A 103102-nucleotide genomic window follows, 5' to 3' on the forward strand; every position below is an offset into this window, starting at 1 on the left:
TGGTCCCGGTTCCCTAGGTCAGAGCTTAAACAGAGAAAAGAAGGGTAACTTTTAGGGCTTTGAGGGATGTGTAGGAGTTTGCCAGGTGTGGGTTATGGGATAATTAAGGCATAAGTTAGAGCATGTGCAGAGTTTAGAGATTAGGAAAGTACATGTGAAGTTGAGACAGATTCCAGAGCACTCTGGATCTGGAGCAGGATACCACAGTTATTCTGCATCTACAGTTTGCCAGGCATTTTGCTGCCTTAGCTCATTGAAGATATGCATGAATCTATGAAGTTGGTACTTATGGAGTAGGCTGTGGGCACAGTCATTTCAGAGGAATGGAGGGGAAATAGACTTGGAGAGATGAAGTTACCAGGCCCATAGGAGGTAGAGGAGAGATTCAGGTGGGTCTGATTCCAGATCCAGCCTGCGACAGAGACTGGCTGCCTGGTTCACATGGGTAACCCGCCTTCCCCAGTCAATTGCATTCAGCCTTTTGATTCATGGTGGCCACTACTTGAAAAATCATGTTCCATCAAACTTCTTGACTGATGATCATGCCTAGGAAGGGCTGGGTTGCATCCCTCAGGAGTGAGCCTCCCATCTTTGGAGGTATACAAGATGAATCAAGACAAATGAAAAGATCTGCCAAGAAAGATTAACCTCCCACTGCCCTTCATTATCTATTCAGTCCAACTTCCTCCCTGGTCAGTGTATAACAGTCGCTGGCCACGCGCCGTCTGTCTAACGAATGAGTGCTCTACTTCCTCTCCCTTTATGGCCCTGGCATCCTTCCTCTATCCCAGTCCCTCCCGTTGGCTCCCTTCCCTGTTTGCTGGCTGCCTGTGATCTCTTCTATTATTGCTCTCAACAGTAATGAAAGTGGGAGTCAGGTTCTATCTCCCCCAGCAGGATAGGAGATTGTTGGAGGCCAGACCAGGCTGAGGTTTCTCTGGGATCCCAGTTTTTTTGCAAGACGAAGCCAAGCATCTGGGAAGTGCATGAAAGGGTATGAAATGGGAGTGAAAAACTCCTTCATCCACCATTCACTCGTGTATTGATTGATTGGGTCAGGACTAGAACCTGGGACCTTCTGCTTGAAGTCTATGCTCTCTCTTCTGCCCAGGACTGTGAATTATGATAGGTAGTGTTCATTCTGAAAGTGAAAGTGGGAGTCACTAAGTCCTGTCTGACTCTTTGCAACCCTATGGAATAATCCATGGAATTCTCCAGGCCACAATACTGGAGTGGGTAGCCGTTCCCTTCTCCAGGGGATCTTCCCAACCCAGGGATCAAACCCAGGTCTCCTGCATTGCAGGCAGATTCTTTACCAGCTGAGCCAGCAGGGAAGCCCAAGAATACTGGAGTGGGTAGCCTATCCCTTTTCCAGTGGATCTTCCCTACCTAGGAATCGAACCAGGGTTTCCTGCATTGCAGGTGGATTCTTTACCAGCTGAGCTACCAGGGAAGCCTAAGTGTTCATTCTAGTGGGTCTTAAAGGGCTCTGAGTTGCCAAGGCATCTGGGACCTGATGTTCTGACTATTCTGGAGTCCTGAGGTTTTCCTGTCCCAGAGTGTCTCTAAGTCTGGAGACCCTAGTGTGAAGAGTTGGGGAAGCATCTCCCAAGAGATGAAAGAAGCGTCTGGGGACCATTTCTGAAATCCCAGGCAAGAGACTCCAGTCACTGCCCTCCTGCTTTTGTCCACACCCAGCTCCATGCCTGTTTTCAGGTCATCAGTTCCCAGAGGGATCAGGTGATGAAATTGTGGGGGAAATGGAAAACCCTCTACCAACAGGACTGCTGGATGCTCTAGTTTCCTTTCCCTGGCAATTCGTTTCTCTTTTTAACACTTTTATTGAGGTTGAACATAGACATGGTCAAGTTCACAAGTGTTAGGAGTGGAGGTTGATGGAGGTCAGGATTTAGGACATTTCCAGCCCCTGCTGCACCACCTTGGATATGCCAGTTCATTCTCCGCTCCCTCAAGGTGACCACTTATCTGACTGTCATCACTATGGTGAATTTTACCTGAGTTTGAACTTCTCATAGAAGGGATTGCACAGGGTATCCACTCTTGGTTCTGGCTTCTCTTGCTCCTCATGTGTGTGGAGCAGGCATTTGTCTTTTCATGGTTCTGTAGAATTCCCAAGTATCTTTTCTTTCTTTTTATATTGTGATCAAATAAATATAACTTATTACTTATCATTTTAGGGGCTTCCGTGATGGCCCAGCAGATAAAGAATCTCCCTGCAATGTAGGAAACACAGGAGATGCAGGTTCAATCCCTGGGTCGGGAATATCCCCTAGAGGAAGAAAATGGCAACCCATTCCAGTATTCTTGCCTCAAAAATCCCGTGGACAGAAGAGCCCTGTGGGCTACAGTCCAAAGGGTCAAAAAGAGTCAGACACAACTGAGTGACTAAGAATGCACTTATTACTTAACCATTTAAAGTGTATAATTCAGGGTATTTAGGACACTCACAATGTAGTATGACCCTCACTAACATCTAGCTCCAAAATATTTAAAAGACCCCATACTCTTTTTATTTTTTTAAGACCCCATACTCTTTAGCAGTCTTCCCCAACCCCTTCCCTCCCAGCCACTGGCAACCATAATCTGTTTTCTGTCCCTGTCAATTGTCCTATTCTGAACATTTCATACAATACGAAACCATTTCTCTCTGGCTTTCTTCACTCAGCATAATGTTTTCAAGGCGCATCCATGTTGTATCATATATGACCACTTTATTCCTTCCTGTGGACCCACCACATTCAGCTTGTCCATTCATCTGTTGGTGGACATTTGGGTTGTTACTACCTTTCCACTCTTGCAAACGGTGCGGCTGTAAAGATTCATGTGCAAGGTTTTCTTGAACGTTGCTTTCAGTTCTCTTGGGTCTGTACCTAGGAGTGGAATTGCTGGGTCATATGGTGAGTCTATATTTAGCTTTTGAAGAACTGCCAGGCTGTTTTCCACAGCAGCTGCTAAATTGTACATTCCCACTGGCAGTGTGCAGGGGTTCCCAAGGCTCCACATCCTTGCAAACAATTAGATTTTTTTCCTTTCTTATTGTAACCACTGGGTACCAATTTTTCACGATTCCTCCATTTTCCTCACTGGTAAGCATATGGGTTGTTTCCAGTCTGGAGCAATTGTGGATAAAGCTGTTTTGAGCATACTTGTACATGTCTCTCGGTGACTATCCACTTTTCTCCCCCCAGTGAATGCCTAGGGGTGGAATGGCTGAGTCATGGGCTAAGAAATGGTCAGGCTGTTTTCTCAAGTAGGCTATGAGGGAGGAAATGTCCCCCATGTCCAACCAACACTCAGGTTTCAGCCTTTTTGTTTTGTTTATAATTTATTTTTTGAAATATAGTTTATTTACAATATTGTGTTAGTTTCTGGTGTGCAGCAAAGCAATCCAGTTACACACACACACACACACATACACACACACACACACATCCTTTTTCATGTTCTTTTCCATTATGGTTTATCACAGGATATTTAAGATTATTCCCTGTGCTGTACAGTAAGACTCTGTTTATCCATTCTATAGATAATAGCTCACATCTGCTAATCCCCAAACTCCCAGTCCGTCCCTCCCCCGCCCCTCCCCCCGCTTGGCAACCACACGTCTGTTCTCCAAGTCTGTGAGTCTGTTTCTTAGATAAGCTCATTCATGTCATATTTCAGATTCCACATACAACTAGGATCATATGGTATTTATCCGTCTCTTTCTGCCTTACTCCAGTTAGTATGATAATCTCTATTTCTATCCATGTTATTGCAAATGTCATTATTTTATTCTTTTTTATGGCAGCTATTTTAATATTTGCCTTTTCCCCCTTCTTCCCCCATGCCTATCACCAACCGTGTTCATCAACACTCATTAAGCACTTGCGTTGACAACACTCTAGCTCTGGGTGCTGTGAAGGGAACAAAATTACTGGTCCTTGGTGCAAATCACTCTGAATCTGGAACGGGAGGGAGCCTGAGGCTTGTATGCTTATATGTCAGTTTCATTTCATTCTTGCAACAACTTGGCCCCAAGCTCTGAGTAAATGCCTTTAATAAAGGAGAAAAAAGAATTCAGAGAGTTAAGGGGCAGATCCAGTATCTAGCATTCCAGCGGGGATGTGAACCCAGGGTATGTGACTCCAGGCCCTGCAAGAGGCATTCATTCATCCTCTCAGTAAACACTTCCTGACAAATTGCCTTTGCCTCCAAGAGGTCCCCAAGGAGACCCCAGTCTGCAGGAGGAAGAGCTGGCCACAGATGCCCCCTAGCTGTGGGGCCAGGGCTGGGCTAGAGGATGTACCTGGACCTGGATGAGTCCAGAGGCGGGCAGTGAAGGCTCTGTATGGGGAGACAGGGAAGGTATCCTGGGAAAAGGGACATTGAAGCTGGGTTTTTGAAGAATGCACTTGAGTTCCTCAGGCAGATCATGTATTCATTAATTCAGCAAACACCCTCAGCCAAATCCTCTGTGGCAACCTCACCTCAGCCTGGCTGAAAGGAGCTAGGAGAGACAGAACCAGACACAGACTCCCCAAAGGGTCATGGATGGGCTGAAAGGGGAGGGAGGGGCTGGTATCACCCCAAATGGAGGAACATAGAAGTTCTTCAGGAGACCAGCAGGGGTCTCCTGAGAGGAGGATGTGGCTTCAGTTCCCTCCTGCAGAGCCGAGAGTTGATGCTAAATGTTTTTGCTTTGAAATATATTGCATGGGTTAAATGAAACCAAGACAACGTGAGTGTGTGTGTGTGTGTGTGTGTGTGTGTGCTGAGTCTCCCAGTCATGCCTGACTCTTTGCGATCCTTTTTACTGTAGCCCATGGCTCCTCTGGTCATAGGATTCTCTAGGCAAGAATACTGGAGTGGGTAGCTATTCCCTTCTCCAGTGGATCTTCCCGACCCAAGGAAGTCTCCTGCATAGTAGAAGAATTCTTTACTGTCTGAGCCACCAAGGAAGCCCTCTTAAACCCCACACTATGGAGTCAAAAGGAAAGAGGAGGCTAGGAGTGACCTGACAGGGATAGGCACTTGCTTGCAATGAGTTTATTTCATAAAGTCACCAGGATGGGGGGTGGGGGTGGGTGGAATGGGGGAGGGAGGCTGCCTCTTGTTTATAATCCAGGTCCTCTCTGGGTGGGCGATCTCTCAGCCACTCCCCCAAATTCCCCAATTAGTGCAAAGATGCCCCCAGAAATGGTGATTCCCTCCTTTCTCCTCTTATCAGCTCAGGGTCCCACCAAGCTCGTCCCCATGGGGGACTGGACAAGTCAGCCCCCACTTTGGACACCTAACAGAGGCTCACAGACATGAATGCCCACCCCTTCCTCCCCCTCGGACCACTCTGAATCCTACCTCAATGTGGTCCCTAGATAGAGGATGAGTAGGGAGGGAGGTGCCAGGCTGGAGTGGCTCGGATCCCTGGGAGCTGCAGAGGATCCTGAAGGGGAACCATGAGTCACCATGGAGCACGTACTGTGTTCCACGTCATCCTCACAAAAGACCAGCACCCCGCCCCCCCCCCCCCCCACTCCACACACGTGTATTGAATGCCAGACCAGTAGCGGGGGAATCTTGGTCCTGACCTCAGGATCTTCTAGCTCAGTGCTCCCCAAAGTGTTACCAAACTGAACTCAGGACCTCTCACCAATGCCCTGCAAAGCCAGTTAACTGATACCAGTTTGTGGTGAAGGAATGTGCAGCATTCCTTTGCACAATGCCAAGCAAGGAGAAAAAGTAGCTAGGAGTGCCAAAGATGTCAAACCTCTGATGGCTTCCAGGAAAAGGTTTTTAAAAGCAGCATCAGGGGTGAGGGTCACAGGGTGTATGACCACGCCATGGACATTTTTCTGATTGGTTGGTGGTGAGTTAACAGGGTGATCAATCTTCTCCCTCCAACCAGTTTAGGCTCTATATGTTTGTGGTCAGCAGTTTCCATCTGGTGGGGTCCTGGTTTCTGCCAAAACAACATAAGAATATGTGTCAGAAGGCTATTCATAGAGGGGTAACCTCAAGGAGAAATTAGGCGTTTTGTGACTCTTTTTTCTGGTGGACCTATTATTTAATTTGCTATTACTTTCCTGCTTGACTACTTCATTTTTGTCCCTGATTTTCCACTTCTCCAATCATCAATTGCTTGAGTCTGCTCTCACAGAAGGCCTAAGTGACTAAAAGCTTTTTCTATAAGCAAGAAGTGGAGAACACAGATGTTTGTCACTGGGAAGGCCCCACAGGGTTTGTTTCTGTTTCACAAGGGTGGAGAGCTCCTGAATCTTTGGTACCAGATTAATTCATTAATTATACCAGTCGATATTTATTTCTTTTTAAAATTTATTTATTTATTTTTGGCCACGCTGGATCTTTGCTGCTGCACGCAGCCTTTCTTTAGTTGTGGAAACGGGGGCTGCTCTAATGGTGTGCCAGCTTGCCATTGCATTGGCTTGTCTTGTTGCAGAGCACATGTTCTAGGGTACCACAGGCTTCAGTAGCTGCCGCACGAGGGCTCGAAATCCCTCGAGCTTCAGTAGTTGAGGTGCACTGGGCTTGGTTGCTCTGCTGGCATGTGGAATCTTCCCAGACCAGGGATCAAACCCGTGTCCCCTGCGTTGGCAGGCGGATTCGTAACCACTGGTCCACCAGGGAAGTCTGACATATATTGCTTGAGCTCCTTCTGTATGCTTCTGGGCAATGGGGAGACAATGTTTTCTGAGCCCCAGCCCTAGCTTCTAAAGGACTTGCTGCCTGGTTGGGAAACAGACAAGAAAACTGGTATAAGAACAGAAGATGCCGAAGGCCCAAGGGGTGGACTCCAACCAGCCTTGGGCATCGGGGGTTTCCCAGGGGAGGGGACATCTCAGCTAAGAAGGGGAGGGAAAGCAGCCTATACGGGAGAGAGGAAGAGGCGTTTCCGGCAATGGGAACAGTGCGTGCAGGAGCCTGCACGTGAGGTGTGTCAGAGGAATTAAAGACGTCTTACTGAGCCACAGTCTGGAGGGAGGTGCTAGAGGAGAAGGGAAGACTGGGAGCCAATAACCGTGCACGAAGAGGCACCCGGATCCAATCAGCGCCGGCCACCAGGGCGTGGTCAGGGGCGGGGCTGCATCCTGTCTGACGTCCAGGTCCTGGGCGGGAGGCGACCTGCCTTGGGTGGCGTGCAGTCAGGGGAGGAGAACGGGGATTGGAGGGGACATAGAGGAGTCCTGACCTAGTTTCCCACCATCGTCCAGATCTGGAAGCCCAAACTGCGCCGTGTCCCGACATCCATACCCTTTCCAAACCAAACGGTCACCACGGTATCTGCATCTCCCGTTCCACTGAAGACGCCGCTGTGAAACACAGGCTGACGACAACACAGGGGTCAAGGGTGCCGACCACATGAGGGGGTCTGGTGAGGCTCAAACCCTAGCTGTGTCCCTCCTCAGCTCTTTGACTTCTCTGTGCCTCAGTTTCCCCGTCGCTTGAACCTGTATCAAAACAACTGCACCCAGTAGGGGCGCTGTTGGGATTAAAGGAGTTAAAACACTCCCAACTCGAAGCAGACGCTCCACGTGCTAAATGCGCATCGGGGTTAATTATTCTTGTAATTTATCATTTTGCTTTGGAAATCTACTGGCCACAGGCAGCTCTCTAAAGTAGACAACTGCCAGCGATCTGCTTGGGGTCTTCTCAGGGAGAGCATTCCCAACCCAAGCCTCTTTCCAGATGGATCGATTTTAACCACAAAAAAATTGACATCCTGTTGTTAAACATAGTAAAACATGGGTTCATTTGGGCTTTGTGTTCCCCTTTTGCATTCTAGAGCTCAAGTGTTTATGCATCTGGGTCTCAAACATTTTCAAAGGATTCTCTGGCGTTCTTAGGTGCCCTGGGCACCCAGACTCATACAGATCTGCCTGACAGTGCCTTAATGGTAGTCTTAGAGGCATGGCTTCAGGTCCAGCTGTACCTCCTACTGTCGGCAGTTTGGGCAAATATCTTGGCATTTCCATCAGTTTCCCACCTGTCAAAGAGAACATCACTGAAGTCCCTTTGTGGAGTGTTCTCAGCCTCTCCCTTGGCTGGGCGGAAGTCCATGGGGTCTCCAGCCAGTCTGGGGTGGGGAAGCAGGTCTCGGAAGGGTGGCCGGAATAAGGGTGCACCTCTGAGTTGGGGCATGTCGAGGGCCTTGACTGGGGCGGTGGTGGCAGCAGGGGCCTGCAGACTGGAAAAGGCAGAGGCTTTGGGCTCCTGCTGGTTCCTTCCCTGAGCTGGATCCAGGCCCAAGGGTGGATGAGCCCCACAGACTCTTGAGATTTTCACTTTGGACATAGAAGCATCTCGACTCCAGGAGTTGCTCCTTCATGCCTCGGCTTAAGGGAACCAAGGCATAAAGGAGTAATGGAATGTTTGTACACATCTGGGGAATGGGAATGATTGTATGCACCTGGGAAGTGGCGCATAAGAAAGGCAAACTAGTACAGCCACTATGGGAAACAGTGTGGAGATTTCTTAAAAAACTGGAAATAGAACTGCCATATGACCCAGCAATACCACTTCTGGGCATACACACTGAGGAATCCAGATCTGAAAGAGACACGTGCACCCCAATGTTCATCGCAGCACTGTTTATAATAGCCAGGACATGGAAGCAACCTAGATGCCCATCAGCAGACGAATGGATAAGGAAGCTGTGGTACATATACACCATGGAATATTACTCAGCCATTAAAAAGAATTCATTTGAATCAGTTCTAATGAGATGGATGAAACTGGAGCCCATTATACAGAGTGAAGTAAGCCAGAAAGATAAAGAACATTACAGTATACTAACACATATATATGGAATTTAGAAAGATGCTAATGATAACCCTATATGCAAAACAGAAAAAGAGACACAGAAGTACAGAACGGACTTTTGAACTCTGTGGGAGAAGGTGAGGGTGGGATGTTTCGAAAGAACAGCATGTATATTATCTATGGTGAAACAGATCACCAGCCCAGGTGAGATGCATGAGTCAAGTGCTCAGGCCTGGTGCACTGGGAAGACCCAGAGGAATCGGGTGGAGAGGGAGGTGGGAGTGGGGATCGGGATGGGGAATACGTGTAACTCCATGGCTGATTCACGTCAATGTATGACAAAACCCACTGAAATGTTGTGAAGTAATTAGCCTCGAACTAATTTTAAAAAAAGAAGAAAGGTAAGCAGGAAGAGCTCAGTAATTGTTGAGAGGGAGCCCTTGCTTTAAAATACAAACAAACACAAACTATCATTTTAGAGGATTTGGGAGTGTAGGTGTTAAGGGCTGCAGCTGAACTCCCTGGCTTCAAACCCCAACTCTGCCAGTTCTTGCTGTGTGAATGTGGGTATGTGACGTAAAATTTTTGTTCTGTGTCCCTGCCCATATAATCAATTTGGGGATTAAAGCAGTGAACATTTGTAGAGTTTTGCCCAGCACCTGCACACTGAAGGAACATGCTAAATAAATTAACTCCTCTCGAGCTGGTACCTCTCTCCAGGTGACCCCCCTGCCGTGGGCACCAGCCATTGGCCCAGTGCTGCCCCCTGCTGGTCACTCTGGGGGACTTTAGACTGAGCCCCGCCTCTGAGGCCGGAGCCCTGCCCGCCATCCTATTCCGACCAGTCCCTTGACTTTGCCCCTTTCGAGGCCTCATCCTCTTGGCCAATTCAGTCGTTGTCTTGTATTGTCAGCCTGCCCAGGCCAATCCCTCATAGCTCATAACCAAGGCATAAAGGAGTAATAGGATGAGCTATGAGGGAGGGCGTCCGCCTTTTGCCGACGGACCTTTGTCCTCAATGTCTCTACTTCTTACTGTGCTGTCTAGGTTGGTCATAGCTTTCCTTCCAAGGAGCAAGCGGCTTTTAATTTCATGGCTGCAGTCACCATCTGCAGTGATTTTGGAGCCCCCAAATTAGTCTTCCACTGTTTCCATTGTTTCCCCATCTATTTTCCATGAAGTGATGGGACCAGATGCCAGGATCTTCGTTTTTTGAATGTTGAGTTTTAAGCAAACTTGTTCACTCTCCTCTTTCACTTTCTTTTGAAAGTTCAAATTGCTTTTGAACTGTGGTGTTGGAGAAGACTCTTGAAAGTTCCTTGAGAGCAAGGAGATCAAATCAGTTAATCCTAAAAGAAATCAGTCCTGAATATTCATTGGAAGGACTGATGCTGAAGCTGAAGCTCCAATACTTTGGCTACCTGATTCGAAGAGCTGACTCACTGGAAAAGACCCTGGTGCTGGGAAAAATTGAAGGCAGGAGGAGAAGGCAATGACAGAGGATGAGATGGTTGGATGGTATCACCGACTCAATGGACATGAATTTGAGCAAACTCCGGGAGTTGGTGATGGACAGGGAAGCCTGGTCTGCTGCAGTCCATGGGACTGCAAAGAGTTGGACATGATTGAGTGAATGAACTGAACTGAACTGAACTGAACTTTCATCAAAAGGCTCTTTAGTTTTTCTTTGCTTTCTGCCATAAGGATGGTGTCATCTGCATATCTGAGGTTATTGACATAATATTTGCTATGCTCTCTGCTAGGAATGCCCTTCCTCCAATTCTACAGTGCTTAGGGAGATCTCTTCACTCTCCAGCTTCCTCTCTTCCAGGTCACCTTTCCCAGTATACCAATCAGAGCCTCCTTAACCCTTAGTCATCTCCCAGCACTGACTGCAGAGATTGGGTTCTGTGGCCCCCCATCCTTCTCCCGGACTCCAGGCAGGATCCACCCCCTCCCCCGGCCGTGGACGTGGCATGGACATGGATGTGGATCCAGGCTGTGTTTTTCGAATGAATGAGTGATTACATGGACATCTGTGTTGCATAAACAGCCTATTCCGAGAGTTAATACTTTATATCCCAGCCTTGTCTCCCCAGTCTCTCAGGAACTCAGTCTGAGAAATGAGCACAGTATTACACCCACCTCGGGTTGTAGAGGATTAAGGAAAATAGGATGTGTCAGGCACCCAGCACATTGCCAAGCGCACAGTAGGCCTTCAGGAACCACGTGAGCTCTCTTGTCCTCTCCAATTATGAGAAATAATTATGAGAAACTTGGCCTCAGGACTATGTCCTACTTCATCTATTCCAGTACTCCCCCACTCCCACCCTGCCCCAGGACAAGGCCTTTGATAGCAGAACTGTCAGAGGAACAGGAGGCTTTGTCCCATAGGACAGTCCCAAGGGCTCTGAATTCCATGTCCCCCACACATTCCATTGCTTGCTACCCTGATTATAGGGACTGGAGTCACAAATAGACAAACAGGTGGATGGTGGAACCCTGAGTTTGATGTCTTGCTTCTGGTCCCGGAAGCCAGGCAGCCCTTTCCCCTCTGTCCACGCTCTGGCCCCCAGTGGCTGCACCCCATCTCATGTGGATGTCTCTCCCATTTGCATCAGCAGCCCAACCTCTCCCCTGAACTTCAGACTCAAATATCCAACTGTACTGGATATTCTCACTGGGTGCCTTGTAAGCGTCTCACATGCAGCCAGTCTGAAGCACAGGTCCCAGTTTCTCACCCTGAGATCAACTTCTTCATCAGCATGGCAGATGAATGGCTGCACCATCATTCCGCTCCCCAGGTCCCAAAGCCTGGACTCATTCTCATCACTTCTCTTCCTTCACCCCACATGTCCAGCCCATCCAATTGTTCGGTAGGTTCAGACTTCAGAATGAACCCAAACCTGCCCGGCACTCCTTTGGGTCCTGCCAGCTCCTTCCCAGCTCCTTCCCTGGCCTTCCACCACTTACATTCCTGCCGTGAACATCCATGCTCCCCTGAGCAGCCTCAGAGAGATCCTTAAAAGGATAAATCAGAGATTCTTAAAATGACCCTGAGCTCAGCACGGTGCAGTCACCACCTCCCCCACCCCCCCACGACCCCCCCCACCCCCGCCAACCTGGGCAGTCAGGGCATCAGAGAGAGGTCTGGCATGGGGTTTGTGGGTGAAGATGAACCCTTGGTGGTCACAAGATGCCCATGGAGTCTCTGGTCCTGCTGGGTCTGTGTTCTGCCCCCAGGGCCAAGGTCTCATCTCTCCCTCTCACTCAGTCTCCCTGTCTCAGTCTCGCTCTCTGCATCTCAGACTCCTCCCCATATCCTCTAGGCTCTTTATGATCCTTGCTCACCTCCCACCTCTCTCGCTCTGCTCCACCACACCAGCCTCCTTGGTATTCCCCCAGCACACCAGACAGAGTCACACTCCAGGGCCTTTGCATCTGCTCCGCTTTGCATCTGTCTAGGACCCCCCCGCCCCCAACTCTCCCCATGCCTGTCTCCTTCTCCTTCTTCGGGTCTCAACTCATGTGCCTCCACCAGGAGGAGGCAGTTACCTTCTCCTCCACCATTTCTCTCTATCATGGAACCCTCCCTGTTTTCCTCGAATTTCTCTGTGCATGCTTATTTTTGTTTCCAACTCTTGTGTTAGGGACCATGTCACTTGTTGGAACCTGTTGACAAGAGTAGTTTCCAGCATCCAGATGGTGCCAAGAAATGTTTGCTGAACAAACTGATTGACATCTGATTCATATCTGTCTCCTCCATGAAGCTTCGCTCAGTGCCAGAAACATCACATGTACCCAATAAGGACTGGAAATTTGTCTGAAGACCAAATAGTGTTGCCCTGTGTGGGGATTCTAGAAGCAGCTCTGTTCATTCCCCATTAGAAAGCTGAGCTCAGCAGATGCTGTGGAGGAGGAATTTTCTTATCCAAAGCCCAAACGTCTCCACAGCTCCTCTTGGCACCAGGAATTGGAAAGTTTTAGTAAGAGCAGAGTCTCTGGGGACGTCCAGGAGCTTGGATGGCTGGGAGGGATGTGTGTGTGTGCATTTGGTGGATTTGGGGGGGCGGGTGCACTCTTCACAGATACGTGTGTCTATATGTGTTGTACTTTTCACCAGTCTGTGAGCTATCTCTCATCACCTCTCTTTCAATGATTTTTATCTGTGGATTTCATAGGATGGTGGAGAGAAAGTGAGACATCGGAAGCTACGTGAGAGATGGAAGGAGAGATAGCTAAAGAGTGCAAGGGGGTTTGCAAAAGACATGAATGTAGACGCACAGTGAGGAGAGTCAGGGAGAGAGGAACCACAAAGGAGAGAGGGCAAGAGAAAGACAGCAGCGCATAATGAAGTGGAGAGATGAGATAGCTCAGATAAATAGCTTTGGAATGAGCCAAGTTGTTGCCGGGGCTTAAAAATTAATTGGATCTGAGTGATCAATTTATCAGGGTCTTTGGCAAAAGGACAGAGATGAGGGATGGGTGAGAGAGAGAGAATAAGAGAGACCAGTGGGTATCAAACATATTAAGAGAACATAATTCACACTAACATATTAAAGGTGAAGAGTTACATAGTTATCCTGACTGATGCAGGAAATGCAGTTGCTAAAATTCACCACCTGTTCATGATAAAGAAAAATCTTTTTTTTCTTAAAAAAAAAAGAAAAACATTTTAACACACTGGAAATAGAAGTAGATCTCCTTTATTTGATTTTCTATTAAAAACCCATAGCAGATATCATATTTAATGGTAAATGTTGAAATGTTTGCTTTCAAATGCAGAACAAGGGAAGGATGCCTGTTACCATGGTGTCTGAGACTGTCCTGGAGTACCTGACCTGTATGATAGGCCAGGAAAAAGGAATGAAAGGCCAAAGGACTGGAAAAGAAAGTGTCTTTATTTACAGATGACATCTTTGTGTACAATGAAAATCTCAAAGAATCTGCAGATCTATTTCTTGGATTTACAGGTCAATAAACTGTCTTAGATACTAGAGCCAATTGCATTTTAAACTCCTGTGACTGACAGGTAAAAAAAAAAATAGTAACCTAAAAAGGCCATTTATTCATAGCATCAAATATACAAACTACCTAGAAGTAAATCTGAAAAACAAAGACATGGAAGATTTATGGAGGAAGCTGTCAGCTTTATTGAAAGATAGACAAATGGAAAGACCTGTATTCACACTTCGGATGAGTCAATATGAGAAAAGATTCTTCCCTTGTTTGGTTTATAGATTCAACACAGTTTCAACCAAAGCCTCAACTGGATTTCTCTGCAGAACCCAACAAGCTGAGAGAAAAAGAAGAAGAATCCGGATACTCTGAAGATGAAAGAATGGCATTATTAGCAGATATCAAGGACAAGTATAAAGTTCTGTAGCAGGGGTGGGTGGTCCCAGGACAGAGGAAAGAGCCAGAACAGACCCCCAGGTGGGGTCCAGGTGGGACAGATACCCTGCAGCGCTGTGTTCTCTGGGTGCTCTGTGTCCGCTAGGAAGTCCACGCTTACACAGAAACGTGCTTTGTGACCGTTTCATTAAAGAGTGTTGGGACAATTGATTATCCACATGGAAAAAAATGTATACAATTGAACTTTATCTTACTCGACACTCCCAAATCAGTTCCAAGAGAGATCAAGACTTGACTGTAAATGACAAGACTTAGGATATAGAAGATGCAATGAAAATATCTTTCTGCTCCTGGGACAGGAAAGAATTCCTTAAACAAGACATAATGTCTGTTCATCACAAGAAAAGAAATCTGTCACTATGTATAGTGATGGATGTTAACTAGACTCCACATGATGAGCATTTCAAAATGTGTGCAAATATCAAATCATTATGTTGTACATCTGAAACTAATATAATGTTACATGTTGATTATGCCTCAAAAAAAAAAAAAAAAAAAGAGAGACAGTGTGCTTACTGTAAAGGTAAATATCGATCAAGTGGAAGAATTTAAAATTAAATCCATAGAGACAGAAAACAGATTAATGGTTGCCAGGGCCTCACAAGAGAGGGGAATAGGGAGTGACTGCTAATGGGGATGGGGTTTCCTTTTGGGGTGATGGAAATGTTTTAGTTCTAGATAGAAGTAGTATTGGTTTTTCCAGTAGTCATGTATGGGTGTGAGAGCTGGACTATAAAGAAAGCTGGGCGCCAAAGAATTGATGCTTTCAAACTGTGGTGTTGGAGAAGCCTCTTGAGAGTCCCTTGCACTGCAAGGAGATCCAACCAATCCATCCTAAAGGAGATCAGTCAGTCCTGAATATTCATTGGAAGGACTGATGCTGAAGTTGAAACTCCAATACTTGGCCATCTGATGCGAAGAGCTGACTCATTTGAAAAGACCCTGATGCTGGGAAAGATTGAAGGTGGGAGGAGAAGGGGATGACAGAGGATGAGATGGCTGGATGGCATCACTGACTCGATGGACATGGGTTTGGGTGGACTCCGGGAGTTGGTGATGGACAGGGAGGCCTGGCATGCTGCAGTCCATGGGGTCACAAAGAGTCGGACACGACTGAGCAACTGAACTGAACTGAACTGAGTAGTGCATACATGACATTGTGAATATACTAAATGCCGCTGACCTGTCCACTTTAGTATATGTAAATGGTAAATTTTGTTGTTTATTTTATGACAATAAGATAAAGGAATTTAAAATTAAGAGCTTCTTAGAAACTTCCACTCAGGAGGAGAATTCTCTCCCCATGAGTGTGGGCTGGGCTCAGTGATTTGATTACAAATGAGAGAGCAGGGAAAGGAGGAAATGATAACCTGAGAGCGGATGCACTTGGCAGATAACCCCTTACCCAGGTGATCAAAATTAACCTCCTCTGTGACGTCATGTGGACACCAGGGACCTCTGGTATGAAATGACGTGGAGGGAACCCCAGCTCTGCGATCTTCCTCCCAAACCGGATAACCCCAGTCTAGTCATGAGAAGATATTCGATGAGCCCAAATCAGGGGGCTTTCAGCAAAATCCCTGACCAGCGCTCTTCAAAATTATCAAGGCTGTGAAACATGAGGGAAGACTAAAGAAGCTCACAGCCAGGAGGAGACCAAGGAGATAAGATGAGTAAATGCAACACAGGAGCCTGGATTGGATCCTGGGCCAGAGACTACTAGTGGAAAAACAAGTGCGATGTAAAGTTTGCAACTTAGTTAACAATAAGTGAATAATAAATGCCAATGTTGATGTTTTAGTTTTGACATATGTATCTTGTAGGGCTTCCCAGGTGGCACAGTGGTAAAGAATCTGCCTGCCAAAGCAGGAGACGCAAGAGACACAAGTTCGATCCCTGGGTCGGGAAGATCCCCTAGAGTAGGAAACAGCAACCCACTCCAGTATTCTTGCCTGGAAAATTCCATGGACAGAGGAGCCTGGTAAGCTGCAGTCCATGAGGTACAGAGAGTCAGACACGACTGAGCGACTGAGTAACCTTGTAACCATATGTAAGATGTTAATATTAGTGGAGGCTGGCTGAAAAGTATACAAAAATGCTCTGTGCTTTTTAGAGCTGTGTACTTCTGCAGCTTTTTTATACATCCAACATCTTTCCAAAATAAAAAGGTTATTTTAAAAATTAAGAGCTTCTGTTGAGAAAATGACACCATGAATAGAATAAAAACAAGCCACGAAGTTGGAGATTTTTACACCACATGAAACCAACAAAAGATTCATAACTACAAATCAATAGGAAAAGACCATCATATTTTTTAAATAGATAAAAGACTTCAACAGGCATTTCACCCTAATAAGAAACCAAAAAATCACATGAAGTGTTCTACTTTATGAGCAATCGGAAAGCGAATCAAGACCAAAATGAGGTACCATTTCACCCTTTCTATTTTGGAACAACTCAAAAACCCAGACAACTCAAAGTGTTGGCAAGGATGTGGAACAGTCAGATGCTTATACGATGCTATTGCAATGTAAATTGCTGAAGCCACATCAAAACAAGTTGAATATTATTTCATGAAGCCAAGTATGTAGGCGTTTTATGATCAAGCTATCACTACTCACGTGTACCAGCCTACATTTCTGAGAATGGTTATAAAAGCTCTGCTTGTGATAATCCCAGTGGGGAAATAACCTTAAAGTTCACCAACTGGAAAATAGATAATCAAAGATGTGCTGATTCAGGAACTTCTCCAGCAATCCAGTGATTAAGGCTCCTTGCTTCCACTGCAGGGGGGATGGGTTCAATCCCTGGTTGGAGAACTAAGATCCTGCATTCCATATAATTAAATAAACAAATACTTTAATAAAATGTAATAAGTCAGGGAATACTATACAGCAGTGAAAATGCATGCTCTACAGCTAACCACAGAAACTCAGATGAGTATCAGTAAAATCACGTTGCACACACACACACACTCAAAACAAAGTTGTGAGAATGTGAGTTTTATTCTAGTTGTGTCAAGTCCAAAAATATACAAACCTAAACCATGATAAATATGTGCTAAAACTATGAGGAAAAGTAGGAGAATGAAAAACAAAATTCAACATAGTTCATCCTTCAGAGATGAGACGATAGATTGGGGAGGGACAGTGGCCCACAGGATCTTGCATTGTGATGATACTGTTCTGTATTCAAGCACCTGTCATTGCTGCTCCTTATTCGTTATGCTTGCTCCTTGGAAGAAAAGCTATGACAAACCTAGACAGCGTATTAAAAAGCAGAGACATCACTTTGCCAACAAAAGTCCATATAGTCAAAGCTTAGGTTTTTCCAGTTGTAATGTATTGATTGATGTGAGATTTGGACCAAAAAGAAGGTTGAATGTTGAAGAATTGATGCTTTTGGGCTCTGGTGTTGGAGGAGACTTTTGAGAGTCCCTTGGACTGCAAGGAGATCAAACCAGTCAATGTTAAAGGAAATCAACCCTGACTATTCATTGGAAGGACTGAAGCTGAAGCTCCAATACTTTGCCCACCTGATTCGAAGCATTGACTCATTAGCAAAGACCCTGATGCTGGGAAAGATTGAAGGCAGGAGAAGGGGATGATATAGGACAAGATGGTTGGATGGCATCACCGACTCAATGGACATGAGTTTGAGCATGCTCTGAGAGATGGTGAAGGTCAAGGAAGCCTGGCGTGCTTCAGTCCATGGGGTCACAAAGAGTCAGACACGACTGAGTGACTGAACAACAACAAATTCCTTCCTTACGGTTAATGGATATGGAATAAAAAATGTTAAAGCAATGAGAATCACAACAATGGTTAATGTTATACATGACTATTCCAAGTGCTTTCAGGTGTTAACTTATACAACATATCCTGCAACTCTGTGAAGGAGTTCCTGTTACCTCTGGTTTACAGGCAGGGAAACTGAGGCAGAGTGGTCACGTGACTTGTGTGAGGTCTTGCTGGTGATTACAGACAGAGTTGGGTTTTGAACACAGGCTTCACTAACTCCATAGACATCTAGTGTTGATGAAGGTCCTTCATGTATGCTGGGGGCTGGGGACTCTCAGGGGCTCAGCCTCTGGGACTGTTCTAAGTACTGGTGTTACAGAGTGAACAGGTTTGCTGGCCACCAGCTCACTTGGAGCTGCCGGGTCAGATGTGTGGAGAGGGATGGTGAGCAGAGCTATGCCGGGGTCAGGGCCCAACCAGAGGAAGAGTTGGAATCCAGGGGAGTCCAGAAAGGTGGAGTCAGGGCTCAGTTTGGGGGAATTAGGTAAGGCTTTCTGGAGAAGGGTATATTCAAACTGGGCATTGATGGATGAATAGGAGTTGCCAGTTACACAAGGGAGTGAAGGATGGAATCCAGTCCAAGTGTGTGCAAAGATCCACAGGCTGAGCAAAACAGGGACACAGAGGGAGACCTAAATAGGACGTGGCAGAGATACAGAGGGAGACATTACCGAGAGAGACCGGGAGCCAGAGAGAAGAACAGAGAGACCCAGAGAGGGAGGCAGAGAAACAGATGCAACGAGACAGAGAAATAGAGACACTCAGAAAGAGCAGAGAGACAGCCAAGGTCTGGAGGTTGAGAGCTGAAGGAGAAACGAAAGCACGTAGCATCCGAAGGGAAGCCGCGCGGTGGCCGCCCCACGCCCCCGCCCCCGCCCCGGCCCTTTAAGCCCCACCCCCACCCCGCGAGCCCGCTGCGCCCGCGCCCCGTCAGGCGTCCGGGGCTCCGCCCGCCGGGCTCGCATCAGCACCGCGTCAGGAGCTGTCCGCGCCCCCGGTGCTGAACCAAGATGGCCGGCGGCGGAGGCCGGGCCCCGGCGTGAGCCGAGCGAGCGCGGGCTGCAGCCCCCGCCATGCCCCACCCCAGCGGCAGCGAAACCTGAGCTGACGGAGCCGGCCCGCCGGCGACTCTGGAGACATGTCTCTGCTTTGCGTTGGAGGTAGGCGGCGAGGCAGCGGGACGGGGAGCCGATGTGGACCCGAACGGGGCTCGGGGTCCGTGTGGATGCGGCTGGGCTCCTGAGGGGGTGACCCGCGTCCACGCGGCTGGACTTCTGAGGGGGTGCCTGAGAAGGTGATCCGTGTAGACACAGCTGGGCTCTCAGGGGGTCCTGGTTGCCGCTGCTGGGGTCGCGTGGACACGGCTGGACGCGGAGGCCCGTGTGGACGCGGGCAGGGGTTCGGGGCTCCATCTGGAAACGGTCTAGTCTGGGTTGTCTGTGTTGAACAAGTTATTAGCGGGTTCGTGTGGAAGGAGCTGGGTAGTTCGAATGAATCCTGCAGGGTCCTTGGAAGGAGTCTTGTCCTGTGGGCTGGGCTGCGGACCCGCCTCGGAATTCGGAGAGGAGTGCAGGGGGAGCGGTCTCCAAGCCCTGGGCGTGTAAGATTTGGGAAGAGGGGCTTGACTGTTAGGACCACCGGTGAGCTCTAGGTACTCCTCACCCTGGGAGAGGAGAGGACTCGGGGAGGAGGCCGGGGAGACCCCTTCCAGCATCCTAAGAGAGCTGTGATGGAGGGGTCTGGAGGCGCTTTTCCAGTTAACTCTTTGGTTTCACTAGTGGGGGCTGGGGGAGTCGCCTGAGGGCCTCACCCTCTCCGCCCTCGTTGACCACACCGAACAAACACCTATCCGATCTTCTCCGCAGGGAGCCGACCCCTTCGAAGTGCAGTACCCCCCTGCACCCCTCACGGCCCACCCTCACCTCACCCACTTTGCGCTGGAGGGAGGGAGGGAGGGAGAGGTGGGGTGGAGCTATTTTGGGGCCAGAACGCCATCTGCACCGAGGCCCACGCCCAGGCCCACGCTCTGCGTTTGGGTGGGTGGAGTGAGAGATTCCGGAGGGGCATGACTCCTTCCCTCCCCGCCGCCACCCGCCGCCGCACCCCTGAGGCAGGGTGGGGGAGAAGCCAACCCACCTGGACCAAGCCGCCTGGGGCACTCCTGAGTTCTCAGCAGGGGACCTTGGCGGCAGGGGTGGTGGCCCAACCAGGGTTCAAGGCTTATGGAGATCTCAACCTTGGGTTTTAAGTACTGAGGTCCACCTCCCCTCACTCCTACTCCCTTCCAGAAGGCTGAGGTGCAAGTAGAGGTGTATTGGCCAAGCCTGAGACGGCAGGCTTCAGGACACCTTAGGCAGCCCGGAGTGTGATGTGTGTGTGTGTGTGTGTGTGTGTGTGTGTGTGTGTGTGTGTGTGTAAGAGAATGAGAGAGAGAAATCTAGAGAGGAAGAGAGAGAGAGAAGGATGAACCCGGCCTTCTGGACCCTGGTGGGAAGGCCCGGGAGCCGGGAACCGCCCCCGCCGCCCCTCCCCCTCGCCCCTCCCCCTGTGCTGTGACTCTCCATTCACAAACCCGGCCCCGCCCGCCCGCTCCCCGCCGCGGTGGCTTCCCGTGTGCTGCTCGCGCGGGGCTGGGCCGGCGTGGACGCGGGTGTTCTTAAAGGGACAGGTGCCTCCTTTCCTTGATCTCATTCCTGACGGGCGGGGCTGGTGGTGGGCGAAGGGCCAGTAAAATCAAAAGTCAACTCGTTCAGCCCTTAGCCTACGGAGTTACGAGAGTCGAGAGGTGGAGCAGACCCCCATGCATCCCTCAGTCTAGGCCCCAAGGGAGGGGGAGGTGAACATCCAACCCCCCTACTGGCCCCTCCCCCCTCCTCTGAACTGCCTAACGCTTGAGAGAGGGGATAGCCCTGGAGGAGGGGGTCAATGTGGATTCCTGGCTGACTCCTCCAAGCTCTCTCTTCTCTGTCCCCTAGCCCCATCTCTTCTCTGAAATCTCACCCTTAACTCTGATGCAAACTGGAGTCTTGCCTACAGGGGTGGTGTGAAGCGGAGGCAGTAAGAGGGGTGAGAAAGAATTGTGTTGGATGACTTTGTGGAACTTACAGGGAAGGAGTCATCAGCAGAGCAGAGGGGGCTCGCTGGGAGGAGTAAGAAAGGGGATGAGGTGGGAAGCGGAGCCCTGAGGTGTAAAGAGAACAGTTGATGCTGGGAGAAGCTCTGTGTGTGTGTGTGTGTGTGTGTGTGTGTGTGTGGTGGGGGTGACGGAGCAGCAGGGAGAGAGAGAACTGCTGAAAGGAGTGGGGGTGATGCCCAGAGTGGGGCGTCTTGAAGACTGAGGGGGAGGGGGAGAGTCAGCGCTAGGAGGGCTTTCCTTGGGATCTGAGTTCACCCTTAGAGCTGAGGAAATACCTGCCCCTGACCCAGGGACCCACCCATGTTTGCCCACACCGGCATACACTGGGGCCTGTACACTCACGCCCAGGCTTGCCTCCCTTGTGTGAACAGAAGTGCTTAGGATTCACCAAGTCTCTATGAAGACCACGTACCTGTGACTGCACATTCATGGACACATGTGCAGATTCATATGCCTGTTGACACACACATACATATACACTGGACACAGTCTGTGCCACAGACATGGTCCCCATGATACAGGCATGTGTATCTACACTTACACACACACACACACACACACAGAAATATATCCATACGTGTTTGATGCATGTTTACAGTATCCACGTCACCTAAATATCAACTCATGCCCTAACACTCAGGCATGTACCTATGTATACCTGTTAGGCCCCCAAATCACAATGTACACAATCACAAGACACATATGTACACAAAAGTACATGCCAAGGCCATATATGTACACACATGATAACCCTTCCCTGGACATTCAAAACTGTCACTTTGAACAGGTGGCTGATGATGCGCACACACACACACACACACACACACACACACACACACATATATAGCTTCAGAGGAGTCTGCACATGTTTGCAAGTAAACAAAAATATACATGCTATACAACTGCATAGTGTGTACACACACACACACACACACACCCAACATATGTTTGTATTTAATGTATCATTCAAAAGCCTGCACATACCTAATCTCACACCAGCATGTCCCACATACAGTCACACCCCACTCCCCAGCACACATGTCCAGACCCTCACCTGCACTCAGATGGTGCACATGTATAATTATCCCACCACACATGTACACACACACACTCATGTACACTCACTTGCCTGCCCTGGCAACATGAGGAAATACACATTCAAGCACACACAATGCAATTCTTATGTGCATATCCTGAACTTACATATGGGAGACTACCCTGTACAGACCTTGCCTCTGCCCACTCTCATTTCTTTGTAGAGCCCCATTGCCCCTCCCAACCTTAATTCACTTTCTAAGTCTTGGCAGAGTCCTGAGGCTGCTAATAGCAAGTGCCACTTAACTCCTTTGTTAATTTATTCATATATTTACTCAGCAAGCATTGAGTACCCACTATGTGCCAGGCAGTGATCCTGGCTCTTGGAATCCAACCTTACTCCTGGCCTCATGCTGGCGGAGTCAGATTGGGAGAGACGGGGAGCTAAGGAGAAGGGTTTCCATGGCCCTTTTCCTCTGGCAAGCCTACCCCATTCCTATCATTGCCATTTGCCTGTGTCTCAGAAGATGAGGGGAAACTGAGCAGAAGAGAGATCTTGCATGGTGGAGGGCATATGCAAAAACATGACGGTAGTGCTTTGGTTCCAGACCTCCCTATATGCCTCATGGCATTTTGCTAGGCCACTCAATGTTTAAAAGGCTTCATAAATGTTTGATGACTGAATATTTTGCATATTCAGTGGGTATGCATATGACTTAATATTGCATATAAGTTAGCAATGCATTTGAAGATGAGTTTGCCTCACAACTAATAATGATATCTACAACAAGTTCCATCTATCCAGCATTCCACAGGCATAGTTTTGAGGACTTTTATGCCCATTGCCCACTTTAATCCTCAGAGCAACCCATTTTACAGATGAGGAAAACTGAGGCTCATGCAAGTTCAATAACTTGCCTGGTGCCACAGAATCAGAGGTATAGCTGCCTGTCTCCACAGTCTACTAGGAGTGAAGGGTGAAGGTCGAGGCTACCCTCAGCCTTCAGGACCTGGAGACACCTAAGTCCTTGTCATGGGGTGAGAATCTGTCTCAGGTTCATCCTTTCCTTCGTCCACTCAGTAAACAGACACATCATGATTTCCCCATTCATCATGACTGTTCCCCTGCCTCTCTCCCTGGAAGCCTTCCCAAATCCCTCTGCCTCTCGCTGCTCTGTTTCTGATACCATCCAGCCAGGGGGTGGGGGAACTGCATCTGGGTCTTTGTTTTTACCACCATTTTAGGATGTCTCTGGTTTTGACTCTGATTCATCTTCAGGGCTGCAATCTTAGCTATTTGCCTCTCTTGCACCTCACTTTCCTTCTGCATACAATGGGTTTCCTCTGTGAATTTATTTTATTTTTAGATTTATTAACTTATCTGTGAGGTGCTGACCAGGACATCCTGAGTCCAGAAGGCCTGGGTTTGAATCCCCAAATCCATCACTTCCTGGAAAGCCCCATATCTTTTTCATTCCTCAGTGTGACTATCTGTAAAATGGGCACACTAATAGTGTCCACTGCCTAGATTTACTGGAACTCTCCAGTCAAATGAGGCATGCAGAGATACTGGCATGATGCATGACTTGTGGAAAGTTTCAATAAGTGTGAGCCAAAGGCAGGAAAAATCAATGATGGTGTTTTTATTAATGGGGACTAAAAGCTTCGTGAGTGTAGGACATTTCCTGAGAATTCACTGCGTTCTCAGGCCTGAGGATGGCTCAGTGATACACAGGGAGGGCAAAAGAAGTACCAATTCTTTGGAGGTACTTGGGTAGGGATGAAAAGTTCAGCACCGCGGATAGTTCAGAGAGGAGCCATCGGTTTCAGCACCGTGGACAGCACAGTTCTGCGTCGCGGGACCCTCTCTCAGTGCTGGACTGCTGGGGGAGGCAATGACGTCATTCTTTCAATGAACAGTATTTAATAAGCACCTACTATATGCCAGACATAGTTCTAAGTGGTACTTGGTAAACAACACTATCTGTCAAGGTTCTTGGTGTGTTTTTTTCACCTATGGCTTCAATTGGGTTCTGGCTTATTTCTGTCCATTGATGATGAGAGTCCTCCTTTACTCTCTCCCAGATGCCAAGTCAGAGGGACCGATGTCCTCATCACAAAGCCCATGTCTGCTACAGACATCACATATTAAATACCAGACTTCCTAGAATATAGTTTTGAATTCTCTATGCTTCCCATCTACTACTTATAGTGTCTTCTGACACCCAATAAGCACCTCCTGTGGGTGCCCTTTTGGAAAGTGAAAGTCGCTCAGTCATGTCTGACTCTTTGCGACCCCATGGACTATACAGTCCATGGAGTTCTCCTGCTCAGAATACTGGAGTGGGTAGCCTTTCCCTTCCCCAGGGGATCTTCCCAACCTAGGGATCAAACCAGGGTCTCCTGCATTGCAGGTGGATTCTTTACCAACTAAGCTATCAGGGAAGAACCTCCTGTGGGTGGGCTTCTAGCCGCTTCCATTGATGGCTGGAACTCTCTATTCCTCCACTCCCACCACCAGGCCTGGCAGGTTAATGGACCCCAAGGACTGGAGACTATCTCAATTAGAATCTAGAGTCATCCAGGCCAGGGGGTACACTTAAAATTCAACCAAATAATAAAGATACTAGTGACGGTAATAATAATAGGAACAACAGTATAATAATGCTAGTGCTAATAACGAAAAAGAAAGGGGAGAAGGCAGAAGAGGAAGGACGAAGGGAAGAGGAGGAGAAGAAACCGATTAAGTAGGGCCATTTTCTAGATGCAGAAACTGAGGCCCAGAGCCTGTCAGTGCCAATGCCCCGCTCCCACCTCCACCGGCTCTGCCCCCGCAACCACATTAATCAGTCAGCGCCGATGAGCGCCGGCGGGTGGGGCGGGCAGGGACCGAGGAGTCTGCAGGCTGCTGACCTGGCCGTGACGCGGTATCTCCAGCCCGCCCGTCAGTGGGCACCTCCCCCACTCAGCACTCCCCGCGGTCGCGTAGCTCACGCCCTCGGCGCCCACGTTATAAATAGCCCGGTACTTGTGACCAGGAGCTCGGGAAGGAGGGGCGGCGCTTCCGCCCTGGTGACCCCGATACCGCGGGCAGGAGGAAGGCGGCGGGGCGGAGATGTGATGACAGTGACTCGGTTCGCTTGCTGACGGGGAAGAGAGATGGGGAGAGAGCCGTGACTCTCTCTACGAGCCTCTGCCTCCAAGCCCTCTCCTACAGAGCCCCTCCCCCAGGCTACCCGCCCCTCCATCCCTCTCCCCCTTCGTGAGCCTCCCCCAGCTCTCTGAGCCCCCATCCCTTAGTCCCCTACCTTCCTCCTCCTGACCTAATACCCTATTCCCCCACCATGAGCTTCCTACTCTGAACCCCCGTCTCTGATTCTCCATTCTTCTCTGAACTCCATCTCCCACCCTGAGTCTGACCCTCCTCCCTCTGAGTCCCCATGATGAACAGTGATGTCCTCATCCTGGATTTTCTGAAGGGGCCTGGGGGCTTGATGTTAGAGCTAAAGCTCTCTGACAATCTCCCACTGCCAGTGGACCCCAACTGAGCCCTATGCCCCCTGGCCTAGAGAGGATTAGGGAGGAGGGAAGGGAGAGAGACTGAGGACTAGGAACCAGAGAGACAGACAGAGGGAGAAAGGGAAGAAGACAGACAGAAAGATGACAGCAGTGGAGAGACACAGAATTGGAAGGAGGGAGACAGGGAGAGACCTTCCTGGAGGAGAGGATGAAGGACAGGCCTTGGACAACTTGCTTCCCTTCTGAGACCTGCCCTCATCTGTAAAATAAAGAGGCGCATAACTGCAGACTGGGGCCCAGGTTGGGTCAGACACCAGTGAGCCCCTCTGATCCCCCAGGGCCAGGCACCTACCTCCCTCTGGTACCTGCCCCCAGCTTTTCTTTCCTAATCCTGCCTCTCCTCTGCAGCATCTCCCCTGCCTGCCCTCCCTAGTGGAAATCTGTGTGTCCCTTTCTGTCTCTCTGTGTCTCTGTCTGTCTGACTCTAGTGTCTTATTATCGCCCCTCACTTCTCCCCCTCCCCTTTTCCTTTCTCTCCTGTTGATGCCTCTGCGTGTGCCTTTCTGAGCCTGTCTGTCTCTCCCATCCTTCTCCCTCCCCATCCTCCCCACGCACCCTCCTCCCCCTTTACAGAGTCATGAGATTTGCCCGCTGAAGCTCCCCCAGGAGGGAGGCCTGGAGCTCCTGCAGCGGACAGTCTTAAGTGCCCCTAAGCCTCACTCAGTCCCAGGGATGAGGGGCTAGGTGGGGGGACTCTCTGTAGTCTGGGTGGGGCCGAGGGTATGAGAAGAGGCATGTGGGACGGGGGAGGGACCTTGTGGGAGAGAGAACTTTGCATGTGCAGTTATGTGCCTCAAGTGGGAAGATTTTGGATGTGGAAGAAAGAGACAGAGATGGAAGCTCAGAGAGGGGAGTTCATTTGCTCAGAGCCACACAGCACCATAGTCTGAATACAGCTCCACCTGACTCCACACTGGGTCTTAGGGTGATGGTGGTGTTGGTATAGAAAGGCACTCATTCCCTCTTCTGCTCTTCAACTCTGGGGAGCTCGCTCAGTGCTTCTGGGCATCAGTTCTCACCCCCACAGTCTGTCTGCGATGGGAACAAGTAGTATTTACTGACTAATGTTTAGAGCCACTCTACTTCCCCAGCCCTTGATGGGAATTTTTTCACTGGCTCCATTCAGGTACTTCTTTGAGAAAGAAATTCAAGTGATGAGGACAGAGAAATGAAATCCCTATGGGAGATTGAATCCCAGATGGGAGGCCATTGTACTTACAGGGAAAAAGGTTGAACTTGACTCTCAAAAAAAAAAAAAAAAGGAGAAAGAATAGAAATGCAATTCTGATTCTAGGAATTTATCCTTTAACTTACTTGCACACACTCTTCAAGACATGCAGAGGGTATAAAATGCTACCATTTGTGTAGGAAATAGCGCACACGTGCACACAATTGCTGATGCATGGACTATCTGTCTCCAGTCCCATGAGGAACTGCTAATGTTGATTGCATCCTGGGAGGAGAGTGAGAGCTGGGGTAGAAAGAGCCTCATTTTCATCGTATAATCTTTGGGTTGCTTGGGATTTTGTAAAATATGCATGATTGCTTACTCAAACAAAAATAGCCTCTTGAAAAGTTTAAAGGGAAAAGGAAATATAGAAACCAGGAGCGAGGCCTCAGTTTGGCAGCAGCTTTTGGGTGGGAGTAGAGAGTAATGGTAGAGAAATACACTGAGGGCAGAGGCAGAATTTGGGAGATATTGAAAGTGAAAGTTGAATATCCTGTAAGAAAGTCCGTAATGAATGAAATTGCTTTGAATCACTTGGGGCTGTGGGGTAACGTGAAATATGAAGAGACTGAACCCCCTGGGACCCTGAGGTATATCTGGCTTGCACCTTTCACAGTCAAGTAGGGCTGGACAAACTAATAACCTACCTGGCCAGGACTGGGATGTCTCTATGTATACTGCAGATTCAGCTCTCTGGGTTGATTTTTCTCACCTCTCCCAATCCCTTTTGAGTGTTGGACTCTAAACTCTGGGAGCATCTGGCAGGACAGACTGAGCTGAACAGTTAGGGGAGAAGTCTCACTAATCTAACTGGGGGACGGGAGTCACTGGAGATTGATTCTCCTTCCTCCTCTATCTCCTTCTCCCCAACTCCCCAGCTCCTTCTGAAGCAATCCTGGAGGACTTCCTGTAGGAGCTCTTTTCTTTTGAATCTTTGTTCAATTGGAGTAAAGCCACCACTGGAGGGAGGGAGCTTTGGGAACGTTTGATGGGGAGGAGGGTGGGACAGAGAGTATTCCCAAGGGCCAAACTTCCTTCCATCACAGGTCTGCCTGTGCTCATCTGTCTGATGGCTTCTCTCTCTCCCACTCATCCCTGCCTCCCTCCTCTCCTTATTTCTCTTCCTCTCGTTGTCTCTGCCTCTGTCTCTGATTTCACCTCTGTCTTTAATATTATCTTTTTTTAAAATCTGGTCTCTTTATCTGCCTCTTTTGCTCCGTGTTTTTTGCTTTTCTCTTCTCTCTCTCTTTCTGTATCTCTCTCCTCTCTCTCTCATTATGTCTCTATTTTCCTGTGTCTCTCTGTCTCTCTCCTCCCCACCACTCTCCCCGTCTCCCTTCCCTATTTCTGTCTCTTTCCACAGTCAAAAAAGCGAAGTTTGACGGTGCCCAAGGTAAGTGCCCTCTATTCCTCTTCTGTCCTGTGTTGTCTGTCTCAAAGAGAGGTGAGGGAGGGTGTCTGAGCCAGTGATGGGGAACTTGGGCTGTATGTCTGTGAGCTTCACATAGAGCATCAGAATTGGTCTGGGGTCCCCCAGCCACCTTCCCTACCATCCCCTGAAAACCCTAGTGGGAATAGGGCTCACCCTGAGCCAGTGATGCTTCCCAGGGTCCTAAGAGATAGGGCAGGGACTCTTAGATTAGGCTACAGGGAACAAAACTGGGGCTGAGAGGCAAAGGAAATTTCTTATGTCCGTGGATATTGGACATCGTCATTTCTAAGCATAAAGATCAGGCATCCCCAAATCCCCCATCTCCCTGCACCAAGACCCCTCCCTGCTGGGCCCTGAGGCGCTGGGGTGGGGTTCTGGGGGCTGACCTGGGAATGGGAGGCACGGAAGCACCCCAGTGTATGGGACCTGGGGTGGCCCCAAGAACTCGCAGACCCTTGGGGATCATAGTTGGGTCATTGAGAGCTTGGGAAGGGACATGGGGGAGTCCCTGAGTCCCTGAACTGACATCTGCTTTCACCGCCACAGAGAAATTCAACACCTATGTGACCCTGAAGGTGCAGAATGTCAAAAGTACGACCATCGCAGTCCGAGGCAGCCAGCCCAGCTGGGAGCAGGATTTCATGTTGTGAGTCTGCAGTGACGGCCTCACCCCCTGGCACAGTCAGGCCTGTTGCTGGTCCCTCAGGGCACAGCCGGACACTCGGGTGTCGTCTGGGACTCCCCTCCTTCAGCCCCTTGTCCAGTCATCAGCTTTGCCTCTGAAGCACTTCTCAAATCCAGTCACTTCCTTTTGTCTCCGAGGCCACCAGCCAAGTCCCCGCTGCCCGCCAGCCTCCACCCTGGCCTCCTGCTGCCATCCGCCTCCCGCAATCTGTTCTCCTCCAGGCAGCCAGGGGGATATTTTTAAAATTGCAAATCACATCCTGTCACTCTCCAAACTTGCCCCTGGCTCGTGGATCATCAACCTCGAAACAAAGCCCTCATCCCTCCCTGCAGCCCCCCGAGACCCGGTTCCTGTGACCTCACACCGGTACCTTGCTCCGTTTCTCCTGGCCCACCTGCCCCAGACACGCCCACCTCTGCACGTTCTGCCAACATGCCCAGCTTGTTCCTGCCCGCAGGACCTTTGCTCCTGTCCTCTCCCATCCCAGCTGCCTCCTTCCTGTCCTTTGGGTCTCAGTTGTGTCACCTCCTCAGGGCAGTCCTCTCAGATCACCACCCTCAAACTGTAATTGAAGAGTAATGTCATGCCTCGCCATCAATTGTTATTTTATTCATTTGTGTGACATTTGACACATTTCTGGCCGCTTCCCCTGGACTATGAGCTCCAAGAGGGTAAGGCCCTATTGGTCTCTGCCCCTGTGACCTCCATGCCAAGCACAGAGGCTGACACACAATAGGTGTTCAATAAATGTTGGTCTAATAACCAAATGAATTCATGACCTGCACCCTCTTCTCAACCTGGAGCCACTTAAGACCCCCTATTAAGTGAAGTGAAGTCGCTCATTCGTGTCCGACTCTTTACAATCCGATGGACTGTAGCCTACCATGCTCCTCCATCCATGGGATTTTCCAGGCAAGAAAACTTGAGTGGGTTGCCATTTACTTCTCCAGAGCATCTTCCTGACCCAGGGATCGAACCCAGGTCTGTCGTATTGTAGCCAGACGCTTTACCGTCTGAGCCATCAGGGAAGTCTCTAGGAAGACCTCCTGTTACATCCTACCTACTCTGATGAAGGCCAACATCTGCTGTGACCTCTTCCAAGGCTTTGATTAAATCAGTTGTGCCTTATAGCCCTGGGAGAGAGTGTGCTAACACAATCCTCATGTTACAGATGAAGGAATAGATGACCAGAAAAGCAAAGCCACCTGCTCAGTGTCGTATTGCCTCTATCTGGCAGAGCTGGAATGGGGACCCGGGCAGCCCTCAACCCCTGAGCAGAGGCTAGCTGGAGACTGTGGGAGACCATGGGAGAATCCAGAGTTGGGATTCTGGAGCAAGGGGGCACTTAGAGAAGGGAAGGAAGGTGATAGTCCTACAATCTAGGGAGAAGGTGAAGGGAGCGGGAAACAATAGCCCTCACCTTCCCCTAAAACCAGTTACTGAATGACCAGGTGTATTCAAGGAGAACATTCCTCATGATGAATCTTTGGTAAATTGGTAGATTCAGTGAATTGGACATTCAGGAAGATTTTCCCCCCAGATCTGCACATTTCCTGCAGGGAACGTGCTTAGAGGTGGGATCATTCATATGCTTAAGGGTGTCCCCATATGATTGGAGAGGGATGACACTGGGAAGGATGGAAGAACCATGAATTGCCCTTATCGTGGGAGTAATAGGGAGCCATGGAGGGCGTTGGAGCCTCTTCCTCACTTAACCAGCATTCTCAGGGTCTGAGGGCTAGAGGAAGGGCCAGGTGAATTGAAGGTACATGTAATACTTGTCCCCACTCCTTCTTTCCCAACCTGGGATCCTGATTCTGCTGTGACACCCTGGGCATGTAACTTGGCCATCTGGCCTCGGTCTCCCCTCTGTAAAACAAGAACTACTGTGTCACATTCCTGGCTGGCACGCATTCAGACCTGGGTTTGCATTCCAGCTGGTCATGTGTCCAAATGCTACTGAACTGACTTTCTGTCCTCTCAACAGTGAGATTAATCGCCTGGATCTGGGGCTGACGGTGGAGGTATGGAACAAGGGTCTCATCTGGGACACGATGGTGGGCACTGTGTGGATCCCCCTGAGGACCATCCGCCAGTCCAATGAAGTGAGTGGTAGGATAAAGGTTGGATAAGCGTGCCTGGGAGGGGCCCAGAGGCCAGCGGTCTCAACGAGATAGGCCTCTGTCTCCATCTCCTGACAGTGTTCATGTAGGCGTTCAGGGTGGCTATGGCAGCTCCAAGTCACCAGGCTTAAAGTCCTTCCGTCTTGTCAGCCAGCCTTTCTCCCCACGTGGCTTCCATCTCATGGCCCAAGACGGCTGCTCACGTATTACCATTACATCTGCATTCCAGTCAGGGGGAGGGAAAGGTCACACGGAAGGAGGTTTGCAGTCCTGATTAAGGACCCAAACTGGAAACTGCTCAAGGCACTTCACTTACATGTTATTGGCCAGAACTGCCATGTGGCCCCACCTACCTACAAGGGAATCTGGAAAATATAGTCTTTAGCAGCACAGCCCCACTAGAAATGTATCCCTGCGGGAGAGAGGAGAAGGGATGTTGTGAGAAACTAGCACTTTGTGCCCAGATGGGCATCAGGCAGGGAGGTTGCAGCAGTACCAAAGAAGTACTAGAAAATAACCTTGGCCTCCTTCTCCAGCCTCCTGGCCTTAAACCTCCCCCCTCCACTTGGCCCCTAGAATCCTATCCTGCCCTCTCTGCCTGTCACCCTGGGAGGCCTCCCAGATAGCATCCACCAACTTTGCCAGCCTTATTTCCCCCACACCGCAACCTACACTCCTCACAGGCCCCACAGATGGCTTTTGAGCTTTCACATACGCTGTTCTCTGGGTTTCAAGGGTCCTCCTTTCCCTCACCCTTAAGCCCAGCTCCATTGTCCTCTCCTCCAGGAAGCCCGCCCCCCACCCCGAATCCCTCAGCTCCCCTCCCCCTGTCTGGCCTTCCCTTGACTTCGTGTTGCTGGGAGTGTCTGTGTCAGACTCTGTGACTGTGGGCTTCTCAGAGATTGCCCGATATGGCCCAGGCTTAGAGCAGGCCCCAAGGAGGGTTTATTTTTTAATGAGTGAATGGAAATGGAAGAAAGGGGTGCAGTAGTCCAGGGGTGCAGTGATTCCAAAAGGAAGCCTGTGGCTGAACCACAATGTCCTCAGTGACCCCTCTCCCCAAGTGTGAGGAAGGCCTGGTCACCTGGGACAACCACGACCTATGGCCGGGGACCCTGGACTGCTCCCCTGACCACTGCCAGCCTCTCCCTGGGGCTACAGTGCATCAATCTCCTTTGAGAGATGAAGAAAACTGAGGTTCAGAGTGCACCCCACTGCTCAAGAGCTCATTTCCCTGAACCAAGGGGGACTGGTTCATTCACTCGGGGGGTTCCCTCCCAGGACAGTGGTAAGATCAGGTCTTCTATCTGAAGCTGAGCCCTCAGGAGGGATGAGGAGTGCTGTGCAAGGCTGGGACCGCCCCTACCTGACTCTGCAGCTCCCTCTCTCTGGGTTCCCCAGACCCACCATGTTGCGTGGAATTTGTGACCTTTCTTCTCGGCTTCCTTATCTGAAGTGAGGATGTGACCCTTGTTCTTGGCGTAGGGGTGGGATGCAGGGAGAGAGACATGTCCTGTGAGATCAGAGGCCTGCTGGCCGGAGCACAGATGTGTGACTCACCTGGCCTCATGCGGGACCCCACCCCCTGTCACCCCACCACCCGCAGGAGGGCCCTGGAGAGTGGCTGACCCTGGACTCTCAGGTCATCATGGCGGACAGTGAGATCTGCGGCACCAAGGATCCCACCTTCCACCGCATCCTCCTTGACACCCGCTTTGAGCTGCCCTTAGGTGAGTGTGGTTGGGGAGGGGTGGGGAGGAACGCTTGCCCAGCCCCAGGAGAATGACCGGGCCTGGGTGGATCCAGATAACCCTTCATGTCTATAGCCATACCACCCTGAATGCGCCCGATCTCATCAGATGACCCTTCATTCTGAGGATGAGGCTCCCCCTCCCCAGAAGAGCCTCCCAGATCAGAGTCAGCAGAGATGTGTGTCTCCTGGGTACAGAGCACATTCCAGCTCCTGCAGGTCACCAGTGGGCTGCCAGTGCTTTTCAACCTACGGGGCTCAGATTGGAGCTGTCCTGGCTGGCCCTTGGTGAGGTTTTAGGCTGCAGAAGTGAGCTGGATGCGGAGAAGATACAGACAGTGGCAGAAAGACAGAGAGAGACAGAGAGTCAGAGAGAGAGAGAGATGGAGAGATAAGCTAAGGCAGAGACACAGAGGAGCCTCTCTACCTTTCCTGGAAGCAGCTCAGTTCTCCCATGTCGTCCTTCCAAGAATCCATGGCATCCCCATGCTGGAAATGCTAGGATGCGCCTCCTCTCCCATCTTCCATTCATTCCCAAGGCAGCTCTGGGTGGCGTGGTGGAGGAGGTGTTTCTGTTCTCCTGTCCTCTCTCCCCACTCACTGGACACCAGCCCCATAGGCGGGCAGGACGCACTGGATGGAGGTTGAGGGGCAGGGAGGGGCTCCCAGGCCTACAGCCAGGCTTCTGCCTCCAGATATCCCCGAAGAGGAGGCCCGTTACTGGGCCAAGAAGCTGGAGCAGCTGAACGCCATGCGGGACCAGGATGAGGTGAGTGTTAGCACCATCTTCCTCTCTTTCCTTCCTCTCTCTGTCTCCTTGTCTCCCCATGTCCTCCACCCTCTATTTCTCTCTCCACTTGTCTTCCCCTGTCTGTGTCTCTAACTCTTTGTAACCTGACTCAATTCTGTGACTCACGTGGTCCAGTCTCAAACCAATGATGGCGTCAAGGAACAGACAGCCCACCAAGGACGTGATGATATCAATGGACTCAGGTTCTGTATATCCTAAATACTCTCAAGGAGATGCAGAGGCCCCGTTAGTTCTTAAACCCCCGTTCTGCCCCTCACCCCTCAACTCCTCAAGTCACACTTTCAGATTTTCTTAAAAAATTGCCTTCCCCACCAGCCCTTGCCCCCATACCTGTACTTCCCTGCCATCCCCCTTCTTCTGGGCTCTGTATTCTCACAGTTCAAAAACCCAGTGTGGCCCAGAAGACAGTCTTCAGAAGGCAAGGGCAGGGAAGAAAGAGCAGGCAAGTTTAGAATATCCTAGTGGGAGGCAGGGGGCAAAGGGGATATCACTCACTTGTTAGTAATTTTTGTCCAAACTCAGCTCTCACCTTCTTTCTTTAGCTCCCTGCCCCAGTGTTCTCCCGTCTCTCTCTCTCTCCTCTCTGGTTTTTCCCCTCGTCTGTGCTGCTTTTTCTGTTTTCCTGTATCTGTTTCTCACTGTCTTTCTGTGTGTCTCCCTCTTCCTCTTCCTCTGTGGTCAGCTGTATCCTCCTCCAGAGGGAGGGAACTTAGGAGGGCAGAGAACAGAGGGCCATGGCTTCTGGCAGTCCACTGAGATAAGCCCTCTCTCCTTCCCTCCCCCTCAGTATGCATTCCAGGATGAACAAGACAAGCCTCTTCCCGTTCCCAGCAATCAGTGTTGTAAGTACTTCTCAGTTCCTTCCTGGGCACCAGTTGAAACTCTCATCCTTCCTCCACCCCATGACTGTCCTCTGTAATGAATGGGTCACTCCCCTCCACTGATATGGGTCCTAAGGGTGAACAGAATCCAGGCACAGTGTAGTGGAAAGAGGAAAAGATCTGGTACTTGGGTTTGAATCTTGCCTTGCCACGTGGCCACGGCATGCCAGGGTCTTTGTCTGATCCTTAGAGTTCCTCTCTTTGAAACAAGGGCATCTGACAGTCCCCCGCATTCTGATCTTTTTTTGGAAGAACGCAGGACATCTAGAGGGTTGAAAAGCACTTGGCAGAGTCTTCAGTTCCATTCCTTAGGTCCTGGATGAGGACCTATAACTCATTCAACAAACTTTCATGAGGCCAGCACAGACACCCCCAAGCAGCCCACAGTCAGATGGTGCAGACAGACAATCCTGCCAAACACATGTATAATAGGCTCCTATTTTCTTAGATAAAGAAATGGAGGTCAAGAGGAGGGGTGACTTGCCAAGGTCACACACGTGGCAGGAGGCAGAGCCAGGGTTTGAATCCAGGTCCAAGGGACTCCGAGTTGTCTTCTCCTTCCACAGTGCTGTATCTCTTAATGATGATGATGCTCACTGTATTCCTCTATATACTGCTCCTTCATCAAAGGCTGGACTTTTCAAGAGTGTTTATCCTCCTTGGTTGGCCCTATGGACACTCGGATGCCCCCAGACCAGGTCTTCAAAGGTCTAGGAGATGTCTTTCTCCTTGAAATGCCCTCCAAGTCCTCTGAGATGGGGAAGTGAAAATTATAGTCTCCGGGCAAAACCCATACCCATGACACTTTGCCCCCACCCCATCCTTCAACCTCTTTCTCCTTTTCCATCTGCTTCCCCATCTTCCTCTCCTCCCCTCTCATGGTCTCTCCTGTATCCGTCGTCAATCCCCTCCCCACCCTGACCTGCCATATGCCCAGGATATGTGATGATGGAGATTGGTGGAGGGAGGAGCTGAGCGACTGCAATTGAAGGACCCCATTCCTACACTCACTTGGGGTGTGAGATGGAGAAAGTCCCTTGATTTCCACACCTGGGAAGGGATCACCATTGCTCTGAAGAAATTATAAAACCCCTCTCTGGTGAATGGGGTCATTGAAGGATTGTGGTGGGAGCAGGGCCAGGCAAGGTGGGGGCAGGATCAGATGACAAAGAGCACCTGGGCAGTTGACCTGAAGCCAGAGGTGGGTTCAATTTAAGAATGGAGACCTACCTCCCAGCATTTACCTCCAAGTTCTCTTGGGACTGTTTTATCACCCTTATTTCACAAAGGAGGCAGCTGAGTGTCAGAGGAGTCAGAATTCTGGTCCAAGCTGTTTTTCTGAGGTACCAGAAGATGGGGGTGAGGTAGTGAAGGTGAAGTTCTCTCCCTGGTTCTGACACTCAGGCTGTGTGACTTTAGGCTGTTCACTCTACCTTTCTGAGCCTTGTTTCTTCACTTATAAAATAAGAATAGTTAAAATAAAAACTCACACAACAGGGATGTTTCAAAGCTGAAGATTTCCAGTTCAGTGTTTCCTTCATTATCTGGAGGATGGGGAGGTGGGGGGAGACAAATGAGGCATGCTGACCCCAGACTTCAGAGTTGGAAAACCCTGGGTCCAAATGGCCTCTTTATCACTTCCTGGCTGAGCTGTGGTCTTGTCAAACAATAAGGATATCTTGCCTTCCTCCCAAGATGGTGAGTGAAGGCATAACAAAAGTCAGAGGTTAAAGTGATACTCGGGAAAGATCCTCAGGGCAAAGGGGCATGGGGTCCCGGGTGGGAGGAGGAGATGGGGAGAATGAGGAGGATGGGGGAGCCCCCCTCCCCATGCCTCCCCCTCTGTCTGCTCCCTTTTATTATCTCTGCCCCTTCTCTTTGTAGGCAACTGGAATTATTTTGGCTGGGGTGAGCAGCAGAGTAAGTACTCAGCTTGATGTTCTGGGTGGCCACGGGGAGGTAGGCGCCTCGGAGACCATGAGGCCCCCGCCCCTTTGATCAGGGAAGTGGGGAGCCTGTGGCTGACGCATTGAGGCCAGAGGAGCGGCAAGACCACTCTTGTGCCCTCCTGCCCCCCCATCACTAACATCTGTTTGAGGGTCATGATCTGTCTCGTGGGGAGTGGGTCCCATTACTTGGGTGGGGGGATTCAGCTGGGAGGAGTGGGCATTTAGACAGGAGACCTGCCTGTCTTCAGCTGGGCACTGTGATCCCCCACCACCTCGCTCCCCATGTATAACCTCATCTCCTCTCCTGTGACTCCTTCCTCTTTTTGTCTCCCCATCGTCCTCCTCCACCTGGAGCCCTCCTCCAGCCCCAATATCACTCAGAGGCTGGTGGGTGGGGAGGGGAGAGGGTCTCAGACAGAGCAGCTGGGCAGAGAAGCCCCCAGGCAGATATCACTCTGGAGAGCTCAGCTCCCAAAGCCCCCCCTGCCCCCAACACACACAGCTTCCTCCAAGTTGCCCCCAGGAGAAGGAAACAGGCCACCTCTCCCAGATTAGAGGACTGATTTCTCCCTAAGGAACGGCTCCCTGTTCCCCATGCCTTTTACCAAGAAATCCAGTCCTCTAGTCTGAGCATGTATCTACCTCCTGATTTCTACTCCATCAGCTGGAGACTCCTCCACCCCATCCCCACATCCTGATGGACAAGTTCCACCTCACCCTCCCTTCAGGATCAGGAAAGTGTAGTTGCTCAGTTGTGTCGACTCTTTGTGACTCCATGGACCATAACCTGCCAGGTTTCTCTGTCCATGGAGTTCTCCAGGCAAGAACACTGGAGTAGGCTGCCATTCCCTTCTCCAGGAGATCTTCCTGACCCAGGAATCAGGAAAACTGTTTACAGATACATCTGACCCTTGAGCAACATGACTTTGAGCTGCACAGGTCCACTTATATGTGGATTTTTTTCAGTAAATACTACTACAGTACTACACAATCCCAGTAGGTTGAATCCACGAATGCAGAAGTCTGACTATGGAGGGCCAATTATAAAATCACACATGGATTTTTGACTTCCCAGAGGGTTGGCATCCCTAGCTGTTGTATTGTTCAAGGGTCAACTGTATTTTGACCCTAAAATATTTGTCAAAGCAAGTTGATCAGAAGCCAGTTTAGTCAAAATAGACATTCGGCAGACAAGAAGACTTGGTCACAAGCAGTTTCACACAAAATAAGCAATACAGTTAAAAAAAAAAAAAGACATTCTGGATTAAAACCAATTTAGCAAAAGTCTGTAACAATAATTGGGTCAAGAAGAGCAAAGACAATGGGGCCCAAAGCAGAGCATTTTGTCAAAACAAAAGTGGCTGAAAATGTCTTATCCAGAAGCAGGCAATTTGGTCAAAAACAATTTGGTAAAGAGCAGAGTCTGGGCAAAAGCAGAAAGAATCCAACAGAGAGCAATCTTCCCCTTAAAACTGATAATCTTTCAGAAAAAAATCAGTTTGGTGAACATGCACAGAGTCTCATGTGATTTGACTGGAAATATTTCAGCCTGGTCAAGGGCAATTTGGTAGGCTGCAAACCCAGATAACTGTGTAGAAAACAAGTTGGTGAGAGGGGCAGTTTGGTAAGCCTGCCACGCTGTCCCCAGTTTCAGATGCCCCACTTCAGGCCTGAAGGCCCATCAGTTTTACCCTGAAGCTCATACATCTGTTGTGGAAATTCACATCTGTTTCTGCCTCTGACGCCAGCGCTGTCAGCACACAGAGCATCAGGTGATGATGGTCGTCCGGCAGGGACAGGATGAAAAGCTCGCAGGTCACACTGGCCCAAGTCAAATGAGAAATCAGGAAGCCAGAGCTACTCAGGAAAGCCAGAGCTATGCTGCTAAAGGCAGCACTGTTGCTAAAAATGAATTTAAGGTTTTTCTGGAGGCAAATAGGGACTGAATCAGACAGCTAGTTCTAAGCGAAGGATGAAACTAATATTTTAACTGTTTACCCTATTTTAAAAATTTGACATATTTTTTTAATATAAAGAGAGAGACTCTATTAGAGGGAAATGGAATTAGAAAGTTAAAATAATAAAGCACAAAAAAATCTAGGAGATGAGCAAAAATGCTTAAAGACATAAAAAAGTATAAGCCAGCGACTTCCCTGGTGGCCCAGTGGTTAAGACACTGCACTTCCAATGCAGGGAGTACAGGTTCAGTTGGGGAGCTAAGATTCCAGGTTGAAAACAACCAGAAGCAATATTGTATCAAATTCAATAAAGACTTGAAAAATGGTCCATGTTAAAAAAAAAAAATCTTTAAATAAAAAGTATAACCCACCCTCTTGGTGTTTAAAATCACCAGTAAGGTGATACCACAGCCTGGTACCCCATGGGGGACCCAATCTGCAAGTTAATTTGGGGCAGGCAGCTCACTTTTCTTCAGCTCAACTATTGCTTTCCAGATAAATTGAGTCTCTCCTATTCCCACCACAATTTAACATCCTTTGAGACTGTTTTCTTTTTACTGAGAAAGAAAATCTGTTTTCTGTTTACTAAGGAAAGCAAACTGAACTAAATTATCCTTTAATTCTTACTAAACACTTGGAGTTTGGCAACCCCACCCTGTTCCATTTGAGTGATAGCTTCTAGGCTTGTGATGGTGTTGCCAACCCAATAATCTAACCTTTCTGAGGGAGACAATACCTTCTCAGAGCCCCTTCCTATACATGTGAGTTCAGGTCTGGGTCACCTTCCTAGGATATAAAGAAATCTCTGAAGGTTAAAGGGCATTTATACCCTACCTTGTCTTCCTGATCTCCCTCCAACTTCCCGCTAAGTGTTTGGGTGACTTTCATTATGGGAAACTCATTACCTGGTGGAAAAACCCATATTATTTTCAGAGCGCCTGGACTGGTCCATTCTCACATCTGAGCTGAAAGACACCTTCCAATTTGTTCCAGTCCTGTTCACATTGTAAGACCTACCCTGGTCCCCATTCTCTAGGTCCAGTTTGACCCACATACAGAAAAGCAGAGTTTTCACCTCCTTTATTCTAAAACCTATACTTCTATTAACATGACCCAAGATCCTTTATTCATTTTGGTAGATTCCTCTTCTTGGGTTAGCAATCAGTGAAGACCCTCCCAAGTCTGAGACACTGTGTTGGCCTCCATTGCGTGCTTTCTCTCTCTCTCTGCCTCCCTTCCTCACTCTCTCCCCTCACCTCCTCTCTCTTCCAGATGATGACCCTGACAGTGCAGTGGATGATCGCGACAGTGACTACCGCAGTGAGACAAGCAACAGCATCCCGCCACCCTATTACACTACGTCCCAGCCCAATGCCTCAGTCCACCAATATTCCGTCCGCCCACCACCCCTGGGTTCCCGGGAATCCTACAGTGACTCCATGCACAGCTATGAGGAGTTCTCGGAGCCGCGGGCCCTCAGGTAGTCACCGTGGAGTGGAAGGGGTGTGTCTGTGTGTCTGTGTGTCTGTGTGTGTCCAACTCTGTCTCCTGGAGTGGAGAGAGGAATAGGAGGCTGGAGGGAGCTGGAGGCAAGTGGGTCTAAGGAAGCAGCATCCATGCCTTCTTACAGGCAGTAGAAATTTTCTTTACCCAAAATCTTACCAAGAAAACTCCACAAACCTGATAAAAAGGAGTTTGCTTTAGTTGAAGGAGGAGAAGGAAGTCACAAAGCCCCTAAGAGTTTCCCGTGCAAAATGGGAGCTCCTTGGCACTCCAGTTAAAAGCCCCTGGTCCCTGTTGTACTCTCTAACTGCTCAGGCGAGCAAGTGGATGAAGAGATGAGCATTACCAGGGGTGGGGAGGGGATGAGGCTGGTGTGAAACATAGTAATGCTGGAAAGACTCCCAGCAAGCGGGTGGCTCGTGGTCCTGGGGTGGTCCTGCTCGGCCTTCCTGGTGGGCCCTGACTCGGTGTTCCTGACCAGCAGGCACGGACACTGGTACTCAGGCATGGGCGTGTGTCCGACTCTTTGAGACCTTATGGACCATAGCCTGCCAAGCTCCTCTGTCCATGGGATTCTCCAGGCAAGAAGACTGGAGTGGGTTGCCATGCCCTCCTCCAGGGGATCTTCCTGACCCAGGGACCGAACACGCGTCTCTTACAAGGCCTGCACTGGCAAGCGGGCTCTTTACCACGGCCACCCGGGCGTGACTTAGGAGCTTCCCCTTCTCAGTCCAGCCACCGTCACTGCTCTTTCAAACTAGGCTGTCCCCAGACCCACCTCATAGGTTGGTCCCCTGGCTTACACGGGTGCAGTGTGTTGGCCCTTGAGCCCATGAGACTGAAACTTGTGCCTGCTGCTCCCCTCTTTGCTGACTTGATCGCCCCAGTCCTGGTTTCTTAACTGAACAGCAGCAAGCATGATATTAAACAGGTTGGGTGTTTGTGAAGCACTTTGGGCAGTTCCTGAAAGTGCTGTGTAGTGATTGTTAGGTAAATAACACAAATAATAGTATTCGGAGCTAACTGGGCGCCCAGCTCTGGATCAACACTTTTCCTTCATCATCTTATTTCATTCTCTGGTTGGGGATATTACTGACTCCATTTCAGAGATGGGAAATCAAGGCCCAGAGGGGTTAAGTCACTTGCCTGAGGTCACACAGTTGGTAAATCATCATAAGGACAAATATTTGTGGTGAACCCACTGGGTGGCAAGCAGTGGCTTGGTGAATTACTGGTCATGGGTCTTCTTCTAAAATGTTTGCTCCCCAAAGAATACATTTCCTTCATTAAAAGATGGGCAGGATGAAAATTTTGAGTGTTCTCTACTCTCTTGTTGAACCTATACTTCTATTAATGCATGTGCATGCTAAGTTGCCTCAGTCTGTGTCCGACTCTTTGAGACCTTTTGGACCGTAGCCCGCCAGGCTCCTCTGTCCATGGGATTCTCCAGATGAGAAGACTGGAGTGGGTTGCCATGCCCTCCTCCAGGGGATCTTCCTGATCCAGGGTTCAAACACACATCTCTTACAAGTCCTGCATTGGCAGGCGAGTTCTTTACCACTAGCACCACCTGGGAAGCCCAATTCTCTTAATAGGACCCCTCAAATCTCTGTAAGATATTAGATCAGGGACTTCCCTGGTGGTCCAGCATTTAGGACTCTGCACTTCTAATGCAGGCGTTGTGGGTTCTATCCCTGGTTAGGGAACTAAGATCCCAAATGTCTCTTGGCATGTGGCCAAGAAAATTAAAAATAGAACATATAAATAAGTAAATAAATAAGATATTAGGCTCAGCTCACACATACACCAGGGACTTCAATTTGTGTGAGACTCTGATATAGCAGAGTTGGAGCTAAACCCTGTAACATAGGTCCAGGACTAGGCTGGGGCAAGTGTGGTACACTTGAGGTTGCCTCAAGTACAAAATTTAGAGGGTGCCGAAACACTCAGTCATCAAGATCAATATGTCAATGCAATATTTTAAAAAATCAAAATGAACGCCAAAATAGCCCATGACCAAAAATTCACCAAAAGATATCTTCGTAAGAGTGAATTTTGTTATATGTAAGTTATACTTCAGTGAATTTTCTAAAAAAATCCATGCTGAGGAAAATACACAGTTTTAAGTAAAAGCAGGAGCCGAACCTGCACTTGTAGGTCTCGGCTGCACCTGCCTCATCCTGATCTTGGTTCTGCCATGTCTATAAGCAAGAAAAATAATGCTGGTTAATTGAACACTTACTAAGTGCTAGTGTTTTGTTTTTTTTTTATTTATTTTTGAGGCTTTCCTGGTGGTCTAGTGGTTAGGAATTCACCTTGCAGTGCAGGGGATGCGGGTTCAATCCCTGGTTGGAGAACTGAGATCCCACATGTCTCAGGGTAGCTGTGGAAAATGAAGCAGAGAGATGAAGTGACTTTCTTAAGATCACACAGCTTTTAAGTGACTGAGCCAGAATGTAAACCCTGTCAGGCAGACTTCTGAGTCCATGACCACAAACACAATGCCACACTGCCTATCAGCCCTAAAAAAGACACCTGGGAACCCACAATGTTAGCCTCCCAAAGTCCCACAGCTGGACGGAAGTGGTGTTCTTTCTACATCATCAGCAAGAACATCCACCAAGGAGATGGTCTGTTCTCTCTGCTCCCAGCAGAATCTTAGAACCACCTATGTGTTGACCACATTCTGGCTGATTCATGTTGATGTTTGAAAGAAAGCAACAAAATTCTGTAAAGCAATTATCCTTCAATTAAAAAATTTAGGGGCAAACCCTGAATTCAAACATTCAGGGGCAAACCTGGTATTAAACATAGCTATGCAGCCTCCTGAATGGTAAGCCTTCTCCAACTCTTGACAAAAACATTAATGATGCAAACAAGTGTTTACATCCTGGCTGAGATGTGGAGAAACCCTCCACTTTATTTTGAATGCAGTAAGAAAAGAAATCATAAATGATTTCTCTTTGTGCCGTCAAAGTAAATGGGCTTTCAGAGTTGTGCCGTCCAACACGGCAGCCCCGAGTGGCTTTTTAAAGTTAAATTTTAAATGCTGTGCACTGTGCTTTGACGCTCAGTCGTGTCCGCCTCTCTGCGACCCCATGGACTGTAGCCCGCCAGGCTCCTCTGTCCATGGGGATTCTCCAGGCAAGAATACTGGAGTAGGTTGCCATGCCCTCCTCCAGGGAATCCTCCGGACCCAGGGATTGAACCCAGGTCTCCCGCATTGCAGTGGATTCTTTCTTTACCATCTGAGCCACCAGGGAAGCCCACATTTTAAATAATAAATAAAAGAAAATTTCAGTCCCTCCGTCATACTAGAAGCTTTTCAAGTGCTCGACAGCCATGAACTTTGGCTGCTATGTTGGATAGTATGGACAGAAAATATTTCTACTGGACAACACTCTAGAGAGTTTGGGTAAAACATAAGTTGAAGAAAACCTTGATAAGCTGCCTACTCAGTCTTTTTTTATTTTTAAACTGTTATTGATTTTCTTATTTCTGGATTTGCTGGGTCTCCGTTGCTTTGCATAGGCTTTCTCTAGTTTGCAGCGAGCAGGGGCTTCTCCGTTGCAGTTGTGCTCTGGCTCCTCATTGCATTGGTTTCCCTTGTCACAGAGCACAGGCTGCAGGCGCCAGGGCTTCAGTAGTTGCGATGTGTGGGCTCTGGAGCCTGGGCTCAGCATCTGTGGCACAGGGGCTTAATTGCTCCACTGCATGTGGAATCCTCCCAGACCAGGGATCGAACCTGCATCTCCCGCCTTAGCCACTGCACCACCAGGGAAATCGTCCCTACTCACTCTTTAGCACCATCCGGTACAATATTTTTTTTGCAGGTATTTAAACAAGTTTCATGTTAAACTTCCCTATGTTTTACATATACCATAGAAAGTTCAGATAGGTTATAGATGACATGTGTTAGAAGGAACTTTTTCCAGAGCATTTTTGGATGCCACTAGAGATTATCATAAGAAGTGAAGTAACTCAGAAAGAGAAAGACAAATATTTAATATATGATATCACTTATCTGTGAAATCTAAAACATGACACAAATGAACTTGTTTGCAAAACAGAAAGAGAATTGCAGGCAGAGAGAAGAAACTTGTGGTTGCCAAAGGGGAGGGGTTTGGGGGAGGGATAGGGTGGGAGTCTGGTTTAGCAGATGTAAGTTGTTATATAGAGAATGAATAAATAACAAGGTCCTACTGTACGGCACAGAGAACTATATTCAATGTCTTCTGATAAACTGTAATGAAAAAGGATATAAAAGCATGTATATGGATAACGGAATCACTTTGCTGTACAGCGGAAATTAACGCAGCTTCGTAAATCAACTGGACTTCAAAAAAGAGAAAATAAGATTGAACATTCAGTCCAGCCTCTTTATTTTTTAGGTCCAAGGAAATGAAATGACATACTCAAGGTAAACCACTTAGCGATATAAGAGGGAGTAGAATTAATCTTGCCCTGGATTTACTCTAGCATCCTTCATTTAACGCCTTTGTGTGTGAGCCATCCTGAAAACAAAGAATTAGATCCCTTTATGTTTGTATTAGTGACTTCCTTATTCCAAATATCTCCAGAAGCATTCCTGTCTCCCTAACAGCCTCTCCTTTCATTTTTGCAACCATTACCATTTGTAAAGCATCATTCACTTGCATATTCAAGCTGGCTCAGACTCATGCAATTATTGGAACAAAGTTTCAATGTATGGGAAACAGTTGAAAAGAGAGTAAGATATCAAATATAAAGAAAATATGAGCTCTTTCAGTAGGTGGGAAAGTCTTTTCTTGGAGGAAAAAAGCAGAAGAGTGCCCATCTTACAGACAGGGAAACTGAGGCTCAAAGAGTAGGAGCGAGTTTGCTGGGTCTCAAAGCAGGGTGTGCATGGAGCTGGTCCTGGACCGGCTCCCATTCCGTGTGCATGGGCTTGTCTTGTCCTTCTATGGCCCTGGGTGTGTCTGTATGTCCCAGAGAGAGTCTGTTTGGTGTGAGCATTCCTGGGATGGAATGGGGGGTGGGAATAGAAAAGGAAGAGCCCTGTTCACGCTCCCCATGAACAGGTCACACAGCAGAGAGTGGGTGCACAGGCAGAAACAGCCTGACAGTGGCTCAAGACACCATCCCACGCCACCCTGGTCTTGCTGCCGTGTGGAAACTGAATGCCCCCAGAGGAACAGACATTCCATCCTGCAGGTCAGAGCTTGGCTTACAGGAGGGACACAGCTAGACGCCCTGGTGGTGAGAAAGGGCAAGGTGGGCTTCCTGGAGGATGGTGCCTGGGAGCTAGCCCTTGAAGGATAGATGAGGAGTCTGACAGAGGAGAAGAATTCCAGGCAGAGAAAACAGCTCAGCTAAAGGTAGACTTGGCCAGATCATACAGGGAGGTTCTTGGTGGCTAACTCAATGGGATCCAGGAGAAGCGTCTGGGATCAGAGTTGTTTTGGGTCCCGAATGTCAGAGCTGGGGTGGGAGGAGTCTTGGGGACCATCGGTCCCACCTTCTTGCAGCCTGGAGTGATTTACAGGGTGCCTGGTGTCACAGGTGAGCATTTCCAGACCTGTGTGGAGATCCCAGTCCTAGGCGCACTCCTCACTTGGCAACCCGGAATGTGCTGGAGTGGACTTTGGGAGTATTCACCAGCAGAGGGAGCTGGGAGTCTGTCCCAGCCCAATAATACCTGAGGATTTCCCCGTCCTTGCTGTCTACAGGGACAGGCAATGAAAAGCAGTCACACACACACACATAGCTGAGCAGATAAGGGCGAGGGGGAGAAACCCCTGTTTGATTCCTACAGCATCCCAGGGGCTGGTTGAGAAAGTGGATCCTAGTCACTGAGAGGGAGGAAGTGTTTAAGACAAGGAACGCTGTTTATTAAGTGTCTGAATGAGCGGTTAGAAGGGGCTGAGAGGTGGCCTGTGTGTCTGCCCTCACGCAGATATTTTTCCTAGTTATGTTGAGTGTGATCCAGGGTGCATATAAGGAGCATATAATGGGGATGAGGGTAGGTCTGACCTGACTAGACATTGAAGAAGACTTAGCTCACCCAAAGAAGTGCTATTTCAGTGGGCACCGAAGGAATTTTCCAGATAAAGCAGGCAAGGAAGGATGTTCCTGGGGGGCACAGCAGGTGCTAGGGTCCAGTTGTTTAGTTGCGTTCTGCTCTTTTTGCGACCCTGTGAACTGTCGCCCGCCAGGCTCCTCTGTCCATGGGATTTCCCGGGCCAGAACACTGGAGTGGGTTGCCATTTCCTTCTGTAAGGGATCTTCTTGACCCAGGGATCGAATCTGTGTCTCTTGCATCTCCTGCATTGGCAGGGAGATTCTTTACCACTGGTCCAGAGGTGGGAGCAGTTTAGGGTGTTGGAGGGACAGTCAGGAGGTCAGTGTGGCTGGAGCAGGGGGAGAGAAGGGAGGATGGAGGCAGCTGAGGGTGGGGAAGTTGGAGGGCCTGGGCCACACAAAATTGCAGAGCATGGCATGGGGTTTTAGAGAATCTGCCTGCGATGCGGGAGTCCTGGGTTTGATCCCTGGGTCGAGAAGATCCCCAGGAGGAAGAAATGGTAACGCACTCCAGTACTCTTGCCTGGAGAATCCCATGGGCCGAGGAGCCTGGTGGGCTACAGTCCATGGGGTCGCAAACAGTTGGACATGACTGAGTGGCTAACTTTACTTTTATGGTAGAGTTGGAACACAGGAGGTCTGTGATTGGGTTTATGATTCCGATAAACCCCTTTGTGACTCTCATGGAAAATGTTAATGTCCAGGAGAGAAGTGGATATTGAGTAAGACAGCATCTAATGGAGATGGCAGAGCCTGGGCTAACATGGTGCCCAGGATGCAAGGAAGTGGACGCATTACACATATGTCTTTGAGGTGGAGCTGAGGGGCCCGGTGAAGGATCAGCTGAGAGTGGAAGCTGGGGAAAGAGTGGAGGCAGGGAGTCCTGATGAATGGAGGGGGCTCAACACGGGGAGGACCAGGCTGAGGCGGGGGTAGGGGAGACATCAGGAGACAGGGGCAACCATGTTTGTTGCAGGAGCACTAGGTCTCCAAGGGGGCTGTGGCAGGGACACTCATTCGGGGTCCTCAATATATGGGTGAACACTTTACAGCTTCCACAGTGCTTGGATAGGCACACAGTAGGGCACTGATCTTGTCATCAATCTGATTTTATTGCCTGACCCCCAAGATAGTCAGTGACCTCAGGACAGCTGTCTTGTCTCTTTGGTTCACGGCTGTGTTTCCCTGGTGCCCAGAGGTGCTCCCCCAATGCTGGGAATAAAGGGAATGACCAACCCAGGGAATGACCGCGTGAGGGAACCTGTGTGACCAGGGCCGGGCCGGGCAGCAGCTCTGTGCTCCAGTCCCTGAGCCCTGGCCCGACCCTCTAGCCCCACAGGCAGCAGCCGCTACGCCTCCTCAGGGGAGCTGAGCCAAGGCAGTTCGCAGCTGAGCGAGGACTTCGACCCGGATGAGCAGAGTCTGCAGGGCTCTGAGCTGGAGGACGAGCGGGACCGGGACTCCTACCACTCCTGCCACAGTTCGGTCAGCTACCACAAGGACTCGCCGCGCTGGGACCAGGATGAGGACGAGCTGGATGAGGAGCTGGATGAAGAGCTGGATGAAGACCTGGAGGACTTCCTGGAGGAGGAGGAGCTACCTGAAGATGAGGAGGAGCTGGAGGAGGAGGAGGAGGTGCCGGATGACATCCGAGGCTATGCCATGCGAGAGGAGGTGGCTGTGGCCGAGCCCAAGGACTTCAAGCGTGTCAGCCTTCCACCTGCTGCCCCTGAGAAGGAGGACAAGACCCCAGCCATGCCCACTGAGGCCCCCGACGTACCCAAGGTGGCCCCCGAGCCAGCCGTGCCTGAGGAAGCGCCTGCATCTGAGCAGGAGCCTGAGGCCCCCAAGGCTGAGGAGAGGTAGAGGGAAGGGCTTGAGGCTATCACAAGGTCACAGGGTCACTGGTGTCATGGTAGGGTCAGTGTAGACCTGGAGAATGGGGAGGAGGGCTGTCACAGAGTCATGGGTCTGGGATGGGATAGGAGGGTCTTGGCAGTCAGAAAGGGCTCAGTGGGGTCAGAGTGGGTTGAGCAGGGTCATGAAGGAGTCTTGGGGGTTGTGAGGGGCTGGAGGGCTTTCCAGGGTTGGAGTGGTCACAAAGGCATCAGAAGAATCTTGGGCAGGTAGGATTACAAAGTTGCAGAAGGTCCAGGAAGGTGGCAGGGGGACACAGGGGGGCCTGAAGGTGTCAGAGAGGAGATGGGCATGTGGGAAGTGGGGAGGGAAACTGAGGGTGGTCGGAGGGTCCTGGGCGGGTCACTGTGTCTCTGAAGTGCCCGGGAGGCCATGGCGGGCCCAGCATCACCCAGACAGTGGGGGTGGACGGGGTGCTGTCCCTGGAGCATCATGAATCCCCGGCCTCAGTTTCAGGCCTCGAGAAGGTGAGGAAGGCCAAGAGGGTCAGGACTCCGTGTCCAGAGCCAAGGCCAACTGGCTGCGAGCCTTCAACAAGGTGCGGCTGCAGCTGCAGGAGGTGAGTGACGGCGGCAGCCTGGCCACGCCCACGCCTCGCCCACACCCGCGGCCAGGCTGGCCCCGCCCACGCCTCGTCCACTCCCCTGGCCAGGCTGGCCACGCCCATTTCCCCAGTCCTTCCAAGCCCCAACCTACTACTGTGGTCCTTTCCCTGGCCCTGCCCACACAAGCCCATGCCACACACTTCCCCCTTCCTTAGCCCCACCCACGCCTGCCCTGGCTCCAGCCCCACCATTCCCAGCTCAGCGCCTGCCCAATCTGACTCCTCCCCGGGCCTACCCCTGCCTACCTACTCTCCAGCTCAACCTGCTGGCTCCACCAAGCCCCAGTCCAACCTCCCCAGGGCAGCCTTGGATTTCTAAGTGGGAAAGAGGGAGAGGCGAACTAGAACCTGGGGCTGAAAATTAAGCTGAGAGTGTGGCTATGGCCAAGTTCAGGGGCCAGGTTCATGGACAGGGATACAGGTCAGAGATACGAATGGATGTAAGGGTTAGGGCAGCAGCCAAACATTAGCGTTCAGGGTTAGACTTGGTGTTAGGGGAAGAGGTCAGTTCTTGGGGTCACACTGGGTGTAAGTGTTGGGATTAGGGAAAGGTCTGAAGTCGAATCCGTATTGGAAAAGGAATTAGGTGAAAAATAGAATTAATGTCAGGGTCAGGATGACTGTTTTAATGGGCAGCAGGAATGAGTCCATTCATTCACTGCTTTATTCATTCAGCCTTCTCTGGGCTGGGGATAGAGCAGTGTTGTTATCCACAGCGACCTTTCAAACTGGGGTGAGGCTGGCAGGAGGAGGAAATCCTAAACAGACTCCCAAAGTCTCAGACCATCAATTATCAGAGTTACAAAAGTTTCAAGTCAAATTTCTTATCAGTTGTGCAATAGAATTTTCTTTTACTATACATTCTCATGGCTCTAGATTCAAAGAGTAGCAAAGAATATACTGTGAAAAGGCTATTGACTAACTTTCCCTAAGTAAGCAAATTAAATGAAAAATGCAGCAGCTACCCTTGTAATGAAACTAATAATATGCCAAGAAAAAAGTAAACATGAGTGGGACCTCTGGGTTTCATAGAAGGGGCATAAAGCTAATCTGACAATCAGGAAAACTCACTGAAGGAGGTGATACTTAAAGTGAAGTGATATTCAAAATGCCTTAACTTTCAGGAGAAAGTGCCAGACCACTCTCCCTGCCCTGCCCGCCTCCCCCATTATGCCACCCTTTAGTTGCATGGTAGGAGGTGTTGGCTTTGGGTCTATGCCGAGACCTAAATGATAGATGGAGGTTGGTTGAGAATGAAAGTGGGAAAGCATACAGTCAGGTGGTGTGGCTTAGGCAAAGGCCCTGGGGCATGAGATCAGATAATCAGGTGAGATAATCAAATGATAGGATCTTATGAATGTTGAGCCAGCCTCTAAGAATTCCAGGACTATAGAGCATGAGCTGTTGCTTGAGATGATGCTCAAAAAGTCCTCCATTTTCACAGACAAGGGGACTAAAGTTCACTGCGGTTGGTGGCAGAGAGCATCTCCTTTCATTTTACAGATGGATAAACTGAGGCCCAGGAAAGTCAGTGAGCTCCCTAAGGATACACAGTGAGGGCTAAGACCCAGGCTTTCTGACTCCCAGTGCAAAGGGGAGATGGTTGTGGGTGTGGTACCTGTGCTGACCTGGGAAGGGGTAACAACACTGACTCTATCTCTCTGTCCTGCAGGCCCGGGGAGAAGGAGAAATGTCCAAGTCCCTGTGGTTCAAAGGCGGGTGAGTAATGGATCTTGGTGGGGAGAAAGAGGAAGTTTTGAATCCAGAGCTTGAGGCTGGTTCACACCATAGCCTCAGCCCAACCAGAGCAGGGAGAGATTCCATTTAGACAGGAGACAGATTGAGCATGAGTGAAATAATGTAGCCAGTCATAAGACACTCATGACCAGCATGAGCCAAAGATAGTAACACATCAAATCCTCACAAGGAACCCATGGGGGGCCCACTACCCCTATTTTACAAATGAGAAAACTGAGTCCAGAGAGGTCTTGCCCAAGCCACTCATATAATTCAAGACCATTTCCCCCTAGACAAAATGTAAGGTAAAGAAGAAACCCACTTCCTGCCTGATACAGCTGCAACCTTGGAGTGAATTTGTTGCTCTAATTCTGTTTTTACATCTCTCAGATTATTGCTACAGTTGCTGGCTGTTTCATGACACTAGTTCTTACATGGAACATTTTTCATGTCTAGTTTCTTAAATTACTGATTTTCCAGGGTGCTTTTTCAGCATTTGTGCATTCCAACACAATTCAACTCTTAATCCCTGGGGAGATTAAGTGAGGTTAGAGAATGCGAAAGATGTTTGTAAATTACACTAATATTTTAAAGGACAGGTGGAGGGTTACTACTTTCCCTTGTACATACTTTGCAAACAGAGGCAGGGAGACAGAAGCTGTGACTCCCAGCTGGGCAAGTGTCCCAGGTGGGGAGCTTGAAGCAGGGTCTGAAAGTGGGGCTCCTGCGTGCTTCATTTATGCAGAAAGTGCTCTCAAGAGTGCTTCCCTCACAGGCAGGGCCAGGCAGGGGAAGAAGTCAAACAGAGACATAGTTCAGATGTCTCCAAGCCTCTGTCTGATCCTTCAGGCAGTGCTGGTGCATGAATAGCACCCCACAGCTTGTCTGGGGTCATTGGCTGCAGGCCTCACTCTCATTGGCCAATGGGAACATTCAGGAGAGTAACCACACCTGAATTGTCTCTGGGATGAGTGCATCTCTCAGTAAAGTGAATTTGGACAGGCCGTCCAGCATCTGCCACAGCCCTCATTCCGATTCACCAGCTATGCCAGAGCTGCAGAGAGGAAATAGCACATATACCATTTCCTGTTTCCTCCTTCTCATGGGCTTTGAAATCCCTTCTTCCAGGATAGACTTTAAATATGCACATGTATTTCCAATTTTGAGCATAACGTTTTCATTGATTTCTTAAATACATTTTTATTTAGATTTGCCTTAATTCGAATCTTCATTAAATGTAGGCAACTGCATCATCTCCCCATTCCTCAGACCAGGAAGTTGAGGCCCAGTGTCTTTGTTTCTTAGGGCTGCCGTTACAAACTGCCACAAACGGGACCCTTAAAACAGCAGTGTTTATCCTCTTGTGGTTCCTGGAGGCCAGAATTCCAAAACGAAAGTGTTGGCAAGAGTCATACTGACATCTGTAGGGGAGAATCCTTGCTTTTCTAGCTTCTGGTAGTTAGTTGCTGGAAGTCCCTGGTATTCCTTGGGTGGTAAACGAGTCACTCCAATCTCTGCCCCTATTATCACACCACCGTCTTCTCCTTGTGTGTCTCTCTTCTTATAAAGATATCACTTATATTGGATTAGGAGTGAATCCTACTCCAGGATAATCTTGCCTGAACTAATTACTCCTGCAATGACTCTGTTTCCAAATAAGCTTCCATTCTGAGATACTGGGGGTTAGGTCTTCAGTGTATTTTTTGAGGAGACATAATTCAGCCCTAAATACCTGGGGAGATCAGGTATCCTCTCCAGGGCTAAGATGATGTCTGTTGAAGGAAGGGGGACTTCCCTGGGCCCTTGACGTCGGTGGGTGTCTTGCAGCCCTGGCGGTGGTCTCATCATCATTGATAGCATGCCGGACATCCGCAAGAGGAAGCCAATCCCACTCGTGAGCGACCTGGTGAGCGCCTGTGCCCTCCCCTCCCCCAGCAGAGCAGCCCTGCCCCAGGCAGTGCTCAACCTGGTCAACTGCCCATGGCAGACCTGGGGCTAGGGGCTGGCAAGGCATTCTCTGAGACTAATGCGATCTGATTTCTATTCTGTGTGCTGCCTGGACACTTCAGGCCATGGTGAGTGATGGCAACCCAGGCCCTTGAATATCCTCCCCAGGCCCCCACCCTGCACTGGAATCTTCCAGCTGACCCCCAGCACATGGGTTCCGGGGAGGGAGCCTTGCCATGTCCTACAGTTCACTGGTGGGGAAGAAAGCAGGTGACTCCCCACTTTGGTTCATGCTGTGGCCGGTGGTTTTGTTCTGTGGCTGGTGACCATGGCCAAATGTAGTTCCCCAGTCTGGTCCATGGTGGTGAGGGATGGTTGAGTCAGAGATGTGGAGCTGCTCCCTTTCCAGGGTCTCTTCTAACCTGGAGCTTCTGTTACTTCCCAATTTTTTTTTTTTTTTTGGCCATTTTTGCTCACACTGCTGTGACCTGAATCGGTGATCGGTGACCTCAAACCGTGGATTCTGCTTGCGGTGATAACTCCTGGGTGCCAACGGACCCTTCTGGCTCCCTTGGTGACTTCCCTGTTTCCAGTCCCTGGTCCAGTCCAGAAAAGCAGGCATCACCTCGGCCTTGGCATCCAGCACTTTGAACAACGAAGAGCTGGTGCGTGGGGCTCTTTTCCCCAGGTTGGAGGGTGGACTGGGCTGGGGGCTCCTGGAGGAAAGGAAGTGGGGTGTGGCAGAGACAAGCACTCCTCACTTTACAGAATTCGACAACACAGCAGCAGTCTATGCACCAGAACCGTGGATTCCGACAGTGTGGAGGTGGCGGGGAGGGGGCGCAGGGGGGAAGGGAAGCCAGTGCCCCCAGGTTAGGGCTCTATGTCACATGCCCCGCTTCTCCCGCAGAAAAATCACGTTTACAAGAAGACCCTGCAAGCCTTAATCTACCCCATCTCGTGCACGACGCCGCACAACTTCGAGGTGTGGACGGCCACCACACCCACCTACTGCTACGAGTGTGAGGGGCTGCTGTGGGGCATCGCGCGGCAGGGCATGCGCTGTACCGAGTGCGGTGTCAAGTGCCACGAGAAGTGCCAGGACCTGCTCAACGCGGACTGTCTGCAGCGTGAGTGCTGGACGCGGGCGGAGCGGAGCGGAGACCCAGGGGAGGAACTGTTCATGCTGGGGCGGGGCTCTGGCGAGGGGGCAGGGCGGGGCGGAGCTATGCCACTGGGTGGTGTTGGGGAGTATTGGGAAGGGAGATGGGCGGGAGGTCCTAGAGGGGTGGGGCAGGACTCAGGGAGGAGCTAAACTGTACACTACGGAAGGATGCGCGTGCGTGCTCAATTCTGTCCGACTCTGCGACCCCACGAACTACAGCCCGCCAGGTTCCTCTGTCCAAGAAGATTCTCCAGGTTAAGAATACTGGAGTAGGCTGCCATGCCCCTCTCCAACGATCAAACCCGCGTCTTTTAAGTCTCCTGCTTTGACAGGCGGCTTCTTTACCCCTAGGGCCACCTGGGAAGCGAATAAACTGTACGAGGGGCCGGACTTAATGGGAGGTAGAGGTTTTCCACGGGGGAAAAAAATGGATTATGGTTAGGGTTAATTCAAAGGTCAGAGAGGACTCGAGTTGGGCAGAGGAGTCAGAGAAGGGGACTTGGCGAGGGCTGGGGTCAGAGCAGGAGGGGACTCACGCGGACAGGAGGGGCTAAGACAGGAGGTGGGAACTTTAGGGGAGGATTCAGAGAGCTGGTAGGAGCTCTGCTATCTCTAGTGCTTCCCAAGTAGCTCAGTGGTAAAAAAAAAAAAAAAAAAAAAAAAATCCGCCTGCCAATGCAGGAGACTCGGATTTGATCCCTGTGTCTGGAAGATCCGCTAGAGAAGGAAAATGTGGGTTGCCACCCACTCCAGTATTCTTGCCTGGAAAATCCCATGAGAGGAGCCTGGCGGGCTACAGTTCATAGGGCCTCAAAGAGTCGGACACAACTGAGCACGCACTGGTATCTCTAGCCTGGGGGCGGTGACTCACCTGAACCCCGTATCCGTGGCAGCGGACGAGGAAGCCCTGGAGTGAGAATCAGGGCTGTCGCTTCTGGGAGGGGGTGCACTGTGTGAGGTGTCGCCTGTCTGCGCCTGTCCGCAGGGGCGGCGGAGAAGAGCTCCAAGCACGGGGCGGAGGACAGGACGCAGAACATCATCATGGTGCTCAAGGACCGCATGAAGATCCGGGAGCGCAACAAGCCCGAGATCTTCGAGCTCATCCAGGAGATCTTCGCGGTGACGAAGACTGCGCACACGCAGCAGATGAAGGCGGTCAAGCAGAGCGTGCTGGACGGAACATCCAAGTGGTCGGCCAAGATCAGCATCACTGGTGAGGCCGCGGAGCGGGGGAGGGGCTGCCACGGGGTCCCATCTTAACCTCCTGTGCTCCCTCCCACGCTCCTTCCTTCCCTTTGCTACACATATCTGAGGGTTTCCGTGACTTTCTCGTGGCTGTGTATATGCGTTTGTGCCCACAGTTGGGCATAGATGTCTCCAAACGTGTGTGCCTGAAACTATCTGGGTGTATCTCGGTTGGTAGACCTTAGAACCAGACCTGAAGAAGAGATGAGGGCAAGCAGTTTACCTGGGAGGGGAACCCAGGAAGCCCCCAGGAGTATTGGGAAGTGACACCAGGAGGGAATAAGTCCTACCTGGTGGCTCTAGTGGTAAAGAACCTGCCTGTCAATGCAGGAGACATAAGGGATGCAAGTTTGATTCCTGGATCGGGAAGACCGCCTAAGAGGAGGGCATGGCAACCCACTCCAGTATTCTTGCCTGGAGAATCCCATGGACAGAGGGGATGCAGGGCTACAGTCCTGGAGGGCTTCAGTCCATAGGGTCGCAGTCAGACACGACAAGCGATTTAGCATGCGCGCAGGGTGCCACCTAGCAAGCGACATAGTGGATGTAGTAGACATCTGCAACCACTAGGCGGCAGTATTGAGCTCCCAGACCTGAGAGGTCCTTCCCAGGGGCCGGTGCATTGTAGTGTTTATCCGTTCCTCATCGTCCTTGAGATTTCCCGGGAAACAGATGACAAGATGAGGATTTCTGGGCAGATGGGTATCCGTGATGTTGTCCCAGAAAGTCTCAGTAGGAGATGGAGACTTGGATGGAGTGGGAGATGCCAGCAGGAAGGACTGAAACAAGTAGTTCAGACCCTCCCTGAATTTGCGAGCAGGGAGGTAAGAAGCTCAGAGGAGGATGCCAGTCAGGTCATACTGTGGGCAACTGGCGGCTCAATCCTGGGGACTTTATGGGGGCAGTGTAGAGCATACGCCCGAGAGTGACCTGCCGCAGGGGTGACCCTGGGGCACCTTCGCCTCCTTCATTGGGTGAGGTTTCCCCTGGTTGTTACAGCGCGAGCACGTGGCGCATGCGCAGTGGGTATGCTTACGGCTCTAGGGGCCAGGACAAAGCCCTCAGTATTGGTCACAGGGGTTCCCTGTGGAGCCCGTGGGAGTGACTGTTCTTGGCCTGCCTACTCCTAGAGCCCACATTTATATTCGTTTTTTGTGTCTTCCAGTGGTCTGCGCCCAGGGTTTGCAGGCAAAGGACAAGACGGGATCCAGTGACCCCTATGTCACCGTCCAGGTCGGGAAGACCAAGAAACGGACAAAAACCATCTATGGAAACCTGAACCCCGTGTGGGAGGAGAACTTTCACTTGTAAGTGTCTGGCTGGGGGCCCCCATACGGAGCTTCCTGTCGGGGCAGCTGAAGGCGGCAGGGGTGGAGGGGCGGCGGGCTTCCAGAGCCCTGCCCCGACCTCCTCCTCCCCTCTGCAGTGAATGCCACAACTCCTCAGACCGAATCAAGGTGCGCGTCTGGGACGAGGACGACGATATCAAATCTCGCGTGAAGCAGCGGTTCAAGAGGGAATCCGATGACTTCCTGGGCCAGACGATCATCGAGGTGCGGACACTCAGTGGCGAGATGGACGTGTGGTACAACCTGGGTGAGCAAGGGTGGGGATCGGTGGTGGGGGGAGGAGAGGGGGAGCCCCAGAGAGTCAGCCAAAGTGGGGATCCCGGCTGGAGGGAAGAGACAGTGTCCAGAGCAGTTAGTCTAGGAGCCCAGTCTAATGAAGGAGGAGGCAGAGTCTGTGAGCCCAGTCTGATAGGAGCAGGAAGCACCCAGGCTGAGAGCATGAGCAGAACCTAGGCATCTGTTAGTTCAGTTTGGGAGAGTGAGGGAGGGACAGAACCTCCATATCCCATTCTGATGCGGGAGACAGAAACAAGACCAGAGGATCCTGGTGCAAGGAGAGAGGCACAGAGCCAGGCATCTAAACTAAGAAGCGGAATTGAACTTTGAGAATCCAGCATAAGGGAAGAGGGAAGAGGTAGATTTGGTGATTCCTAATCTGAGAGTGGGAGCTGTAGACCCAAGAACTACAAGAAGATGAGTAGGATCTGTGAGCCCAAACCAAGGGCAGAGGAAGAACCCCAGTCTGAGAGGGGTGAGCAGAGTCTCGGAACTTCTTAGTTTGGTTAGAGGAAATCTAGATCTCCCATTCTGATGGGGGAGGCAGGAAGCAAGACCTGAGGATACTAGTCTGAGCAAAGAGGCACAGGTCCAGGAATCCTGTCTAAGAGGATCAATCAAGTAGATTCTGGGGAGCTTGATCTGATGAGGAACACAGAATCTGAGAGCTCAGCCTCAGGAAGAAGCAAGGCTCTGAGTATAAAGAAGGAGATGCAGACCAAGGCATTTAATCTGGGAGAGGAAGCAAGATCTGGGATCCTAGTTAGAAGGCATACACAGGGATTAAGAATTCTAGTCCAATGGGAGAGACACAAGTCTAGGGAGACAATCTAAGGAGAACCTCCTAGGCCTTATCAAGGAGTCTGGGAGGCCTGCAGTTATGCATATGTGAAGATAGCGCGGGGCCATGTTGGGAAGTTCTGACACTGCCGTCATTTCTGCTCTGCAGACAAGCGGACTGACAAATCTGCTGTGTCAGGCGCCATCCGGCTACACATCAGTGTGGAGATCAAAGGTGAAGAGAAGGTGGCTCCGTACCATGTCCAGTACACCTGTTTGCACGAGGTGAGGCCCACTGCTCCACCCTGCCGTAAGGTCACCCTCATCGCCCACATTCCCTCCACTCACCATTCCTTTCTGCCCCAGCTGCTTCTTCCTCTTTCTGACCACACCATCCACACTCCTCTGGGCCACTGAGACTGTCCCCCATGCCATTCTTTCTGCTCAGAAAACTCCTCCCCATCAATCAAGTTCCACCTTCAGGCCCCCCTCCTCTGGGAAGGGGAATGGACTCCCACCAGCAAACTACAGGTCTTCCATCTGTCTCAGCCCTGAACACTCACAGTTAGGTTCTTTGTGCCAAGGTTTGTCTCTTCTAACTGCCTGGGGGTTCCTGGAGAGAACTCAGTTTGTTGATTGAATGGATGAAGGAGTGCTGAGTGGATAAAAAATGTGTGAAAAGATGAAAAGATCGGTGGATGGATGTATGGTTGAATTGTTGGAAGTACAGATGAGTTGAATTGGTGAATTGGGGGTAGTTGGATAGATAGATGGGTGAGTAGATGGATGGACAGATACATGATGGATGGAAAGATGGATGGATGAATAAATTGCTGGGTGGATAGATGGGTGATGGATGGTTGAATGGGTTGATAAATTATTAAATGGAAAGATTAAGCTGTGGGTAGTTAGACGGGATAGATGGATGTGTGGCTGAATTAGTTAGAGGGAAGTTTGAGTAGATAGGTGAATTTGGGGGTTGTTGGAATGGTGGGTAGGTAGGTGAGTGGATAGATGAATGGGTGGAAGGAAGGGTGGGTGGATGGATGTGTGGTTCAACTACTGGAAGTATAGATGTATGGATGGGAGAGTTTTGGAGTAGGTGGGTGGGTGTGTAGATGCACAGACAGGTGGGTGATAGATGGGTGGATTGACGGTTGATGGGTGGAAGGATGAATTATTGGATGGACAGTGAAGTTGTAGGTAAATGTATGGGATGGATGGATGTGTGGTTGAATTATTGAAAGAGTGGATAAGTGAACAGGTGGGTTTGAGGGTAGTTGTATTGATGGGTAAATGACTAGATGGATAGCAAGATAGATGGGTGAGTAGATGGGTGGATGAACAGATGTACAGATGGATGGGTGTGTAGTTGAACTGTTGGAAGGATGGATGAGGGATAACTGAAATTTGGGGTAGTTGGATGGATGAATGGGTGGTGGATGGACCAAAGAGATGAATGAATTAGTGAGTAAACAGATGAGTGAATGAGCTAAGCTACCTTCTACCTGGGGTCTCTGGCCCTTTGTGTCCCCTTATACTCTCGATGACACCTTCTCCCTTGTGGTGGCAGAACCTGTTCCACTTCGTGACAGATGTGCAGAACAATGGGGTCGTGAAGATCCCAGATGCCAAGGGTGACGACGCCTGGAAAGTTTACTATGATGAGACAGCCCAGGAGATTGTAGATGAATTTGCCATGCGCTATGGCGTTGAGTCCATCTACCAAGCCATGACGTAAGGCTGCAGGCTGAGGTGGACATGAGGTGCAGGAAACGGGGGAGGGGTAGCTACCAAGAGGATACTGGCAGATCTGGGGTGGAAGGGGCTCTTGGGAGGGGAATCCAGAGAGGAGATGAGTGTGGTCGGGGTTCTGTAATTTTCCTGGAGGCTAGCGAAGTGTCATTGGTGGAAACTAGAGTGACAAGGATGAGAGCTGGAGATAGAGGCAGAGATAGGACAATTCAGAGAAGAGACAGAAACTCAGAGGGCAGAATCAAGCAGGGAGTAAGGGGATGGTTTGAGGGGTTGGGGGGCTGTCTTAGAGGCACTCTGGGGCCTGGACACCAGACCCAGTGCTTCCCATTCCCTCCTACCAGCCACTTTGCCTGCCTCTCTTCCAAATACATGTGTCCTGGGGTGCCTGCCGTCATGAGCACCCTGCTTGCCAACATCAACGCCTATTATGCTCACACCACCGCCTCCACCAACGTGTCTGCCTCCGACCGCTTCGCCGCCTCCAACTTTGGGGTCAGTTCCAGGAGCAGAGGCCTAGAGATAAGGGAGAGCCTGACCCTGTGCTGGTCAGACCTCACCTGACTCCCAGATCCCCAGTCTGGACCTCACTTACTGTGTGACTCTGCACCATTCAGTTCCCCTCTCTGAGCCTAATATTGCTCCTGTGTTGAATGGAAATGGATGTCATGAGGGGTCAGTTCAACAGTGCATGGGGTGTGCATAGTATATAGCAACCACTTAGCCAATATGTCAGCCAACTTTGGCTGGTGCCCTTGATCCCCAAGTCCCTGCTTTAGCCCAACCTCCTCCTCCACCTCTACCTCCTCAGAAAGAGCGCTTTGTGAAGCTCCTGGACCAGCTGCACAACTCCCTGCGGATCGACCTCTCCATGTATCGGGTGAGAAGTGCACGTATGATGATTCACTCACCACATGCATGTGTGTGCCTGAAGGGGACTGCTACCAGCAAGCATGCATATAGGAGGACCCATCTTAGCATGTGGAATGTGTTCCTCCAACACATGTATACATTTGTGGGCAGCACCTGCTCAACACGTTTAGTGCATCCAAGAAGATACCCCCAGTTACTTCAAGATGTTCTCAGTTGCCCCTGACACACCTCTTGAAACTTGGAGGCTCTTGTGTCTTCCCTAAAACATGATCTCCCATCAACCCCTAGCCTTCTTCCATAACCCCACCTCCCTTCCATAGAATAACTTCCCAGCCAGCAGTCCAGAGAGACTCCAGGACCTCAAATCCACTGTGGACCTTCTCACCAGCATCACCTTCTTTCGGATGAAGGTAGGTAAGGGGACCTGGTTCCATCAGCTCTCCGAGGAGGATATTCCAGAACTCTTAGGTCCTAAACAAGGAACATTTCGTCTGGAAAGCAGGGCCCTTTCTCAGTGACCCTGTGCTTTCATATTGCTACATCATTTCCTTAAACACAGATCCACCTGTAGCCACTTTCTGGGAACCTCTTGTCCCAATTTTGCACAACCATGCCCTTCTCCTTTCCTCCCTCCAGGTACAAGAACTCCAGAGCCCACCCCGAGCCAGCCAGGTGGTGAAGGACTGTGTGAAAGCCTGCCTCAACTCTACTTATGAGTACATCTTCAACAATTGTCATGAACTCTACAGTCGAGAGTACCAGACTGACCCGGTGAGGACCCCAGATGAGGCAGAGGGGACCCCGGGGCTCCACCTAGACCCTGGTCTGAGTCTTACTTCCCAAGTGATTTAACTCTTCTCAACCTCCATTATCTTCCCCTGTAAAATGGAGTCATAAACCCACACCTCAGGATTGAGGAGGAAATTCAATGAGCTGCAAGCTTTAGATAAAGTATAGTTAAGTACTTAGCATCTGGTACACAGTAGGAGCTCGATCAGTTTGGTTTTAGGAGCTTCCCAGGTGGCTCAGTGGTAAAGAATCTGCATGCCAATGAAGGAGCCACAGGAGTCAAAGGTTCAAACCCTGGGATGGGAAGATCCCCTGGAGGAGGAAATGGCAAACCACTCCAGGATTCTCGCCTGGGAAATCCCATGGACAGAGGAGCCTGGCAGGCTACAGTCCACGGGATCGCAAAGAACCAGACATGACTCAAGCGTCTGAGTTACAAACTTGGTTAAGTCTGGCATAGTACAATGTGCCTGCAATAGAGTCCCTGTGCAATAAATGTTGAGTTGAACTGAATTTCTTCACTTCAGTCTTGAACTCAATTTATTTGAGTATTTATTTATTTATTTGAGGTCTTTCAACACATTGTTTACACATATAATGTCCCAGGATTGTCAATGAGGTTTCAAGGAGCTTATATTCTATTGGGAGGAAAATGTATAAACTGGAAATTTACAACCATAGTCATTAGCACTGGGATGGAGAAATTACAAGAGGCTGTGGGAGCTGAGCCCTTGCATCAGGTTGGGCTTCTGATATAACACATAAGCTGAATTCAGCTCAATTTTCTTTTATTCTGTTCATTTACATTCAGATGACTTGAGTTGAAATCAAGTTGCTCTTAACTGGGTTGGGTTTACTTCAACTATTAATATAATCAGTTTAGATCTGTTGATTTCTATCCACTTGACTTAAGTTAAAATTGCTCTAGGCTAATTAGGTGAGCATCACCAAGTTTGACTGAGTTGAGTAAAAACTTATTCAGTTCCGTTTAGTTTATTTGAAATTGTTCTTGACTGGGTTGAATTGGCTTGAGTTAGGATGAGCTCGGCTGTTGGATTAGGTATAGTTGAGTCGGACTTATTTCAGTTGAGTTTAACTACCAATATTCTCGTTTCCATTGACTGACCAAAGTTGGATTGAATTGGCCTGAGTATGTTAGGCTGAGATAAGTAGGTGAAGTTGGATTGGGTTGACTTGGGTTGAATTGAATTAGATTACTTTAGGTTGGATTGAGTTCAAGTTGATGTATTTCCATTGTTCTGATTTAGATTGATGTTGATCTTGGGCACATTGGTTAGGTTCAATCCAATTGGATTCATCTGAGTTTAATTCAATCCTGTTAAGTTTAATTCTGTTCATTCAGTGTAATTGGCCCCGTTCCACTGAGTTAACTCTGAGAACTGCCATCTGTTAAGCTAAGTGGTTCTGATTTGCATTTATTTTGATTCTGTTCGGTTTAGTGGGCTTGAGCTTGTTCAGCTAAATTCAGTTCCACTTATTTTTATGAGTCTGATTAAGCTTCGTGAGCTGTGTGGACATGAGCTCTCTGGGGGCTTGTTTTGCTGCTGTTCAGTCGCTAAGTCGTGTTTGCCTGTTTTCGACCCCATGGACTGCTGCACGCCAGGCTTCCCTGTCCTCCACTATCTTCCCGAGTTTGCTCAAACTCATGACCATTGAGGCCTGTTTACATGAGTTTAATTCCTCTTCAAAAAGATCTCTCACCTGAATCATACACATGTCAATAGGGCCCTTCCTCCCTAACCTCCTGCCCCTCAATAATGAACTATCTGAGCTCCCTCCCCCTGAACCCTTTGTGACCAACACCCCCACTGTTCTTTCTAGGCCAAGAAAGGGGAAGTTCCCCCGGAGGAACAGGGCCCCAGCATCAAGAACCTCGACTTCTGGTCCAAGCTGATTACTCTCATAGTGTCCATCATTGAGGAAGACAAAAATTCATACACTCCTTGCCTCAACCAGTGAGTTTTGCGTCTGTGTAATTAATTATCTGGAGGTCGTTGTGAACGTGCGTCACAATTTTGTGTCTTGTGTGTAAAGGCAGCCCTATCTAATTATATATGAAATGTGTATATGAGGGCAACTGTGCATGTGCCTGTGCATGGATGAAATACAGCATAATTTGCAAACAGAATTGTGCGTATGTGCACAACCACTGGTCTAGTCAGACGTGTTTTCTATGCACTGATGTGTGTAACAGTGTGTACATGTAGCTATAATTTTGTGTCTGTAGATTCATAAATAACAGTAGTGTTGCTTGAGTATTCTCTGTGTGTTAGATACTGTACTAAATCTTTTGCATGTACATTGCATTATCTCTTATACGTGTGAATATAATTTTGTGTATGGTTGTGATCTGTGGGTTTAATTGTTATTTGTGTATAGTCGTGTACTTTAATATGTGACGTGAATTGGGTAATTATGTATGAATGTGCACACAGTTTTGGTTTGTGGCTTTACATGTCTGTAGAATTTTCATCTGTGTTGACTGAGTGAGCTATTGTGTTTTCTTGCTCCCTATGGTGAATGCTAGAAGGACTCCTGACTCTGGAGTGCCAGCATCTCTTGGTTACTTAAATATTAAGTTAAGATAAGGGATTTTGGATGAATGGACCAAAGGGTGGATGGATGAAGGGATGTTTGGAGGTGAATGGAGATGGATAGATGAATAGATGGATATATAAACAGGTGGATGAATGGATGGGTGAATGAATAGATGGATGGATAGACAGATGGCTGGATGGATTAACAGATGGATTAATAGGTGGATGGATGAATAGATTGGTGGATGGATGGTTGGGTGAGTAAAGGAATGAATGAATGAATAGATGGATGGTGAGATGGGGGGATGGGTGAATAGACAGATGGGTGGGTGAATGGATGGGTAGGTAGATGGATGAGTGGGGTAATGAATGAATGGAGGGATGGGTAGGTGGAGGCTCAGAGAGAAGCAGGCCTCAGTGCAGAATCACTTAGCAAGTCAGTGGCTATGAGTGAACTTGAATCCAGACCCCTTGCCTGTCCCACACTACCCTCTGGGGCTGGGAAGGCCAAAGCAGCCTGTGCCCTCTGGCTTCTGTCTGCCAAGGCTTCATACTTTTATGATCTTCACCAGGTTTCCCCAGGAATTGAACGTGGGTAAAATCAGCGCTGAAGTGATGTGGAATCTGTTTGCCCAGGATATGAAGTATGCAATGGAGGGTGAGTGACCCCCAACCCCCACACCACCCAGCCTGGAAACAGCAGTTAGCTGTGCCTCAGTGTCCCCCCTAAGGCTGTGAGTTCCCTGGCCTCCTCATTGGAGGTCAGACCTCAGTGATGGCCAGAGTGGGCACTGCCAAGGCAGAGAGTGGTAGACACCTCTGGCTAGGTTGCCCCCTTGCTTTCCCCACCAGAGCATGATAAGCATCGCCTGTGCAAGAGTGCCGACTACATGAACCTCCACTTCAAGGTCAAATGGCTCTACAATGAGTATGTGGCTGAGCTGCCTGCCTTTAAGGACCGAGTGCCCGAGTATCCTGCGTAAGTCGCCTGTCCTGAGCCCAAGCCAGAACTGTAGTGGAGACAGCCAGACTGAGGTCCCAGATGGGAGAGTCGACCTCCTCCGAGTTCCCTGGGCATCAGACAGCCAGACTGAGGTCCTGGGCGGGAGAGTTGACCTCAGATCTTCCTGGGCATCAGGAAGGCACAGGTGGGGTACAATCCCAGCGTTCTCCATTCTTAGCTGTTGAACTATGGACTTCTCTAGCCAGACAGTTAATGATCAGAAGATCCAGGAACCATGCTGAACAGTCCCACTTGTCCTTTCTCCTTTAATCCTTTCACCAATTCTATGAGACAGGAGTCTTGTCATTTCTACTTTGTGGATTAAGAAATAGAGGATAAAATACTGAAGGATTTGCCCAAGGTGATGTCCACTTAGTAACAGAGCCAGGATTTGAACCCAGCACATTTGACTCTTGGGCTGTGTTGGAGAGTGGGATGGTCACCGTTTACCAGGACCTACTGTGTGCTCTGTCAGGATCTCAGAGAATAAACCCACTTGCCCAAAGGCAGTTTATCCACCAGGATCCCACATGTCTGGGCCTTGCTCGGACAACGGTCATTCAGTCCATTTAAAGGGTGAAGTTGGAGGGGGCTGGGGAGTGGCCCCCCAGGCCATAGGTGAGTCTGAGCAGAGGATTAGGGAGACAAGAGATGATAGGGCCCCATCTTGGCTCTCCACTCCAGGTGGTTTGAGCCTTTTGTCATCCAGTGGCTGGACGAGAATGAGGAAGTGTCCCGAGATTTCTTGCATGGAGCCCTGGAGAGAGACAAGAAGGATGGGGTAAGAAAACTGATCCACCACCAAGCTTCCAGTCTGCCCACAGTGGCCTCACTACTTCTGGGGTCCATTGAGATCCAATTTGGGGGCAAAACTGCCCTTGGGATGAGGCCAGTCTCTGGAAAACATGTTCATCTTTGTCTTGCTCACAGTGTTGATGGGTCTTTTGTTCCTCTATCAAATGAATGAGAGTTTATCAAGCCTGACCCCTCCCGCTGCATCCACCTCTAAGTCTTGGCTCTGAGTCCACCTTGCCCACTATCCATCTCACTGTCCTCCCAGGTCATTCTGGCTCTCCCTGTGGAAAGCAGGAAGGTTGGACTCCAGGGACTGTCTAGTTCTAACCTCTCTCCTCCCTCCGTCCTCCCTTCCGATGCAGTTCCAGCAGACTTCAGAGCATGCCCTGTTCTCCTGCTCCGTGGTGGATGTCTTCTCCCAGCTCAATCAGAGCTTTGAGATCATCAAGAAACTCGAGTGTCCTGACCCCCAGATTGTGGGGCACTACATGAGGCGCTTTGCCAAGGTTTGGGAGTGTGGATGGGGTCCAGGTGGGGGATGGGATAGGGTCAAAGTTGGGGTTGGTGTTGAGGTGGAATTGAGGTAAAGGTTGGGGTTGTTGATATCATTGGCATTAAGGTAGGGAGGGGTTGATGCCACTGTTGGGATTGGTCATGCCATAGACATTGGAGTTGTGGTTGGAGTTTGGGGTTGGGATTCAAGGTTGGAGGTTAGGTTGAGGTCATTGAGATTGGAGTTGAAGTTGGCATCAGGGTTTGGGTTGAGTTTGAGGTTGGGGTTGAGGTCAGGGTCATAGTTAAAGTTGGAGTTGAATTCAGACCTGGGGTCAGGGTTAGGGGTGAGATTGAGATTTGGGTTAGTTTTTGGGTTACTATTAGGACTGGGACTCAATAAGGCATTGAGTTTGGAGTGAGTACTGGGATTTATATAGAATGTGAGCAGGTGTTTGGGTGAGTTTGAAGGTTGGGGCCATCAGTTGGATTGACTTCAACCTGGGGTAAAGTTGAGGATTGTAGATAGGAATTGGGATTCAATTTGGGACTGAGTTAAGCTTATGCTTGGGGTTAGGTTACTATGACTGCTGGGTTGCTCTGAAGAGGAGCTATGTCTATGTGAGACAGTCATCTCCATTGGTGGTGTCTCCCCTTGGTCATGATGGTCATCCTGAGTGGAGAATTCACCCAGCCCAGTGGTCCATCTTAGGCGCTAGTAGGATTCAGTTCATCCCTGATCTCACTAACGGTTCTTGTTGGCCCACCTAACCCCAGCCCCTTGTCTCACCCACCCTCTGTGTCCTCCCCAGACCATCAGTAATGTGCTCCTCCAGTATGCAGACATCATCTCCAAGGACTTCGCTTCCTACTGCTCCAAGGAGAAGGAGAAAGTGGTGACCTGCGGGGGTCCCTGTCCTCTTTCCCCAGCCCCATTCTGTACCCCAGAGCATCCTTCCCTGGGCTCTGATACCTGTGTCTGCATGCATGTCCCGCTGTGTGTGTGTGTGTCTGTGTGTCTGACTGTGAGTCCAGGGGGATCTACAGATGAGGGGACACATCTTCAACGTGTCATCCTCTGGTTGTTGTAAATGAAGCCCTCAGGGAATATGTATGTGCGCTTACAAAGTTTTGAGCCCATGTAGAAGAATACTGGTGTGTGACAGGAATTCCCCTTTCTGCTACTCCCAGAGGTCCAGCCCTTCTGGACTCATCAGGTCCAGCCTACCCAAAGGGGAAGTTTTCCTTCCCCCTCTTGATCTCTAGAGATCCCCCCAGAACTCCCAGGGACCTGATCCCAAATGCTGTCTTCCATGCTCAGATGACTTTATGGGACCCCAGCTTCCTCCAGACACTGACCCTGTAACCATCTGAGGTCCCTGGCAGTGGGGGGGCGGGTGGGGGAGGCCCTGGGGAGAGGTCCTAAGCCCTGACTCCCTCCTCTTTTCCCATCTGCAGCCCTGCATCCTCATGAATAACACTCAGCAGCTGAGAGTTCAGCTGGAGAAGATGTTCGAAGCCATGGGAGGGAAGGAGGTGAGCCAGGGTCCAGGCGGGGTCACTGTTGTCCCCGTGTCCCTGCAGGCCCCAGAGCTCGCACCTGATGAATTCCAGCTCAGCAACTTCATCAGACCCAAGCAAGCAGCTTAACTGTCTGAGCCTCAGTTTCCTCTCCAGCCCCTTTCCCCTGAATTGGATGGGAAAATGCCCCATCCACGCAGATGTCCTATGAACCTGACATGACGTCCCTTCTCCCTTCTCAGCTGGATGCCGAGGCCAGTGACATCTTGAAGGAGCTACAGGTGAAACTCAACAACGTCTTGGATGAGCTCAGCCGGGTGTTTGCTACCAGGTGGGGGCATCTCCAGAGCTGGGAGCAGAAGGGAGGGGACAGCCCCCAGCCTGGGGCATCTGGAGACTCAGCAGATGTAGTGGCGAAGACCTCAGGCCCTTAGGAGCTATACAAAGCTGAGTTCAAGCCTAGATTCCCTGCTTACTACTGTGTGGCCTTGGGTGAGTTGTTTAACTTCTCTGAATGTTAGTTTACCCATCTATAAAGTGGGGATGATGATAACAGTGTGAAAGTGTTGATCACTCAGTCGTGTTCGACTCTTTGTGACTGTAGCCTGCCAGGCTCCTCCGTCCACGGAATTCTCCAGGCAGGAATACTGGAGTGGGTTGCCATGCCCTTCTCCAGGGGCTCTTCCTGACCAAGGGATTGAACCCAGGTCTCCTGTATTGCCAGCAGATTCTTTACCGTCTGAGCCACCAGGGAAGCTCAGATGGTAAAAATGATTAACAGTAGTACCTGAGTAGGACCATGTGATGAAATAAATGTCACAAGTAAATATCTTAGCCTGATGCCCAATTCTACTATTAAACCCCACTCCTGTTATATGCCGCAGCTCTCTGATGCTGGTAATAAAAGGTCCACAGATCAGCCTCATCCTGCCCTTCTTCCAGAGGCCAGGAAAGTCTAATCTGAGGTCCTCCTCTCTGTCCTCAGCTTCCAGCCGCACATTGAAGACTGTGTCAAGCAGATGGGTGACATCCTTAGCCAGGTGAAAGGCACAGGCAATGTGCCAGCCAGTGCCTGCAGCAGCGTGGCCCAGGATGCTGACAATGTGCTACAACCCATCATGGACCTGCTGGATAGCAAGTGAGCCAGGCTGGGTGGCCTGGGTCCACAAGGGAGGGTAACCTTGGGGCTGGCCTAGAGAGGATACTCAGGGCATGCTTGCTGGGTGGTGGTTGAATGGTTTGGATGGCCGGGTGAGCAGAGGCATGAAGAGATGGAAAGATGGGTGGGTTAATGATTGGAAGGATCAGCGGGTCAATATTTGTATGGATGAATGGATGGTAAAAGACATGAGGGGGGACTCCCCTGGTGGTCCAGTGGCTAAGACTCTGCATGCCCAGCACAGGAGGCCTGGGGTTTGATCCCTGGTCAGGGAACTAGATCCCACATGCCATGAGTAAAGATCCAATGTGCTACAACTAAAGCCAAATAAATAAATAAAAATTAAAAAAAAAAAAGACATGAGGGATGGGTGGGTGGATGGATGAGTAGATTAAAAGAAAAATGCTTAGAAAGCTATATGGAGAATATATGGATAAAAGGATGAATGGATAGATGGATAAATGGATGGATGGAGAGTTGGGTAAATATGTGGATGGATGAATAACTGTTTGGAGGATGGGTATATGGATGTATGGGTGGGAGGATGGAAGAAAGGAAAGAAGGGATGTAGGGAAGAGTGATGGTTGCTGCTGTTCACTCACTAAGTCATGTCCAGCTCTTCGCGACCTCATGGACTGCAGCACGCCAGGCCTCCCTGTCCTTTACCATCTCCCAGAGTTTGCACAAATTCATGTCGATTGAGTCGGTTCACTTTCTCTTCATTGTTTTCAGTAAATTGATAGAGGAAGCATTAGGGTTGGGGGAAGGATGCTTTGGTGGAGGGTGGCTAAGTTGTTGGAAGGATCATGACGGATTGCCTGTGTCAACCCCGTATAGCCAGTCATGAACTCTGTTGTTTTCCCTCTCAAGGTTGTCCCGTTCCCTAGCATTCCCTTCTTCTCCTGAGCATGGCCCCAGCCCCCCCATAGCCCCTTCTCTCCAACCTTCCTATTCTAGTTCATCCCCCACTCTATTTGTTCAAATAGAAAAATCTGGCTCTCTCTCTTGAACACTCCACAGCTCCCCCATTGCCCTCCTGCTAAGGCCCAGGCCTTCCTCCTAGATTTTGAGGCTCCTTCCCAGTCTAGCTCCCACTGATCTGTCCAGCTACCATTCACTCTTCCCCCTGGGCATGACGCATTGCAGCCCCATCAGACCACCTGGGGTCTGTGTACAGGCTCTGGACCCTCTTGCATGTCCATGGCATGCCTTCCCACCTTGCCCATGTGGTGAGGGGAAGGGGTTCCTCAGGTTGGGACCATCTGGGCCCTTTCTCAGACCTTTCCCTTGCCCCCAGCCTGACTCTCTTTGCCAAAATCTGTGAGAAGACGGTGCTGAAGCGGGTGCTGAAGGAGTTATGGAAACTGGTCATGAACACCATGGAGAAGACCATCGTCCTGCCACCCCTCACTGACCAGACGGTGAGGCCTGCAGGGGGCCAGAGGGGACACCTGGGCCACTTCTTCTGTGAGAGCCCAGAGAGCTTGATGTCACAGGCACTGGGGGCTTAGAGGTCATCCAGGCACAAGGGCCATGTGAGGGTCCACCAGAAGGTCAGTGGGACCTCTCGGAAATCAGAGAGGTCACACATGGGTGAAAAGCCATAAAAGGGTCAAAAGGTCATTCAGGGGTCAGTTATTTAAGGGTCAAAGAGGTCAAGTAGGGGTCATAGGAGGAACAAGTGATTATTTAAAGGTCAGAGATTACCCAGAAAATAGAGAAATCAGCTTGGGCATCAAGATCATCCATGGGTCACAGAGGGTATAGAGGTCAGTGGGTTCATCAGGGGGCTGTGGAGGTCAATCAAGAGGCAAGTAAAGGAGATACCCAGATTTCAAAGCTCAGAGGCCAACAGAACAGAGTTCCAAGAGGTCAGCCAGAGGTTATAGAGAGCACCGAAGTTAACAGAGGTCAAGCAGAGGTCCGTGGTCATCTGGAGACCAGGACCGTGCCTCTGGGACTCTTCTGGGGGCAGCCCAGAGATAGTGATCTGCAGTCAGGCTGCTGGGTAGGGGTGGAGGGACTGTCATCTTCAGAGGGGTGTGGCTGGGTGTGGCTTCCCCCGGAGAGGGGCCTAAGGACAGTGAGGGCCTGTGGTTAATGGCCCAGCATAGAGTGGGAGGAAGTTTCTGGGTGGATGAGGGAGGCGTGGGAGGGGAGGCCGGGGCAGCCGAGAGGCAGTGATGGTGGGGGAAGCTGGGGACCTCCAGCTGCCAGCCCGCCCCCCTCCTCCCCTGGACTGGGCTGGGCTGGGACACGGGGTCCGCCCTTTGGTGCCGTCTCCGCCCCCTCCCTGGCTTTTCCGGGAGACTCACGGTGACTTATTCCCCCCTCCCCCACCGCCCCGCCCCCATCATGGATGACAGATGATCGTAAGTAGAGGCCCCTCTGTCCGTCTGTCTGTCCGTCCGCTCTGTGTCTGGACTCGGCCCACCGCGTGGCTGCACCCCACCCCCCGGCGCCCCCTCCTCACCTACTGGCCCCCCACCCACTGTCCCACCTTCCGCCTAGATGTGCCTGTGTCTGTCTGGGGCGGGGCATGGGGAGGGGCGGGGCCGGGAGGGAGGGAGGCCACGCCCCACCCCGCCCAGTTAGAAGTACGGAGGAGGGGCCTTCCGCCTTCCAAAACCCGGATCCACCACCTTCACATCTGCTCACATGATTTAGTTAGAATTCACCCTTACTGCCATGCTGAGGCGTCACCAGGCTATCTGGGTCTCTCCCTGAAGCTAAAAGATTGTTCAAAGTCAATGGAGCTTCTCTGACCTCCCTTTTACAGTCTGAACTGTTGGTAACCGTATGAACTACACCCTCACCACCCCGGTTCCCAAAGCTAGCTGATCAGCCAGACCGCACCATCACCCCTGCCCACCCGACTCCCACCACACATGCTAACACACAGGAATCCCAGACAGGCACCCAGATGGGGACAAGGTTGTGACTCCTTGGTGTCAGGCAGACTTGGCATCAAATCTCAGCCCAGCCGTTTTCTCTGTGACCTTGGGAAATCACTTCACCTCCCAACCTCCATTTCCTTGTTTGGGAAAAAAAAAAAAGAGGTTAATTGTAGCAGCTCTCTGAGAGTTGTTTTCAGAACCAAGTAGGATGATGTGTTCAAGTGCTCAACTCAATGACTGACTAAGGCAGTGTTCGCTAAGTTAGAGCTAATATTATTGGTGGTGGTGGTAGTATGTAGACACATAAAAGGGCAGAGATCAGTTAGAACCACTCTGGAGTCCTCTTTCTGGGCAAGACAAGGCTGTTATAAAATCCAAGGTTTGTCAAAAATTTTCTAGGGCTCCTCACTTCTTGTGGTTGCAGTCTGACTGTACCCACATGGTGGCAGCATATCCAGCTACAGACAATGCATCTGTGGGTAGAGAGCTAAGGGAACATACATTTGTTGAGGATTTCCTGTATTCCAGACCTCATAGCTATTGTTTCAGCTCACCTTCATGACACCTGTTTGAGTGAGATAGATATTGTTTCCATTTTACAGATGAGGAAAGTTGAGGCTCAAAGAGGAAGAGTCACCTGGTCAAAGCCACATAGTAAATATATGCCAGGATTCAAATTCAGGTCTGTCTGAACGTGGAGCCCATTTACTTTCCTGTTGACTCAAAAACCAAGAGCCTCATATATACAGTAAATATAAATGGATTCTATTTTGGCAGTGACTTCTCTCTCTGGCTCTGTATTTCTATTTCTCCCTCTCTCTCTCTTCCCTGCCTCTCTGGCTCTCACACCTTTTAAGTCAGTCATTACGGCACACACATTACCCCCCCAGCAACTCTGTCACCAGCCCGCTGTGCAGTGAAGATGCCCTCTACTTCCCATCCCCATCAGTGTGTGTTATCACCCTGGGTTCCCGCCCCACACAGCTTGCTAGGTTGATCACCCTGTGACGTTGTCTCTGCAGGGCACCCTCTTGAGAAAACATGGCAAGGGATTAGAAAAGGTAATGAGGGCCTCACCTGTGCTGAGGTCCCAAACTCTGCTGTGTGGGTGCGCGTGTATCTGTGTGTGTCCATTTGCATGGGCAGGGAGGTCAGCTGGGTGTTTCATGGGTAGGAGGTGGGTGCCCTAACCAAGTCCCACAAAACCAGGAATCAGGAACAAAGTGGTTCCCCAGGGACATGGCTTGGCGCAGGTGTGTTTGTGCACAGACAGCCCCTGTCCTCTCACAACACTGCCCAAAGGGCTAATCCCAGACCTGGGCTCAGCTGAAGTGCTGTGGCCTCTAGAAGGGCCCAGACACTGCACTGCCCTGGACTGAGACATGTTTTGCTCACTCTAACGGGTGTGTGTTGTGAGGAGATGGGCGCTGTGGTTGAACATGGACAGTTGCCCTTGCTGTGCGCCCATGCAGGAGCTGTCGTGCCTGTGTGCGCACAAGCTGTCTCCACTTCATGAACAGGGGTTGCGGGGCTTCCAACTCACCCATCAGCCCTTTGGAGGCCATGTGTGTCCAGTGTGTCCAGGCACTCTGCCATGTATGTGCATCCTGTGGGGGTGGAGAGTGTGTGATTGTGCACATGTGGGCAAGTGGTGGGTAGTCCGTGTGTGCGTTTTAGCTCTTGAGTTCTTTTGCATGTGTGTGTGTCTTTGTATGTTGATCCAGGTGTGTGTGTACCTAAACTTTCTGCATACCCATGGATATGCCTGGGTGTGTGTCTGGGTATTGTGTGAACTTGTGATATTTGTGTTAGGATGTTTCTTTTAGGGTCAGACCTGCTGGGGTAAGGTCTTGGGAGTTGAGGAAGGAGAGACCCCAAGCTCTGTCTCTCTCTTCCCCCCCCCCCCAAGGCACCCCATCTTGGGGCAGGCTGACTGTGGGACTGGGTACCTGTCCCCAGGTGATGGGCTGATTCTAGCCTCCCGGCAGTTCAGAGTCTGACCCCTAATCCCCACCAGGGGCTGAGGGAAGGTGCCTAGGTGGGGAGGGGGTCCAGCATTGGACCCAGAACCTGGGAGGGAGCTCGTGGGCTGTGCGTTGAGGGGGGCAGGAAAGCCCCACTGAATATCTTCTCAGCAGCAACCCAAACTCTGACCCTCACCTGATTCTCTCCACAGGGCAGGGTGAAATTGCCAAGCCACTCAGATGTAAGACCGGCCTCTCACTGTCTGTCTGGCTCCCACCCTCACCCCTACCCCCCACCCCACCCATGCCTCTTTCCACTTCTGTGATCCGTGCCGTCTGGGGGTGTACTGTGACCCTGTCTGTCGGTCTCTTCTTCCTCTGTCTGTCTGGCTTGCTCGTGAGGGGTGGCAGGGGCGGGTGGCAAGTGGGGAGGAGGGTGTGGCAGGGGAAACTGAGACCCAGGCTGGGCTCCTGAGTAACTGTGCCTTGTGACAGCCTCGGGGAATCACAGACAAGGACTAAGAAGAGTAGCCACAGCCAGGATGATCATGCTAATACCACTAGTGGCAGGGTGACCAGATCCCGCTGGCCAGCTTGGAAAAGCAGCAATGTGATTCCAAATATCCCAGCTGATAACGGCCCCCCTCCCTGCTTAGCCTTGCCCAGGACTCCCAGGCCACCCCAGAACCAGTAATTCAGAGCTCACAACCTCAGTGATACTCAGCCCACCCCCAACCCCCCCATCATCCCCTAAGCTAGTGTAGCGGCCAGGGGAGGAAACTGAGGCCCAGAGAGGGCTTGAGACATGTCTCAGTTCACTCGGCATCATGATGGGGGGCGAGGGGCAGGATATATAGCTTCCACGCCAGGGCCCCGTCTCCCTGAGCACTGCCCATGGCCTTGATACCGAGTAATAATAACGGTGAACACTGAACAAAGACATGTTTAGTCCCAGCTAAGCCACAAATGGAATAGGATTTCCTCCATTGGAGATGGGAAAACTAAGGCTCAGAGAGGTTCAGTGACTTGCCCAGGACCACACAGCAGAGCTGGGATTTGAACCCAGGCCCACCTGGCCCATCGGAGCCATAAGCGGGATGTCATCTTGCTGATGTCTGGTTTGGGGAGGAATGGGAGATGGGTCCAGAGGTGTGTGTTAAGGGGGAGGATTCTTTCTTTAAAAGTTCAGGTTAACATTCCCCTACCCACCCCCTCAGATTACCGGGGAAGTTTTCCCACAGAGGGAATGGGCCCTTGGTGGGTGGTAGGTTTCACCAGAGCCCATCCCATGGTTTTCTCAAGGCTCCGTGACCCGGGGCTGGCAAGTCCCACTTATACCCATAAACATCAAGTTGGGCTTCCCCCTCCCACTGCCCTGTTTTCTTCTCTGTGCCACAAACCTGGGGCCACGGTGGAGGTGGGAGGATGGGTGGTGCCCCTACAGCACTGAGATTTCTGGGGACAAGATCACCATCTCCTCTTCAGCACCTTCTGGGGGCTCCAGACGTCTGTCCCCAGGACGCAACCTGGGGACAAGGTTGTCCAGGGCCTTTGGACAAGAACCAAGATGGCGTCCAGGGCTAGGGTGTCAATGGGGGCTTGGGCGCTGAGCAGGAGGACCCCACCCTCACCGGGGTTATGTCGGTTATTACCTACAGGGCACCCAGATGATCTTCAATGCAGCCAAGGAGCTGGGTCAGCTATCTAAACTCAAGGTGAGGCCGGGGTGGGGGGCAGGAGATTGGGGTGGGGGGCTTCCCGGGGAAGAGGTCTGAGAATATTGGCATGCTTTGCAGGCTCAAAGGACAGGAACCCTATTCAGACTGGCTTAAGCACAATTTATTTGCTCAGTGTACAGCAAGGTTCAGTTTCAGATACAGCTTGATCGAGAGTAAAAATAATTATTCAGCAAATGTTTATTGAGCATGTGTTGTGTGTCAGCCACATGCTAGACACTAAGAGCACAATGACAAAAAGAAAGACCCACTTATCCAACTCCTTGGAGTTTAGCGAAGATGAGACCTATAGATAGGCAGATCTCCAAGGAAGAGTTTGCACTGCCCATCTGGCCCCTCTCTCCATCCATCCAGGACCACATGGTACGAGAAGAAGCCAAGAGCTTGACCCCGAAGCAGTGTGCAGTTGTTGAGCTGGCTCTGGACACTATCAAGGTGAGAGGCCCCACCCCTGCCCATCCCAGGTGGGGCAAGCAGAGGATGTGGTTAGTGTGGACATGAATCTAGGCTGCAACCCACCTTAATCCATTCCATTTATAAACACTCCCTGATCACCCTTCTTTGTCAGTTCCAGGCTGGCTGGCGGCAGACCCCGGAGGACATCCCCAGCTCTGTGGGGTCAGGAGAGGGTATTGGAAAGGATGGGAGAGTCCAGGGAGTGTTTTCTGGAAGAGAGCACATGGGAGGTGGAGTTTGAGGAATAGAAATTCACAACGCAAAACAAAATAGAGCATTCTTAGGCAGGGAACCAGCCCTTGCAAGAACATGGAGACATGAGAGGGGCTGTGGTTTCCATGAAACAAAAAGTGTGAAGACTCTTCTTGTAGAAGGAAATGTTTTGTTGAAATGGAGAATTACAGTGAAATATGGTTGGCAACATATTAAGGAGGGGTGGTTAAGGAAAACCCTTGGAAAACTTAATCAAAGAAAGACAGGGAGCCAGCCATGGCAAAATGGAAAATTAGGGGTGGGGACTGGGAAGACCTTCTCACCAGCAAACAGAGAAAGTGCAAAGGCCCTGAGGCAAGGGAAGACTTTTGGAAAGAAGGTTAGGAGATTGCAGGTTAGAGCTGCAAAGGGCCTGGGAGGGGGTGCAAGACATGGGTGTTATTCTGAGGGTGCTGGTAGCCCACCTGTGGGTTTGGGGCAGGGGTAAGGGTGGGAGTAGCAGGACCTGGGTTTTTGTTTGTTTGTTTTCATATTTATATTTATTTATTTGGGTGTGTTGGGTCTTACTTGCCGCTCGCGGGGTCTTAGATCTTCAGGGCAGCATGTGGGATCTTTAGTTACAGCAGTGAACTCTTAGTTGCGGCGTGTAGGACCTAATTCCCTGACCAGGGATCAAAACCACACCCCTTGCATTGGGAGCGCGGGGTCTTGGCCACTGGGCCACCAGGGAAGTCCTGGGACCTGGGTGTTCTGAAGACCCGCCCTGTCACCCCGCCCGCATCACAGTAGAGGGCAGCAGAGTGGGGGAGGGGCGTTGGGGCTGCCCAGCCCGAGGGGCAGGTCGAGGGTCCGAGCCTGACCTCTCTCTACCCTGCTCCCCACAGCAATACTTCCATGCAGGTGGCGTGGGCCTCAAGAAAACTTTCCTGGAGAAGAGCCCAGACCTGCAGTCCCTGCGCTACGCCCTGTCCCTCTACACGCAGGCCACCGACCTGCTCATCAAGACATTCGTGCAGACGCAGTCAGCCCAGGGTAAGGAGCCGCTGGTTAGCGCGATGAAAATCCCGCCTCCCATAGGGGCAGCACAGCCCCAAGCCCCGGCCAGGCGGCCGCTTTGGACTCACCTCCTCTGTGACGTCACAAGCCCGGGAAGAATTGACAGCTCCAGGGCGCACGTGAGCTCCATGATGTCACCGGGCCAACGAATGATCTGCAGCCTGTAGGAGCCGGACCTCTGACGGCAGTGGGCTAGGAATGCATCTCCTGGGAAAACCCATGACGTCAGGGGGTCAGGATGTAATTGAAATCTGTAGAACTGGCCCGCTGTCCGCAAGGACCAGGGAGTGATTGACAGCTGTTAGGGGCGGAACCTCGACTCTGATTTCAGAGAGTGGTTGATAGCTTTACAGGAGGGACTTGTGACGGCGGGAGACAGTGATTGACATCCCTGGCAGGGGCGGGATCTCTGACGTCACGTGGCCAATGAATGATTGGCAGCTCCAGGGGAGGGACCTCTGGAAGAATGGTTGAAAGTACCCTGGGGAGGGACCTCGGTACTGTCGGGAGCTAAGGAGGGCCAGCACCAGAGATGGGAGGGACCCCGACCTGGAGGGGCGGACGGAGAGGGAGTTCTTATTTCTCAAATTCTCTCTTTCTCTTTCTTCTCTTGCCTCTGTCTCCTGTCCATCTCTGAGTTCGCACACAGCAGCTGGGGCTGGGGGGCAGGACTCTAGGGTCCTAGTTCCCCTCCCTGGGCCCCTCCTTTTCCAAATTGGCCCTAAGAGTGCAGACACGGGCGAGAAGGTTGGCCGCTACCCAGGCTTAGTACCGGCGGTGGAAGAGGAGGCTGGGGTGAGGGGAGCTAAACCCTGCGGCCACCAGCTGCCCCTTCCCCCCGAGTCAGCCCAGGGCTTAGGGCCCTCCCTGGGCGTCGGACCTCTGCGCTCAGCTTCGTGCCCAGCCCACGCTGCTGCTTTTAGTGTTCCTGGTGTCCCCCCGGAGTGGGAGGCTGTCTGTCTGTCCGTCTGCAGCTGACGTTTCTCTCTCTCTTGTTTCTCCTCCCTCTCACTCGCCGCCCCGTCTCCGCGCCTACCCTGCTCCCCGCCACGCACACTCGCCCTCCATCCTCGCCTCTCTCTCGCTCGCTCGTCTTTCCCCTCCCTCCTCCCTCCCCTCCTTTCTCCACCTCCCCACTCCCGTGATTAGTCCATGGTGGAAAAGGGACTAGGTTTACCCTTAGTGAAGACATTTATCCTGAGAAGGGTACGTGCTTCCCCGCCCGCCCGCCCGCCCGCGCCCGGTGCCCGGTGCCTGCACCCCTCCTGGCCCGGCTAGTAAAAGGCCCGTCCTTCCGCCTCCCAGGCCTGTGGGGCCCCGCCCAGGCCCGACTGGCTTCAGGGGTGCCTAGGCGGACCAGGGGGAAGGACGGCTTGCTGGTTCCACGTGGGGAAGGAGTAGCGATTCGAGTCGGAATCCGTTTCTCCCTAGGTGCTGCTCTTAACCCAGATCCCGGGTCCGCCAGACAGGCGCTTGCCCATCTCAGATTCCAGCTGTGCCACTCCGTGGGTGGGCGCCTCCCGCAACCGGCTGGGCCTCAGTTTTCTCATCTGTAAAATGAGAACAGTCAAGGACCGTAATTCATAAGATTATTTTTAGGACTAGACGAATTAAATTTAGAGCAGTTCCTGACATGTACTAGCTGGCTGCAATTGTTAGTTGTATTATTATTGTTATTATTTTTATTGATGTCACTTTTATGAGCAAAGAAAACGAGCATTTTTCAGGCTCTAACTCTGAGCTAGCCTTTGTGCCCATCACTTCTCGGGATTCTAGAAGACATTCCTTTAGGTTGCCCCTCAGGGTGATCCGTTATTCCATAGATGAGGAAGCTGTCTCAAAGGAGACTAAGCCCCTTGCCCAAGGAACCTTCCCCTCCAGGGGTCCTGGGACTGGGGATGGGGGTGGGGTGGGAGAATCACAGAGAGGCCTGGGAAAGACACTTCCCCTTGGAGCCAGCAAACCATGGGATGGGGGCGCCCAGCACTGCCCCCCTCCCCCTTCTTACTAGCTTTGGCCGTGATCTGACCCCTCACCCCACCCACCACTGTCCAACTCTCCCCTGGCACCCCTCAGTCTGGCCCGGATTGAGCTTGCTATGAAGCATCAGCCTGGGGTGGGGGTTGGGGGGGTGAGGCTGAGCATGTGACTGGTTGGCGGAAGTGGGATGGGAGCCTGAGATGACAAGGAAGGCAGCCGTGGGTGGGTGGCAAAGATGAGGGGGTGCACACCCCAATACTGGGGCAATGGGGGTCTTCTGCCCCCTGAGCCTTGGTCACTAACCGCACAGAGCCAGGTAACCCGATCAACCTTGGACTGACCCATTCTCCTACCCCACCCCACCCCAATTTTCCCCCTGTTCCTCCCCCCATGCATGGGGTGCTCCAGGCGTGGTAAGCTTCCTGAGGGGCAGGGGTGGGGCCTGGTGGAGGTGCTGGCGGTCACAGGTCCCCTGGCCCCACAGGATGCCCTTCCCAAGAGTCACGGAGGGTTGGGGACAGAGGCTTTGAAACTGCTCCTTCAGTGATCCCCATCAGAACCAATCAATCAGGCTGCTTGTCGTGTCTGAAATTGAAAAGTACCTTACCTTGATTCAGGCAGACTAGAGAATTTGTGAGCCTATAACTGAAAGCCTATGGATTGAATTGCCATCAGTAATAGCTGGATCTAGAGTCTCCAACAATGTCAATGGTCTCTATTGAGACCTCTGTGGGATGGACTCTCCCTTCACTGGGCCTTGGAGCAGCTTAACCAGAGAGAGACTCTTTCCTAGGAGTTATAACAAAAGTCCTGGGGCCAGTTCCTATTGGCCCAGGTTGGGTCACATGACCATCCCTGAGCCAATCACTGCAGCCATGGCCAGGGACTGCTCTGATTGGGCAGCCCTGGTTCATTTAGCCATACCTAAAGTGGGAGATGGAGCCACAATGTCTGAGGTGAGGTAGGGACAGTTCTCAGTGGAAACTTGAGATGATCCATTGGAAAAGGAATGGCAGAGAAAATAAAAAATATCTCTACAAGCTGTCACTTCAGCAGAATTGAGAATTCTGGGTCATGTTGCACAGAGTGTTAGAGGAGCAGAGCTGGCAGGGACGAGATAGGAGGGGGGTGCGGCAGGAGAGGTAATAGTGAGGACATATCAGGAGTGACTGTAGGTCACAGAAAGGGCTCTGATTATTTCAGAGTGAAATGAGAGCCTTGGGAGGGTTTTGAGCAGAGGAGGGATACAGTCTGACGTGGGACTTCTCTGGCTGGTGTACTGAAAGAAGCTGAGCGGAAAGTGTAGGGAGACAGGGAGGAGCCTATTACAACAGTTCAGAGTGGCCTAGTTGGCCCAGGGACAACTCCTATTGGCCTAGCTCCGGTCACATGACCATCCCTGAGCCAATCACTGCAGCCATGGCCGGAGAAGGCTCTGATTGGGCAACTGTGGTTCATTTAGCCATACCCAAAGTGTCAGATGGTTGTCACGTGGTTGATGGGGACTGAACCAGGATGGAGGCTGTGGAGATGGGCCAGAGTCTGGATGTATTCTGAAGGCAGACCAGGCAGTGTCTTCCACCATACCAGTACTTAGCGAGGAAGTAAAAACAAAAAAGGGGTTGAAGACTGAGGTACAGGGTGCTCCAACAGTTTGAAGATCAACAGAGGAGTAGGAAATGGAAAAAGAGGGTGAGAAGGAGAGACTAACTATAAGATGAGAAACTTGGAGAGTGTAGCCTTGGTGCAGTCAAGAGGAGAAACTGAGGCACAGAAAGCCAAAGTGTCAGATGCTGCCAAGATAGTGTGAAAGATGAAGAGTGAGTCTGATGACAGGGAATGAAAAAGAGGACATTAGGCTCAGAGAAGTTAGGAGATGTGCCTGAGATCACACAACAAAGCAGTGAAAGGCCGAGGATCCCCGGCCTCCTTATCAGCACCCATCTTCCCAGCCTGCCCTCAGTGCCAACCTGTCATGGCTGATGACCTGATGCCGCCAGCATATGGTGGGTGGGAGGCAGTCCACGTCCTTTCTGGTGGGTGGGAAAGAATGAAGCTCACGCCAAGCATCCTCCCCTGCCCCGCCCAGGCTCGGGTGTGGAAGACCCTGTGGGTGAAGTCTCCGTCCACGTAGAGCTCTTCACTCATCCAGGAACTGGGGAACACAAGGTCACAGTGAAAGGTGAGTAGCCTGAGGTGGGAGGGAGAGTGCCTCAGCCAGGATGCACTAGATTCTAAGACCGAAACCAAACTCAAACAGGCTTAAGGAAGAAATTGGTTTGTTTTTTTCATTTAAAAAAATGTTTTCATAAAACTGAAATGTTCAGAAGTATCCACCTTCAGACACAGCTGGATCAAGAGGTACAAAAAGTGTTACAGGACTCATTCCACTTTCTCTCCCAGCTCTGCTTTCCCGTTGTGGGTTTTAGTTTTCTAGTTAGAACACAGATTGGTCTGTTTTATCCAAGACCTAAAATAACAATGGCTTAAACAAGATATTAATAGATGGAGTGAATCTTCCTCTGGGGTAACTCCAAGAACAATCAGCCCAGAACTGACGTGAGGGCTTCACAGTGGTGGGCATCCAGGCTCCAAACAGCTTTTGCTGTATTTTTATCCCTAATGTGTTTTCCTCTTCTATGAGGTCCCAGAGAACTCAGCCCCATCAGCTTCCCAGTCTGCAGCCAGGAAAGGAGAAAGTGTAGGGCATTCTCGCTGCCTTTAGGGCCTTCCCTGGCTGAAAGTTGTTTGCGTCACTTCCTCTTACATCTCATTGGCTGGAAGTTAGTCACGTGGTCATATTTAGCTACAGAAGCATGCTGGGAAATGTAATCTTTCAGCCAGGCTTTGAAAACCACAGCTATGTACTGGGGAACCCTAAACAGTCTTACCTTCTAATTCCCCCAACAGTGGTGGCTGCCAATGATCTCAAGTGGCAGACTTCTGGCATTTTCCGGCCATTCATCGAGGTCAACATCATTGGACCCCAGCTCAGTGACAAGAAACGCAAGTTTGCGACCAAATCCAAGAACAACAGCTGGGCCCCCAAGTACAATGAGAGCTTTCAGTTGTAAGTCTGGGATGCTTTGGGGAGCACGACTAGGGGACATGATCCTATATGAACCTCAGAGTCCACTAGGCGGGAGGGATGTCTGGTGGACCGGTGGTTTCTGGGGACAGGAACAGGAGGGATCACATCGTAAGTGGGGATGCTGGGAAGGGCGGCACCTTGGTGCAGGAGTGATACCAGGATGGAGGTGACCACCTTGGGGGACACACAGGTCGGGGTCGGGGACAGTGAGTATGATATAATAGCATAATGAGGGCTCATGAAGGAGAGAGGATGTCTGGCCAGAAGGAACATGTTGACCCTGGGGCATTTCTGGGGCTAAAAATTCTGGTCGAAGAGGCGTGGGTGGTCATGATGAGGCAAGAAACTTGGGTCTGAGGGACTGAGGGGCATAGGGGTGTACCTCCTGGAGTCAGCAATGAGCTTTGTTGGTGCTATTGGGGTAGGTCATCTGGAGAAGTCTGCTCTGGGGGACAAGATTGGAATGTGGCTTGGTCCGGGGCATAGGGATATGTGTCATGTGGGTAGGACTGAGATCACATCTAGATGGGCCTTCACAACAAGCAAGAGTAATCTTGGTCAGGGGTGTCAGAGATCTAGAGGAGGAGATGATTTGTAGGGAACATAAATAAGTCTGATCAAGGAATACCTGGAGTGAGGGTGAGGGTTGGCGGATCTTTGGATCATGTGTGAGCCTCACTGGGGCAGGGTAACATTGGGGAGGTGTTCTTGGGGGGACAGAGTGCATCAGGGTAAAGGGGCATCAGAGCTGAAGGGAGGGGGCCCCTGAGGGACAGGAGCCTGGCCAATCCTATCAGAGAAGAGCTCTTGGTCAGAGGACTTTGGAGAGGTAGGTCAGCTAAAGCAATACTTGGGAACAAGAGCACCGCCTAGTAGAGGCAGATATCTCCTGGGGGTGGGCCCAAGTAGTTGAGGGCTAGGAATGCAGCCTGGGAAGGAGATGCAAGGGATCAGTGCGGGTGTAGCCCGAAAGAAGAGAGTTCTTGACTAGTCAGCTTCAGGGCAGGACCCAGCAGCAGGAACTTTGTAACCCGGAGGAGAGGGAGGAGTGCTAGGGTGGGTAGTCACTCGTGGTGAGACATCAGGGCAGGATTATATGGAGAGGGCATCTTGGAGGTAAGAGGAGTAGGCTAGGGAGCATGGGGTAGAGGCCACGTCAAGGGGAGAACTTGGGTTCAGATGGGAGCCTGGTAAAGGGTCTTCTGGGAGTCACATCTGGGTCAGGGTGGCGGAGGCAGCAGTTCAGCTGTGGGTGTGCGTGGGGTATCACGGGGTGGGAGCATGGGGCTCTTAGGGTGAGGATGTGGTGTGGCTGGGGGCTGGGAGTAGTTTCATGGGGGCGTCCTTGAGTGAGGAGTGAGAGAAGGAAAGGTGGAGAGAACGGGCAGGGGTCATGCTAGGGAGAGGAGTAGTCAGCTGATGTGGCCGTGGCCCAGCATGGGGTTGTGAGGCAAGACACCTGGGGCGGGGGCAGAGCCAGGCTTATTCTCTTGGAAGGTTATGAAAATCAGTTCAGTGCAGCATCTCAGTCGTCTCCGACTGCGACCCTATGGACTGCAGCACGCCAGGCTTCCCTGTCCATCACCAACTCCCAGAGCTTACTCAAACTCATGTCCATCGAGTCGGTGATGCCATCCAACCATCTCATCCTCTGTCGTCCCCTTCTCCTCCTGCCTTCAATCTCTCTCAGCATCAGGGTCTTTTCTAATGAATCAGTACTTCTTACTAGGTTATGAAAGTAGGATCACTCAATGTGGGCGTGGCCCAGCCTCAGAGTGCCTGGGTGTGGGCGTGACCCGGTAGGGGAGGAGGAGTCACCGGTGGGCGTGGTTGGCGGGGGGGGGGGTGCCGAGATCTGTCCTCACGCTCCGCCCTTCCGCAGCACGCTAAGCGCTGACACTGGCCCTGAGTGCTACGAGCTGCAGGTGTGCGTCAAGGACTACTGCTTCGCGCGCGAGGACCGCACGGTGGGGCTGGCCGTGCTGCAGCTGCGCGAGCTGGTCCAGCGCGGGAGCGCCGCCTGCTGGTTGCCCCTTGGCCGCCGCATCCACATGGACGACACGGGCCTCACGGTGCTGCGCATCCTGTCGCAACGCAGCAATGACGAGGTGGCCAAGGAATTCGTCAAGCTCAAGTCGGACACGCGCTCCGCCGAGGAGGGCGGTGCCGCGCCTGCCCCCTAGTGCGGGGCACGCAGGCAGGCGCCATTGCGCCTGCGCAGAGCGCGCAGGGCGGGGCGGTGCCTGCGCGCTTGGACCTCCCTGAGGGCGAGTCTCCCGGCTCTGAACGGAAGGCATCCTGCCTCTGCACCTTTGATTTAGTTTCCCATTCTGGGGAAAGGTGAATGGCAACGCCCCGCCCCCTCAGGAGGCCTTGCGCCAGGGAAAGAGGAAGGAAGAAGCCACATCCCCCCTACTAGAGGCCACTCCCCCAACGTCTAGGGGCTTTTCGAGCTGGAATGGGATGAAAAGCAGCTCCTATAGAGGAGGCCAGGTCCCAGAGATGTGTTACCTGGACGCCCTGCCTCCTGCCCCCTGGAAAAGCCATAAGATGGGTCCCAACCTTTGGGGCCCGAGACCAATTTGCCAAGTATGGAACTCTCAGCTCCCTTGAGGGGCGGGCCTTGGGCGAGGGGCAGGGTTTCCTGACGCGCCCCCTGGGGTGGTGTGGGGACTGGAGGGGCTCGGGTGGTGGTTAGAGAGCCCCCCACCAAGGTGGACCAGAGTCCCTTTTGATGTTTGTGCGAAAAATAAACAGGGAAGGGGGGAGGATGGGATTTCAAAAGCACATGCGCTCTCGGGCGCCCAAACCCGGCCAAGGGGTCGGCTCTGGGGCATCCACGCTGCCCCAACTTCCCTACGGGGTTTTGCCTCCCCCTTTCCCCACCACATATCCAGTCCTTATATCATAGAGTTCAACCCACTCACTTGACAGATGGCGAAACCGAGGCCGAGAGCTGCTTAATACAATGCCGAGGGTTCCAGTACCACATCCCCTCCCCATTCCCTTTGGCCTGTGTGCCCCTTTGAAGGGTGAGCTGAGATCGGATACCCCGACACAGCTCCCCATTGCTGCTAACCCCCGTCGGGGGACTGCCCCCAACCCTCAAAGCTGTGGGGGTTCAGGGCCAAGGCCCCAGTGCCCCCTTCCACCGCTGGCTGCCAAGCAAAACTCCTGCCTTCACTGCTTTCCTTTGGGACGCCAGGGTTAGTTAGATACCTGAGAACTCTTGACCTCCCACCAAAAGAGAGTGAAGATACGGGATTCCCTGGACCCAGTCCCCTGCCCCAACCACTTCTTCTCCTAGAATACTCAAGTCAGGAAGGAACGGAACGGAAAGAGACCAGAAGCTTGAGGGGTGTGTGTGTGTATATATACAAATTTGCTGGGGGAGCGAAGCTTGAGGGTGTGTGTGTGTGTGTGTGTGTGTGTGTGTGTGTGTGTGTGTATGTGTATACAAATTTGCTGGGGGAGCGAAGCTTGAGGGTGTGTGTGTGTTTGTGAATATACAAATTTGCTGGGGAGCTTACTCCCCCAAAATTTCATTCATTCATTTAAACACGCAGGCCACAGGATACCCCATGTGGAGCCTCTAGCTGCCTGAAACTCTTCCTCCACCAGGGGTTTGGGGGCAGTTTAGCCAAATTTCTCCATTTTAGCTCACACAGGCATTTTGGGAGACATTTTGGGAAAGTTTGACATGGCTTGTCTTTGCCCAGGATCTGCTTTTTCACCCAGGATCTGCTTTTTCACATTGGACCAGTATGTGTATACTGTGGGTTTTTTCCTGTCAGATTGATAAATACAGGATTGTGCTGTACTAGGGGAAAAATTAAACAGAGGGATGAGAAGAGGATTAACTGGGCTACTGGAGCGATGGGGACTACCTCAGATGGGGAGGGTGACAGAGGGCTTTCTGCAGGGGTGAAAAGTGTAAAGGAACTACCCATTGGAGAGAAAAGAGCTCCAGGCAGAGGGAACTTCAGATGCAAAGGCTCGGAAGTGGGCTAACTTGAAGCATAGCCAGGTCAGGTGGCTGGAGCTGAGCCAACCAGAGGGGTGGTGGGAGATGCTGATGAGGTTGGGGAGGCCTGCAGAGGTCTCAGACCAGGTGGGATCTGGTAAGAAGCCCTGAGGAGTTTTGATTTTACCCTAGAGGCCTGGGAGGCCCCAGGAGATTTTAAATCTGGGGAGAGTCTGGATTTCAGGTTTTGACTCTCCCTCTGGCTACCTCATGAAGAATGGACTGATGTGGCTGATGTGGTGGCAGGGGTGGGGATGGGAGGGAGGACAAAATGCTTTCAGGACACTGAGACTAATTCTTGGAAAGATTTTGGCTGATGTGGTGGCAGGGGTGGGGATGGGAGGGAGGACAAAATGCTTTCAGGACACTGAGATTAATTCTTGGAAAGATTTTGGAGGATATATTAAAAACTATGCCTTAGATGAGCCTGAGGGCTCCCTGGTACAGATGTCCTGGTTGTGCACTGCCCAGGGGTTGAGCATCTCTAAGGAGGCCATGTGCAAACTGAGGGTTGTGTATTTATGGTAATGGTTTTCCCATCTGTGAACAAAGAGTTTGGATGAAACCGCTCTTGTTTCTAATTTACCTGAAAGTATTTGTCCCCTTAATTCCTTGGTGGCTCGAACTGTAAAGAATCCACCTGCAATGCGGGAGACCCAGGTTCGATCCCTGGGTTGGGAAGATACCCTGGAGAAGGGAATGGCTACCCAGTCTAGTATTCTTGCCTGGCAAATTCCATGGACAGAGGAGCCTCGTGGGCTACAGTCCATGGGGTCACAAAGAGTCGGACATGACTGAGTGTTTTGAATGTGTGTGAATTCAGGCAGTTTCACATGACTGACGGTTCAGAATTAGAGATTAGGATGAAAGTTCTCATTCAGGATGGTGGGGCGGGAGGGCACCCTCCCTGCCCCAGGGACAAGGGACAGGCTAGAAGGTGTCTTGCGGGGAACTTGAAGTCTCCGGCGTGAGGCGCAAGAGGAAGATTTGAACTTCAGACCTTCCAAGAGGTGGAGGTGGGTTGGATGGCTGACTTGGAGATGAGGAGAGGAGCAACATCCAGAGGGGCATTAATCTGTGATTTGGAGTAGGCTCTGAAAGACTTTTTGAATGACTGGCAGGAAAAGGCAGGGGGAGCTGAGCTTCTGCCAGAGAAAGCCAAGATGTTTCCCAAAAACTTTATTGGGAGGTGCTCTGGTCTAGGGGTGTGTGTGTGTGTGTGTGTGTGTGTGTGTGTGTGTGTGTGTTAGGGTTCCCCAGCACCGGCCCAGGCACACAGAGGGAGCCTCGGGGAGTATTTGTCAAATGACGTTTTCTGACTCCCAGGCTAAAACTGTTCGGGAAATTTTCTCCCTCTTCTTTCCCCCAGAGAACTAGTCATCCCTCAAAACTCATCACAAATATTCCCTTCTGTGGAAAACCTCTGATCCCCTCAGGACTTCCCCAGCCAGTGTCCCTCCTCTATCTGCCCCTGTCCCAGCCTCTGTCTCTGATGCCATGGGGCTGAGGGTATCTGTGAAAGGCTCTCTTCCCCCCCAAGATGGGGCTCTGAAGCCCCTCAAGAGCCCCAATTTCAGTGAGCAAAGGCTGGGCCCAGGGGGAGTGTCAGGGAGGGGATGTCTAATTGAATGATGTCTCAGGCAGGGAGTTTGTGTGCCCACTCATTCACGTGTCTGTCGCTACCAACCTTCCCCTCCCACACAGATCTAGGCACCCAGGAGGTATTCCCAGCAGACTGGCTGAGCTGCAGGGCAAAGACTCAAGAGGACAGAGTGGACTGGAAGTGTTTGGAATCAGAATGCTCCTCTATGGGAACGACAAGGCTCAGAGAGGAGCAGCACTTTCCTCAGGGCCACCCAGCATTGGATGATACCTTTGAGCTTTCACCATTTCACCTGGGGTGCCCAGGGTTCTGAGTGCAGGTGGGGTCCTGGCATTGCATTTGGACCTTGCTCCATGCGGGGAACTCGCCCCAGATTTTCATGGATCAGGAAAAGGATAAAATAGGCTTGTAGTGGGATCGAGGTGGGGGGGTGACATTGAGGGACATAGCCAATCCTCCCTAAAAAGGGAGGAGACAGTAAGGACCCAAAGAAGAGAAGGGAGGGAAGGAGAGAAAAGAGGGGCGGGCAGACAGACAGGAAAAAGTCAAGAGGATCAGATCGTGCCCGGATGGGAACAGCCAGAACTTTGAAATGAAGAGAGCGATTCAGAGATGGGGCTGCAGAGACAGGAGAGAAAAGGCAAAAACAAAGAACTAGAAGGAAGAGGGACCTCCTTGCTCTCTCCAGTCTGTCCTCAAAAGATTTACCTAAAATATGGAGGTGCCCAGTTGCATCCCCCAATCCTGGTTCTCTGGCACTACATCCTGAAACCTCACCATGCCCTCATCAGAGATGCAAAAAAAAAAAAAAAAAAAAACGACTTAGCCAACTAGAAATCCTTGGGACCTCTCTCGGCTGGGACCTCAGAGACCTTTCTGTCCTTCACCCCCAGCAATGTCCATCTTACAGGTGGAAACACTGAGACACGGGGGGCAGAGGGGAGACAGCCCAGAGTTGCCCTAATTCTGCTGCTCAGGCAGAGAGGGAGGGGAACTCACTGCGGAGCTGCTCTACATCATGACCCCTGCTGTCCCCTGAACATCCTTTCCTAATAATCGTCGAGGACCAAAGTCATTTTTGCTGACACGTGTTGCTTTTCTCTTTGCCTTTTATTTTTTTTTTAAAGAGACAAATCAAGTTGACAGTGTCAAGTAAGACCCTCTCCATCTGCCCCCCACCCCCCGCCCAGCCATAGTGACTCTTGTGCAAGGCACAGGTCACTGGCGGATGGTCCCTAGGCATCCCTGGCTACACAGTCAGGGAAACTCATACCCCACCTCTGGCCCTGGCCCCTTGAGACCCTGAAACCTGGCCACGCAGTTCAGGGAGGTTCTTCCTCCACACACCTTCTCTTAGCATGTGATTGCAAATGTGAACTCAAAATGCTGTTTGTCTGTTTTAATTCCATCCCGTCAGTCTGGCATCTGCACAGATGTCCCCATTTCTCTGTAAATATTGGAACAAATGTTTAAAACCAACGAGAAGTGGTCATGAATGCATGGTGTTGAGATGTTTTGCACTATTCTGACTTTTTGGTCTCTGTAAAAATATTTTATTAACAGCAGACATTAAAAGAAGAAAAAGCACACAGCCTCAGATGCGTGGTGACCTCCTTGCCTTCCTAAATTAGCAAAAAAAATCACATAGCACCTACTATGAGCAGCCACTGTTTAATATACTTCCCGCCCACGAATGCAAATCATTACAACTACCATGGTTCCATTTTACAGAGAAGAAAGCAGGTCCAGGGAAGGGAGATACTTCGGAAGGGATGGAGCCAGGATCTGAACCCAAGATATTGGGCAACTTTCACTCTTTGCTCAAACAAGTTAAGACACAAATGCCAGGGATGCAGTCAGATTCCACCGACTTACCCTTGTTTGGAAGTTTTTTTGTTTTGTTTTTTGATGTAGCTGGTGAGAATCTCATGTTATCAACTTGGATGGGCAAAGAATGAAGCTTCATTTTTCTATAGCTGAGTCTGACTTCTCTGTTGATTCCCCCATCCCACCAGGGAGCAGAAATGGAGTCTTACTCAACTCAGGGTTTCCTCGGTAAAGTCTGGAGATTCCTCTTGAGGTTTCTTCTATAGGTTTCCTCCTAAGACCTGGAGTTGTTTCTCCATTCGAATGGCCAGGGCAGGGGCTGTGGGATCCACCCACGGAAGTGAGTTTGATAAGTGCATTTGGCTGCAAGTAACAGTCAGAAAGGCTAAAAGTAAGCGACTTCCCTCGTGGTCCAGCAGTTAAGACTCTTATGCTTCCACTGCAGGAGGCATGCATTTGATCCCTGATTGGGGGACTAACATCCTGCATGCTGCATGCAAAAAAAAAAAAAAAAAAAAGGTAAAATATAAAAAAGTGGCTAAACCGCAGGGGTAACCCATAGCTCAGTAACTCTGTCCTCAAGAAAGTCTTGCATGTGGGCAAGATTGGAAGCAGCGTCAATGACATGGTATCTTCACACAGTGGGGGAATATTATACAGCTATGAAATGGATAAGGCACAGGTGTCTGCATGACCTCTGTGGAGGCAGCCTGCAGGTTCTGAGCACCCTGCAAGTTCTTTTTTAAAATTCTTTTTTAAAAATTTATGTTTTTTAAAAATTATCTATTTGGGTAAAAGATTCCTTACTGCTATTTCTGCAGACTCCACCTGGCTTTCAATTATTTCAATATGTTGTCTTTTGTGGTTCTTCACTTATAACAGTTTCTTCAGCAATGTCCTTTGCTGGTACTATTAATACTTGTTGTCCATCTGCTATGGTCACAATGATGGCCTGACCTATTCCACTTGTTTGAATGGAGTGCAAATTTCCAAACTGAATTCCATCTGTAACTATTGTGATGACATGAGGGATTTTTGGTCTTTGTTACATCATGCTGGTTCCTTAGTTGTGGCAGGCAGGATCTTTTAGTTGCGGCATGGGGAATCTTTAGTTGTGGCACTCAAACGCTTGTGGCATGTGGGATGTAGTTCCCTGACTAAGGATTGGACCCAGGCCCCCTGCACTGGGAGCTTGGTGTTTTAGCCACTGGACCACCAGGGAAGTCTACCTGCATGCTTTTGCTGATTGTGCCAGGCTGCAGATCTGTCCTTCTCCCAAGACCAAGCAGCTCCCATAACTAAATACATAGGCTACACAGCATGACTTTCTTTTCTTCTTAGCTGGGCCATGGGGCATGCAAAATCTTAGTTCCCAGACTAGGGATTGAACCCATGCCCCTGCAGTGGAAGCACAGAGTCTTAACCACTGGACTGCCAGGAACCCCCCCACCCAGCATGACTTCTGCGTAACTGTTTCATCCCTGACAGAGGGAAGCCCGCTGGTACTGCTTTGTACAAAAGGTGTTCAGCTCTTGGCCCTCTGCCTCTCAGCGTGTGAGGTCCATCGTGTCACCCAGGGGGCGTGGGGACTGAGGCTCATGCTTGCTGAACTGTGAGAAATAAACTTTCTTGCTACGATGCAGTGAGTCTCACAGTTGGCTCCACACCAATGGATGAAGGACAGGCTTATTTCTGCCATTCTCTAGGAAGTGAGCTTCTTCATTCTGACAAATGAAAGAAGTGTGATGATGGGTGGAAAAAAAAAAAAAAAAAGCCCTAGAAGGTTTCAAAGAGCATGACACTACATTTATAAAGCTGAAAAGACCTATTAGGTACACCCACGGAGATTTTGTTTAGGGATAATTAAATGTGATTAATAAACTATGATAAGCACAAAACTTCCCCAATGGCTCAGTGGATAAAGAATCCATCAGCAAAGCAGGAAATATAGGAGACATGCGTTCGATCCATGAGTTGGGCAGATCCCCTCGAGAAGGAAATGGCAACCCACTCCAGTATTCTTGCCTGAAAAATCACGTGGACAGAGGAGCCTGGCGGGCTACAATCCAAAGGGTCGCAAAGAGTTGGACACAGCTGTGCAACTCAACACAGCACACAGCAAGGGTTAAAGAAATGAGAATCCTACCTTATATATGTTGGCTGTCATCAAAACGCAAAACAAAACAGAAAAGAAGCATTGGTGACCATGTGGTGAAGTTGCAACCTCTGTGCCCTGTAGGTGGGAATGCAAAATGATACACCTGTTGTGTTCCTCAAAAGATTAAACATGAAATGTAAATTGGTGTAGCCCCTATGGAGAAGAGTATGGAGATTCCTTTAAAAAAAACTGAACATACAGTTGCCATATGATCCTGCAATCCTGCTTCTGGGCATATATCTGGAAAAACAAAACTCTAATTCAAGAAGATACCTGCATCCCAATGTTCACAGCAGCACTGCTTACAATTGTCAAGACATGGAGAAATAGCAGCAACCTCAGATATGCAGATGACAACACCCTGATGGCAGAAAGCAAAGAGGAACCAAGGAGCCTCTTGATGAAGGTGAAAGAGGAGAGTGAAAAAGCTAGCCTAAAACTCAACACTCAAAAAACGAAGACCATGGCATCCAGTTCCATCACTTTATGGCAAATGGATGGGGAAAAAAGTGGAAACAGTGTCTGATTTCATTTTCTTGGGTTCCAAAATCACTGCAGATGGCGATGCAGTCATGAAATTAAAAGACACTTGTTCTTTGGGAGAAAAGCTATGACAAATCTAGACAGCGCATTAAAAAGCAGAGACATCATTTTGCCGACAAAGGTCTGTATAGTCAAAGCTATGACTTTTTTAGTAGTCTTGTGTGGATGTGAGAGTTAGACCATAAAGAAGTCTAGGTGCCAAAGAATCGATGCTTTGAACTGTGGTGTTGGAGAAGACTTGAGAATCCCTTGGACTGCAAGGACATCAAACCAGTCAATCCAAAAGGAAATCAACCCTGAATATTCATTGAAAGGACTGGTGCTGAAGCTGAAGCTCCAATAGTTTGGCCACCTGATGTGAAGAATTGATAAAGACTCTGATGCTAGAAAAGATTGAGGGCAAGAGGAGCAGGGGGTAACAGAGGATGAGATGGTTGGATGGCATTACTGACTCAGTGGACATGAGTTTGAGCCAACGCCGGCAGATAGTGAAGGACAGGGAACCCTGGTGTGCTGAAGTCCACGGGGTCACAACGAGTCGGACATGACTTAGTGACTCAACAACAACAAAAGACGTGGAAGCAACCTAAGTGTTCATCAACAGATAAATGGATAAAGAAAATGTGGAATATTAATAAGTCATGAAAATAATGAAATAATATCATTTGCAGCGACATAGATAGACCTAGAGATTATCATACCAAGTGAAGTAAGTCAGAAATAGAAAGCAAATACCACACGGTATGTGGCCAGTGATGATGGGGAGGCCAGAGAGCCCTCTGCTCCTGGGCATCCTTCAACATCGATGGGCTCCAGCCAACAACTCCAGCAGGGTCTTTGCTCAGGCCCCGGGGCACCATGTGGGCTAACACCCAGCAGCCTGTGAAGGTTTACACACTCAAGAGGACCAGCAGTGGGACAACCAGGGTGCCAGGCATGTCCCTGTTAGTCAGGGCCTGACAAAATTTGGTCCACTGGAAAAGGGAATGGCAAACCACTTCAGTATTCTTGCCTTGAGAATCCCATGAGTAGTATGAAAAGGCAAAAAGATATGACATTGAGAGATGGACTCCCCAGGTCGTTAGGTGCCCAATATTCTACTGAGGAAGAGCAGAGAAATAACTACAGAAAGAATGAAGAGGCTGAGTCAAAGCGGAAACAACACCCAGTTGTGATTGTGTCTGATGGTGAAAGTAAAGTCTGATGCTGTAAAGAACAATATTGTATAGGAAACTGGAATGTTAGGTCCATGAATCAAGGTAAATTGGATGTAGTCTAGTAGGAGATGGCAAAGGTGACCATCACATTTTAGGAATCAGTGAACTAAAATGGATGGGAATGGGTGAATTTAACTCAGATGACCATTATATCTACTACTGTGGGCAAGAATCCCTTAGAAGAAATGGAGTAGCCATCATAGTCAACAAGAGAGTCTGAAATGCAGTACTTGGGTGCAATCTCAAAAATGACAGAATGATCTCAGTTCCTTTCCAAGGCAAACCATTTAATATCACAGTAATCCAAGTTTATGCCCCAACCACTAATGTTGAAGAGCTGAAGTTGAACAATTCTATGAAGACCTACAAGACCTTCTAGAACTAACACCAAAAACAGATGTCCTTTTCATCATAGGGGACTGAAATGCAGGAAGTCAAGAGATACCTGGAGTAATGGGTAAGTTTGGCCATGGAGTACAAAATGAGGCAGGGCAGAGGCTAACAGAGTTCTGCCAAGAGAGTGCACTGGTCATAGCAACATCGTCTTCCAAAAACTTCTTCCAAGAGACGACTCTACACATGGACATCACCAGATGGTCAATGCCGAAATCAAATTGATTGTATTCTTTGCAGGCAAAGGTGGAGAAGCTCTATATAGTCAACAAAAACAAGACCGTGAGCTGACCTGGCTCAGATCATCAGTGCCTTATTGCAAAATTCAGGTTCAAATTGAAGAAAGTAGGGAAAACCACTAGGCTGTTCAGGTATGACCTAAATCAAATTCCTAATGATTATATAGTGAAGGTGACATATATTCAAGGGCTTAGATCTGGTAGATAGAATGCCTGAAGAACTATGGATGGAGGTTTGTGACATTGTATAGGAGGTAGTGACCAAAATCATCCCCAAGGAAAAGAAACACAAGAAGGCAAAGTGATTGTCTGAGGAGACCTTACAAATAGCTGAGAAAAGAAGAGAAGTGAAAGGCAAAGGAAAAAGGGAAAGATATACCCAACTGAATGCAGAGTTCCAGAGAATAGCAGGGAGAAATAAGAAAGCCTTCTTAAGTGAAAAATGCAAAGAAATAGAGGAAAACAACAGAATGGGAAAGACTAGAGATCTCTTTAAGAAAATTAGAGATTCCAAGGGAACATTTCACGCAAAGATGGACACAATAAAGGACAGAAATAGTAAGGACTTAACAGAAGCAGAAGAGATTAAGAAGAGGTGGCAAGAATACACAGAACTATACAAAAAAGATCTTCATGACCCAGATAACCACGATGGTGTGATCAGTCACCTAGAGCCAGATATCCTGGAGTGCAAAGTTAAGTGGGCCTTAGAAAGCATCACCGCCAAAAAAGCTAGTGCAGGTGATGGAATTCCAGCTGAGCTATTTAAAATCCTAAAAGATGATGCTGTGGAAGTGCTACACTCAGTATGCCAGCAAATATGGAAAACTCAGCAGTGGCCACAGGACTGGAAAAGGTCAGTTTTCATTCCAATCCCAAAGAATGTTCAATGCCAAAGAATGTTCAAACTACTGCACAATTGCACCCATTTCACATGCTGACACAGTAATGCTCAAAATCCTTCAAGCTAAGCTTCAAAAGTATGTGAACCAAGAACATCCAGATGTACAAGCTGGATTTAGAAAAGGCAGAGGAATCAGAGATCAAATTGCCAACATCTGTTGCATCATAGAAAAAGCAAGGGAATTCCAGAAAAACATGTATTTCGACTTCATTGACTATGCCAAAGCCTTTGACTGTGTGGGTCACAACAAACTGTGGAAAATTCTTCAAGAAATAGGAATACCAGACCACCTTACCTGCCTCCTGAGAAACCTGTATGCAGGTCAAGAAGCAACAATTAGAACAGGACATGGAGCAATGGACTGGTTCAAAAGTGGGAAAGGAATATGTCAACGCTGTATATTGTCAACCTGCTTACTTAAATTATATGTAGAGTACATCTTGCAAAATGCCAGGCTGGATGAATCACAAGCTGGAATCAAGATTTCTGGGAGAAATATCAATAATCTCAGATATGCAGATGACACCACCCTAATGGTAGAAAATGAAGAGGAACTAAAGAGCGTCTTGGTGAAAGTGAAAGAGGAGAGTGATAGCTGGCTTAAAACTCAACATTCAAAAAACAAAGATCATGGCATCTGGTCCCATCACTTCATGGCAAATAGATGGGGAAAAAGTGGAAACAATGAGAGACCTTATTTTCTTGGGCTCCAAAAGCACTGCAGATGGTGACTGCAACCATGAAATTAAAAGACGCTTGCTCCTTGGGAGAAAAGATACGACAAACCTAGACAGTGTATTAAAAAGCAGAGACATCACCTTGCCCACAATGGTCTGTATAGTCAGCAATATGGTATATATGTGGAATCTACAATATGAAAACATGAATTTATTTACAAAAGAGAAATAGACTCAGATACAGAAAACAAACTTTTGGCTACCAAAGGGGAAAGGAGGGTATAAATTGATAATTTGGGATTAAAAGATACATACTACTATATATAAAAAAGATAAATAACAGGGACCTACTGTATAACACAGGGAACTATATTCAATATCTTGTAATAATTGAAAAGAATCTGAAAAAGGAATATATATATATAAGTATACATATAACTGAATCACTTTGCTGTATACCTGAGACATTCTAAATCATCTATACTTCAATTAAAAATCAAAAATAGAATTACCAAATGGTCCAGCAACTCCACCTCTTGGTATATGCCCAGAAGAATAGAAATCAGGGTCTCAAAAAGATATTTGTACACCCATGTTCATAGCAGCATTATTTACAATAGCTAAAAGATGGAAGAAACTCAAGTGTCCATCATCAGAAGAATGGATAAGCAAAATAGGATCCCTCCAGTCAATGGAGTATTATTCAGCCTTAAAAAGGAAAGAAATTCTGCAGTATGCTACAACTGGATAAACCTCGAGGACATTATACTGGGTGAAATAAGCCAGTTACAAAAAGACAAATACTGTATGATTCTAATAATATGAGGTACTGAAGACTAAGCAAAATCACAGAGACAGAAAATATAGAGGTGGTTTCCAGGGACTGGGGAAGGGGGAATGAAGAGTTAGTGTTTAACAGGTACAGAATATCGGTTTTACAAATGAAATCTTTGTGGGGATGAATGGTGGTGATGGTGTACAACACTGTGAATGTATTTAATACCACCGAACTGTACACTTTTAAAAAAATGGTTAAAATGGTAAAATGTAGGTTATATGTATTTTAACACAATTTTTAAAAATCAAGGATTAAAAAAGGAAGCATAAAAACCAAGGGCAGTGGTTGCCTTGTGAAGTGGGGAAGGCAGGGAGGTGGGAGCAGGGAGCAGGAAAGTGTGGGTGAGATGATGTCAATAAAAATCTGGTCCTTTAGTGGGCAGTGGCTTTGTAGGGGGCTATTTTATAATGTACAACATATTTTTGTGGTAGAGGTAGCTGGTTACCCCTCCCCCAGCACTTTCTTCCCTCCTTTAGTACAATGATAGAAGCATCATTTGTGGACCTAGCTAGCTAACCAAAGGCTACATTTACCAGCCTCTCTTGTAACTCATGGTCATGTGACCATTTCTGGCCAATGAGGTATGAGCAGAAGCCACATGGACAAAACTAGCTCATATCCTTAAAAAGAAGGCTAGACAGGTCCAGTGTTGGACAGTGTTTGCTGTCTTTTCTCTGTCTTTAATGGCCTTTTTCTCAACCCCAGGATGGTGTCAGAGCTCCAAAATTCCATTTGTGTATATCTCTTTTTCTCAGGCAGTGAAAATTTTCTGGAAATCTCCTTTTGCACACCATTGGCCAGAACTGGGTCACAAGCCTACACCTAAGCTGACAAGGGAGATGGATCACCAGGGATGGTGTAGACCAATCAGACCTTTAGTACTGGTTCCTACCTCCCACCAGGCTACCCAGCCCATGAAGCAAATGGTGGCTTCCAGGTAAACAGCCCCCAGAATCAGCCACATTCATTGTCCTTGCTCCACTTGGGATGCCCTCTGTATTAGCTATCTAACACTATGTAACAACTGCCTTCAAATGCACCAACTTAGAACAACAAATATTGGGACTTCTGTTATGGTCCAGTGGCTAAGACTCTGAGTTCCCAATGCAGAGAGCCCGGGTTTGATCCCTGGTCAGGGAACAAGATCCCACACGCTGCAACTAAGAGTTCATATGCTGTAACCAAAGATACCACAAGTCACAACTAAAAAAGATCCAGCATGCTGCAGCTAAGACCTGTCACAGAAAAATAAGTAAATATAAATACTTAAAAAAAAAGAGTAACTAATATTTATCTTCTCACTGTTTCTCTGGGTCAGGGATTCGCCTCTTCCTCAAAGTCTCACACAGGCCACAATGAAGATGTTGGCCAAAGCTGTGGTTTCATCTGAAAGCTCAACTGTGGGAGGAGCTACTTTCCAGTTCACTCATGTGGTTGTTGGCAGGCTGATGGCTCCTTGCTGGCCGCTAGCTGGGGGCTCCCCTCACTTCTGTGCCAGGGCCTTCTGCACAGGACAGCTCACAGCATGGCGGCTGGCTTTATCAGAGAGAGACATAGACGTTCCAGCCCTTTGTAACCTAATCTCGGGTGTGACATCCCATTACTTCTGTTATGATCTATCAGTTAGGAGGGAGTCACAATGTCCAGCTCACATCAAAGGGAGAAGAAGACACGAGGGCTTGAAGACCAGGCAGCAATCACTGGGGGCCATCTTGGGGGTTCCCTAACTATGACCACACTCCCTTTGGTTTTAAATTCCCACCCTAATCCTGAGGCTTACTGGAGTTTGGGCACTTTGGTCTGCTTTTCTCTGCTGGAAAAAACGCATTGGAACTGAATGACAATGGAGTATAATCCAACATCAGAAATGAGATGGAAGATAATCCTGTTACAAGTTCATAAAAACAGAAACGGGGTTTCTGAGTCAAAAATTAAAAGCAAAACATTTGAGGACCCTGACTTACCCAACATGAAACTACTCTTGTTGAACTGCTAAGTCATTTCCAACTCTTGGTGATCCCATGGACTGGAGCCTGCCAGGCTCCTCTGTCCATGGGACTTCCCAGGCAAGAATACTGGAGTGGGTTGCCATTTCCTTCTTCAGGGGACCTTCCCAACCTAAGGATCAAACCTGTGTCTCCTGTTTGGCAGGTGGGTTCTTCACCACTGAGTCACTTGGGAAGTCCCTACATGAAACTATATCCAAAACCCAACTCTGGGCGTATTAAACGTTTAAAAGTGAAAAACAAAATGATAAAGATTTTAGGAGTCAGCATAAGAGAATAGCTTTATGACGTTGGCTCCAGGAAAACTTTTTAAAGGAGACAAAACAAGCATGAAAGGAGAATACAGGAAACGGTGATCAGCTCAACTTCATTAAAATGAATTATTTCAGTTCATCAAAGACGTTGTGAAGAGAATGAAATGACAAGCCAAATATTGGGAGCATCTGTGTGCACCACACCTGACCAAAAAAAGAATAGCATCATGACTTCTCTAGTGGCCCAGTGGTTAAGAATCCACCTTCCAATGCAGACAGCTTGGGTGTCAACCCTGGCTGGGAAGTTAAGCTCCCATATGATGTGGGGCAACCAAGTCTGGCTAGAGAAAGCCAGAGCCCCTCAACAAACAGTCCTCGTGCCACAGCGAAGACCCCGCACAGCCAGAAAGGAAAAGACAAGAGTGGTATCTGTAAAGAACCCTGAGTTAATAAGGGGCAGACCACACCCAATAGAACATACGCTAAAGCGTGTCTAGGAATTTCCTGAATGGAAAAGTTGATGGCTGATAAACACATGGAGAGGCACACACTTCTGGTAATCAGAGAATGAAAATAAGAGCCAAGGTGGGCCCTCATATCATATCATATTATATTACCAGGGCTATATGCCATGTGGAACCATCTTTTCATCTTGCTTCTTCTACGTCAGGGTCCAAGACGTCTGCTCCAGCTGGTGGTAATGAGGGAAGGCCTGAGGAGGTCAAATCTCATCCCTTCAGGCAAGACCAAGAGGCTGTGACCGTCACTTCCATTAGGAGCCCTCCGACCAGAACCTCCTTGTGGTGTGTACCTAGTTGCAAAGGGTGCTAGGAAATGTGCTCTTTGCAGCCATTTTCTCAACCATAGTTAAAGTTCTATAGGAGAAAAGAATGTTATTGGGGCAAAACCAGAAGTTTCTACAAGCACAGAGAACTATATTCAATATCCTATGATAAACTATAAAAGCTTCCCTGGTGGCTCAGATGGTAAAGAATCTGATAGAACTTTGCTCGGAAAAACAAGCCGCTTTAGTTCTATTGCTCACAATAGTCAAGGGTTGGAAACAACCCCAAATGTCCAGCAACAGATGAGAGGATGAACACAGTGCAGGCCATCCATACAGTGGAGTATTACTTGGCTTTAAAAAGGAAAGAGGCAGGGATGCATACTACAGTGTGGATGAACCTAAACAGCGTGGTGATGAAAGAAAGGAGGCGTAAAAGACTGCATAGATATGATTCCATTCATATGAAATGTCCAGAGGAGGAGACAGAAAGCAGACTGCCAGGGGCTGCAGGAAGGGGACGTTGGGGAGTACTGGGTTTCCACGGGGTGACGAGAATGTTCCAGAACTGGATAGCTGTGATGGGTGCATAACTTGGTGAATGTATCAAATGTCATTAAATTGTACACTTTAATTGGTTAATTTGATATTATGTGAATTTCACCAAAGTGAATAATAATAAATAATTTTTTTAAAAAGAAATGGGGGGCTTCCCTGCTGGCTCAGTGGTAAAGAATCTACCTGCCAGTGCAGGAGACACAGGCTGGATCCCTCATCTCAGAAGATCCCACAGGCTGCAGAGTAACTAAGCCCGTGAGCCACAACTTCTGAGCCTGTGTGCTGCAACTACCGAAGCCCTCGGGCCCTGGAGCCTGTGCTCTGCAACAAGAGAGGCCACCGCAATGAGCAACCCACGCACCGCAGCTAGAGAGGAGCTCCTGCTCAGGGCAACTGGAAAAAAAGCCCTCGAAGCAATGAAGACTCAGCACAGCCAAAAATAAAATAAGTAATTTTTTAAAAAAAGAAATGGGGAGAAAAAAAAGGAAATTTGGACTTCCCTGGTGGTCCAGTGGTTGAGAATCCACCTTCCAATGTAGGGGACATTTGATCCCTGGTTGGGGAACTAAGATCCCCCATGCCATGGGGCAACGAAGCCTGTGTGCCACAACTACTGAGTCTGCAACAAGGATCCTGCATGCTGCAACTGGGACCTGATAAATAAATAATGCTTAAAAAAATTTTTTTTATGTAGCCACTATGGAACATTGGATGAGAGTTCCTCAAAAAATTAAACAGAATTACCATATGATCCAACAACACATTTCTGGGTATATACCCCAAAGAACTGAAAATAAATATGGAACAGATACTTGTACATCTATGTTCATAGCAGCTTTATTCAGAATAGCCAGACGGTGGAAGCAATCCAAGTGTCTGAATAGGTAAACAAAATGTGGTCTGTACATAACATGCAGTGGAATTGAGGCAGGAGAGAGATGAGCTCCATGCTGAGCAGCTGAAGTCTGTCCCCTGCGGACAGATACTCCAAGATAAAGACAATGGCAGGGCCAGAGAGGAGCTGAGTCCTGTCCAAATAAAAGATAAAGACACCACATAGTTCCCATTCTTGAGGCTGAGGAGAGCTTTCCAACTACACACGTACAGAGAGGCTCCCCGGGGGCCCAAAAGGGAGGCCACGCCAGCGCATCATAGGTGGTGTCAACCTTCCCATAGGCCTCTGCGCCGAAATCCATCTTGGCTAAGAGATGTGTTTGAGCACAGAGGAGGGCCCTCAGTTATGCTAAATACAGGCTCCGAGCCAGGGAAAGCAAAGTGATTGGCCAGAGGAAACCGGGAAGAAAGGGCCCCATATAAATGATCTCAGCTACCACAAAGGGGAGATTCCCTCTCTGAGTCTATTCACACGTACTCTTATTTTCCTCCTGATAGACACTTTACTTGTCTCACCACTTTCTGTCTCTTTAAAAGTTCATTTCCACAAAGCAGAAAAGCCAAGGCCTTGTCACTGGCCACTGGCCCTCACAGCCTCGTGGTTAGGATTCAGTGCTCTCACCGCTGCGGCCTGGGTGAGCTGAGATCCTGCTTCGAGATCCTGCTTCAAGCCGCTGCCGGCCAAGGCCACCCAGATCACAATATTGTTCAGCCTTAAAAAGGAAGGCGACTTTCAGACTTCCCCAGCAGTCCAGTGGTTAAGACTCCACACTCCAAATAATGTGGAATTCAATCCCGGGTCAGGGAACTAGATCCCACATGCAGCAACTAAGAAGAGAAAGAAGACAAAAAAATCTCACGTGCCTCAATGAAGACTGAAGATCCCATGTGCTGCAACTAACACCTACAACAGCTAAATAAGTCAGTAATTTTTTTTAAAGGAAGGCAATTCTGGTTCTTGCTACAACACAGATGAACCTGGAAGGTACTATGCTGAGTGAAAGAAGCTACATACAAAGTGACAATTATAACATAACTCCACTTATATGAAGTCACTGGAGTCATCAGATTCATAGCAACAGAAAACAGAATGGTGGGTGCCAGGGGCTGGGAGTGGGAGAATGGCGAGTTAGCCTCTACTGTGGATGGAATTTCAGTTTCGGAGGATGAAAATGTTTGGAAATGGCTAGTGGTGATAGTGGCACAGCAATGTGAACACAGTAAATGCTATGAGATTGTACACTTTGATATGATTAATTTTCTGTTACCCGAGTTTCACCTCAATAAAACATTTATTTTTATTTTTTAATATTTGTTTATTTATTTTTGGCTGTGCATGCGTGCTCAGTCATGTCTGATTCTTTGTGACCCCATGGACTGTACCCCACCAGGCTCCTTTGTCCATGGGGGTTTTCCAGTCAAGAATACTGGATTGGGTTGCTATCTCCTCCTCCAGGGGAATCTTCCCAACCCAGGGATCAAGCCCATATCTCGTGTCTCCTGCATTGGCAGGCAGATTCTTTACCTCTGGCGCCACTTGCTGTGGCTCGAAGGTTCAGTAGCATCCCCAGGGCATGTGGGATCTTAGTTCCCTGACCAGGGATCGAACCTGAGTCCCCTGTACAGCAAGGCAGATTCTTAACCATTGAACAACGAGGGAAGTCCCAGTTTAAAAAAAAAAACAAAAACAATGAAACATGGCTGACCAGATTTGGCCCTTAGACCATAGTTTGCCAACTCCTCACTTAATCCATTTTTTAAAAAAATATTTATTTTTAATTTATTTGGCTGAGTTGGGTCTTAGTTGAGGCATGGTGGGATCTTTAGTTGTGGCATTTGAACTCTCAGTTGCAGTGTGTGGGATCTAGTTCCCTGACCAGGGACGGGAACACAGGCCCCCTGAATTGGGACCTCAGAGTCTTAGCTATTGGACCACCAGGATGGTACATGACTTAATCCATTTTTCTTCAACTTCCCCTCCTGGTTCCCCTCACTTCTCCCAATCTTAGGCCAAACTTTATCACCACCCTTCCTTATACTCACCCCACCCCTCACTCTCACCTGAACCCTCTGCTCCCCCTTAAACTACGCATTCCCACCCTCTCCCCATTTACACACACCTCTTCGTCCTGACACCTGCCAACACAACAGGCTCTCTCGGAGAAAGTAATGAAAAGCACACTCAGTTCCTAGAGGGTGTAACATGACTATGTGATTCCCGATCTACATAAGGTTACATTTCATTCTGTAATTTGTTATACTGCATTATAATTATTCAGTTCTTAATCCTGCAATTACATAGAATGGTTTCTATGATTATGCAGTCTGCAATTACACAGTCATTCTTCCCACCATCACAATGGACAGTCATTAAATGAGAGGGAGTGCTGGGTTGACATCAGCACACACACACACACACCCCCCTCCCAACTCCTTTCTGGGCAGAGGCTGCAGAGCTGCAGCCACACTGCGAGAAGTCCCTGCATCAGTGTCTGCGCTCAGGTCCACGGGCCAGAGGTGCCCTCGGGCGGGAGTGGAGGGTTGGAAGGCAGAAGCAATCGGAGTTGTCTTGGTTTTGCTTTCACTTCACACTGCTGGCAGTGGGGCATGGAAACATCTGATATTTTGGAATTCAAATTCCCTTGTTCAGTGACCAGTTTGGAAGGCGTTGAAAAGCAGTCGTGGGACTTCCCTGCCAGTCC

At 49.7% G+C, this 103102-nt stretch overlaps 1 protein-coding gene and 1 long non-coding RNA gene across 5 annotated transcripts; one reads left to right on the forward strand and one right to left on the reverse strand.

Annotated features, from left to right (window-relative positions):
- Positions 1–19131: 19131 nt before the first annotated feature.
- On the forward strand, positions 19132–83664 carry UNC13A (unc-13 homolog A). Of its 4 annotated transcripts, XM_065931730.1 has the most exons (44): positions 19132–19153; positions 28335–28364; positions 28950–29049; positions 31076–31193; positions 32818–32941; positions 33657–33730; positions 34560–34614; positions 36538–36573; positions 39833–40040; positions 47455–47985; positions 48491–48599; positions 50317–50363; positions 52209–52287; positions 52451–52456; positions 52922–52993; positions 53239–53458; positions 54479–54706; positions 55904–56045; positions 56165–56334; positions 57313–57428; positions 58717–58880; positions 59243–59393; positions 59710–59778; positions 60092–60181; positions 60408–60542; positions 62403–62536; positions 63691–63776; positions 63971–64097; positions 64806–64902; positions 65279–65422; positions 66221–66304; positions 66867–66944; positions 67172–67260; positions 67915–68067; positions 69386–69509; positions 70455–70460; positions 72008–72046; positions 73162–73191; positions 74608–74664; positions 75040–75120; positions 76239–76386; positions 80480–80572; positions 81301–81460; positions 83364–83664. In XM_065931730.1, the coding sequence occupies exons 1-44, from the start codon at positions 19132–19134 to the stop codon at positions 83662–83664; spliced, it is 5127 nt and encodes a 1708-aa protein (XP_065787802.1). The 4 variants fall into 4 exon arrangements, with proteins under 4 accessions (XP_065787802.1, XP_065787774.1, XP_065787784.1 ...); XM_065931702.1 differs by lacking the exons at positions 52451–52456; positions 70455–70460; XM_065931712.1 differs by lacking the exons at positions 52451–52456; positions 70455–70460 and having other exon boundaries at positions 66221–66301.
- On the reverse strand, positions 75202–77663 carry LOC136165374 (uncharacterized). The gene is made up of 3 exons (XR_010662498.1): positions 77588–77663; positions 76479–76617; positions 75202–75350 (listed from the first exon to the last, which is right to left on the reverse strand). It is a non-coding gene; the product is annotated as an uncharacterized lncRNA (long non-coding RNA).
- Positions 83665–103102: the final 19438 nt, after the last annotated feature.

The sequence above is a fragment of the Muntiacus reevesi genome, chromosome 1, assembly GCF_963930625.1.
Source record: "Muntiacus reevesi chromosome 1, mMunRee1.1, whole genome shotgun sequence".
In the NCBI taxonomy this organism is placed as follows: Eukaryota; Metazoa; Chordata; class Mammalia; order Artiodactyla; family Cervidae; genus Muntiacus; species Muntiacus reevesi.

Coding starts and splice junctions, on each gene's coding strand:
- UNC13A (XM_065931730.1), top strand. CDS start 19,132: ATGTCTCTGCTTTGCGTTGGAG. Junction 36,574..39,832: donor TGGCTGGGGTGAGCAGCAGA/GTAAGTACTCAG, acceptor TCTCTCTTCCAG/ATGATGACCCTGACAGTGCA. Junction 74,665..75,039: donor GTCAGCTATCTAAACTCAAG/GTGAGGCCGGGG, acceptor CCATCCATCCAG/GACCACATGGTACGAGAAGA.